At 45.2% G+C, this 144,179-nt stretch overlaps 1 long non-coding RNA gene across 2 annotated transcripts; it reads right to left on the reverse strand.

Moving 5' to 3' along the window:
* Positions 1-13,899: 13,899 nt before the first annotated feature.
* LOC311595091 lies at positions 13,900-75,676 on the reverse strand. 2 transcript variants are annotated; one of them, XR_014778311.1, is made up of 4 exons: positions 75,543-75,676; positions 74,339-74,459; positions 66,618-66,777; positions 61,514-61,625 (listed from the first exon to the last, which is right to left on the reverse strand). It is a non-coding gene; the product is annotated as an uncharacterized lncRNA (long non-coding RNA). The 2 variants fall into 2 exon arrangements; XR_014778310.1 differs by lacking the exons at positions 61,514-61,625; positions 66,618-66,777 and adding an exon at positions 13,900-14,139.
* Between the last annotated feature and the right edge of the window lie 68,503 nt (positions 75,677-144,179).

Genomic DNA, 144,179 nt, shown 5'->3' on the forward strand with positions numbered 1-144,179 from the left:
TTGTGTGAGCTACTGCTGAACGAGACAGCTGGTCTTAATTAAACAGCCAACCGCGACACGGAGGAGCACACAGAAGCCCAGCCAAAGGCTTTCTGACTCTCCTTCCCTCTGGTGCACACTCACATGCTTTTGTCTACAGTGTATCTTGGGCAGCATCTGCTTTGCTCATAAATCACCCTACAGTGACCAAGGAATAGAAATTGTTGACCATCTAACATTTTTGATAATTTGTAGAGAGATGCTGTAAAAGAGTTCAAAAGACATGTCCAAGTACTTTCTAAGGTGCTGGTCCGCTTAATGAGCGGAAGCAGGTATTCTGGAAGAATATTCTGGAGAGACTGAACCATGAGAAAGGGAGGAAAGTGACCTTCCTATTGGTGCAGAAGATTGAGAAGGACAGCCTGAGTTTGACAGGGGCTGAAAACGACGTCTGAACTTGGTCTTCAAGTTGAGCACGAATGACAAGACGAACCTTTTGCTCTGTGCTTCTTATGCTGTCTTCAATGAAGACCGGATTGTTCACAAATGCTGTTGTAATCTGTTCATCGTCTGGGGCCAGAAGGTGGTGAGGGAAGGGGGCAAGGATGAACTGATGTGCTGGCTAAGTTTCCCCAGAACTAAGCCAGGCATCACTGTGACTCCAATTCATGGGCTTGGGATTTTGTGAGTGTTGCAGCACTCTGAGAAGGTGAACCATTCTCTCTGAACCCCATGGCTTCCTGTGTAGCTCATGACGTAGATCTGTTATAGAGTACAAGTGGAAAACATAAACAAAGCAACCAGTAATAAAACACGGGCTATTCAGACTCCCAGTGGATGAGCAGCCAGCATTCAACACTGACTGCGGACCAGTCAGTTCACACCACTGGAAGTCATGTTCCCACGTCAGTAATAAAAGGTTTTCTCCAGACCAGCAATGAGCAGTCCATGGCCAGAAAAAACAAACACATAGGATCTTCCCCATGTGATCATCTATGATCATTCATAGCATCTTTGACCTAATTTAAACATCAACTCAAAAAACTGCTTCTTTGCTGCAGTTTCTACAATATGCACAGTAAACAATTTTTAAATCAACACTCATATTTATTGTCACAGGATAAATTATTAGATTATGTATTTTCCCCATGGGATTCAGTTGGGTTATTTTTTGTTTTCATTTTGACTGATGGAAAATTTGCATGCCTTTTTTTGGTCAGTGGCCTATAGTATAACATAGAAACTTATTGTCACTGAGGATATGGGGCACCAGAGTTCATGTGAAAGTCAGACCCCACTCTCCACTCAATGTGAAGAATGTCCTGTCCATTGGGTAGATCTGGGTAGGGGTTCGAAGTTTACTGCATGTATTGTCCTTGGCTGGTGCCATAGTTTGAGCAGGACCCCTGGGCCCAGATCCACCCGTCATAATAATCTACTTGTAGCTTTCTAGGACCCTCTGGGTCCTTCTATTTCCCCATTCTCCCTTGATTCTCTCACCTAGAGTCCCAATAGGATGTCCTCCCCTCTGTCCCACTTTCCTGGTAATTGAAGACTTTCTTGGGACATGTCCAGATATAAGTGAGTATATACCATTTGAATCTTTCTGCTTCTGGGTTAACTCACTCATTATGATCATTTCCAGTTCAATCCATTTGTCCACAAATTCGGGAATTAGTTGTTTTTAATAGCTGAGTAGTATTCCATAGTGTAAATGTACCAGTTTCTTTATCTGTTCTTCTACTGAGGGACACTTAGGCTGTTTCCAGGTTCTGGCTATTATGAATAAGGCTGCTATGAACATGGTTGAGCAAATCTTCCTGTTGTGTGCTGGCGCATCTTCTGAGTACATTCCAAGGAGTGTCTGGGTCTTGAGGAAGCCCTATTCCAAATTTTCTGATATAGCGCCAGACAAATTTCCAAAGTGGCTGTACTAATTTGCATTCCCACCAGCAATGAAAGAGTGTTTCTCTCTTTTTTTACCCATAGCCCAGCTCTGATGCTGTTCCTGCTTAGATACCTTCAAGACCTGGCCAACATCTGAGATAGTCCCCCTGTGCCATATCATGTTAATTATTTTACAGTCATATCTCATGCATAGTAATAAGCTAGAGTTGCCATAACGAAATGCCACAGAAGAGATGACTTATGAAACAGAAATGTATTTCCTGTTGGTTTTAGAGGCAGGAAGTCCAAGAATGCAGAATCTGCAGGTTTGGCCTCTGTCCTTAGCTTGCAGATAGCTGCCTTTTTACTGGGCCTTGTCCTAAACCTGAGGCTTTAGCATGGCCCCCAGTGACTCCTCCCTGACAGAATGATGTCATTGACTCTGCTGAGCCTTGATACACATCCCCCACTTGCACGACACGCCCCTTTCATGCCTGAATGATCCTTTCTGCCCCTCTGTGTTTCTAGAGATTCACTGAAGAGCTCTCCTTTCCCAGAGAGCCTCCCAGAGAGTTATAAGCATACACACTCGGGGTATTTTTTACTTCTCTGATGACATAGACTTGTTTAGTAGATTTAATTATTGATATCTCATTACCTGTTCACAGCTGTAAGCTTCCCAAAGCATAGAACCGAGTCTCATCCGTCTACTTTCAAGCCCACTGTTGCAAAGGGCTCTTTCTAGTAAAGGGACAGTTGAACCACTCCAGTGATGGATGTCCACTTGACACTAAGACAGGTGCTGCCACTCTTACTGACATATGTAAGCCTTTAATATAGAGTGACTGTGAGCCACAATGGCAATATTCCTCTGTGTATACACAAATGCATGCACACACATACACACATCTTCCTGAGGACACTGTGTAGTCAGGATGCCATATGGAATCCCATATTGCTTTAAGTGAGCTTATGATTTTGCACTGGGCTGCCTTCATAGCCATCCTCAGTGGCATGCCTTACCTCTCTGTTGCCTGTGTATATGGTGGTTAGTCTCTTTTTGTTGTTTTGCTCTTTGAGACAGGGTTTCTCTGTGTAGCCTTGGCTATCCTGGACTCACTTTGTAGGCCAGGCTGCTCTCCTTTCTTTGCAACTCTTCTATAAGGACACCAGTTACACTGGACTATAAGGCTACCCTAATCTAGTATGGCTTCATGTTAGGTTGGTCATGACTGCTTTTAAATAAGGTCATGTTCACTGGTGCTGGATGATGGTGTTCCAGCACAACTTCTGGGAGGGGAGGCTCACAGCAGCTCTGCGGCCCTCTTCCCCAGCTGATGGGTGCCTCAGCTGACACCTCCATGCTCTAGCAGAGAGACAGAAGAAACCTCAAAGCCCTTGAAAAGGAACTGACAGTTCCTTAAGAAAACTAACTCACCACTTTAAAAAAAGTACTATATGTAATTGTAGTGAAAACATATTTAACACCAACCTTAGCTTAACCACTTCCAGGTTCAGGTTCACTGGCATTAACCACACTCATATAAGTCCATAACTGCCACAAACCACCATCATTCCCTCCCCCCCCCACCCCTGTGTTTTTGTTGTTGTTGTTGTTTTGTTCTGTTTTTTTTTTTAATACAAAACAGAAGTCAAAACATTGGTTGGTCCTACTGATAGACTCTCCAGAATAGATTGCTGTCATAAGCTGCTGGTGCAATTAAGAAGACTTTTACCTTGCTTGTCCCTAAATATGACTCAATTCCCTCATTTGACTGATGAAAGTATTGCCTAAGAAAAAGTGACTTGACTGAGGTCCCTTGGGAATGTTTGTGGCAAACACTCATGGGGATCATTACTGGCCCCATTTGAAATTGCATTTAAATGAGTGTAGTGCTGCAAATATTTGTTCATAGCGCTTATCTATGCCAGACACTTCTCTATGTCCTGGCATACACCTTAGCGGGAGCTCTCAAATCTATCATAGATGTAGGTATTTAATACCAGGAAACATGTCCTGGAGCACATCTTTCTGCTGTTGTTTTAAGACTGGGTCTAAGATAGGCCAAGATGACTTAGAACTCATTATGTAGCTGAAGAGGAACCTTGAACTTATAATCTTACTGCTTCTGCTTCCAGGTGCTGAGCCTGCAACCATTTGCCATGACACCTAGTCTGTGTAGAGCTTGGGACTGGACCCAAGGCTTTGTGTGTTCTTGACAAAGTACTCTACTCACTGAGCTACATCCTCAGCACTCATTCCAATTTTTATTTTAAAAAGTACTTAACCTAATTGTGTGTGTGTGTGTGTGTGTGTGTGTGTGTGTGTGTGTGTGTGTGTGTGTGTGTACATATGTGCAGATGTGAGTGGGCATGTGCCTGGGTGTCCATGGAGGTCAGAGGACAACTTGCAGGAGTTGGCTCACTCCTTCTATGAAGTTAGGTCATCAGGTCAGACAGCAAGCACACCTGCCTACTGAGCCATCTCTCCAGCCTTCTTAGTTCACACTTTGAGTTCCTAACACCAACTTTATCTTTCACCCTTAAGAACATATATTCAATTGCTAACTGGACATTTCCACTGAGGTGCTGTGCTGGCATAGTCTTCAAGCATGCCTAGATGTTAACTATCTTCCACTTCCCAAATCTTCTCTTCATCCTATGCCCTCCCTTTTCTGTGCTTTTCTTACCCTTTCTCCTCTTCCCTTTTCTGGCTTTCTCCCTCTTCCATTCTCCATTAACATCTGTCCATTTTTTTTAAACCTCTGCATCAGTGAGACATGGCAGGGAGCAACACAAGTCAGCTACAGGAAGGATTTTCAGTGCTTTCTTGCGGGAAGGATTGTAAGCTTTGTCACAGGTGAAAGCAGTCTTGGTGGACTTTGCCCTTGGACACACCATGGATACACCCTTAGATTAACCTTGAGATAGACTGGGTGGACCATCCTGGGCCTGGAATTCAGGAAGGGACCAAGGGACTCCACCTGGACTATTGTGTTTCTAATTGACCCTCAATGGGAGAGGGAGACCACCCCTTGCATGTGAGAGACAGGTAGGCAGAGAGGACAGAGAGGAGCAGCAGGTTCAGACTGGGATTGAGCGCACGTGGATCGGGAAGAGGATCAGCGAACAGGCTGGACCAGCACGCAGGCCAGAGACACCTAGGGATACCGGAAGGTTCACTCTTGTTTCTCTTTAACCTTTCTTCCCTTTTGTGTAAGCTAGTTGGGTTGTATAATAAAGTTTAATTGTTAAGAAACAGAGCCAACACTTTCTGAGCTGGATCATATGACATTTGGAAACATATAAGAACACACTAAAGATTTACAACACTGTCTCTAACTACCATGGCCTTTGTGTTGTATGAGAAAATTTCATAGAAGAGTAGTGCCTAAGAATTTTGGACAGAGTCCCCAAAACATGATATTCATGCTAGGGAGACTATGGCGCTGGGTGAGTGAGCACACAGTTGGGGGAGTAGTTTACTGGGGGTAGGATTTTGGGGTACCTTGACAATAAAGAGCTAACCTAATAGGAAAATGAGGAAACCAAAGCTGCTGCCACAGCCACCTGAAGTTTGGTTCACACACAGGGTAAACTGGTACTAGAGATGCAAAACCATAGTGTACATTTTAGCATCCAGTGCTGCCTAACACAGGAATGCTACCTGCAGGTAAAAAGGTAAGTAACTTATGCCAAGGGCTTCTTTTCAGTGAAAGTACAATACTACAAAAATAGGGACCGTGTGTATCTTAGTTAGGGTCACTATTGCTGTGATTGAACACCATGGCCAAAAGCATCTTGGGAAGGAAAGGGTTTATTTGAAACTATGCTTCCACATCCCTGTTCATCATTGAGGAAAGTCAGGACCAGATCTCTTTTTTTTTATATATACATTTTTAAATTAATTTATTCATATTACATCTCAGTTGTTAACCCATCCCATGTATCCTCCCATTCCTCCCTTCCTCCCACTTCCCCCCTACTCCCCTCCCCTCCCCTAAGTCTGTGTCTGAGGGGGACCTCCTCCCCCTGAATATGCTCATACGGTATCAAGTCTCTCCTTGGTGACCTATTATCTTTCCTCTGAGTGCCACCAGGCATCTCCATCCAAGGGACATGTTCAAATATGGGGCACCAGAGTTTGTGTGAAAGTTAGATCTCCTTTTCCACTCAACAGTGGAGAATGTCCATCGGCTAGTCCGGGTAGGGGTTCAAGGTTTACTGCCTATTTTTTCCTTGGCTGTTGCCACAGTTTGCGGAGGACCCCAGGGCCCAGACTCGTCTGTAGTTTTCCAGGACCCGCTGGATCCTTCTATTTCCTCTTTCTCCCAGGCTTCTCACACCTAAAGTTTCAATAGGATGTCCTCCCCTCTTACCCACTATCCTGGTAGGTACAGTTTTTCATGGGGACGTACACCTTGGACTAGTGTCTCGATATAAGTGAGTATATACCATTTAGCTCTTTTTGCTTCTGTGTGAACTCACTCATTATGACAATTTCTAGTTCCATCCATTTGTCCACAAATTTTGGAAATTCCTTGTTTTTAATAGCTGAGTAGTATTCCATAGTGTAGATGTACCACAGTTTCTTTATCCATTCTTCTATTGAGGGACAGGTAGGTTGTTTCCAAGTTCTGGCTATTATGAATAAGGCAGCTATGAACATGGTTGAGCATATGTCAGGACCAGATCTCAAGCAGGAAACCTAGAGGCAGGAGCTGGTGCAGAGGCCATGGAGGAGGGCTGCTTACTGCCTAACTCCTATGGATTGCTCAGCTTCTTCTCCTTATTCAACATGATATTTGTATTTTATTTTATTATTTTACATCCCAACCACAGTTTTTTCTCCCCCCTTCCCTCCCAGTCCCCTCTTCCACCTCCCTCTTTCTGCCATACTGTCCACTCCTTCTCTATTTCTCTTCAGAAAAGGGCAGGCCTCCCATGGATATCAACCAGCCAAGACATAGCAAGTTGCAGTACGATTAGGCACTTCTTCTCCAATTAAGGCTAGAGAAGGCAATGCAGGAGAGGGAAAGTGTCCCAAAGGCAGGCAGAAGAGTCAGGGACAGCTCTTGCTCACAGTTCAACATAATATTTTTACTGGTACTTTGAGAAATTTACGTCATACACTCAGTTCCCAGTTCTTCCATGTCTGTGTCTCCCCCCTCCATGGCCCCCCAACAACAACAAAAAAGTCCACTTTGTGTTCTCTGTATACTCACTGGAGCATGGTCAAACACTCAGTGGCCTGCCCCATAAATAGAACTGAATCCTTCCCATCCCACCCCTGCAGGAAGCCATCAGTTGTAGGGAGCTACACTTGAGCATCCATATCACACTTAAGAGTTCGCTCCAGTGGCTTCCTGTTTAGGCTGCTACTCTTATTTCAGAGTGGGGGGGGTATGGGAGTGCAGGGGTTGTCTCAGAAGCCTTCCATTTCCCTCTTTGTCAACTGTGGGTCTGTAGTCCTCAATATCCCTGTCAAAGTAGGTTTCTTACTTATAGTCAGTTGGAACATGGAGCATGGGCTTCCATGTGGTTTCTGGTGACATCACAAACAAACATGGCCCTGATATAGTAGGACCACAGACCAAGACAAGGCCCTTGAGGAATCATGGCCCTCAGACATCAACATGGCTTCTGGTTGCAACATAGACCACGGGCATCCTCTTGGCATGGACCACAGACATCCTCTTGGCATGGACCATGGGCATCCTGTTGGCCTTCAGTGGTAACCTGGGCCACAGACATTAACACAGACCCTGGCTGCAGTAGAACCACAGACCCCGACATTGTCCTTGGCTGCAGCACAAGCTTGGATATCACCACGTTAGCCTGCTTTTTTATAGGACCTGGAAATACTAGCCCAGGGATAGCCACACTCACAATGAGCTGGGCCCTCCCACATCAATCACTAGTTAAGATGCCCCACAGGGTTGCCAATAGTCAGCCCTCAAATGGGCATTTTTCACTTGTGGTTTCCTTCTCTCAGATAACTCCAGCTTGTGTCAATCTCACACAAAATTAGCCAGCACAGTGTGTGTTTTGTTTCTTCCCCAATCCCTACTGTCTGGAGCAGGCAGACACCCGGGATTATTTGCTGCATATAAAAATGGGAAAAAGGTGGTGGCTCACACCTGAAATCTGAGCGCTCAGGGAGGCAGAGGCAGCCAAGACAACTCATAGAGATCCTGTCTCAAAACACACACACACACACACACACACACACACGGAAGGAAGAGGGAAGTAATGAAAGAAGAAGAAAAAAGAAGAAGGAAAAAAGAAAGAAAATGTTATATTTAGCCAGACTGGAAAAGGCTTCTGGGATTCATTAGCAATGTCTATCATAAATGTAGATCCACATAGGAGTGTCATAAACATAGTATTGCACTGTCAAGGGTCTAATAACTAGTTCTTAGGATTGGTGGCAGTGGAGGGGACTGGTAAGCTGATCCATGGCATTTATCATTCCCATGAGAGCTGGTTTCAAGCAAACAAAAAGTTTCAAACTGCCTCTCAAATATCTGGACATTTAATAGTCAGGGTCTATGACTTGATAGGAGCCAATCCCAGCACAGCATTCTGTCTGCTGATGGCATGGTCTCTCATTGCCCCTGAGAATGCCCTACGCATTCCTTTTCCGTAGAAGAGGATTGAAATTCAGAGATGGGGAAAATGGGAGCAAGATCATATGGCAATTATTGCAGCACTTGGGAGGCAGAAGAAGGAGGGACGAGAGCTTTAAGCTACTATGTGGACAATTTACCAAGACTACATCTCAAAACCAACAACGAATGGCAGGCTGATGGGTTCTCCAACAAGGTGGTGGCACAGGCCAGTTCATTGTTCGGAGGCCTTTTGTTGTGGTGGCAAAGCCCCTCAGATGTTGGCAATAAGAAACTACCAAGAGACACCCAACATATTCCTGCTGGACATGGTCATTAAAAACCACAAGCTTTGAGCAATGGAGGCCTCAGGTCACAGTTCAAGCAGGTTCAAGACTCATGCTTGCCTGGAGTTTGCTACAGAGACTTCCAACCCCTGTCTGTTGCTTGAGGCTACTCTCCTGTTCACAGACAGCTTTTCTCCCTTGAACTCCAGTTGCTTCTTCAGTTTACATGGACCCAAATGAGAAAGCAAAGAAACTGACTCACGATCTGCTTTGTATTTTCACCTCAAGAAATACAACTTGGGAACACTGTGACATTTAGTTCTTTGCAGAATTGAATTCAGAATTCAAAAGAAAACTTAGAGAGAAATGCGCACACACACACACACACACACACACACACACCACTCCATGTACTTATGCTCTTTCTGAGCCATGCCTCCTTATATCAAACATGTCATGTTCTCTTGCCAGGGATGTTCATACAGTAAACTTGTAGGATCTTTGGGGACAGGAAGTTGTACTTACTCATCTAATTATGTGAGTGAACAAATGACCCATTAAACAATCCTTTTTAATTGGTCATTTTGGATGATTCATATTGCACAAACCCACATGATCCAAAAGAGACTGGTGCTTGGGAAAAAAACTGGGAAGGAAAAGACAGCAATCAAAGTTAGCTTTGGAGCTCCATTCCATTTTCAGTGAGAGAGACCAAGAGCGATTTTATAGCTGCCAACAATTTTTCAATAGGGCCCACGTAATTGAATGTCCTCTGTTTCTTCTTTGATGCCATGGACCAAGGGCAATCCAAACACCTATGCTTTTGCATGACCTGGGTTTCAGAGAGCCTTTACATTTATTTTGTTTATTTCATTTTAAATTAAGTGTGTGTGTGTGTGTGTGAATGTGTGTGTGTGCATGGGTGAGTGCAGGGGGCCATGGAGACCAGAAGAGAGCATTGGATCCTCTGGAACCAGACTTAAAAGCAGTTGTGAGCCACTCAATCTGGGTCCTGGGAACCAAAGTCAGGTTGTCTGAAGGAGCAGGATGCGTTCTTGACTCAGAGCCATCTCTACAGCTCCTGCTTTTGCTTCTTTTTTCCCTTTAATTTGGGGGAACAGGCTGTTACTAAGTAAGTAGCCTTGACTGGCCTAAACTGTCCCCTATTATTGTGGCTACCCTGATGTACCTTTATTTGCAGGGCCTATCATGTTCTAAGTATGTCATGGGCATAAGTCATAGGAACAGCCACACCCTCGAGCCCCTCAGATGACACCTGCTTCTCCCATGGCCCCTGCTAAGGATCCCCCTTAAGGGATCGTGTTTCATGGTATGGTCCCCTCTTTCTCAGATACTTGATCCAACAGCAGTCAAGTAATGGTAACACTTTAGGTGTCCAGATTGCTTCTAAAATGGAGCTCAACTTTGCTGTGGGGGGGGGGTGTGTCTCAAAAATGAATGCCAGAAGGTAAAGACAGATTCATCCAACCCTAAGGCAAGGCTGAAAACTCTAAAAAGCAGAAGGGCCTTGAGCTTCAAATAAGCCAGAGATGTGAGAAAAATAAATGACCAGTGTTGACAATGCAGGATCAGGAAGACCCAGAGGCACGCAGCTGTCTCCACGAGAGCATGTTCCAGTCTCCAAGACCTTCCACACGGTTGTCACCATGGAGACAAACCTTGATTTTCTGAGCTTCCAGTCTTGCTAAGCCTTTCACATCATCAGAATTCCATTGTGGGAGGTGTGGGTCAGGTGGGGGTGGTGGTAGGGGAAGTTCAAGGTAAGTTATAAATGCTTTGCAATCCCAGGGACTTACAGAAGAGCTCAAAAATAGTTGGGGGCTGTAGCTCTGTGGTAGAGCACAAAGCCCTAGGTTCAAATCCTAGAAATGAAAAAAAACAAACAAACAAAACGAAACAAAACAAAAAACAAATTTCCCAGCTGAAGCTGTCTGAAAGGCTGAATGGTGACCCTCAGTTTTCTGCAATTCCTTACATCAGACTTTCTAGGGAATGTGGGTTTTTTTGCTTTGTTTTGTTGAATTCATAATTGGGAATAGAAATTTGGGACAGCAGGCCTAGAAAGCTTATGAGTTAGCTCTGAACCTCTAACCAGGAACCATCTGCAGTCTATCACAAGATCACCTCGGGCCTCACACACCAGGCCAGAGAGTGCAGATCTCATCCTGACAGCACAGGTGTCACCAGACACATAACTGGGATTTGCTAGAAAAAAATGGAGTTCTGATTCTAGCGACTTCTTTATTAACAATTACCGTGCGGAGGCCTCTTCTGTGGTTTGAATGCCAACCCTGGGACCCTGTTACTGTCATTTCCAGGGATAACAGGCAGGGCTGACATATAGCAAACATCAGCCTCCAAACACAGGTGTGCCTCTGCCGGATTCAGCTGTCCTTAAGGAGTTCATGGCTTTCGCAGCTAAGTATTATTTATTTCCCTGGCCACTCTCCTGCCCTCACTGAAGGCTGGTGGAGTAACAGTGCCAAGATTTCCTACTTTCATCAGCCTTAACACCTGTGCCAGCGATGTGTCAAGTGAGAGGTGAATCAGCTTTGTGAGGGCCAATGGGTCTCAGGGAAGTCTGGGGCTGTCACCCGAGAACCCTAAATATGGCTTGTAAGCCACTGGCTACTTCACACAGTCCTCTTAGAGCCCCCATAGAGATGGGTAATTGATTTTACTTCTTATTCTGCTTCTATGGAAGGCTATTTGTGACCCCCTCACTGAAATGCTGTATAAAGACTCATGATCAGGTTCAATAGAGAAGAGTGTTGTTTGCAACTAGTCATGTCAGAGAGGGGTACAAAAGGAAAAGCAGCAACACAAGGGACACAGGCTAGTGAGAGGTATAGTTTCCTCCAGAAAAATAACCAGTCATTACCCTGTGACCTTTCAACCTGAGGATCTACGAGTGAGACTCTTGAATCCTTCCAGAACAGTTTCCTTAAGTTTTCAAGCAGTGGAAGACTTGTAAGACCGAGGTGGGTGAGCCTCTAGTCAGTTAGCCTATAGTACTGCCTGATGATATGAGGCACAGCTTCTTCCCACTGACAGTGCCGAGGTCTGTCCTTTACTGGCCATGCCACCTTTGTACAACTTAATCTATATGTCTCACGTGTTTTTTTTTTCATTAGAAAAAGGAGGTTGTCTACCCAATAGCCATTTCCTTTTCCTTTTTTCCTTACCAATAAAGCCATCTCCTGTGGTAGAGACTAAATAGGGAAGCTGTGAAAGTTTTAAAGTTCTGCAGTTAAAGTAAAGCGAGGCGCTCTGTGCCCTATGAAATCTGAGAAGCTTGCAGGATTTATCATGAAAGATCACAAGGGAGGCGCGTGCAAGCATAAATCCAAGAGCACACACCTGGGGCTCTTCCTGTCATCAGGATGGACTTGGACTCGTCATCCCTTTAAATGTCAAAGCAAGCTGGACACCGTGTGTGTGTGTGTGTGTGTGTGTGTGTGTGTGTGTGTGTGTGTGTGTGTGTGTGTATGTGTGTTGGGGGGGATGACAACTTTGTTTCAAGAAAGTGATGTCTGCTTCCAAGCAGGTTCTATGTAGCCCTAAGTTTAGTTTACAAGAAAATTGTCTAGGAGGTGCAGGCCTGGAACACAGGAACTTCAGAATTGGAGGGTAGGAGATCACAGTTCAAGACCAGTTTCTAAGGCTTACTCCACCTGGACATGAGACACCCTTTCTCAAACAACCATTAGCAAAGTAACAACAGCTAAGTTTCTGTCTCTTTTCAGGCTTTTGCATGGTTCCCTGAGAACACGTGATACACAGAACTGTGTAGCCGCCTTGAGAAGAGGACCTAAAAGCAGATAAACGTTGAGTCTGACATCACTAAGCTGCTAGAACTGGCTGCCTGCAGATTGCTTGCTACATGAGAAAAACTAAAGGTGATCAGATCACTTCTGGTCAGATGTCTTATTGCTTGAAGCCAAAAAAAAAAATCCTAATTTATGTTTAATGACTTGTTTATTTCAAGTGAATTGGTGTTTTTTCTGCATGTATGTCTGTGTGTAGGGGTGGGGTTGGATCTCCTGGAGTTGGAGTTACAGCCTGTTGTGAGCTGCCATGTGGATTCTGGGAATTGAACCCAGGTCCTCTGGAAGAACAGCCAGGGCTCTTAGCCACTGAGCCACCTCTCCAGCTCCTAATGGATATTTATATAAAGAAGATGATATCTACACTAGAGGATGTTTCAGTATTATTCTTTCTAGGAAACCATCCAACTCTTGTAGTGTGAAAATATAGCTGTTGTTTTCAGTTCATGGACTCTGTGGTTTTGGAAAGAGCACAGTAACATTAAACTGTACTCCTATAATGTATACATCTTTGCCTAGATGACAAAAGTCAGGGTTGACTCCATTACCAAGAGCTGGAATACTTGAAAGTCTTGGTCTGGGAAGTCTGGGAAGTGTCAGCTCACACCTTGCCTAGGACACCTATATGGGACGTCTCCACGTGGCCCCTTGAACTTCCTCCTAGCACGGCAGCTGATTCCTAAGCATGTCTGTTGGAAGAAAGCCATAGGGAAGCCATATTGACTTCTGTAACCTACTCTTGAAAATCGGCAAGCTACTTCAGTTGTATTTGCAAGCCCACCCACACTCAAGAGGAAGAACTAGAGACCCCAGTATATGAAGTACCAGGTAGGCAACGTAGGAATGGGAGGCGTTTTTGCATCCAGCTTTGAAACCAGTATCTTTATAGACTCTCACCTTGAGGAAGAAATAAGAGCATTATGTAAAGCACCCCGTACATTCATACTCTGTAGTTCCTTTCTTACACTTACCAGTATAGAGTCATCCATGTATGTATCCTGGGCACATCCTCTACGTCACCTTTATTTTCTGGTGCACTTAAATCCCTGATATTCTCATTTTAAGCACAGAAGTAAAGCCTTTCAAAAATTGTCAAGAACTAGATCATTAACTGGCTTTTTACAAAATCTGAAGTAAATGGAAATTCTCAGATATGTTCCCATCATACCAGGACGAGCTTCTTTTAACCCAGGGAAGGGAATTTTTTTAAAGTTTTTTTTAAAAATCTGTATAATGAGACAGTTTTCCAAGATAATTTTTAATCCAAAAACGTCTTTTTAATTACTCATTTATTTTGTATATGGGTGTTTCATCTCCACAGCAGAAGACGTATATTAGATTCCATGGAACTGCAGCTTTAGATGGTTGTGAGTTGGCTGGGAATTAAACTCAGGACCCCTCCGGAAGAGCAGCCAGTGATCTTATCTACTGAGCCATGAATCTGAAATTTTCCCATCAGGTATTTTCTCTTTATCCAGGAGCTGAACCTTGGGTCTTGTTTTCTTGGCCACTATCTTAATGACTCTGGCCCTGAGAAAGGTTTTTAAAGAAAACACTTAGTACCAAGAACCACCTTGTACATGGTTTATAACTCAACTCTAGGCCTAGTACTCTTGCAAATGAGAAAAAAATCTCCCTGTATCTTCACCAAGGATAGATAAAATGTTGGAGAGGACCTGCTTGCCTGTTTTCCATTGCTGCAATGAAATGCCCAGAGAAATCAATCTATGAAGAGAGGTGATATGTTTTGGCTCACAGGTTTGGAGGGTCCAGTCCATGCCTAGCTGGTCCTGTTCCTTTGGGGTGTATGGTGAGGATGCCAGGTAGCAATGGCTAGAGGGCTGTGGTAGAGCCAAACAGTTTTCCATATGGCTGACCAACAAAAGAGAGAAATGGGGTGGGAGCCCAAACCCCATTTCAAAGGCACACCCCAATGATCTAAGCCACTGTTCTGAATTCTTCATCTTAATTGTCCCCTTAGCAGCACCTCTCTGGGGATCCACCAGCATGGTGGGCACTGAGAACACACTGACAATTCAAACTATGGGAGGATCATTCCCAAACTCACATGCCATACAGTTATCTGAATATTTAGTCATTACCAGAGAATTAGTAATCCACACACATTTGCTTGAATGGCAGTATTATTTCATTAAACAGAATGGCCCAACCACGCAGATTTTACTAACTCCTGCCAAGACAACACCCATGGGTTTCCTTTAGACACAAACAGTATCCCCTAGAGCCTGAAAATGCCTTCAATGTCATGTGTCCATTCAGCACACACAATAGGCCTTGCTATGTTGGGAACAGAGTCAGGGACTGAGGTGTGGGAGAACAAGCCCTCATCTTTGGGGAGGACTGGGTCTAGTGAAGAGAGAGGAATACAGGCCATGCATAGCACCTTTGTTCCCTGCCTGCCTCTCTCTTTGAAGGAGTGTAGAGAGGTTCTGAGGTGTGCTTCTCAAGCTGAATGCTGAAAAGGCTGGGAAGTTTTTAAAGCTCTGTGGGAACTCTTGGAATTAAGGGATAGGCAAAAAAGAGGGGAGACTTCCAGAATAATTTCCCTAGATGCCACTGGGGCAGTCTTTTATCCGTATTTTTAGTTCTATATTTTAAAACAGGGTATCACAACTTTAAAAAAACAGCTAAGTGGAGACATCTGCTTCTAAAATGATGACTGGTGACCCCAACTTCTTCCTAATAGTTTCAAGTAAAAAAAAAAACCACTCTAGAATTTACATATTAATAAATGTAAGAACATTCTGAAAGAGATGAAAACACTCCAGTCAAGAACCTGCAGACCAGGCCGGGCATGGTGGCACACGCCTTTAATCCCAGCACTTGGGAGGCAGAGGCAGGCGGATCGCTGTGAGTTCGAGGCCAGCCTGGTCTACAAACTGAGTCCAGGACAGTCAAGGCTACACAGAGAAACCCTGTCTCAGAAAACAAAACAAAACAAAACAAAACAAAAAAACAAACAACCTGCAGACTCTGAGGGATGACACGTGGCATATTCCCTGGGATTTCCTTTAGCTTCTTGTATGCCAGATTTGGAGCTGAAGAAACTGTCAATCCAGACACACACTGAAGAGCCAGCCAAAGCCAAAGAACCAGGAAAGGGGGAGCCTACAAGAACTCGTAGATGACAATCACTGTGCTCCAGACTACCCCACAGGGAAAGGCTATGCACCTCCAACCCCACACTTCATCTCCTACCTCACACTTACCACCTCCAACCTCACACATCACATCCAATCTCCCACTCACCACTTCCATCCTCACAGACCACCTCCAACACCACACACTGGCAAAAGCATAGACTTCCACTCCAAGAATTATAGTTTTTAAATTGAGGCCAAATAAATGTTCAAGTAACTTCATGGAAGTCAATAAAAAGAATATAGAAAAACAAAATCTTTTTTAAAATTAAAAATTTTTTTATTAAAGTTTCTCTGTGTAACCCTGCCCTGGACTCGCTTTGTAGACCAGGCTGGCCTTAACCTCACAGCTATCCTCCTGCCTCCGCCTCTTGAGTGCTGGGATTACAGGCTTGCGACACCATTCTTTCCCAGCTCCCAACTCCTCCCAGATTCTCCATACCTCAAGCTCTCTCACTGTCTTGTTATCAAAAAACCAAAATACAAAAACCAAAAACCAAAACAAACTTTAAAAAAAAAAAAAAGCCTAGTAAGACAAACAAAACAAAACAAAAACTACACAAAATCTCTAACGTCTATTTGGTATTGGCCAGTGGGTTGACTACTCTTGCTTGGTATTGCCATGGGTGTGGTTGGCATACCAGTGACACTCCACTGGAGAAAAGCCACATGCCCTTCCCCATCAGGTATCAGCTGCAAATCGCTTCTTGGTTACTGATAGGATTTTGTATCCACTTCCCCTTCTCAGTGAAGAGGTTTCGTCTGTCTGAAGCTGGGCGGGCCTCGTGCATACAATCACCATCGCTGTGAGCTCACGTGCATGAGAGTTCTATGACAAAGGAATGGAAGCCGGAAGATAAAGTCCACACACATCCTGTACATGTCAGCAGCTATGATGACTGTAAACAGTCTACGGTTAGCAGTTAAAATGCAGAAACGGTCAGGCTTGATTAAATAACACAACCCAGACTACCCCAAGGAAACTCATCTCGGTTATAACAGTTGAAAGTAAAAGGGGAGAAATATTAATCCAAAGAAAGCAGGAGTTGGTGTATTAGTATTAAAGTTGATTTTGGAACAAAGAAAACCAGCAGAGACAGAACAGGACTCTACTTAATGATAAAACAGTCAATTTGCCAAAAGACCACAGCCCTAAGTTCATGGATAGAAACAAACAAACAAACCAACAAAACTCAAATAATAAAGACTAGAGAGGAGAGGTGGGGAGAGGGAGCGGGAGAGAACACAGCCTTTAAAATATGTGAATTAACACAGGCAAGACTGAGAGGAGAACTAGACACATCAAGACACAATTATTTTTACAACTTCAAAGACTTTCTTTCAATAGCAATAGAATAATTACACAGAAACCACTAAGTTAAATAATAATAACCAAACCAAAAAAACTCCAAACCAACTTCACAGCACACACACACACCAACCATTAGCCAGCAGAATTTACTAAAAAACAGTATATACTAGTTTCAATGGCCCATGTAATGTATTTCAAAACAGACCACATTCTGGGCTACAAAATAACCTAGACAAATTGAGAATGATTGAAATGATGTGGACTGTGTTCCCTAACCCACAATGGAATCAAACGACAAATTATTAATTGAAAGACAATAGTAAAAACTCCAAACACATGAAACTAAAGAACACATTTCTAAGTTATTCACAGGTTGAGTATGTCTATGGAGAAAAATTAATCGAAGTAAGTAAAAACAAAAATAAAAATTACAATATTCCAAAATATACAGGATATGACAAGAGCTGCCCTCGGAGAGAGCTGTATAACACTACCAACTAGGAAGGAGGATTGATGCAAGGTGGCACAGCCATCTAAACTCCTCCCTTAAGAAAAAGAAAAACAAAATAAAGTCAGAGCAGGAGCTGGGAAGGTGGTATAGCTGTTAGGAGAGCATGCTACTCTTCCTGGACCTAAGTTTCCTTCCTAGTACCTATACGAGGCAGCTCACAGCTGCCTACAACTCCAGCTCCTGGAGATCCAGTGCCTCTAGTCTCCTTGGACACTAGGATTCGTGTGCATACCACCCCCAAACACATAATTAAAATAATAAAATAAATCCTTTTTCAAAAGCAGAAGGAAAGAAACTGAGAAAATAGGAACCACACAATTATAAATTTTAAAAAAGTAACAAATAAGCGATGTACCAAAATGCTCCCATGAAAAGAATGATAAAATTGACAAACTTCTGGTAATTAAAAAGGTGAGTTGTCAACACCAGGACTAAACATTATAATAACTGAAACAACAATGTGGAGGTGTCATGAATAGTTTTGCATACACAGTTAGACCATGTAAATGTTCCAATGTATGAAAGTCATGTACAAATAACCGAAACAACAACAAAAAAGAAAGTGCTCAGCAAACTCGGTATGAATGGGATTTCTTGAAATTGGTAAACAGCCTAACACAAACTGCTTAACATTAGACTGCATGTTGAAAGGTGAATAATTTCACCCCATGACTAGAAGCAAGCCATAGACTTTCCTTTTACTCAATACAGTGCAGTAGGATGGATGGAGCAAGTTAAGACATGGAAATAAAATTTAGAGCAGCTGGAAGAGTGAAACTGTCCACATTTGTAGATAACGTGATTGTTCGTGTAGAAAAACCTCAATAAACTTGTCTTCCTGAATCCTAGCACTAACACATGTCAAATCGTCAGCGTTTATTTATCTTGAAGACTTATTTTTAGTTACTTATCTATATTTTATGAGTGTTTTCTTGTGTGTTCTTAAGTGCACCATACATATGCCTAGTGCCTGGGGAGATCAGAAGATGGTGTGACGTCCCTTTGAACTGGACTTCCAGACAGTTGTGAGCCACCATGTGGTTGCTGGGAGCTGAATCCAGGTCCTCTGCAAGAGCAGTGAGTGCTCTTAACCACTGAGTCATTTCTCCAGAGCTCTTTTTAAAGTGTGTGTGTGTGTGTGTGTGTGTGTGTGTAGCCCTAGGTGGCCTGGGATTCAGCTGTGTAGACCAGGCTGGCTTTGAACTCAGCAACCCACCTGCTTCAGCCTCCTAAGAGCTCTACCTTGCTCATCTTAAAAAAGGGAGGAGGCATTCAGATAACTGCTTTATTTGCCTATCTTTTATTATGTCAATTTGTTTGCATGTGGAGACCAGACTTGCTTCTCCCTTCTACTAACTGGGCCTGGGACTGATCTCCAGCGACCAGGCTGGGGGCAATCACCTCTACCCATGAGTCATTCAGCCAGCCCTTTACCTGAATTTCTAGACATTAATTGTGAACCCATAAACATTAAACTTCACAATGCAATATCTTTAAAGTTACTAAAAATATTTAGGTAAATCCAACAGAACATATGCAGGACTTGTGACTAAAAATACACATTGGTGACAAATATTAAAAAGGATATAAATAAATGAGGAGACACGCTGAGTTCATGCCTTAGAAGGTTCAGCATAGTTAAGAATTCATGCACCAGATCAGTACACTGTCTTAACACAATCCTTATTAAAACCCCATTAAGATTGTTTATAGACATAGAAAACTCTCCAATGTATATATATATTTTTTTAAAAGCTTAAAAGACCTAGAAGAGTTAAAAGGTCTCTAAAATAAAAGGCACATGGAAGGAATCTATTAACATCTAATCAAAACTCATCAGACTATCATGGCAGTCAAGACTGTGGTGGTTAAGGGCAAGCATGGACGCCAAGACCAATAAGACAGAGCCTATACATAGTCATGCAAACATATGTATGTCCAACAGATTTTTGGTAAAAACGTAAGGCAAGATTTTTCCCCCTTAGACAGGGTCTCACTATGTATCTCTGACTCACCTATAACTTAATATGTAGGCTGGCTTCAAGTGTAGATGCACCTGCCTCCGTCTCTGTTAGGATTAAAAGTAAGCACCAACATGTCCAGCTAGGTTTTTCAATAAATGTTGCTAAAGTCATTGGATATCCAGAGACCCAAAATAAAATAAAATGTAAAATTCATACATTATATTGCAATTAAAACAAAATCGACACAAGTTTAAGTATAAAATGTAAAACCACAAAACCTTCAAGGGGGAAAAATGAGAGAAAATCTTGGGCATCTGGGGTTAAGTAGCACATTTGGGGGTGTGAAACTCAAAGGACACTTTATGGAGGAATGGAAAATGAGACGAACATTAGAGAGCTGAGAACTTTGACTCTGTGAAAAATTCCAAGGACAGAAATCTAAGACACAGCAAAAGAAAGAAAAAAGTTGCGTGAAATCACATACCTGACAAAGAACTGCCTAGAATATTCAAAACTCAACAGTAAAGACAAAAAACCCACATCTGATCCAATTATAAACTTGGCAAGAACCATGGAAAGGCATTTCAGCGCAGTGGGTTCACAGATGGAAAATATGCACATGACGGGTGCTCAACATCATTAGCTGTTAGAGAAATACAAATTAGAGCTGTAGCGAGGAGCCACCACACACCTATCGGGACAGCTACGGTGAAAAACAGACAAGACCAAATGCTAGCAAGGAGGCGAGAAGTACATATTGTTGGTTGAAATGTAAGCTGGCAAGCCACTGCAATGACTTTGGCACTTTAAAAAAAAAAAAAAAGGAAACATAAAATACCATATGACCCAGAAGCTGTACTCCTAGGCATTTAGCCCAGAGAAATGAAGACTGATACAGAGATCTCTCTGTCCATGTCTTGGTTAGGTTTTTTATCAACATGACACAAAGCTAGAGTCACTTAAGAGAAAAGTTCAATTGAGAAAATGTACCCACCAGATAGGCCTATGAGCAAACCTGTAGGGCATTTTCTTAACTAGTGGCTGAAGGAGGAAAGCTCAGCTCACTCTGGGTGGTCCCACCTCTGGGCTGGTACCTGGCTATATGAGAAAGCAAGCCATGAGGAGAGAGCAAGCCAGTAAGCAAAATTCTTCTATGGTCTGTCTCTGTTTCAGTTCCTGCCTTGAGTTTCTGCCCTGAGTTCCCTTCACCATGGATTATTACCGGGACCCAAGTTACTTTTGGCCATGGTGTTTTCTCACAGCAACAGAAGTGATGACAAAGCCAGTGGAGCCATAGCAACCAAAGAGCAGAAACAACATTCACACCCTTGCGTGGATGGATGGCTACAAAGTTGTGCTACGTTCATACCTTGGGGGATATAACTGAGCTGTGAAAGGGAGGGCCTACTGGCACTGGCTGCAGAGTGATCGACTCTACAAAGAATTCTCTTTCATGAAAAGAGCTAACTTGAAAAGTTACCCATTCTTTGATTGTATTTATATAAGTCTTGAAGTGACACAGTTCTAGAAATGGAGAACAGGTATGTGGGTTGTTGCTAGGGGTGAAGGGAGAAAGGAAAGTGTGTGTGTGTGTGTGTGTGTGTGTGTGTGTGTGTGTGTGTGTGTGTGTGTGTGTGTGTGCTGGGGCCATTTCAATTGTATTCTTGGGGTTTTGTTGTTGTTTGTTTGTTTGTTTGTTTGTTTGTTTGTTGGGCTTGGGTTTTTGTTTTGTTTTGTTTTTTGAGACAAGGTTTCTCTGGGTAGCTTTGGCTGTCCTGGACTGGCTTTGTAGACCAGGCTGGCCTTGAACTCACAGAAGTCCGCCTGCCTCTGCCTCCCAAGTGCTGGCATTAAAGGCGTGCACCACCACTGGCTTCAATTTTATTCTTGTAAAAAGAAAGCCAGCATGAACCAAGGAAATAAGAGACAAGAATGAAAGCAGTCAGAGGAAAGATGGCACCCCTGCTTACTTATTTAGGTGAGAAGAGCCAATGAGAACTGACTAAAGTAGAAAGCACTAAGGTTCAGATAATCTCTCTCTCTCTCTCTCTCTCTCTCTCTCTCTCTCTCTCTCTCTGTGTGTGTGTGTGTGTGTGTGTGTGTGTGTGTGTGTGTGTGCATGCATCTCAGTCAGTAAGCGCTCACCAGCTAGATTAGCCTAATTAGCTAGTGCTGGGTCCTAGTGAGAGGCCCCGTGTCACAAAAAAAACAAAAACAAAAAAAAACAAAAACAAAAAACAAAAAACAAAAAAACCAAACACAAAAAACAAAATAAAACACAAAAGACGGTACTTGAGGAGGAAGGGCAACTCTGATGTCCTCATCAGTGTTGACACATATACTTGCACACACATGAGGGAGGGAGGGAGAGGGAGGGAGGGAGGGAGGGAGGGAGGGAGGGAGAGAGAGATAGAGATAGAGATAGAGATAGAGATAGAGAGAGAGAGAGAGAGAGAGAGAGAGAGAGAGAGAGAGAGAGAGAGGCTCTCCTGGTATGTCAAAACTCATGAGAAATGGTGACCTTCCTGAAGATAGATCGGCAGTGTCCTAGGAAGTGCCTAAGAGTCTAAAAGCACGTAGGAAGCATCGTCTATTAGCAGTGGCCAGCATATCTGCTCTCATCCAAGAAACAGGTGGCAGCTCTAGAGACTAGAGAACAGTCGAAATCTAGAGGCTACTTGCCTTATGGGTGAGCATTATGGACTCTTTTAGTCTATCCTATATAAATAGCCCATAATGGGAGCATCATTTTGAAAATGGAGACATTTATGGATGGCGTAATTGGAACAGAAAGGGTGGTGCACCAGGCAGAGGAGCACTCTAGGAGTGGGGTGGGGCATGTCTGGTATTTTTTTTTTTCCCTTCTGAAGTGGGTCTCTGCTTCCCTGAATTGATGCCAAAAATATTTTCTTCTGAGGGCAAAATATCAATATCACTTTGTGTTTCATGGAAATGTGTCCAGCATGAGCCTGCTTAAGCTGCTCACAGAGCATGAGAGGACGCACAGGCAAAGCGCAAACACTTATCCTGAGAAAGAAAGCAGGGGATCTTTCCGCTGAGAGCCCAGTAGATAAGAGTTTCCCGAAGATTCTTGGGCCCCACCAAGGACAGCAGCTCTTCCACCTCCTCCAGGGACGATGGTCCTCAAGGCTTCTGAAAACAGGCATCTCTGTGGAATTTGATGTGAATATTTAGCATAGAGTTAGAATAAGACATCGGTGAAAGGGGGGCACTGAGAGGAGGAAGGCCAGGATACAGGCAGCAGGTAAGTACAATCCTGGGCTCTAAATTTGACTATAGCATTATAGGTTATTCAAACAGAGTTGGCAGGACTGGTTTTCTGAGGACGAACACGGGGGCCCAGCAGAAGAGGATCTGATGAAGTCCACAAAGACAGGGAATAAACCACTTTTACAAGGTCATAGCAAAGGCTGGCACGACCCCTTAAAAATCCAGAAAGAATGTGGGGCTTGTCACCAAAAGCTAGGCACCCAGGCCTCTGCCATGGAGTCCGCAGCACTCTGCCATTTGCTGACACCGCCTGGCCTCAGTTTCCCTCTTTGGATCAGGACTTCCAGAGACAACTGTAGCAGCAATCCAAAGAGAGAATGCGTTACATCCTGCGGAGTATTATTGTGTTGAGGGAGCTTCTGTGGGACAAACGGACTCAAGATAGGAACATCCCCTGCCCTTTCAGAACAGAAAGCTGAAAAACAAGCTTCTCTCCTTCAGCTAAGTTGTATGTAAGTGTTCGGCGGTTTGGTTTCTGAGTATTTGCCACCAGCACAACAACAGCAGGGTGGCCATGGTCCTTCATCGTCGGGTCCCCGTATACATTTGATAAACACATTAGGGGCAGAAGTACAACAGAAAGGAGCGTCTGCTGATGGGCTTCACATCCCTCTCCGAACGGCCCGGCAGCCAAGGCAGTAAGTGTGTTGAATTACTTATTTCACACTGCCTGGAAGAACATACCCATCTGGGAACAAATTCTAGAGCAAACAGATGTTGAGCCCTGCACCAGCTTCTGAAGTAATTCTGCAGCAAGTGCAGCAATGGTTTTATGGCCACTATTTCTTGGGGGTGGGGGGGGGGGTAGGGGGGGAGAGCTCAGCGGCAAAGGGCATTGTAGCATAGTTAAGACTTTTCCCACGCCTGTTCTCCACAAGGACCCAGCAGGAGACCTTCGAGCACAATTCAGAATCTTTTGCCAGTAGGAAGACAGACTGATGGCATCGCCACGCTTTTTAGCAATCCTTCAGAGAGCGCTGCTGCTGTGCTGCTTAACCATGACAGCACCTTACCACCGTTTCGCGGCACCGATCCTGACTGCCTACCAGGAACAGATAGATAGAAAGGGACATGTAAAATAGACCTAGAGCAGGTCCAGAAATTGCACATTCTCTCGAGTTGCTCCTGGTGCTGGGGTGTAGCCTGATGTTTGAGAGGCAGCCGAGCCTAGTAGGATGATGTGGACCTGTAATGTCACTGCTTAGAAGGCTGAGGTAGGAGGATTTCAAATCAAGGCGAGCCTGGGCTGCGTTACAAGATCCGATCTCAAAAGCAACAACAACAGGCTTGTGGGGAGACTGGCTGGTGTGATGGTCCAGCCTGTAATCCCAGCTTTTGGCAAGTGGAGGTAGAAGGACCAAAAATTTATCATATTTAGCTATGTAAGGAGTTTAAAGCCAGACATTATCAGGAGTTTAAAGCATCTACATGAGACATTATCTCAAAAAATAAAAACAAAGGAAAAACCAACCACAAACCCCCAAAGGCTGAGGATGCAACTCACTGGATTTGATCCCCAGAACGGAAAAACAAAATACTCCACCATCACCCTTGGCATACATGGTCATCTTAGCCAACGAGTTAGCACATGCCTAGAGAACATTTTCTCCTCCAAGGCCCCGCAAGCCACTTATTCTTGGTTGCTAACCTTTCAAAGAATACAAACAAAACCCTCGGGTCCTTAGAAAACGCCCACTTACATTTGATGGGTCCTGGCACCTTCTCTTTTCATGGTCTCCCAAGCATGAGATAAGATGTTTGGGCAGTTCTGCCTTTGGGAATTTTGGCACTGGAAAACACACATTCCTTCACGTCTCAAGCAATACAGTCATTTCACTCATCCCTCATCTCCTCTCAGTCGCCCCGCCATGGGCATCCTCATCCTCCATCTTGCCAGGTTCTCACTTATCTTGTGGCATCCCTTCATACAGGAAGCCTTCCTTTCCGCAAGATAAACCTCCAACAAGGGTCTCTAGCCATCGGCTCCCTCCTCACTCTCCCCAGAACTTCCTGTTCAGTAGTCTTCACTCATCTGAAAGTCCTGTGAGGGCAGGCACGACTTGGTCTCTTTTACTCTGTGTCACTGGTCCTCAGAATGGTGCCTGGCTCACTGTAAATGTCGAATCAATACTTATCAAATGGTTGGAAGATGCTCTGGCTTGCCGCGTGGCATGCCTGGGAAAACTGAGGGCAAGAAAACTTTCACCTAAGGTTCAAACGAGTGCTTCTCAGAGAGCCAGCACCAGGAGTGAAATAACAAGAATGCTCTGATCCTTCAAGAAGTTTCTGGCACCAAGCTAAGTGCTTTTCACCCATTATCTAGGTCAGTCCTCATCAGATGACTATGAGGTCATTTCCAAAGCTGAGTGCCATGCCCAAGTTCTTGCTTTCACACATCCTCTTCACAGTCTGCCAGCTTCACCCACAAAATACAACCCATCTCTGACCTCTTCTCTAAGCACCATAATTGGTTGCCCAGGTAACCACAGACAGCTACACAGCCATCTAAGGCCTTCGTGGTAGGAGAGTCACAATGGTGGTGACTCTTTGGTGACATGAGTGCCTCCCATCTGTGGCAGCAAGATTACATGTCAACTGGCTCATGTCTCAGCAGACCGGAAGTAGGGTCAAGCTATAAGCCTCAAGGTCTTCACCTCGGAAACTCACTTCTTCTACCTGGGCCTCACCTCACAAATTGAGGCTTTCAAAGAAACCACAAATTTCCCCAAACGGTGGCACTATCTGATGGCCAAAGAACATGAGGGACAATCCATATGCACAGTATATACACCAGCACCTCAAACATTTCCAAACCAACGTCCAATGTCCAAAGAGATTGTTTTTTTTAAAATTTGATCTTTATGTATTGTTTGTATGTGTGTATGATGTGTGTGTGTGTGTGTGTGTGTGTGTGTGTGTGTGTGTGTGTTATGCAGTTTCATACAGTGACATGCCTTTGGAGGTCAAAGAACATTCTTGGGTGTCTGTCTTCAGCCTCCTACCTCATTTAGCACCGTCTCTTTTTTGTATATTTCTGCTTAAACCAAACTTGCTACGGGAGGCTATCTGTCTCTGCCTTCCATTCTGGCATAGGAGCACTGGGATTGGACACATGCTATCACACCTGGCTTTAGTGTGGCTTATTGGGATTTGAACTAAGGTCCTCATGCTTGTAAAGCAGTGCCTTACCTACTGAGCCATTCCACACACACACACACACCCCGGCCCCAGAGAGAGTCACGCGTCATTTTGTAAATTTAAGGACAGCCTGGGACTACATGCTGAGTTTTTATTTCAGCCTGGCTTACAAGTATGAGACTTCATCTCAAAAACAAAAACAGGCAAGCAAAGAAACCTTCAAAAAAACAAAAAAAACAAAAAACAAAAGAAAACAAAGAAACAGAAAAGAGTGAAAACCGGGTCAGATTGTCATCTTTGTGTCTTCAGCCCTTCCAACCTTTCTACCACTCTGTAATGAACCATGACCTTGAGAGCCACCAGCTCTGGCCTGTGCCTTGTCCTCCACTTCCCCCCACCCCCTGCTTGTGCCATCTTTGCCATGCTGGGACACCTTCCTCTTTATTCCTTAAGATCATCTGACTTGTTCCTTGATGTTAAGGGTTTGCCCAAGCTGTCCCAAGGATGCTTGGGGGGCAGTTCTGTTCTCAAATGTTCTGGCATTAGGGAGGTTACATTCTTTCACACCAAAAGCTTTGTGGTCGTTGTCTGGAACGTTCTCTTCACTTGCTCACAGCTTAGCTCCAGATGGTAGCACAGCTGGCTCAGCCTTGTCATTCAATCTTGTTCAGGTGCCTCTTTTTCAGAGAAGTCACCCCAATGCACCCCTCAAGCCGCTCTCTTAGGCATACGCTGTGCCCTCTTTTTGTTATAGTTTTCATCACTTGTCTTATCTTCTCCTACACAGTCACAAACTGCCTGCTTCCCCCACTAGCATACTGACCCCACCTTGAATTGCTGTGATCCTCCAAGTCTTCTTCTGCCGCATTTACCCCTGTGTGCTCTCTATGCAGCACGCCCTGAGCATCACACACTGCTTGAGTTAATGATGAACATTCACTTTTCAGATATGATAACCGAAGCTTAGAATTCTCTAAGCCCACACATTTTAGAAATGGCAGAACCAGGATTCACCCATAGGCAGCTTGTCTCCAGAAATTTTGTTCATTCATTCATTCATTCTTTCTTTCTTTCTTTTTTATTCATTTATTTTGAGACAGGGTCTCTCTGTGTAGCCTTGGCTATCCTGGACTCACTTGGTAGACCAGGCTGGACTCGAACTCACAGCAATCCACCTGCCTCTGCCTCCCAAGTGCTGGGATTAAAGGTGTGCACCACCATGCCTGCCCATTTTATTTATTCTTAAAGTCCTCATTTCCCATCTCAGAGGCACTCAATGGTCAGACCTCCCTGCATTCATGATTCTGTGTGTTTTTTTTTTTTCAAGGCAGGGTTTCTCTGTGTAGCTCTGGCTGTACTGGAACTCACTCTGTAGACCAGGTGCTTCTGAACTCAAGAGATGTTCCTGTTGGGGCTGGAGAGATGGCTCAGGGGTTAAGAGCACTGACTGTTCTTCCAGAGGTCCTGAGTTAAATTCCCAGCAACCACATGATGGCTCACAACCATCTATAATGTGATCTGATGCCCTCTTCTGGCCTTCAGGGGTATAAGTAGGCAGAGCAATGTATACATAATAAATAAATAAATAATAAAATAAAATAAAAAGAGAGATGCTCCTGTCTCTGCCCCTAACGTGCTGGGATTAAGGCAGTGTGCCACCCCATCTGGCACTCATGATTCTTATAAGGGAGGCCTGGATAGCTTCCTTCTGTGATGGCTCAGATCCCTGACAAACTAGCCTTGAAGAGTTATGGCACCAAGGTCCTAATGGCCACACCTGCCACCCAACCCAAGTGAGAAGACACTCTCTCAGCTCCAACTACCATTAGGAGCAGTCATCACACAGCCCTGTTGCCTGGGCTCAGATGGGAAGAAAACTCTTCTTGCTTTAGAGGACCAGCTGGAGATGGTGAGGTGTGCAAATGCATCTTGACTGTAAACTGATGTGTAGACAGGGCTCTCTACAACATGAGTCTGAGAGCATGAGGTCATGCACAAAGCAAGCTGAGTGACAGGACCCCAGATGATGAACTGCCATACTGGGTCTATATGAGCCCATTTGAAAGAACAGAAATCCCACCCGACCCACCTCCCAAACCTCACCTTACTTATCTGCAAAATGTCCACAGTGAGTCCAACCACACAACTCCTGCATGCTCATTTGTCAGATGATAAAACTGAGAATGCAGGCGGCAGAAGAAGGGCCAATCCCAGCCTTCCTTCTAGGCCTGATAAAACAATTGCAGTGGCAGGGATGTGAAAAATATCAATATTCTATTTCCCTACCCTGAGCTGTTGCATACAATGTACTTGCTCATTCGTTATCCTTATGACATCTGATGGGTCTCAGATAGCCACAGCAGTATTACTGTAATTACTCCCATGGAGGTAGTTAGGCAGATGTTAGCCAAAAAACTATAATAGGGTACAAAGGCTAGGAGATACACTGCCATCTATTAATGGGTAAGAGTAATAAGAAAACAAAGGCAGCATTTCAACTTGCCTAATACTTCAATCCATGCTGAAATCTTCATCCATTACTTACTTTTCCTATAAGAATGGCAGAGGTCATTCCTGCTCTGCCTGCCTTCCCCACTCTGGCCTTACCGGCGACCTGCTTTAAGATGAAGGCCATCATGTGAGAGGGGAACATTGCACCTTGTCCTATTGGGGTATGTCAAAGCTTTGTGCCTACTTTCTAGAATCTAGGAGAAGATTCTAGCACCATCCAGGATATTGCACTCATCTTAGAGCAGGATGGTATAACTGAAGCCTTGAGAAACATGAATCTGAGGTACTGAAGACTCACAGTGACACAATAGAGGCCTAAGTTCCTCATGGAGTCATCTCTCAATGTAGGCCTTGCCTTCTCCGGAAGAGATCCCAGAAAGAAATCAGCTTACAGAAGACAGCGTTACTACAAAACTGAAGGAGCAGATGCCTAAGCTGTCAGGGACAAAGCCAGGCTGCCTGAGGGAACTGATTGCTCTTGCTCTCGGGCTGAAGGGCCACAATTATTCTGGTCCATCCATGCCCTGTCTGCCCCCGAGGCTGCCTGTGCCACAGACAAGCCCCTCAGCGAGTGCTCTGTTGGTGGCCTCAGGCCCAGCACATGACAGCCCCCAGACCTCCACACACCATGCCTTGTCTTGCTCAATTCTCCACTTATTGTGCCATTTAGCAGCAAGAGAAGAGCCGTGGCCTGCCCTGGGGAGTGTCTGTGGCAAGAGCAAGCTCTGAATTGATTTTCAAGATTAACTCTCATCCCCAGCTGGGAGGCAGCATGCCCCAGAACTGAGCAATCTGCCTGGGGTTTCTCCTGTTTCAGAAACCTTTTTCTCTCTCTGCTAGGTGTGTGGCAAGGCTGCATTGGTGAGTCTTGGAAAGCCTTTCCCTGACACTAGTAAAGAAATGTTTCCTCTTTGCTGGGTAATCCTGGGTAAACTGCTCGTCCTTTCTAAAGCGTGGGCTTCTCCTCTGGAAACAATCAACACACCCCTTGTGCATAGACTTGGGAAACCAGAGAAGCTTTGTATGAAATGGCCAGCCCAGTAAGGTTTCAATAAAACGACTGATGTCATTACACAATCCCCACTCCCCTCAAGTAACCTATCTTGCCCAGGGCTGGGGTTTTTTTTCCAACTGGGTTATTTCCATTTTCATGAGGATTCATATAATAGAGAACATTGGAGGTGTAGAAGCAAGAGGCCAGCCTGGCCTACTGAGTGAGTTCCATGTCAGTGAGGGCCACATAGTCAGATGCCATCTTGAAAAACTAAGAAGAAACAAATAAGCAGCAACAACAACAAACCCACAAAACGAGAAGCCAATGATCAAATACTTTCACACAGAAAGTTCTTTCGCCTCCACAGCTGGCGCGCTTGATGGTTCTGTACTTTCATGATTCACCACTGTCCTCCTCACCAGCTGCATCTGCTCATTTTTATTTATTTATCTATTTCTTTATTATAGGGTCCAGAATATCTTGACTTTCCTGTGTAGTCAAGGATGCCCTTCAACATCTTATTCTCTCGCCTCCAGCTCTCAGTGCTGAGATCACAGGAACGTACCACCACACCCGGTTTCGGCGGTGTTGAGGACTGAAGCCAGGATCTTGTGCGTGCGGGGGAAGGCTTTATTAACTCAATTTCATTTCCATCTCACTTTTAGACAGTCACCAGTTATTCGGGTCTCCAGAAGAGACCCAGAGGTTATGTATACCCATCTTGTAGATCGGTGGCAAAGCTCTTCCTCATTGCTCTTTAACGTGCTTCCTCTTGGAATCATCTGTGCCTTGCCAATGTGCCCTTTGGTGTAAGATCCCTTTCCCATCTTACTCACAGAATGACACTTAATTATAAGACATCTGTTGAGAGCCAATGAATGTTGCTGGGGCCAGGTCTAAATTTGTTTGTTTGTTTGTTTACCCCAGATAGGGCGCTGGTAACAGAAAGAAGAAATGATTTCACACATGCCTAGCTTGATGAATTAGTGATTTTGCTGGGGGGTTAGTTACTGCTGGAGCATTAATAAGAAGTCACAGGAGCCTAAGTGACCCACTGAAAAATCCAGGCCAACATGAGTGATGACAACTGAATCCCTGAGGCTTGCTGCACACTTTGCAGTCAACTCCACCAAAGAGTCTCCCCTCCCTGGCAACTGTCTGCTGTTTTGATAATCTTGGGGGGGGGGGAACCTTGTGATTCTTATAACTCTCCGAGCTTCTTGACCTCTGTGACTCTCATCAGCGTTTCATGTCTTGAGAACCTTCCTTCTACTAGAAGTCAGTTTCAATCCACAAGAAATGGCTACACAATGTGTCCTTGGTTGAAGCCATGTCTACCTTCTCCATCACAGCATGCTTACCCTGCAAGAGCCTGCTTTCCTAGGCACCCTGTATAACCCAGTTCTCAGTGACATGATCACACCGGATGCTTATGAAAGACGCAGTGTCCTAGGCAATATCCACGCCCAGTGTTCCAGTTAGCTTCTTTATTGCTGTGATAACAACATTGACCAAAAGCAACTTAGAGAAGAAAGGACTTAGTCCATCACAGCTTCATCACTGAGAGAAACTGGGACAAGAACTAAAGGCAGGAACTGAAGCAAGCAGAGACAATGGAGGAACGTTGCTTCCCGCCTTGCTTCCCTGCCTTGCTCAGCTTGCTTTCTTATGCAATCCAGCATCACCTGCCAGGAGGGGTACCATCCAGAGTGGGCTGGGTCCTCCCACGTCAATAGTTAATCAAGAAAATGCCCCGCAGACTTGTCTATGGGCCAATCTGATAGAAGCAATTCCTCAACTGAAGTTCCCTTTTCCCAGATGACTCTAGGTGGTATCAAGCTGACAAAATCTAGGCCGCACACCTAGCCAAGCAGAATCGCTTAGGATGAGGCTCAGGTCTACCTTATTTGTTGTTGTGACCAATAAGTTTGAGGACCATGGTGCATCAAGGACTTTTGTCTGTGGGGTGGAATGCATAAGAACCTGAGGAAAGCAATCTGCCATGCAGAAGCTCTCGCTATCTGTGAAATAACTCAGGACTTCAGGGAAAAGGCCTATTTCTTAGTCAGGCTGTGGATTCATCATTTTCCAGTGTACAGATCTATGCAGAAAAAAAAATTGTCCACCAAATGCTCAGGACGTGTCTATATTTCAGTTTGATAGGCAGATGCAGTAGAATTTGATTTTCACTTGAATGTTGCCAGAAGGAATTTTGTTGTATAATAATAGATTTCTTGATACGTACATGTTTGTCCTGTTACCTTTTCGAAGAAAATGCATGGAAGTGCCGACTCACCCCAGCTAGAGAGGGCAACGAACGACCAAAGAAACAAATGCATCCACGACCCGCTTGAGGAAGCGAGGAGCCTACTGAAGTTGCTTATAGGAGCATGGAGGAAGGATCATGGCCAGGAAGGGCAGCTGCATTATTAAAAGCCCATGAAAGCTGCAATACTGAAGTCCCTTCTACAAGCTGCAGGCAGCTGCGTCAGAGAGCCTACTCTCCTGCAGCAGGCTTTTGCTGCTTGTATAACCTCTCAAGGGCTCCCTGAGAGTGCTGTAAGTTCCGCACTTCCTGGGTCTCAGCTTTGCCAGCTTCTGTCCTCCCTCGAGAAGAGATTGTTTCAGTCAGGAGGGAATTGCCAGACAACATCATGGCAAAAATGTTTTTTGGAAAGCTGGCAAGATAGCTCAGGCAGTTAACAGCCTGCTGTGCAAGAATGTGGATCTGAGTTCAGATGCACAGAACCTAAGTAAAATGCAGAGCATGGTAGAGCATGCCTGTAGGCCGGTACTGGAGGTGGAGACATGCTGATCCCTAAAGCTCATTGGTTACTTTAGCTCCATCAATGTGCATTAAGTTCAGCGATAGACCTTACATCAAAAAGTAAAGGTGGGGACCAAAGAAAAGATACCTGACATGCTCAAAAAGTGCACATGTACCTCCATATACACAAGTGTGCACACTTAAAAACATATATACCACAACTCACACACACACACACATGCCCACATGGGTAAGGGCATTTGGAAAGAAAGAGATATGGTGAAAAGGAAGTAATGTTTAGGCTCACAATGTGCCTGGTAGTCTATATGACTTTATAGACCTGTATGTCTAATCCTCCCAACTACCTTAAGTAGCAATTATTAGTTCCATCTTCATAAAAATAAAGTTGCACAGTGTTGAGTAATTTTTCCTGTTTCCCTAAGCTATTGAATGGAGCCTATCTTCAAAATGAAGTCTTACTGATCTAAGCTCACCATCCTGGCTCTTTCTCCTTTGTTTCTTTCCTAACATATATTTGGGTGGCTCTTGTGGTTAAGAAGGCATGTCTATGCAAACCATACTCTGCCAGAACACATAAAAGAAAGATATATATATATATATATATATATATATATATATATATATATATATATATATATATATATATATATATATATATATCAGAAGGTTGGACTGGCATCAGCAGAGAGATGTGGCATTGCAGAGGCTCAAAGAAGGTGGCATTTGCCCTTCACCATGGGTCCTGGTGTTTGGGACTGGCCTGGAAAGATTGCTCCAGGGGAGACAGAGTAAGAGTAAACAGGCATCTGCCCTGGCAGCAGCAGCACAAATAATGTCATGAAGGAGGAAACAGTGTGTAATCCAGATTGACTGGAGCAGCTGCTGAGGCCCCAGGAAGGGAAGGAAATGGAGACTTATAATATGGCCACTGGGTATCATTTTATGCTTCTTCTATAATAACTTTGCACCCCTGGGAACTGGGGGAAGAGGGACAATAGTGGGGCTTGTTGAGGTAGAAATGGACAAATGTCAGCTGCTTAAGGATTAGCAGGAATGCTTTATGGTTGGGATGGCCAACCGTAAGTCCAGAAGGGAAGTTGGGATGGACCATGAGAAGAGGAAAGATGGATGATAAGCAATAAATGCCTATACTGAGGTGGATAAGAAGATGCCTCGGTTTGAAGGGACCAGGAAATTAGTTGCAATAATGATAAAGTCCTATTTGTCCGAATAAATGACAAGCAGTCCATAGGTAAGACACATTCATTGGATGCGTGCTGTGAGGGATGTGGTTCTTTTAGTTCCTGGGCCAGTGTCCAAATGACTAAAGAGGCTATTCCAGAAAGTGCATTATCCAGAGGAGCAATTGGACTACTTCCTCCTCCTGCTCCTGCTCCTCCTCCTCTTTCTCTTCTTCCTCTTTCTCCTCCGCCTCCTCCTTCTCTTCTTCTTCTTCTTGTGTTTTACTAAGAAGGAGAAAACATTTTTTCAAAACCACCAGATTTCCTCTCATATTTTATTAGCCAGAATCAGGTCACCTCACCACCAAGCAGAATGCAGAGGTTCTCATGACTGACATCTGCTGGGGAAGAAGAGATGGTGGGACTCAGCTAAGTGGTCCTGCCTGGGGGAAAGGACTCACACACTCAGACCGTGCTGTTAGATGTTCTGCAATCCCTAGCCATGTGCTGCCACTTTCTCTTTACAAATAAGAAAACAGAAGTGCTGAGAGACAGGCCTCTGCCCCGAGTCCCACAGCACTGCCTGCTCCGAAGTCCCTGATCTTTCTACTATTCCTCACTGCAAAATCTTAGAGCAGAGTGCAAAGACAGATGCTGTGCCCAAAGTGGGGACTGTGAGTGTTCAATGCCCTCCCTTTCTTTGAAGTGTTACATGCTTGGTTGGCTTCAATGAAGCCCTTTAGGACTGAAGACTTAAATGCTAAAGTTGAAAGCATTAGAAAAAAGAAAGGAAGAAAAAAAGAAAGAAAGAAAGAAAGAAAGAAAGAAAGAAAGAAAGAAGACCAAAACCCACCCCAAAAAACCTAGAATTCCCCCCAACAAGACCAGTAGGATTAAGGAGGGTGGGTAATCTACCAGACACCGAGGGCTCAGTGTAAAGGCACATGCTGGGGCTGGAAATGTAGCTCAGTAGACAGAGTGCTTTCCTACCATGCACACAAGACCCTCATTTCCACCCCCCAGGACCACATAAAGCTGAGCATGGTGACACACATCTGCAATCCCAGCACTTGGGAGGTAGAAACTGGAGGATCAGAAACTGAAGTTATCCTCATCTTCACAAGGGGTTCAAGGCCAGCCTAGGCTTCGTGAGACCCTGCCTTGAAAATGTCACATGGCTTGAGTAGTGAGGGAGGGAGGCTGGGTGCTTTTATTAGTATTTCCTTTCTGCCTTTATCTTACCAAATAAGGACACAGTTATCAGTCTACCAGCCGTCCCTAAAGAACCTCAGACCTACATATCATCCTCCATTAGGTGAGGACTTGATGGACTTGTTTCTTCACTCTCTTGACCATCCATAGGGTAGCTAGCAGCAACAAGAGTGATCATCTGATCGTTTTAAAGTGGGGAGAAAATCATAAACTACAGAGGCCAAGCTTTGTCAGAGTAGCAGAGACTTGAACCAAGACATTGGTCTTCCAGGTGTGATGATGACCTAAGCTCTTACTTCCAGCATTTGAGGAGCAGACACAGGAGGATTATTGTTTATTATTCAAGGCCAGCCTGTTCTATAGAGTGAATTCCAGTAAAACCTACATCATGAAACCCCCATCTCTAAATATATAAATAAATAAACAATTCAGAATGGAGCACAGACATGGTTTCTTAAGAGAGTCCCAATCCACTGTCGTTGATACTCCCAGGTAGCAAGCTTGCTCACAGTGTCCCTTTGAGTCAACAGTTGACTCAAAGTCAACAATGAAAGATTTTTCATTGCTCAGCATTGGCCTGACCACAGCAGGGTCTACATAGATGGTGTGTCACAGTTTACTCTGCGGCTACTCCCTGGGCTGGACCAGCAGTGTCCCCCTTCCCTCCAGCAACTTGACACCTTGCTGCAGTTCTGCTCTTAGTCACTTAATCCCTACTCCATATTAATAACCCAAGGCTAAACCATCAGGAATTATTGAGGTTGAAAACATGTAGGCAGAAGTGGCCTGGAGTGACAGCTGCTCTTTATTTAGGGCAAAGGTGATTATAATTCATAAAGAGCAATGAGCTAGTCCGGGGACTGACAGAGTCAAAACCAAAAAGATTTGGGAAGGTTTGAAAGGATCCCGGATCTGGGATTCTAACACTTAGAAAATGGAGGCAGCTCTGCTGTCCTCCCACCCCAAGTGTTAAGGTTCTTGTCTGACTCTGAAGCTCGTAAGTCTCAGTGATTAAAATGAAAATATTCAGCATGAGTGCTCAAAACCTGCCTGCGTGCTAGACTACTGGGCTCAAGGCTGGGGCAAGAGTAGAAAGCAAGTAGAGCTAGTAAAATCCCAAATACACGGTCATGACACCTTCAAGATGACATCAGAATGTCTGGTACTGAGTTCCAAGGAGAGGATGCTGGGAAGACATGGACATCATTATGCTCTCATCTTCTTCACCAGAATATCTCTGATAACTAATGATCCTGAAGTTGTGTTTTCACCAGAACTTGTATTTATTCTTTGATCCAAAGTGCCCTTCAAGTCCTGGACATGAAAGGCAACCCAGACATAGAGGGCACGAGAATGCCATCCTCTGAGAGTTCTTAAATTCTGCAGACACTCCAGCATCTCACCATATTCCCTCTATCATTACCTTCTGGATACATGAAACATGGGAGGTAGGTGGCAAATATTTGTTTGTTCTATTTTTTATGCTGTCTCTTTTTTATTTAAATAGTTATTCAGATTACACCTCAATTGTTATCCCCTCATTTGTATCTTCCCATTCCCTCCTCCTTCCTTCTTTCACCCTATTCCCCTCCCCTAGGCTTGTGACAGAAGGGGACCTCCTCCCCCACCATATGATCACAGCCTATCAGGTCTCATCCTGGTAACCTGCTTACCCTTCCTCTGAGTGCCACCAGGCCTCCCCACCAAGGGGAAGTGGTCAAATAGGGGGCACCATAGTTTGTCTCAGAGTCAGTCCTCACCCTCCACACAACTGTGGAGAATGTGTTGTTGTCCATTGGCTAGGTCTGTATAGGGGGTCTAGGTTTACTGCATGCATTGCCCTTGGTTGGTACATTGATGTCCCTCAGTTGAGGAATGGATAAAGAAACTGTGGTACATTTACACTATGGAATACTACTCAGCTATTATTATCATCCTGAGTGAGTTAACACAGACCCAAAAAGATATAGTGTATAGTCACTTATAATTGGACACTAGGCCAACATGGCTGTCCTCTGACAGTCTTCATTTAGCAGGGAACTGGGACAGATGCTGGGACTTCCTACTGGGACTCCAGGTGAGAGAGGTATGGGAGAACTGGAAATGGAAGGTCCCACAGGTGCCTGGCACCCTGCAAAAAGACCATCAAGGCTGGCAGATCTGGACTGAGGGGAATCTGCTCAAACTATTGCTGTGTCTATGTTTTAAAATCCTCAGATATCTCCTGTCACATGCAGAAAAATGTCAAAACTGCCAAAGGAGACCAACACTCTGGAGCTGGTGCCTGTCTCATTTCAGGCCCGGAAACATCTCTTCTTCCATATTTCAAACTCTAACTTAGCTCCCCACTGTCCTCTTCAATGGGATCATCAGTGGAAGATTTTTCTTTTCTTTCTTTCTTTCTTTCTTTCTTTCTTTCTTTCTTTCTTGTTTGTTTTTGTTTTTCAAGACACGGTTTCTCTGTGTAGGAACCTGCTTTGTAGACCAGGCTGGCCTCAAATTCAAAGAGATCTGCCTCCCTCTGCCTCCCCAAGTGCTGTATTACAGGTGTGCACCACCACGCTCAGCTTAGTGAAAGATTTTTAAGTAAGCAAAGCATTATTAATGAATGCATGGATAGAATGAGTCCACACGACAGAGGGAAAGAAAGCTAAGTAGGTAGCGAAGCTGTGGCTAAGATGGAAGATTCTACAGCCTAGAACCCTGTGTCAGGAGAGCAACTCCTTTGCGGGTTGAATGCATGGAGAATTGGTTTCCTCAGATCTCAGCTGAATGAACCTGATTCATTGGTTGCTGTGTAGAATTTAAAAAAACAAAACAGTTCCTGTGAATCTGCAGTGGAATGATTGTCACATCTACATACTCAATGAGCTATAGTTGATGGTCTTACCATTTAGGAACTGAGTCCTTTCTTAGAGAAGTATTTATAAATCTACTGACAGCAGCTGAATGTCAGGAGGTGACAGTGGCACAGGGCTTGCATGTAGATTCCTCCAGTTACCATGAGAAAGCCAAGTCCTCCCTTTACAAGGTGTCCGCCAAGGGTAGAGAGATACCTTTCCAGCCTATAGTGTCACTCAGGAAGAGGCCATCAAGGCAGAAAGGCACAGTGTCCAGGTCCCCATGTCACAAGAGCAAGACCCTGCACCAGAATTTGTTCCCTCATTACTTAGTGTCTGAGCCTTGAAGAAAACATGTAAATTATGCAGAAAGGCACCATATTGTCGGAGGCAAATGAGACTTTCATTATCCCTGTGTGAGCATGGCTTAGCCAACAGAGCAGAGAGAAACAGTAAACCCTTCAAGGTCTGGCGGCACAGATGGGTGCTCAGAAAGGTTCCAGGGACCCTCAGAGCAGGGCCAAATGCTGTCATTATTCAAGTGATTAACACATGGCCAGGCACATGGTGGATCCCTAATGATTCCCCTTCTCTCTAGCCTTCTCTAGGGGGAGGCAGCTCATCTGCCCTCTGTGCTCATCACCACACCCTTAACACACTCAGCCCAGAGCCCAGGGCTTAGCCATGTCCTCAGCCACCACCACCACTGTCAGTAGGGAGGCCCTTCCTCATGTGCTCCAAGCGCCCTCCTGCATGGGTCAATAGCAAGTTATACTTTTGTCTCCTCCTCTGCAACTCCCATATATCAATCCACTTCCATTCTTTGAGTTCCCTGGAGACCATAGGAACCACTGCCTCTCATAAAACACTCATTCACCTTTGATTGAATGGTGGCTTTTGTTTATGGTCTTACCCTACACCACTGCTGCTGCCATCCAGATCTGCTGAGGAAAGATTGTTCCAGCAACTCGTCCTCCAGCATATGGTTTCTGTTTTGAGGCAAACTCTACTCACTGTGTGGCCAGGACTGGCCATGAGCTCCAGCTTCATCGTTCAGAGTCTTACTCTACCTGCCTCACTGGCCTTCTCTCTCTCATCCCAGAAGCTTACTCAGAACCACAGTTTGTACCTGCCAACATCTACCTCTAATATCTTAACCTTACAGCATCGTAAATCTGACCATAATAATCTTTCATTCTCTCCTTCCCCTCAGGCTTGACTAAACTGACCATCAATTTCCCCAAATCCCAGATTTCATTATTTCTGCCACTACTCATGGGAAAGGTCCCCCACATATAAGTTCTCCCCAGACCTGGTGGAACGCCTGACAGGTCTGCTCACACACACCCCTACTCTTGCATACTGACATTGACTTTCTGAAAAGTGCACAATTAAGCAACTCTTCATTAAATCTCTCACCGCATCTCAGAAGTTAGCTCCTCTTTGTTAATGTACTTTTTTTTTTTTAGTTTATAGTGTCTTTTTCCTCATTCACTAATTTGCTCGAAGCACTTGACAAAGTTGTGTACTTTTTCTTAGAACTTTGTATTTTCAATTAGTCCTTGCCTTGAGTTCCTGTCTCCCCTCTACACTCGTCTTTACATGAACTTCCCCCTGCTCTCTTATCTGGGTTTCCTCTACATGCGTGATTTGTCATCCTAAGGGAATCTGCCCTTGATTCTCTGCTTTTCTCACACCGTGGCTTGGGGTATGACACTTATTCCCATGGCTTCTTTTCTATCTTTGCACAGAGCATAACTCTCAAAGACCTCCAAACCTCTCCCTTGAGTTTCATAGTCCTGTATTCAGCCACATGTGGAAATGTCCACCTGGGTGGAGGACTGCTCCCCCCCCCCCATTGCTAAAGACCCTGGGTCATCTGTGTCAATCATCTCCACTGTGCCAACTAGCTGTCTGTCCACTTGACACAATCTAGAGTCACCTTGGAGGAGAGAACCACATCTGAGAAATAAAGGCGGGCTGCAGGCAAGTCCCAAGAGCGTGTCTTTAATTATTCATTGACACAGATGGGCCCACCCCACCGTGGGCAGTGCAAACCCTGCCCTTGTGGTCCTGGGTGTGATATCAAAGCAAGTTGACCAAGTCACGAGGAACAAGCGAAGAAGAGTCAGCACTCCTCCATGGTCTCTATATTGACTCCAGCCTCCAGATTCCTGTCCTGTTTGAGTTCCTCCCTTGACTTCCTTCAATGTGACATGGAAGGGCAAAAATGAACCCTTTCCTCCCCAAGTTGCTTTTTGTCATGGTGCTTCACCACAATCGTAGAAACTCAACTAAGACATCCATTATGCTCTCATCTCATTTAGAGCCCATCATCTCATCTCAGAGACGCTCAGACATGTAAGCAATAGTCTGCCTGGTGTTTTCTTTTATGGCCCAGATACGTGAGCAATGAGATCCGCAACAACAGCAGAATGTTAAGTAACTGATCTGGCAAGGTGAAAGAGCTCTGCCCCCTCCCCTTCCAGAAGAGGAGTTCACTCAGAGAGAAGGAGGCTGTACTAAGGAACTCTCTTGGAGGTAGGAACCTCTCTCAGAGGTAGGAGCTTCTCTCAGAGGCTCTCTTGGGCATGAGAGGTAATCCCCCAGCGAAGCCTATTCTTCTAGGGAATTCTTTCTAATTTGGAAAATATACTTTGAGTGCCTGTCTGTTACCCTGTGGGATAAGGTAAGGAAAGCGTCCGTCCTGGACAGCTTCTCCACAGCTCCTGCTCCCACCCCAGTCATGCCCACTTACTTAATTTAATGTGACTGGTAGAAAGAAAGTAAAATTCATGTCTGTAAATGGAAATCCAACTAACTAGAAGAGCCAGGTGTGGTGTCACTGGCCACTAACCTTAGGACATACATAAAGAGCAGCCTGGGCTACATAGGACTTTTCAGGTCATCCAGGGATACATAATAAGATCCTACCTCAAAAAACTAAAAGACAAAAACAAAAACAAAACCATAAAAAGTAGACAGAGCTAATGGGTTCTGCAGAAGTCACTCATTAGCAAGATCAGTCTTTTAGTTTCCAAATCTGTGTCCATGGTGTGTGTGTGTGTGTGTGTGTGTGTGTGTGTGTGTGTGTGTGTTGCATGTACACATCTCTTCCTGTGTGGGTACATGTGAATGCTTGTGTAGGTGTCTGAAGAGACCACAGGTGAATGTAGGGTGTCTTAAAATTGCCTTCCATTTTATGTTTTGAGACAGGGTCTTTCTGTCTGCACCAAGAGCTCACTGCTTTGGCTACCCTGGCTGGCAGTGAGTTCTTGGGATCTGCCTGTGTCCACATCCCCAGCACTGGGGTTACAGGTGTATGCTACAGTACCTGGATGTTATGCGCATAGTGGGGGATCCAATCTCAGATACTCTGGCTTGTGCACTTCACTGACCAAACCACCTCCCCAGCTCCCTGACATTTCGGGGGACAAAGTCTTGCTGTATAGTCTCAGATAATGTCACACTCTTTCTGCCTTAGCCTCCTGAATGCTAGGATTATAAACATGTGCTACTACGCCTGGCTGATGAATTTGCTTGTGTTGATGAAGACCTTGGCACAATGAACACGGCAAGATTTTTTTTTTTTGAGTTCCATATTAGTCACTAGTGATTCACTTCTTCAGGTGGCTGATATCGCATGTACTTAGTGGCACACCCCAAATCCCAAGCCTTTGTGTGTGGCTAGTCAGTTCACCTGAGCTGTGACTGGTTGAAATTTTTCCATTGTCTGATTGACTCTAGTATCACACATGATACAGGTTTACAAGATGGCAGACCTCAGTGGTGATTCCTGACGTGACATCAGGCAGGAGAGTTGTCTACGGATCAAAGCACTTGGCTTTTGAGTAAATATCCAGTACAATAGATCCATGTGAATAAAATGTTCCCTGCATGGGAAATCAGTAAGTAATGATTAACCAGCTCAGTCTATAATGGCCAAACTCACCCACTGCCCAGTTGCTCATGGTCCCTTCACGCCCATTGCTTCTCTGCTTCAGGGACAAAGTACTGCTTACTAAATCTGGGCATCTGGTGGCCCTTCTCCTCTGACACCCACCAGCATCACAGTGTGATTGTGACAGATCTGTCATGGATGCTATTATGTCACCTGTCATGACAGTCATGAATCTGTGTTTTACGTCTTTTTCATATATATATATTTCATTTGAGCTCCCACAGGCCTTCTGTGAGAAAGACTTTCTTCCCCCCCACCCCCATGTCTTGTAAGAGCAAGACTCCATGAAGCCATCCAGCTAATGTGGGTGGAGTTGGCATGTTCAGCTGTGTCCAGATGACCCATTGTCTCTGGGCTCCTGTAGCTCCTCATACACTGGCTCCTTCTAATACCCAGTAAGGTTCACAGCAAGGCTGAGGGCCCAGGCAGCAGGTAGTTTTATTCTTTCATTCTGTGGCCTGGATGATGCATCTCCTTTAACAACTGTCAGTCTTCTGGCCAGCCTGCAACCTTGGCATACTCCCTTTTTACCCGAATTCAGGTAAGTGCTTTCCCTCATGACTGCCCATGAAGATGGCCGTGGGCTAGACCTCCATTCTCCACTGTAGACACTTTCCTCTACTGACTCTTCCTGCCTGTCCGGTTGGCCTTGGGATTTATACAGATCTCATGCCCACCAAACACTGAAGGCTTGAGCTTGGCATCGCCATCTCTGACTTATTGCCATACACGACTAAGCATGACCCACCACCAAGAACACAACAACCATCTGAGGCTGTGAGAATGAACAGAGAGGTGGGTAAATGATGACTTCAGGAGACTGTAAGAAATGAGTAACTGAAGCAATGGCTTGAAAAGAAAACCCACTACAGGGTAATACAAATCCAAAGCAACTGTTCTTGAGACCAATGAGGTAGGCATCGTTGTTTTTGTTTTTTTGTTTGTTGTTTGCTTTTTGTTTGGTTTTTTGTGCTGGGATTAAAGGCATGTGCCACCACCGCCCTGCCAGGCTTCATTGTTAAGCATGGAGGAGACAAGAAATGTGGAGATTTTTTTGCTTTTTTTGTTTGTTTTGTCTGTTTGTTTTTTGGTTTTCGTTTTGGTTTTTCCAGACAGGGTTTCTCTGTGTAGTCTTGGCTGTCCTGGATTCACTTTGTAGACCAGACTGGCTTCAAACTCACAGCAATCTGCCCACCTCTGCCTCCCAAGTGCTGGGGTTAAAGGCATGCTCCACATACAAATGCAACTCGAGCTCTGAGGACCATTTCCTCATAGCCCTGTGCTTCCACCACGCTCACTCTATGAAGAAGTGCTGGTGGCTGGAGCCTTTCACTTTTAGAAGGCCTGAGCCTTTACTCTTCTTCTTTCAACTCCACAACCATCTACTGAATGAGAAAGAAAACTCTGCATGCATTTCCGAGCTATACACTACTGTACAGTATATTAACACAGAGCCGCAGCGCAGTAGCGCTGTCCAGGGTGATAATCATGCGCACCTGCGGTGTGTCAGGTGTCTCCCAGCACCTAGCTTAATTCTCTCAAAGACGCAGGGATTTTACAGAAGAGGACACTTAAGGTTGGAGAACTTCATAATTGTGTAGGGCCACATGTCTCATACATGACAGAGCCAAAATTTAAACTCTTATCACCTCTCCCGACTGCCTTCTCACGAAGCTCTAGGCTCATCCCCATGGCTGGCTTGCAACAACTTCCCCTTTCATGCATGGAGCACTTGGCACACTGCTCTGTGCACTTACTCTAAGGACACTGAATTCATAGGAATGTGGCTGGCTGACGAACCATTTTGAGTCTCCTTTGATAAACAAGCATGTTAAGGTTTGTGAAGACATTAGAAACAGACAGAGTTATTACCCAAGTTGGCATATTCCAAAACCCACGTTCTTTGTACAATGTGCTATACACCTCAGAAAAGGCATGTATAATCTTCTTTCTCATAAAGTGGAAGTCTTTGGGGTTGTAGGAACCATATTATCTGTGGTATGATGATCTTAGAGCTACATTTTGGGAGCATCGTTTAAAATTCCCAAGCCTCCGCTTCCAAATATGTAAGACAGAGCCTGACCACGACACTTTTTAGGATTACTGTGAGCATTAGACAAAAAGGCAATGGCCATGAAAGCACCATGCAAGCTTTTACCTGCTTGTAGAGGGAGCTGATGGTTATAATTGTACTTGTCCTCAGAATGGATAAAAATGAACCTCACAGAGATGAAGTGACGGCAATAGACACAGAGAGCCGTTCATTAGACCAGGAATGAAGCCCAGATGTCCCTAGGCAGAGGTCCATGTGCCTTTTGCTCGGTGGCCAAGAATCATTATTTTGCAAGGGTAAGCGTCTGCCAGCACCACGTGCCTCCCCTGTTCCTACACACCTCATCTTCCCCTCCTCCTGCCCGCCCAACTCTTTCAAGGCCCCCTGACATTGAGGGTAAAAAAAAAAAATCCTTTTCCATCTTCGCTTGGCTTAACCATTGAATTAAGTGGTCTTATTCTGTTAAGAAGTTCTAGGCAAAATGAGCAATTTTGAGAGAAGGCAGCATGAGTCGGCTAGGGCCCGCTTGTCAAGAGCCCAAGCACCTCGGCTAATGAACATCATTTGGGAGCTGGCTGGGATTAAGCCATTATCTGTGTGATCTTCATGTGACCCGTTACAGACCCAAATTTATACATCCCAATTCCATGGCTAACTATGAAGGCCTTGCAAGTCCTTCCCCTGTGCTATCATTTCTCTTCAATCTCCAGAAGCCATTATGCAGCAATTTTGCTTTCTCCAATTTCATTTTCACTTTCAAAGTAAATGCCACTTGTCAAGCAAACCACATATTCTTTGGATCCCTATCTGCTAAATTATTCGTGAACTTGATTTTCTTTTTTTTGGGAGGAGCCAGGGGGGCCCACTCTTAGCTGACCTAACTTCTTCTCTGTCTTCTACCCTTTCTGCTTTCTCTCTAAAGGCAGCCATTTGTGGCTTCATTGCCCAAAGCAGCTGTTCTGGGATCACTTAGCTATTAGCCCCGCTGGAGAGTTAGCCTTCCTATCTGAAGCAGCGAGTGTGATCTTTTATCTGAACTCCGGACAGAGCGGATCCTTTGAATGAGGACTAGCAGTCAAAGTTTCACCCCCTCTCAGCAGCATCTCTTTCTGACGATCCTTCTGCAGCTAAGATCCAAGTCCTAGATGCATCTAAACGCAAGGATTGTTTCTATTTACAGCTTCTAAAAGACCTTGGATCTCTTGGAAGGGGTGATTTACGAACCCCAACTAGAATCTCCCTTGGGCCCAGTCCATCTTATATTAGATGGGTCATACGGACTCAGCCTTTCTGCCTGCTGTTTGCCAGCTGTGGAAAAAATGAGCGACAGAAGATGGCTCCGAACAAGCAAAGAGCAAGTGATACAGTCTCTTTCCAGAGGTAGCAGCTAAGTCACTTCTACAGTGACACCATGGCCCTTAACACATAGCCAAAATGACCTCATACGAAGGCCGACAGCCTTGCTGCATTCCACTCTGAACAGACAATGGGCAGAGTGCTGAGCTGGGTTTGAAGTACCCCAAGTCCAAGCAACATGATCACACATATAAACTCTGAAGGGAACAGCCGAGCTTGTGAATCCAAACGACGTGGCCACATATGTAAATTCTGAAGGGAATAGCCGAGCTTGTGACCAAAGTTTGTGAAGGCTGGTTAAAGGAACTGCAATATTTAGCCTGGAACTGAGAGTGTATATGGGATAAGCCAAGTGGAAAAGTTTGTCTCAGTCTCCTGTTTTACAAATTAGAAACCCGAGATTTAGCAGAGACCCAGGCAATAACCAGGGTGAGCTTTTTAAAGAATAAGTGAGATCATTTTGTTTTGCCATCTAAAACCCTCCAATGACTTTACCACTGCTCTTGGAATAAACGGTCAGGCCCAACCCTTGGATCCCACAAAGATCTCATAAGGAGGTGATAGCCTTCCTGGGTTAGGGGGAGGACCAGCTAAGCTGCACCCCAACCTTCCCAATACCAAAGCAGAAGTTCCCTCTGCTCTCTTAGTATCAGTGACCCTGTAAGCTGTTGCCCAAACCAGGCTGTGAGAAGACCCTAGCCATAGTCATTGGAAGCTGATATTCGGAACCGTATCTGTGCATGAAAAGGAGCTCACCCACTTCGTCTACACAATGATGAGAAAGGAGAGCAGCCTGGACCAGAAAGTACAGAGCAACAAGCAGTTCCAGGAAGGAACCATGTGCATCTCAAAGGGATGAATTATAGCACCAATGCACAGATGGTGTCTGCCACATGTAAGCCCATGGAGCCTGTTACATTTTCTTCTTAAAAAAAAAAAAAGAAAAGAAAAAGTTGAAATGATAACAGAAAAATCAGAGACAAGTACTTGAGGGTTAGCGAGAAGTCTCTACTATCTCAGTGGCAAAACTTCCCTGGCCACGGATGGCTCTTCAGAGCATGGTCACTCTGGACTTGACTTCAGTGCCAGTGCCACAGAAGCATTTCCTGCCCACCATGCTGAAGGCATATACCTGCCAGAGGGCTCTGCCTCGGCTCGGTGCTCTATGTGTTCGCTCGCAGCGCTTGTCACCAATTGCCCTCATTCACTTATTGGATGTCATCATTCTGTCTGTCTTTTCTCCCACTGCCTACGAAATGATGTCCTTCATAAGGGTAGGAATCCTAGCCAGAATAGCTAAGCTTATTAGTTTTCCAGTACTGCTTAATATAATAGCTTAATAAGCCCATGCCGTGGGCTGGGGATTCAGAAGCGGCTCTGGGGGGCGGGGAGCAGACCTGGATCCTTTCACACAGCAATAGGTGCAGTTACTAAAATCTTGGTTGGGCCTGCAGCTCTGCTGTGCTCGAAACAGCCCATATTGGGGCCTGCTGTAGGCCTATTCTACCGATGGTGTAATAAGATACTGCAGACGTCACCGTATATCATGTCATTATAGTGGATACTGGGAAAGGAGTGAGCACATCAGAATTCTAAATGTCGGCTTCCATTTTTAACCTTCAAGGTGAAAATGGAGCTGGAAGGCTCAATGTCATCAGGTATTTAAGGCATCTCCTGGAAAGCTTGCCTTCTGAAAGATGAGTTGTTACTCAAATGTCTCTGGGACCTCTTCAGCTAGGACCAAGGAAGTAGCATCATTCGTTACAGCAACTGTCTCAGAAACATCTTCTCCATGGTCTCGAAGTAGAATTTTAAAAACACTCCATCAACCCCAGCTTTGGTAAACTCAAAGCAAATACTTCCATGTCAATCAAACAAAAAAAATAAAATAAAATAAACCACGGTCCTTTTGACAGCAGCCAAAGCAGTGAGCCTCACTAATAACAGTGTCAGAATTATAAGTGAAAATAGCAATTATAGTTATAGAACAGTTTTTGAAAAAACTCTAACAGTGTACACCTTTCATGCCTAGTTCATAAAAGACAGAGTGGGTTCTGCCTTGCTCTCCCTCAGGCAGCTGGGGGAAGACTGCTCCAACAAGGCTAGGAGAGGACCATGTGGGAAAAATAGGCCCCACAAGGGCGTAAGTCTGAGGAAGCAAGGGTCAGTGTGAGCTGCCATACAAACCCAATTCTGCAGCTGCATATATGCATATATATATGTACATATATATTTAGCTTTTGGTATTCTTAGTACTCGTAATGAGTTTGTTTAACAGTGAAGGAAGGATGGAACTCACTGTTACTAAAATCAGTAGCTGAACCCAGGTCTTTAATAACTTATTGGTACTCTTTTCCTGTATAACAAAGCCATCTTTAAGACTTCCTTACCCTTGGGGCTGGAGAAATGGCTCAGTGGTTAAAAGCATTGGCTGCTCTTTCAGAGGACCCAGGTTCACTCCCCACATGGCAGCTCACCACTGTCTGTAACTCCAGTTCCAGGGGATCGGATATCCTCACATACACACACATATGCAGACAAAACACCAATGCCCATTAAATTAAAAATAATCATTTTAAAAAGGACTTCTCTACCATATGCTCCGTTTTCCAATATCATGGCACATGTCCCCATCTTTCCTAGATGTACCAGAGCAACAAACTCATGATTATTTTTTTTCAAGCAAAGAAATGAACAAAGATATCATTATGAAGAATACAGAAAAGTGGCACAGAGCCTCTGGATGGCCGAGAGGATGTGGGATGTCAGATGCCATTAGCAACACTTGATAGCCAAAGCCGTAACTATGACACTGCATCCTACAAATGAATCATCAGGGTATCAGTTTGGCCAGATGTCCAGGGTGGAGCTCAAGGTTCCAGTTAGTTGACTGACAGGAATTTGAATGGCTGGTGTTAAGAGAGAAACAATGCCACTTCTCCTGTTGGTATCACTGAGGACACCCTGGTGGGGGCTGTTCATGAGAGGAACCTCAGCCATAAGCCTACTGTGTGGTCAGAAAACAAACAGTGGGAGGCAGAAGGGAGAAGTGGATGGTGCGACAAAGTTAGCAAAATGACTTCCTCAATGGTAGCTTAGTATAGCGCGGAAGAGTTGTGAACATGCGCCTGTGTGTGCACGTGTGTGTGAGTTAGCTCCTGGTATCCGCCTGGGAATTTGAGTCATTTAACTTGTTTAGAGTCAGTTGCAATAAACCAGGTGGCTGTGTGTCACTCATGCAAATCACTTCTGCTCACACATGGCTGCAGCCCCAGCTGCCAAAACGTTGTCAAGTTCTTGTCTCCAGAGTCTTAATAAGAAGAAAAAAAAATACAGTCTGTAGTATAGATGTACTCAACAGTCCATTGATATCTCTGTGCCCAGTAACAGCTCACAATCAGCTCTTCCTGAGACATGAGAACGGAAGGGATGCTGAGGACTAAAAGGCCCAGCCTCTGAGGTTAGAGCATCTGCTGACCTACTTGGACTATCCTTCATGTGAACCACAGAATCTTGAGTAGAGACTCAAAATCTCCCCTTCCTGTCCTACAGGAGTATCACTGACTAATCTGGGAGCTCAGACTTAGTGCCAATAATGTGCTCATTTTTGTGAGAATCTAAGTGACCAGTCAAGACACACAACTGTTGATTTTATGGTTCAGAAGACAATATTCAAATAGCACATTTCCAGAAGGGACGTTGAGTGAAACCTATTCTATTAACCCTTCATGTGATTAAGTGTAAGTGTACAGAATTCTCTGTTAACTACAGGCACTGCGTTGTATGAATGCTCTCCAGAACTCACTCATCTTGTATAACTGAAAGCTTAGACCCACTGAACAGTAGCATCCCATTTCCCTTCTTCCCATCTTCCAGCAGTCAACATTCTCCTCTGTGCATTTGACCACATTGGGTCTCTCATACAAGCAGATTCCGACAGTGTCTGTTCTTTTCTGACTAGCCTGTTTCACCTAGCACAGTGTCCCTCTACTTTCTTGCATGCCATAGCATGCGTCAAGATTCTTTCCCTTTCTGGTGCCAAATAGCATGCTGTCTTTTCATAGTAATGACAGAGAAATTGGAACTTTGTGTTCTCTTATACACTTAATTTTTAATTTAAATATTGTACATAACAATTAAGTGTTAACCATGGCAAACTCAGAAGACATATACAAATAAAAAAGGATGAGTCCATCTGTGACTTTTCTCAAGATTTATTGTTATTACTATTTTTAAATTATGTGTATATGTGTGCACCTCTGTGCAGGTATGCTCATGAGTACAGATGTCCTTGAAGTCCAGAAAAGGGCATTAGAGTTCCAAGAGCTAGAATTTCAGGCAGCTGTGAGGCATCCAACATGAGTTCTGGGAACCAAACTCCTGTCCTCTGTAAGAGCAACACATACTTTTAACCTCTGAGTCATCTCTCCAGTTCACATCTGTAATATTTATAGCAGAAATGTGTGGGTACCTCTTACAAAAAAATTCCCAATATGAATTATGTTTTTCTCTTTTCCTGTTGTATTTTTTATATTTTTACTATGTTTATTAAACATATACATTTAATATTATTATACAGGAATAAAATAAACTACATACAACAGGAAGAATCAGGAGACAATCAGGAATTATATAAATGTTACATTCATAGTGATTTGGCTATTTGCATTTGGAAAACTTGAAGTAAACCTTTTTCCTATCTTGTTGGGTCTAAATTTCTGAATGAAAATCAATATCTATCATATCTCATCACTATTAACTTACAACATTTGTCTTGATCTAAAAACATCTTAACGTCTAACCAACTAAGCTTAATTGTAAGACTAAACTATCTGGTCTTCAACCCCATCAGAGACTTGAGAAGGAATAAAACTTAAATACCAGAATGAGCCAGAAGTGCAGGTTAGCAGCTTCCAAAATAGAAAAAAATGACAGTTTGCTGCTTAAACACTCACCCAACATTCTCTATAACGCTGGAGCATTGTCTTTGGCCTTCTAGCCCAATATATCTGACAGACATATTTGCAAGGCAGGAACTATTGAGAACTTGCTTACCCTGTCTTGGCAGAGTTCAGCCATTGACTCTGCCTAACTCTAAGCTCGGCCATTTTCAGGCAGAATTCTGTCTGTGGCAGAAACGAGAACCTTTTGCCCAGTGGCTGGTTTGCCACATTTGAAGCCAATTCCATAAGAAAGATTATTGAATCTACTCCTCAACTAAAGCCCTTAATTGTTACTCACAAATAAGGTTATTTTTAACTCATTGGTATCTAATTTTGTATACTGATGCAAATCATGGTTATGTCAAATACTAGTCTAATTTTATCACAAGAATATATATCCTAGGTCTAAAGATAGATATGATTCTATAGATATATAAGGTAAAATAGTTAAATAAAGTCTTCAAAAGCCTCAGAGACCCACAGAATATGATATTTAAAGATGTTTTTATTATTCTAAAGACTCTTTGACAACAAGACAAGTTAACTCCTGGCAACACCCAACCTACCTCAAAGAAGATGATGAGCATTATATTTTTTTTAATGTCATAATGCACATGGCTTTATTACCTGCAATGACCTTAGCAATGATTTGGATATATCATTCTCTGTTAACCTATAGAGGGTTATGGCACCACTATATAGTATTCCAGTGTGTGAATACAGCCTAGACTGCAAACAGCTTCCTTTCTAGGTGTTGCTCTTAGAGTCAGTACTGTGCTTCTTGGTGTTAACCATCGGGCAAAGATTTATTAGCTCTGTTGTCTAACTCCGGCCTCCGCTCATAACTCCCCTGTCTGTCCCTATTATAAATAATTAAAGTGTTTTACAGTTTATGCTTATCAAATTACATATTAATGGCTCCTAAGGCAAAAGATCATTACTATGATTAATTACAGCAGAGACAGTCAGCTCACACAAACCGAATCCTCACTTCATGGAGGAAGCAATGCCTTCCATCTACAGACTGAACTTCAGAGGCCAGAATGATCGTTCACAAGACCAGATGTCATGCAGGATCCTCTTTAGTAAGGACAGAATTACATTATTATTTAATAATATGGAGAGGAAAAATCGACTTGCAAGACAAGAGGATTGGGTTATAAGGACAGTTTGCAAGATTGTGAGCAATAGTCAAGGTAGAAAGACTGAGCTTGGACTGGATGCAGTGACAACGGGAGTTCAGCACTGGCCCTTATTCGCTGTAGGACGCTCAACAACTGACTTCCTTGAGTCTGGGCTTCTTTAGCTTTAAGATGCTGTATGTTATTCTTACTGCTGAATGCGAGGGGCTCTGTTTTGTTTGTTTGTTTTTTTCCTTGCTGGGATAAAACATTTGAATCAAAGAAACCTTTGGAAGGAAAGGATTGGTTCTAAATTTCTGAATGAAAATCATTATCTATCATATCTCATCTCTATTAACTTAAAACATCTGTCTCGGTCTAAAAACATCTTAACCCCTAACCAACTAAGCTTAATTGTAAGACTAAACTATCTGGTCTTCAACCTCCACTTCCAGACCACAGTTCATCTTTGAGGAAGTTAGCAGTAGTTGAAGCAAAATCTAACTGCTGACACTGCTGAGGAACCCTGCTTATAAATAGCTTGTATTTTCAGAGGCCCATGACTAGATTTCTTACACAGCTCTGGGCCACCTACATAGGGGTAGTGTTACCCGCAGTAGACTGGGCCATCCTATATTGATTAGCAATTGACCGGTGTCCCAGTGGCTAATCTGATCTGGACAATTCTTCACTTGTGGTTCCCTCTTCCCACATGACCTATATTGTATCAAAGTAACAATAAAAACTAAATATTTCAAGATTAAAATGATATTAGTAATATCAATGTGATTTTTTTGGTTATAGATTAATAAGAGGGGGGAAATCATCATTTCCCATGCAGGAAGCGACAAAGTAAAATGTCTCCTGTTTGAGTATCAGGACCTGGAAATCAAGGCTTTTCTGCAACTTAGAAGAGACTATCTTAGTTAGTTGTTCCTGAATATATGGGGGACTCCTGACTATCACCACATATCACTGGGGAAATTGGAGTCCCTTCTTGGTGTCTGTAGTCTCATTAATAAAAGAACTTAAGAATGGATTTAAAAAGACACTGAAGGACAATTTTATTAGAATTTAAAGAAGAAACCTTAGGGCAAGGAAGCTATAATCTTGGCAGCTGCCTGGAGGAGGGAGGTGGAGAAAAGAAGAGAGAAAGCCATGCTATTTGAATTAAACCATCATGGAGGATGGATAGTCATATGGCAGGAATTAACCACATTGCAGGGGGAGAAGATTTAGAAAAAGAGTGGAGCCCAAAGGGTCAGGGAAAACATGCTTAGAAAAGGAAAAGTTACACTTAGAAAGTGAGACTACAGTGTGGCTGTAGGTTTCTAAGAGACTGTACTAGAGGACAGGAATTCTGGGAAGAGAAAAGCACATTATTTCATTAAGGGGATAAGTATTCCTCCTATTTCTCTAACATGGCTTAAGCCCACCTTCCTAGGGGCGGTTCCTTAGCCAGATGATTGAGCAGCCCAACTGCAGTGTCAGGTCTCCACTGGCCAGGTACTCTATTCTCTTGACCTAAAGGAAACAGTTTTCCTATAATGGGATTTTATAGCTACTATAACAAGTTCTACCTAAGTACCTCAGACAACAGAGTGCTCCATTAAAAGGGCAGGCAATGTATTCACATCTACACTGAAACACTTTTTAGACTTAACTGGGACACTATAAACAGTTATCTCAGGCAACAGGTACAAATGTGATCTCTTCTGAGTAGACTAGCAATCTTGGTTTGTGGGGGGAGGAGGAGGATGGGGTATTGGGGACCAGGACCTTGTCTGGGATAAACAAATGCTCTATTGCTGAGTGTAGCCCCCCAGCCCCAGCCATCTTGGTATTAACCTATTTACGCCAATCTATATCAGGCAAGTGGGAAAACTAGGTCATTTCATTTCAGAGTGCTTGGTTGTTGCCCAGGTGATCAAGAAAAATAATCAGACAGCCGTGGAAGTGTGCAGTTTTATTTAGTTTGGCCAGAATTATCTTCTATGCTTTTGGAATTATCAATTCTCACTCTTCTTGTGATAATTCATTTCCATTTACTTGACATTTTCTACATGAGCAGTATATGCTATGCTCTAGGCTGAGCCTATTGGAGCCTCACAGATGGCAGAGGCATTGTCCTTGCTTTAAACACACATGCACACACACCTTACTTTACTATTAAGCTGGGGAAACAAACGCAGGAGTCACTACCAAAGATGCACAACCCTGGCTGGGGAGAGGGCTCAGTGGGGAGACTGCCTGGTACACAAGGCCAAGGACCTGAATGTGAATGCCTGGTACCCACATAAAAATCCATGTGACCATGTGTAGAGGAATGCAAATTCAGAACATGGCTGCTCTGGCAAGCGATCACATCCAAAGATATTCTAGCTCTCCGTCATCCGGCTGGAATACAGACATGCCTTTATTCAAGGAGACAGAAGCAAACAGATCTGAGATCAAGGCCAGCCTGGTTTAGAGCAAGTATCAGGTAAAAAGCTTAGGTCCAGGTGTGGTGCACATGCCTTTAATCCCAAACTAAGGTCAAATGGTTTGTAGAAGGAAACATGCATGCTTGAAAGTGATTTCTAATTGAGTGGCAGAAAAGGTGACAAATAAGAGAAGATGTGACAGAATAGGCTATGCTCAACTCTCATGAGATGAAAGAGGAAAGGTAAGCTACTTCAGAGGCAGTTTTTCAGAGAGAGGAGGCATTTTTTTTTAACCAGGACAGTAACAAAAAGATGGGTTGCAGAGAGAGAGAACTCAGGTGAAGATAGAACAAACGAGAAGATGAGAAGTCAGAAGATTAGGGAATACTGCTGAGTTAGTTTGAGGCCAAGCAGAGCAATTCCAGGTTGAGAGAGAGGCCAGGTAAAATAAGTCAGCTGGGAGAAGAGTTTGAGCCAGAAAAGCTGAGTTGAACCAGCCAGCCTAGAGCTCAGAAAGAACAGGTAAGGGTGAGTTTATTAAGCAATAAGTCTCAGAGGCTGAAAGCATTCTAGGCCTAGATTAGATTATAAGAGGGCTAGAAGCTTCGAGGATTAGGCTTAGGTTAGCAAACGGAGGCGGTTAGCTTCCCAGATAACAACTGAGCCAGGAGAATAAAAGTTACTTTTACAGTCATGTGTGCCAGTAACCCCAGCATCCAGGGCAAAGACAGGCAAATCCTGGGAACTTGCTGGCAGGTCAGTCTCCCTGAAACAGGCAGCTTTGTAACTGGCCTCTCTGTCAGGAGTGAACACCTTCTAAGGAGACACTGGACCCCCTCTCTTTGGCTACCAGACCATTGAAAGGTTGGGCAACAAGATCTTACAATTTTCCCAAGGGTTTCCAGCTGCAAAGAGAAACTGCTGAAGCCTGGATGCAACCAGAATTTTACAACTTACTGATGACTGTGCTTGAGAGAATGACTGTACACTGAAGAGTCATGGTGGCCAGGGCCCACGCCTTAGCCAGAGTGCTTAGTTGGCATAGCTTGTGCTTTTTATTCAAACCCTACCCTGTTATGACCCTCAAAGATCGACTTGGAAATATCCCTGGAGCTCTCTGTCCCTCTTCCCAATATGGACTCATTGAATAAATCTTCCTGTTCTGTTTTTCACCATTATTAGAGTCTTTTAACTGGCTTACTGAGGATAGGTGTCTACACTTGGCTTGTTGGTGGCAAAGCTCTGACCCTTAAGTCTCAAAGGAGTAAGATAGAGGGTCACAGTGCCTCCTCTGGACTCTTCAGTGCGCGCGCACACGCACACACACACACACACACACACACACACACACACAGTGTGTGAGAGGCGGGAAGGCACAGACACACACTGCACACACCCACAAATAAACAGTTTTTAAAGGTAAACAAATGAGTACATTGTAATGTGAGCAATTTCAACACGGTCTGTATGAAGCTGTGAGGGACGTAGAGAAGAGGCCACCAACCCTTCCAAAAAAGACATCACTAGAGTGGGTGATGACCCTTGAGATGTCTCAACACTTTCTACGTCTACAAAGAGGGAAGTGATTTTTTCTGGGCAGGTTTGTGGAAGTCTCAGAGTGTGTCGTGTGAGGAACTGGAGCTGTCTGCGAAACAGGGCAGTGAGCTGGCATCTGCGCGCTGCCCTGGTTGGCTGTAACCCTCTCCGGCAATGGAATCCTACCTGAGGACTCTTCCAGACCCAGCACTCGGAACCTTACTTTTTACTAGCCCAGAACCTCTCACAAAGCTCACACCCGTTTTTTAAAAAGCCTTTCCTAGCAATGTCTCTGCCGGTCTCAGTCTTAAAGCCTTTTCTTGAACATGTGCATGTGTCAATGAAGTCCTGCGTCCATTGAACTCCACTGGACTTCTGCCATGCTTTTGAGTGAATGAAAGCTTTCTGAATGCTTGCTGCACCCTGACCTTCAAAACGCTTTTGTGTGATTAATATTTGGCAGAGCTTCTCTTTATAAGATTCGAGATTGTTATATTTATGTGAGCAACAAACGTGAATGCAACATTCACCTTCTTTTAAAGGCTTTTCCACTATCATTCACTCAGGGAATAAAAAAAATTAATGCAATTCTAAATAATGTTGACCTCTGGAAAAGGCAACAAATGCTGTATTTGATTCAAGGTAATTTTGTTAAAGGCAACTGAGAAAAATGAACAGTTTAGCCATACGGAGCAGGCATAATCAAAGGCTGACCTATCTCAGAGGTCCCATTTTCACACCAACGGAGATAAATGGGTGTGTCGGTGGCCTCTGACCTGAAAGAACACGGAGGAGGGAAGGAAGGAAGGAAGGAGGGAAGGAAGGAAGTGTTTGTCCCCTTTACTTTGCTTCACTTCAAACTGGGCTCAAGGAAAACAATGGGATCTGGGTGTGGTAGTGCACTCTTTTAATCCCAGCACACATTGGGCAGAGACAGGCGGATCTCTGTGAGTTTACATCTATGTAGAGTTCCAGATTTGTTGGGGCTACATAGAGAGGCCTTGTCTCAAAAAAAAAAAAAAAAAAAAAAAAAAAGGAAGGAAGGAACAGAGGGAGGGAGAGGGGAGAGAAAGAGCAAGGGAGGGAGGGCAGGAGGGAATTGAAAAGTTGAGATCTTAGCTGAAAACTTCAGGAGTACAGCTGCTCAAACATGCTTAAACAGAAACACTCAAAATGCTATGCTGTGTGTCTTTTTATTTATTTATTTTTTTAGTGCTCCCTGTTTGTTTTCCAGCTTCCTTTTGAAGCTCACTCTCCTGTCTCAATGACAAAATGATCCCTCACTGGTCATGGTTCATCTCTTTACAGCCCAGCAACCTTACAGGAACAAGACAGTCTCTCTGCCTGACCGTGTGTGTGGGTCTGAGATTGTGTCTCACTGGGCTGGCAGGGGCTGCATCTCAGCCACTGGACTAGTGGCCATGCACAGAGTGTGTACTGAGGTCTGAAGGTCATCTGAAGAACTCAGCTAGGAATTTAACTGCTGCCGCTAGAGCATCTAAATAAAGAAAAGGGCAGAATTTGGGAGGGAGAGGCAGGAGGATCTGTAAATCAAAGCCAGCCTCAGCTACATAACAAGTTTAAGGCCAGCCTGGCACATAGAACGCCCTGCGGTAGTTTGTATGAGAGTGCCTGCCTCATACGTTTGAATACTTAGTCCCCAGCTGGTGGAACTGTTTGGGAAGGATTAGGAGGGGTGGATGTTGAGGTTCAAAAGACTTATGCGGTTCTTTCTCCCTCCCTCCCTCTCTCTCTCTCTCTCTCTCTCTCTCTCTCTCTCTCTCTCTCTCTCTTTCTCCTTCCCCCCTCCCTCCCTCCCTCCTCCCTCTCCCCCTCCATGGTTGTGGATCACAATGTGAACGCTCAGCTAATGTTCTGAAACCATAAGCCAAATTAAATGCTTCCTTGTATAAGATGCCTTGGCCATGGTGTTTTATCACAGCATTAGAGAGTAACTGAGATAAAGCCCCTCTCAAAACAAACAGAAGAAAACAGGGAGATCTTCCAAGGGTGATGAGGCCATGAGGGCTCTGGGGATGTAGTGATAGTGGGAATCATAGTTACCAAAAGGTCAAGTTTGTTTAGAATTGAGTTCTGCCCAGTTTTCCTCTCAGTGCCATGGATGATTATTTACTCTGCACTGTGTTGTGTTATAACCCAGCCCAGAGGCCCTTGCCAGTTGCCAGTATATACCAAGCAAATGATTTCAGACTTCCCAGCCTCCAGAACCACAGATTGGGTAGATCTCTACTGTTCTCAAGTTACCCTGTCTATAGTATTCCATAATAACAGCTAAAAAGAAATTAAGACAATGAGCTGAGCTGAGGAGCCCAAATCCCAGGTAAGAGGGATGGGGGATGGAAGGCAGGCACCATGCAATCCTAGTAAGCTGAGATACAAGATGCATGGTCACCAGTGATGATGGTGACCCCCACCCTCCACCCCGCAAGTCTGTTTTCCCCTTAGGCAGACATTGTAGTTGTGCCTGCCAGTCTCCTGACAGCTGGATGTGACCGTGAGACTGAGTCACAGCCAATGAAAAGTGAGGGAAAGTAATACAGATTTCCTCTAGGCTCATGAAACTTCTCAGGGACTTTAGAAGCCACAAAGGAAACGCAAAGAAGAAAGGACCTGGGTTCTTAAACCTTTCTGATTTGTAAGAATGATGACCAACGTGCATTGTGAGCATTCTATCATGTTTGAAAATGTGTTTCAAAGGGTGTGTTTGTTATAGCAGCTAACATTAACTGGTTGAGCGAGGCACATGTATATACAGGAAAGAAAAGGAGTGATTTTTAAACTGGAGTGGATGTGAACTAAGCAGCTCATGTCCACTGACTGTAAACATATGTGTGGTGCTTGAGAATCCAGCCATCCTGACAGGGTTCATCAGCCAGTTACCATGTATAACAGACTACTGTAGTCAAGGAGCCAGAAAACATGGCTTCAAGGCCTGACAGCTACCAGTCAGAGTCCAGCCATAGGTTTCTCGTTTTTCTCTGATGCTCTTTCCTTCATCTGAAATGGAAAATCTGCCTGACTATGAGAATCAAGTATAGTAATGGGAGCTCCAGGGTGAGGGAGACGATCCAGCACTGGCCTCTGAACAACTTGGCACTGACTCAATGACTCCATTTCTTTCTTTTTCTCTTTCGTCTTTTCTTTTTTAATTTGTTCACTTTACATCCCGATTGTAGGCCCCTCCCTTGCCACCTCCGGATCCCACCCTCCCTCCCTCCCTCATAGCCTCTTCCTCCCCCTCCTAGTCCTCAGAAAAGGGGGAGCCCTCCTCCCCTAACATCTGACCTCAGCCTATCAAGTCTCATCTGGACTGCCTGTGTCCTCTTCCTCTGTGGCCTGGAAAGGCTGCCCCACATGGGGGAAGTGATCAACATGTGGGGGTGGGGCAGAGTGCATGTCAGAAGTAGTCCCTACTCCCCATATTATGGGACTCACAAGGAGACTGTGCTGCCTATCTACTGCATCTGAGCAGAGGGTCCAGGTCCACACCATGCATGGTCCTTGGTTGGTGCATCAGTCTCTGCAACACCCCCTCCTCCACCTGGATTTATTGGCTCCATTGGTCTCACTGTGAAGCCCCTGACCCTACCAGGTCCTTCTATCCCCAACTCTTCCCTAAGATTCCCTGTGCTCCAGCCCAAAGGTTGGCTGTGAATCTCCCTATCTGCTTAGATCCCCTGCTGGGTGGAGTGCTTCAGGGGATCTCTACGGTAAGCTCCCTTCCTGTTCCTTCTGGTGTCTATTCGTCCTTCTGAATGAGCATTAAGCATCCTCTCTAGGGTCCTCCTTGTTATTTAGCTTCTTTAGGTCTGTGTACTGTAGTGTGGCTATCCTGTATTATGTGGCTAATATCCATGAGTCCATTTCTTAATAAGTCCAAATAAAACTTCATTTTATTATTATTCACAGAACCTTAAAAATTAGCACGTATTAGAGCTGGAGGGATGGGTCAGTGGTTAGAGAACTGGCTTCTCTTGCAGAGGATCCAGGTTCAAGTCCAGCTCCCAACTCCCACATGGCAGCTTACATGGGCCCTAGACAGGCAGCTGATCCCATAAACATCAATATACATACAAGAAAGTAAAACTTAAAAACATATTGGCACGAGAAAGCTTGAGGCCTCCCTCCCTCCCCACTCCCTCGTCTTCCTTCCCACTGGTACCATCTGGTACCCACTGATGCCATCAAATGCTTATTCAGTTGTCGCTATTGCTAGCCACTCCATGAGTAAGTACTGTCTCTCCCCTCCTAGACTATAAGATCCAGCCCAGTCTTTTAGCCGCAGGCTGCCGAGAGAGACTTCTAAAACCCAATCGTGTCCTGTCTGGGAGACTAGAAGCCTCTGCTCTTTGTCCTTAATCTAAGATGCGTGAGGCTCACCCCAGCATTTGGGAATGTTTGCGATGTCCCTCAGGCTACCTTGAGCTCATGTCAAACACTAGCCAGATGACGCTAGCTGCATTTGGAATGCTTGGGACCTGGAGTCCAGACAATGGAAGAGCAGAGAACACGGGAGGGATAGTTGGAGCTGCAAACTGGAAGAGCCTGGACAATTTGTAGGGCACGGAGAAGAGAGGGAAAGAGGAGCCTAAGAGAAGAGCGTGGGGGTTGGGGGGGTGTGCTGAAGAAGACTAATGGTAGGAACGAGAGCCCCCAACCTCTGAAGGAGAAAACTCAAGGATGGCTGTGTAGAAGAAACTGAAGAAGGGAGCCACTCAGAACAGAGTGACAAGAAGGCAGAGCGCCCTGGCCCCAATGCGGCGGGACGGTGGGGGTAGGCAAGAGGAAAAGAGGGAGGTCACTGGATCTAGGCAGCAGAGCCCTAACAGTGTTTTCACTGGAACAAAGTGTGCGGGACCGAAGCCTGCTGATGTGAGAGAAGAGAAAAGCAGAGAGAAAATGAGAGGAAAGAGAAGGGAGGGGAGGGGGGTGAGAGGAGGGGACAGGAGAGATGTGCAGGGGGGTGGAGGGGGGAGAGGGTGCAGTGGGAGAAACTGGTCCCTCCACAGGAGAATGGCAAGAGGTAACCTGAGTCCACCCCCTCAGAGGCAGCCCATTGTTCCTGGTTTGTGGTGGAGGGCAGCAGCTCCTTGCCTCAGCTCCACGGAGATTTCAGTAGCCACCACCTGTTTCCTCCAGACCCAGCCAGGCAGCTGGAGCTTGAGCTGTTACCACAATTGGTTCAAAGGGATTGAGCAGCAGGTGCTGAAATCCCATTCACCTCACAAGCACCTTTCTCCTTTACCCACCTGGCTCACAAATGTCTTCCCTCCAGAGCTCCCGGTGGCTGCCCCTCCCTCCCCCCTCATGATGCTTACTCCTTCCCATCAGGATGGGTCCTGAACACAAGTCCTCAGAACCCAAGCACAGCTCCTCTCTGCTGCTGCTGCTGCTACTGCTGCTCTGTGGTGTTTGTTCAGCAGGTCAGGGCTCCTCAGACCCTCAGTACTGACCTGAAAGAACAGACCTCAGGGCCAAATCCAAAAGCATGGCAAATCCTTTCCCAGGAGTTTCTTTGTCAAGAATGTTTGATGTGATGGTGCTCATCTGTCTGAAGGTCCAGGCATGCCATTCTCAGGGCATCTCCTTCTCTCACAACCTATATCCGACACTATGACCACTTTTGCCTTTTCTGTGCACCGACCACATGCCACCTCCTCCATGGCTACCACTATAGTCAGCTACTGTGGGGACATCACTGCCATCAGGGACATTGCAGTTTCTTGACAACTAGTTTTAGGACTTACAATCGTGCATCTGGGACTGAAGAGAAAGATTAGCAACTTGGAACGCTTTTTACTCTTGCAGAGGATTCACAGAGGACTTCAATTCCCAACACTCACCTTATATCATACCTGTAACCCCTGGGGAGGGTGAAGCAGAAGTGGCACAAGTGCCAGGCTAGCCTGGGCTACAGAGTGAGACCTTATATCATACCTATATCCCCTGGGGAGGATGGAGCAGAAGTGGCACGAGTTCCAGGCTAGCCTGGGCTACAGGGTGAGACATTGAATGAACTAAATAAATAAGGCGAATAAAAATCAAGAGGCTGGAGAGACGAGTGAGAGGTTAAGAGTACCGAATGTTCTTCCCGATGACCCTAGTTAGATTCCCAGTGCCTACATGGCAGCTACAAAAGCCTGTAACTCCAGGTCCAGCAGATCAAGGGCTCCCTTCTAGCTTCTGCAGACACCAGGCACACACATGGCACACAGGCATACGTGTAGGCCAAACACTCGTACACATTAAGTAAATAAATAAAGTTTAAAGTTAGAACAATCAAAATGTATTGAGAAGTGGATATATTCATTATAAAACACTATATACAAAACAGTTGATAAAAATTCTTTCTCTTTATCACACTTCCCCACGCCCTGTATAACACTGTTGACTCTGAAGATGCTCCCTGTGCAGACACAGGTCAATATGCATGCAACTGTCTCTTCTAGAGGGTGGTGACCCACGGTGTGTTGTGCTGGTTCATTTACTTAAGCAACATAACCTTAGACATCCTCCCGCCTCCTCCTTTCAGTCTACACTGTTGCTAGCACCCACCTGCTCATCTTGAACACAGATACAACCAAGCCCTAGTATAAGTCATGTGGACCAGGTAGGTGAGCTCCCACGTGGGGCTATTACTGATCCTGCTGCAGCAAGCTTTCCTGAACAACGCGTAGAGACATTTCTGTCGGAGCGATCCTGAAAAGACCAAACAATATCAGAGGATGCAACGGTGCTTATGAACAGTTGAAAATATAACTAATAAATTTAAGGGATAATACTCCAACAAAAGACTCGCAACCTACCCGATATGGTGACACACACTAGTAATTCTAGCACCTGAGAGGTAGAGGCAGGAGAATCAGGAATTTGTGGACATCTGTGGCGGTTCAAGAACAGCCTGGACTACATGAGACCTGGCCTCAAAATAAAGCCAACCAAACAATGGCAAAAACAGAGAAAACAACTACAGCTCAGCTTACCAAAGATTTGGTAACAAGTCTGACGACAGAGTACAGGGAATGGCCTTTGATAGGGACCCTTCTGTGGATATACAGCATGAAGCCTTATAGTTATTTTGCAAGGTGGACATTACTGCTGCTGTTTGAAATTCAAAGAAAAGGAGGCCTGGATATTGACGTGCCATGTCTAAAGTGCCACTCTATTAGGTGGCAGGGCTGTGGCCCAAACCTAGGCCTGTTAACAAAAACACACTTTGGAGTTTCTGTTTGCCTTGCCTCTCTGACAGAAGAAAACGCTGGTTTGGCGCCTTGCTCAGCTGCCTGCATCCACTCTGGATCGCCTGCCGTTGCACCTAAACGCCATCTTCACCTAAATGCCATCTGCACATGCTCAAAGCTTATCGGGAAACCCTGAGGACCATCCAAGGTTAGAAAATTCCCTGCACAGCTTTCCTCAGGAGAGAGTTGAGAAAACTCTTTAAAGCCACCTCCTGGTTAGGAAAAGCCAGTCTCAGCTGCCCTGGGGTTGTTGCATGAGTCCGTGTCCTGTCCAATCCTGCCGCTCAGACTGAAGAGGAAACTGTGGGCCCACAGAAGCTTTGCCATTAGCCACAGCCAGGAACTACTACTCCCTTGATGACCAAGAGGCTCAGAGCAATTTTAGCAGTTTTATTCCCAAGTGGCTATCTGGCAAAGAGAAAAGGCGAAGGGTCCCAACAGTAATCCATACATAAATCCACAGCCAGGGTGGCGGGGTTTGGGGGTTTGGGGGTAGGGAGGGAGGCTGGGGAACAAAAGCCATTAAAAAGAAAGGGCTGGAGGTGTAGCCCAGTGTGCGGAGTGCCTAGCATGCCGACAGTACTCCATTTAATCCTTAGGACTATGTAAGTGGGGCATAGGGGTGCATTCCTATCATCCCAGCCCGGGGGAAGTGGAGGAGGCAGGGAGAACAGGAGCTCAGGGTCATTCTTGGCTATATATTGAGTTTGAGACCAATACACGGGACCCTATCTAAAACAAGGAGGAGGAGGGAAGGGTCAATTATGTGGAAATATGGCCTAGGCGAAGTGGGAGATGTCTGTCCATGTAATCTCAGATCCAAGCCTCTGCTCACCCATCGCTTACACGGAACACATCGCTGCTCCTGCGCCACCCAGGTGTGCCTAGCACCTCTGACCGTTAACTCTTCCTGGGGGACTCTGAAGCCCTGTCACCATTTGACTACCACCACTGGCCACGGGTCTGCTCCTCTGGGAACCTCCCAGAACAAGTTCATTCCTGCCACCCAGATACAGTCCCTGGCAGCCTGGAGATGCACTCCACCTCCCCAGCCTCTAAGAACCTTCACAGCTGGCTTGAAGGGTCCCCGGGAAGCTTTCTTAACAAACAGGTCTAGCCTTTCTGGTTAGCAGCCTGCCGTCTGGACAAAGAAAACCAGTCTGGCTTGCCTTTTGAGTCTGCAGCCAGATGGGGAGGGAACAGTTGCCTGGGGAGAAGTGGGGGGAGGCCCTGCCTCTTCACATCTTAATGAAGGTGTGAACTTTGAAGCTGTATTATGAGCACTTGAAAGCCCACCCTTGCTTAAGCTCCTTTCAGCAGCTCCCTGGTCGCCCCGGATAATGAGGCTGCAGCTGTGTGGGAAGCGCCAGGGCAGAGAAGGGGAGGACAGGGTTATCGAGACAGGAGCCCGGAGGACCCTGGCAGAAAAGCCACCCTTGGCTTCCGCCCTGCCCTGTGACCAGGCCTCCATGGCTCGTGGGGACAAGGAACTCTCTGTTCTAGCTAAAGGAGAGCAGCCACCTTGTTACAGACAAAAGGACGGCTGCGAGAGTCCTGTTGAAAACTTCCTCTGAGATAAAAAAATAAATAAATAAGAATGACTCACCCCTAGAGGCCACCTGATGTCCTCACGCCATTCGGATGCACACAGGGGTCTCTGTGGGGCAGAAGGGATAGTGGCCCTACATATGGCCACTTGGCCAGTCAGTGGAAGGTCAGCTAGCTCCAATTCAGGTGTTTTCCTACTCTACAGCCAAGTCCTCCCTTTGAAGCCTTTGGTTCAATTCTCAGTGTCCACTGAAATATCGAAATACAGCTAAGGGCCAGAAAGAGGACACCACAGGCAAAGGAACTTGTAGTGTGAACCCGGAGGAGACCTGAGTTCAGTCCCTACCCAGACCACACATAAAAATGGGTGAAAACACTGTGGCACAGGCTCCCTGCCTGACATTATGCATGTTTTTTTCCTGTGTTCATTTGACCATCTGCATCAGATGTGCTTGACCACATGTGGGCTGAGGGTACGTGGGCAGAAAACACGTCAGAATGTCCACTTGCCTCTGATTGAACCTGATGGGAAATGATGTGGCTTTATGGGTTTGCCTTTAAAAACCTCTGCAAAAATGGTACTTATCACCATTTTCTGGGAACCTGGGAATGGCCCTGACCAGTGTGTATCATCCTGGACAGTTTAAAGCTTGCTTTAAATTTTGCTCAAAAACTTGTCTTTCTCTCAAGACTTTCAAGTTTAATGCATTTGGTAATAGAACATTTATTTTATTTTTTCTCTGTTTTGGGGGCTTTCCAGTTTTTACAGTATGCATATACCACTAATGTTATAATGGGGCAAGTGATCCAAATGGCTTGAAAAGATTGAATTCAAACTATGCCCTGGCCATCTGCTGGCTGTGGAAGCTTGAGCAATCTTCCCTCTGTGCCTCAGGTTCCTGAACCACAACAATAACAACACCTGTAGGTAGATCCAGACCTACTGTGTGCCAGTAATAGGCACACAGACAGCCCTCTGTCAAGGTAAGCATTTATTTATAATATTAATCATTATCATTGTCATTGTCATCATCGTGTGTGTGTGTGTGTGTGTGTGTGAGAGAGAGAGAGAGAGAGAGAGAGAGAGAGAGACAGACAGACAGACAGACAGACAGACAGACAGACAGACCCCTATGCCCAAGTATGGAGGTTAAAGGACAACTTGCAGGAGTTGGTTCTCACTTTCCACCATGTGTTTAATCCAGGTCTAAGCACAAGTTGTCAGATATGGTGTCAAGAACCCATACGCACTGAGCCACTGAGCCATCACATGGCCCTTTCTCTCCCTGTCTGTCCCTCCCTCCCTCCCTCTCTCTCTCTCTCTCTCTCTCTCTCTCTCTCTCTCTCTCTCTCTCTCTCTCTCTCATTTTTATAGTCTTTGTTGCCATGAGGGTGAATGTTCACTTCCCTGCTTTTGTCCTTCACTGCTCTCTAGCTATTGTTGCATTGTTTGCTTGTATCTGCCATGATCTGAAGGAAATGATCTCCTCAAAGTTGTGTATTGCCCTCATCCCCCAAATCCTTCCACAGAGAGACCTTGCAGATGTGGTTGAAAGAATGAACCTTGGCATAAGATGATGATTCTGGATGAGTCCTTAAAACTGGAGTTTAAGAGGGCACCATGGCTGTGGAAGAGGGCTGGACAGATGCAACCTCACCAGTGGCAAACACGGAGGAAGGAGCCAAGAGCCAAGGAAAGGTGGAGATCTTTGGAAGCTGGAAATCGTTGTGCTTTGTAACCTGCAACACATCCCTGTTATCCCCTTCATTTTGGCTCAGGGAAAATCCTCTTGCACTTTTAACTGACAGACTCATAGGATTACAAATCTTCTGGTTTGAAATAATCAAGTTCATGAAAAGGTGGTACCACAGCGATGGCAGATGAGAAGTCAACTCTTTTCCCTCTAGTTTCCTCTAAAGTTTTTCCTGTCTGAGGGGCCCAGGCATGGGACATTTCCCAGTAAGCCAGGAGGTGGGACAGAATGTCAGAATCACATCCAAGTCTTCCTTGACTTGAGAGTTAGCAGAGAAGGTTGTGCATGGGGCACCGAGGCAGAAATCAGCACAGGCTGGGGTGGAGTAGACCTGTCTCCAACTAAATGGAGTCTTCTACACCTTTGAAATGTGAGGGCTATACGTGAGGCTCTACACAGCCAGCTCTGACTTTGACTTCCTCCACCTGTCTTCTTCTGGCCACTGTACAGTTAACCAAGACTAAGAAAACAGCAAAGGCCAGGGCATCCCGGGTGCCTGTACCAGCAGCCTCTGCTCTCCCTATGAGATGGATTTGCATGGGAGTTGGAGAGCAGAAAGAAAGGGGCAAAAGCCATCACAGGTTGGCAGGAATCCAATTTAGGGTTTGAATGCTAACTCTTGCGTGGCTTAAGCTTTCCATTGCAGTATTTAAACCTGTAAAATTCAAACAATGACATCCACATGCAGCACTGTTGTGAATATTAGTCTGGAGGATGTACAACCTGTAGAGTGCCCAGCACACAGTAGATACACAACCAGCTTCACGGAGTAGGAGTGGACCCCAAAGGACCAGTCTATTGATTTCATGTTGGTCATGAACTGTGGCCACTAAGCGGTGGTCAAGAGCTTCTTGCACACTGTTCCCAAGGAGAAGGAGTTCTTCCTTAGGCTAAGAACACAGTAGGAGTCTCAAGGTGATGAAGTTCTAAGCGGGTCAAGTGTCAGGATCTGCTTTTCAGATTACCCCCACCTCCACCTTCCACCCCTCCCCCCCATCTGTCCATTGCATTCTCTCTTCTCTTCTCTAGGGTGGTATAGACAGATAGGTGAAAAAGGAAAAGGGTGAGTTCAGACTGCTAATTTTTCAGAAAATTTGCCAGCAAGTTATTCAGTGCTCACTATTAAATATTTAGTTCTTTAGACTTACAAGTAAACATATCACAGGTCCTGAGTCATCACTCTCTGATCATTTTACTGTGTTTAGTACAAGCTTGGTCTTGAACTATGTCTCTTCTGTCTTTGTGTCGAAATGATAACATGATGGTATTTTACTGTACATCTTCTGAACCAAGCTGCTGAAATTATTCCTATAAAACAATGTTTGTTTCCTTTAGCTTATTTCTTAACCCAGCTATCACACAAATAATCGAGACTCTTTTATTATACAAGGCTTCACAATACAATCTTGAGCAGTTTAAGTCTGTTCTTAACCCCCTATGCTATTTTGCTTTACTACCAGCAAGCATCACAGCAATACTTGCACTTTGTAGTGTTCCTCGGCTCCAGCTCCTTCCCCTGGTTGCATCCTCTACTTCTCCTAACTCCTTCTCCCCCTGGATAGCAGGAAGTCCAGCCCTAATCTCTCCCCTGCCATCAATTGGCTGTAAGCTGCTTTGTTGACAAATCAGAGGGACAACTGGGGAGCAGAGCTTACACAACTTTTAGACAGGAAATCAGAATTTAACTACATGATAACCTTATACCTACACCAGGCACTAAATGACAACATGACAGTAGCTTGAAATTACCATGGTGGAAGTGTTTACACAATGGGAGTGAGCAAACACTACATCCCAGGGCCTGGTTGTAGTTGATCGGTTTTGTTGATTGTCTATATTAGGAGCCAGCAAATACATTGCATGCACCAAATCTCTTCCAATGGCTGCTGTGCACAGTCAATTGTATGCTCACAGACTAGGACCATAAGCTTCAGAGATGAAGCTGGGAAGTCTCCATTGTCCTGTTTCTCCCTCTGCCTTAACATCCACCTTTCTCAACAGTGACCATATATTAACTCTGCCCAGGATCCATGCTGTTGTTGCCCTAGGGCGTCAGTCCCAAAGCTGATGACTTGACCTGGTGCTGCCCCTCTGATCAGCTGCCCAGGCAAGACGAGGAGCCTCTGGGAGAAGAGAAAGGTGAGCTGGGATCTAGATGTCAGAAAGACACAGAGTGAAACCAACCTGGGAAAACTCATAGTCAGCTGCCCTTCTGACTAGCACACTCTTGTTGACCATCATAGCTCCTGTCTTGGGGGATGGAGAAATGCTGGGCTGACAGTCCTGAGTAACTCCATCCAAAAGCAAAGAAACACATATAACCCAGTTGATCTACCAATTGGATTGAAACACGATTTATGAGAATATTAACAAGAAGCTAAAACATAGACTGGGGTGAGGAGCAGACCAGAAAGAACACTGGAGAGCTGACTTAGGAAGGGGACAGGAGCTGGACATGGTGGCATGCACCCATATTCCAAACACCCCATGAAGCAGAGGCAGAAGGTTTGCCACAAGTATGAAGCCAGCCTGGTGTACATAGGAAGTTTAAGGCAGCCAGGACTACATACATCAGTCTCTGTCTCAAAACAGAAAAGAAGGAAGGAAGAGGAGAGGAGACCAAAAGAGGGAAGTGGCTAGGGGTTTGCCCATTAGCCAGTTAGCCAGGGAGATAAAGGAAAGAGGGTTTAGAGTAAAAGAGAGCAATTTGAGCCAAGAAATTCAAGGTTTTCTGAATATGTGCTAAAGAACAGGTGTGTGGGAGGTATGGAAACAGAGGGTTGTCTGATCACACACATCTCATGTCTCATTCTGAGGAGCTTGGACCTTAAATGATGCTACCAGGAGTTTTTCAAAGATTTTCAGTTTTAGATACATGCCTTCAGGGAGAAATTTAAAGGGTGCTTGGAGAACACGGGAAGAGACGAGCGCTCAAGAGACCATCCAAGAAGCTGCTGAGTGGTTCAGGCGAGAGATAAGGCCAGTATAACAGCATGACTAGTACGGAGTTGTGTATAGGCCAGGCTGACATGGCTCAAACGAGACAGAAGTGTTTCTTTTACCATTTCAGGCCAGGGCTGGATGTGGCTGGCTAAAGGTAAACAGGTTGTTCTGCTTCGCCAAGCCATAACACGATCTAGCTGCCCGGAAGCTTCTGGCAGCCCGCCATGTTGAGGAAGGCATATACGGTTAAAGAGATCCCTTCCACTTGTAATTCGGAGAACAGTGAGGGAATGTAGTCCTCTTTTGGGTGGACATGTGTTTACCTGAAAAATCAGGAAGTTCTTTTACCCAAAGGGCAGACACAAAGGTAATGGATGCTTGAGTCAGGTAGTGATCTTCACAACTCAAGTAGAGAAACTCTAGAGGGCACTGCAAAAGTAATATATTTCAAACTTTAGAAGAAAGAATTTAGAAGGGTTCTACTGCAAAGGAGATAGATGTTTGTGAATACAAGCTTTCGAACCTAGTTGTGTGTGCGTGTATCTGTGTGTCAAAACATCTCATATTTTGACATGGTGGCGTGATTTTTGAGAAAAGGCTTCACCGCATAGTCCATGCTGGTCTGGAGTTCATGACCCTCCTGTCTCAGCCTCCCATGTGCTGGGATTATAGACATACACTTGAGGGTTTTTTTGTGATATGGCAGTTTCTCAGATATGCCCGGGATATCAAAACAAAATATCAAAGTAGCAGTAATAAAACCACCAGGAGATATGACCACAAATATCATGTGACATTCTAGATGGACTCTCGGGACAGAAAAAGATGTATGGTAGAAACTCAGAAAAGGAATGCATTTAGTTTAAGATTAAGGATGTGGTTGTTAAGCAGATTATACCACTACAAAGGGGCAAGTTCAGTCAGTCGTTGGAGTAGATGATAAGACGCTATTGCTGAAAACACCACACACTTTGGACACAAGGAATGTAGATAAATAAAAATGGAACTGGCTAGATGCTTCCTCCTCGCTGGTCATCGTACTGGAGGATGTTATAACCTTCTGAGGGAGTCTTACCCAGCTGTGGACCCTGAGTACAAGAATACCAGCCTCTGAGACAAGGTGTGAGATGCCCATTCATGCAATAGTGTCATGACTGTCTGGGAACAACCATCCTCAGGTTGGAATTGAGTCCCGCTTCACAGGAAGTGGTACTGGAGACCAGGTCAAAAGCATTTGAATGGGGAGGCCACAAGCCCTATGGGTACTTTACTACTGATGATTCAATGAACGGAAATATGGCTAGACTTGAATTTAAATATTTATGTCCATCTTCTTAGACGGATGCTGCTCTCAGCCTTTGCCAGAGATGTCCTTTGGTTTGTTTGTTTGTTTGTTTGTTTGAGCAGATGAAAATTGATACAGATACTCATAGCTAGTTAAAGTGTTAAGAGTAAGTGACCACTAAGTGATCAGTTCTCAATGGCGTATATTTCCACCCCTCCAGGATTCAAGGAACATCATGGAAGAGGCAGAGGAAAGATTATAAAAGCTAGGAAATGAGGACGAGTGCTATGAAACTGTCTTCTAGATAGGACAAGGCCATTGTGGTCATGAACACACAGCAACAGTGGCTAGCTGCACAACCACGAAAGTAGGAGAGGACTAGGGAGGAATAAGGATGTCACTATACATTAAATATGTGCATGAAATGGTCAAATATTAAAAATAAGGAAGGAGGAGAAGCCAGCTACATAGACAAGTGCTGTTCATGGAGACAACAGGAAAGATGCCTCAAGAACATCTCTGGAATTGACCAGATCCTATCTATTATGTAGTCAAGCATCTAAAAGTAAATCCTTTGAAATTAATGACCTTGAGTAGAGATCCCAAGAGTCTCCTGCTCACCCAATCCACCTATGAACTTGTTTCTTCAAAATTTACTTCACTGTGTTCAGCCACCCAGGTATTCAGCCTATTAGAGCTATGGTCCAAGGATACCAAGACTCTGGCTAGTTCTGGATGCGGGGATGCTCTTCATTGCACTGGCTTTGTAAGCACTCAGGATGCAAGAGTTACGGGTTTACGGAGGCATCCACCCAAATTCCAAAGGGAAGCCTAGAAATCAAAGTGATTGATGGTAAACTCGGAATCGCTATAGCCAGGCCCTGAGAGGGTGATGTGTGAATCTGTGAGAATGATGGAATTGTAGTGGCTGCCCAGGAAACTAGAGAGGCCAGAAATATAGAACACATGCTGAGGAAACGCAGGGTTAGAGGTATTATCAGCCCAACAGAGCAGCCATGGGTGCTGCAACCAGCAAGGCCATATATATGGTAGGACTGCCCACATGCTTCTGACCTCAAGTCATGCCACTGTGTGCCCTGGATACAGAGCTGTGTTTTCACATTTCCCCTGATGTGTTTTGCTTTGACCTGATTTTTTTGCATTTCCTAGTACTATCCATCCATTTAGAATGGGTTTGTCGTAAGATATTGGGTCTACGTACCTTTTGTTTCCATGTCACATGGAACTTGCAACTAATGCTACCTTGACTGTAAAAGGGACACACTGGACTTGGGCTTTTGAGAAACACTGGCAACCCTGAGAGTTGGGGACTCTTGGAGGTAGACTAACCTCACTTCTTTATTTGGAATGGATATGAGCTTCTGAGGACCAAGGACAGAATACAAAATGTCCCCTAAGGTTCAGGTTTGGTTCCCAGCTGGTGGTGCTACTGAGAAGTAATTGGGTCACAAGAGGGCCAACTCCATATATGAGCTCAGAGCCAAATGGACTGTTAAGAGGTAGGACCTATTTGGAGGAAGTGGGTCACTAAAACATGTTTTTGACAGGTATATTTTATCATCATGATCTTCCTTTTCCCTCCCTCTTTTTGTCTCACTCCTTCCTCTACCATCCCCTCTTCTCTCTCCTTCTCTAGCCCTCAGAAATCAGCAGCTTCTTTCTACCACATTCTACACCATGGTACTGTACCAAACCACAGACGAAAATCAATGGAGCCAGCTGACCACGACTGAAGCCTCTTTGTAAGAGTTACTTCTCTTCTTATTACGTCCAAATACCTGACAAGAAGCTGCCTATGGAAGGAGAGGTTTGTTCTCATTCACAGTTTGAGAACTGTGAACAGGAAAGTCATGGTAGAGCATGCAGCCCACTACAGCGGGGAAGGCATGGTAGACCACGCAGCCCACCACAGCGGGGAAGGCATGGTAGAGCACGCAGCCCACCATAGAGGGGAAGGCATGGTAGAGCACGCAGCCCACCACAGAGGGGAAGGCATGGTAGAGCACGCAGCCCACCACAGTGGGGAAGGCATGGTAGAGCACGCAGCCCACCATAGCGGGGAAGGCATGGTAGAGCACGCAGCCCACCACAGTGGGGAAGGCATGGTAGAGCACGCAGCCCACCATAGCGGGGAAGGCATGGTAGAGCACGCAGCCCACCACAGTGGGGAAGGCATGGTAGAGCACGCAGCCCACCATAGCGGGGAAGGCATGGTAGACCACGCAGCCCACCACAGCGGGGAAGGCATGGTAGACCACGCAGCCCACCACAGCGGGGAAGGCATGGTAGACCACGCAGCCCACCACAGCGGGGAAGGCATGGTAGACCACGCAGCCCACCACAGCGGGGAAGGCATGGTAGACCACGCAGCCCACCACAGCGGGGAAGGCATGGTAGACCACGCAGCCCACCACAGCGGGGAAGGCATGGTAGACCACGCAGCCCACCACAGCGGGGAAGGCATGGTAGACCACGCAGCCCACCACAGCGGGGAAGGCACGGTAGACCACGCAGCCCACCACAGCGGGGAAGGCACGGTAGAGCACGCAGCCCACCACAGCGGGGAAGGCACGGTAGAGCACGCAGCCCACCACAGCGGGGAAGGCACGGTAGAGCACGCAGCCCACCACAGCGGGGAAGGCACGGTAGAGCACGCAGCCCACCACAGCGGGGAAGGCACGGTAGAGCACGCAGCCCACCACAGTGGGGAAGGCATGGCATTGGTGGCTTCATGGAGGCAGGAACATGCTATAGGAGGAGGGAGGAGGAGGTGGTTAAGATGGTTGGCAGAGAAAGAGGAGTGATGAACCAATGAACTATGAATCAGAGAAAGGGGACAGATGATCCTTGATCCTCAGCTTTTTTTTTTTTCCTCTCCTTTATTATTTTTTAATCCAATTAGGGACCCCAGCCCATAGGCTGGAGCCACCCACATTCAGGGCTGTTTGTACCTCCTTAGTTGATTCCCTCTGGAAAAGCCCACATAGACCTACTCAGAGAGTGTTTCTCAATAATGGCCTTGGTGGGTTTTCCCCCCACAATCCTATCAAGTTGATAATTAAAAACTAGCTATTTCGATCTGAAAAACGTGAACTATCTTTATTCTCTTAAATTTTTTATCCCGGGTATCTTGTCACCGTCATAGAAAGCTGTATAGCACAAGCCTTCATAGAATGGGAAAGGTTTCCAATGTACAACACATGGAAAGACAACCAGAAGTTTTGCAAGGCTAAAGAAAGGGGTGGATCATAACTCCACAGGAGGATGTTCTGGAGGCTGGCTGGATCCAAAGGTACAGCGTGTAGAGCTAGCCAAAGACTCAAATGGCAAATACACTGTCCCACAACTTAACTGAGCCAGGACAATGGTTTTAAAAGGAGCATCATCTCAGAGGGAATGTTCTGGTTTTAGAGTGAGAGGTTGGCCAGATTCCAAAATATTACCAATCAGCTCTTGTGACAATGAAATGGAAAGTTGTTGGTGAATTCTGAGACACACAACGTGCTTGCTAAATAATATCCTGGGCACTGGGACTTTTTCGTCTGACTCACGTGAGCTGACTGGTAATATTCTGGCATCTGGCCAACCACTGAATAAAGCCCGAGTAGCCTGAAATTGGCTGTGGCCTTAACATCTATACTATAGAAATTGGCAAACACAATACATAAGGGAGTTCTTTCTGCTGGAAGCTGGCTTACAGACCACTGTCCTTTTCTAAGATTATTATGTTTTTCCCTCCCTTATAACCCAGAGCAGCCTTATGAAGAAATGTCACTCGTCTTGGTTCTCAGTTTTCTCTTTCCTTTCTAAGATGGTGTCTGGCTAAATTGGTCAGGCTAGCCTAGAACTCGTGCTACTCTTGCCTCAGCATCCACAGAGCTGGATGGCGATTCTTGTAATGCAGAACAAAGCACATGAGATTTAGATCTAACAATTCATCTGAAGTTAACAGCAAGCCACAAATACGCCTTCCTCCCCAGTCCCGAGGCGATCTTCCCCTCCACTGCACCAGCAGGAATCTACCAACATAGTGGAGAGCCCCCGAGCACACACAGCCTCTGTCTTGGTTTCTGGCACTCATGTTCCTTTTCCAGCCACTTCAGTGGAGATGTGCTCTTCTGGGGCCTTCCTCTTCCCTCACAATATGGCTTTATTTTCACATCAGCAAGCCAGAGCTCTCTGCCTACCACAGAAAGGTCGGAGGGGGTCCCATTCCCTCTTCAAGGCTTCGTGTGTTAATTTCCCCGTGTGTACACCTCACTGTCTGTGTAGCATCCTTATGTTAAGTGATTTCAAGGATCCAAGAAATGTCTCATCTCTCCACATTGCGGTGGAGAGAGCTGGAGGTCAGAGCCTTTATTTTACAACCGAGAGAAGTTGACTTGGCCAAGGCCACCTAAGGAATTGGAGGTAGCGGCAGCTGGCTCTCCTTTCACTCTGGTCTCAGCTATCCCAACCACTGGGGAAGGGTGGAGCAGCAGCTGCAGTCTTTTTCCTGAAGGAGGAGAAAATGTCAAGAGCTACCCAGCTATCTAGCTGCAAGGCACAAGCTTATTACCAGCCAGGGTTAAGGGCAGAAGAAAAAAAAAAAGTTCCCTGCTTCAGACAGACACTACCTACCAATTATGAACTTCACCGGGAACACTGAAGCATCGACACGGTTCACAATCAAGACTCTAAACCTCTTCTGGACGAGGCCGTAGTTTGCATTCTCTGGCTATGAGACAACACTGAAGGAGATCTGGAAATAAATAAATAAATAAATAACACAGAGAGGTTTGGGCTGCCAGATTATTCGAGCTGACATTATTACTATCACGCCCAGTGATTAAGAAGAAAATAAAGGCTGAGTCCCACTTGTCTAATTTGATTATCAGAGAAGCCCTGTGTTGATTACTAACGTCTGCTTGCAATTGGGGGCAGAAAAGAGGGAGCCAAGCAGCTGAAAGCCAGGCAATCACACACAGGGGCCTGAGGTCTGCCTAAATGAAATTTAATAATAAATGGGATGTGCTCCCAGATAAAGAGGTAAATAACAGACAGAGAGACGGGGAGGTTCGGCTTGTATAGGCGGGAAGGGAATTCTAGCCAAGCTGGCACGTTTGGAGGAATGGCCTCTGTTGAAAGAGGAAGACAGGCTCGGGGCACGAGGAAGGGGAGGAAGGCAGAGGAGAAAGAAAGCAGACGATGAATTAGAGATGAGGCTCTCGTGAGTGTGGTCTCAGGAGAGGATTTTAAGTGCGTTCAGGGTCGTGAACAAGAAGTGTTGGTGCTTAGAAGGGAACTGTGGCCAAATCGTGAAGGTCCAAGACAGAGCTAAGAGAAGAAAGCCTGCAAGATGGAAGGCCACCAGCTACACAGACACTGCCTTCATGTGGCAAAGGAAAGAAAGGAGTCATCTCAAAGGCTTCTCTGCTTCAACACTAGGGAAACAAACAAACAAACAAACAAAGAGCCAGGCAGTTGTGAGGTCAGCACTTGAAGGCACCAGGGGTGGCCATGCCATAGCGTTAGGATACTGACAGCAAGCACAGCCTGCAAGCACATGTCCCAGAGGTACAGCTTCCTCCGGAGAGATGCTGTTAGGGGAGAGAGGAAAGGATGCCAGACTAACGCGGGACCTGGAATTGTTCTTTCTTGTCTGTCAAATGAGTGCAGCAACACAGTTCATAATTGGAAGCAAGAGGGGGATGTTGCAAAAAACTTATCAGTATGGGCCCAGGGCAAAAATAACCGACACAGTGAGATTATCATTTATTTTTAAAGCTGCAACAACCACTATGCTGGGCAGAATCTAAACTACGCTAATCCTATGGCGTCAAACCAATAACTTGCCAATCTGATGACTTCTGAGGTAGCTTCTTTCCCAAACTGTTAAGTCACCAGCTCTTCCAACCTCATCTCAGAAGCTCCGCCTTCCACTTCCTGTCCTTCTGCCCAGCTGATTGGCCAAACAGCACTTTATTGACAACTGCTGCATCCACTCAAGGCATTCCTCCACAGGGAGAAGAAGACAGCTTAAAATGAGGGCACTGAGGTCACTCTCTGGGAAAGGTTAAAACTGGCAGATGAAAGCAAGTATAGGCAAAAGTCCCCCTAAACCATTGGCCGCAACCTGTTGGAGTCAAAGGACCCTTTCACAGGGGTCACCTAAGATCATCAGAAAACACAAATGTTTACACTGCAACTCATAACAGTGGCAAAATTACCGTTACAAAGCAATGAAAATAATTTTACGCTTGGGGGGTCACTACAACCTGAGGAACTGTATTAAAGGGTCATAGTATTAGGTGAGGGTGAGAATCACTGTTCTAAACAGTCAAAAAGTACCAGGTATGGAGGTTCATGTCTTTACTCCTAGTCTTCAGGAAGTTTAAGCAGGAGGACAAGAGAGGTCAAAACCAACCTGAGCTCCAAAGTGAGACCCGATCTCAACAAAACAAAACAAAATGCTGGGCGTGGTGGTGCACTGAATGTACTTGGGAGGGAGGGAGAGGCAGGCAGATCACTGTGTTTGAGGTCAACGTGGTCTACATAGTGAGCCAGAGCTACATGGTGAAACCCAGTCTAGACACATACATACATACATACATACATACATACATACATACATACATACATACATACAAAAACCTAATGATACTGAGCAGAATCTTGGACTGGGTAGGAGATAGGTGTATAGGAAAAAGGAAGAGGAAAGGCTAGACCTCTCCAGTAAACTCAGTTCTAGACCTACAGTCTTCAGGCCTCGTGAGCAAGAGCATCCCTGTGAAGCGCATCGCAGAGCATAGCCACTGCGTATTCTAACTCCACATCTTGGCTGTGGTCTCAACAATCATAACTCAAGTGTTCCCACCAGGGAAATACTCTCTTAATTCAAATTCTCCCCAGCGCTAGCCCCCATAGCCTTCCTTGGAGAGCAAGACCTCTGTGTTCCCAAGGGAGGAGAGGTGCCATGCCACCTGAGTCCTTGACATCCTGGTTTTGTGCCCTGCCAGGTTCCCAGGTAGAGAGCTACAGCCAGCCTTGCGCTTTGCCTTTGAGGAGAGCCAGTCAGTTCCTAGGGAAGGCTGCCAAAACAATAATCGCATGCCGGAAGTGCCTCAAAAGGCCTGCAGTTGAGCTACTGAGCGGCTGTGAGTCTCTGTAAAAGCACGGCAATAACAGCAGCGACCTTGTGGTTGCCACGCTCTAAGCCAGCACATGCACCCAGTGATCTGTGAATTCACAGTAACCATGACCAGTCCAGGGCACATGGCAGCATGTGTCCTTGCTCATCATGCCCCTTGTCCGCTTGACTTTGGAAACTTTTATTTCTTAGTGCCATTTTTTTTTAAACAGCTGCACCATGTTTTCTCATTACAGATACTACATGATGATGAGGACAGATGCCCTGCTGCATGCAGAAAGTGAACCCAGCTTTGTTGAAAAATGAGATAATCATTTATAAAGTGAGGAACAGAAAGACCTCCTAACACGTTCGCAGGTTATTTTAATGTGTTCCAAATAAATGCTAAGAAAAGGCAGTGTTTATAAATAGTCTTCAAAACAGCCCCCTCTGCTTTGTTGATAAATGTGCTCCAGCTTGTCAATGTCTCCATTGTGCAGGGCCCCCGCGCTGAACATAACTAAATCCTATTACCCAGGAACACTTGCGGCATAGTTGGCCTGAGGAATCTGATCATTTATTAACTCAGTCTTTAAGAGTAATGAGATGAACTCTGGGCCTGGGAGTTGGGGATGGATGGGAAGTTTCTGTGCCATTCCTGTACTCAGAGAGCTTGTAATCCAACAGCCCCAGCCAGCATCCAGAAGCAGCAACATCCAAGCTCTTAGGCGTTTGCCTGCTGCCCTTCTTTTGTAGTGAGCGACAGCCAGCAAAGTGCCTGCAGCTCTGACCTTGAGTCACACTGGCAGGGTGTGGATCCAGTGGGCTGTGACTCCTGCTCTTGCTCACTGGAAGCTCTTGTTTCAGGGGGTGGTTGACATCTATCGACCACAGTGTCCGGGGCTGACAGAGCAAACTACTTCGTAGACTGGGTGAAGGAGGCGACAATGGCTACAAAACACAAATGGCAAAAGTGAGGAGACAGCTCAGTTGGCAAAGCGCCTGTCTCACTAGTATGAGGCCCTCAGTTTGGCCCCCAGAACGCATGTGCAATGGCTATCCCGGGTTAACAGCTTGACTACAGCTGGAACGAAAACCCAAAAATGGAGGGCACACCTGTGAGGGACTTGTCTTGGTTTTGTTTAATTTGAAGTAGGAAGATCCACTTCAAATCTAGATCTTTGGGTTAGGAAAATACACTGTTAATCCAAATCTTTCAACCTGGAATCCAGACCTTGAGGCTGGAAGACACTCCTTTAATCTGAGCCACACCTTCTGCTGGAAGCCTGACTAATGACCTGGAAGACTGAAGCTTTTGATCTTGGCCTGCTTGCCCTTGCCCTGTTAGCAAACCCACTCCTTCTCGAGCATTAGAGCCTACTTCTTTGGGATTCCATCATATGCTGAAGACCAGCTAAGACATCCATCTCTGTGGACGGTGCAACTACTGAATTTTTGGACTTTGCACTGACAACCAACTATTGTTGGATTAGTGGGCCTATAGCTTGTAAATCATTCTAATAAATCCCCTTTATTTAATATTTATAACTTTATATATAATATATACTTAATATAAAGAATTTAATTTAATATATAATATGTGGCATAATATATAAGAAATGTATTGCATATAATTTAATATATAATATATTTATAATTTGTAATATAATATATAAGAGAGATTTATTTTATAAGTTCTGTTACTCTAAGGAACTCCCACTAATATACTATATAAAAAGGCAGGGTGAGGCAACAAATGTCTGTCATTCCAGGGCTAGGGTTAGGGCATGGAGATAGGAAGATTCCTGAAGCTCCTGGCCAGCCAGCCTTGCCAAATCCATGAGCTCCAGGCTTAGCAAGAGACTTTGCCTCAAAAACTGATGTGGAGAACGATGGAGAAAGGCTCCCAAAGTGAATGTACAAGGCCCATGAACATGTACACAACACACACACACACACACACAAATACATGCATATGACAAATTAGTGTTCATCATCTTCAGCTCACTTCCTGTCCACATCTATCATAAAGATGATTTACAGTAGGCCCCACTAGTAAATGAATAATGAGGCATAGATGAATAAAACAAAGAAATAATGGATAAATTATTTAATGAGGCTGTCAAGAGAATAAAAGTGAGAAGAATTCCTCTTGTTTTGTTGTCGTTATTATTTGTTTGTTTTTTGGTTCTGAGAACCAAACCCAGGTCTTGCACTTCCTAGGTAAGACTCTGCCACTGAGCCATACTCTTGGCCTCAGCGTCATTATTCACTATCAGAAAGAGAAAGAAATTTCTCAGAGGGTGCTGTACTTGTATGGCCCTTGTAGAGTAGGGCAGATAAGCATGGAATGAGAAAGAATGCAAGGACGGTAGAGTAGAATACTTTTGTTTTGATACTAGGCTTTTAAACAAGCTGTTTAGGCCACACACAAAGAATGGTAGAGCTCCTCCCCATGGCTAGAGGCCACCCCCATAGTTCAGGTGGGAGAGAGAGAGGGGGGAGTGTGAACTAGAGCAAATAAAGTGAGTGTGAAAAGGGGGAGTGAGGTGGGGTGTGGGTGGGAGTCAGAGACAGAGAGCAACATGGTGGGGGAGAGGGGGAGTAAGTAAAGTCTTCAGGGTTTGTTGCGGCGGGGGGGGGGGGGTTCCTGCCTGGCCTTCATTACCGAAACCGTTATTAAACCACAGGGAGAAATGGATGCACAAACCAGACAATTGTTGGGCTATTTCTCCTGAATCCCATAATCCTAGATTATCGTAGTAGATGAGACCAGCCCCCCCCTCAAACATTTACCATCTGCTGCTTTGAATCTGCTCATCTGCGTCCTAATTCCAAGCAGCCTCAGGACCTCTTTAGTTCTTGGAAAGACCAGCCTTACCCTCTGTTCACATGCCCCAGCCCATGGTTCCCAACACTTGCTTCCAGCTTGGGGTTCTGGGAGCTGGGATCATTTGTGATCCTCTTCTCCACACGACTGTTGTATCAGACGTGCTCTCTTAAGTGGATACCCAGGACTGTCACTATTATTTTTCTAAATTGTTCATAAAAACAGCATGAACTGCCTTGTTGAGTATTTTTGCTGAAATCTGCACACATGGTGTCTGTATGTATCTCATTCTTTTATTCAGTCTGACTTTAAATAAACAAACAAACAAAGGTAGATAAGGTGTGTGTGTATGTGTGTGTGTGTGTGTCTGTCTGTCTGTCTGTCCCTGTCTCTCTCCCTTTTCCTCTTCCTCCTTCCCTCTTTCCCCCCATCCCCATTTTCAAAAGTGTGTGCAGGTGAACACACATGCACATGCATGTAGAATCCAACCATCAACCTTGGCTGTAGGTCCTCAGGAGCCATCTGCTTTGTTTACTTTTTGTGCAGCAGTCTCACTGTGACCTGGGGCTCATTGATTACACTAGGCTGACACTGTGGAACCTTCTCGGCTCTCTAGTGGTAGAATCCTGGGTGCATACAAGTATGCCTGACTTTTCACATGGGTTCTGGAGATCGAACTCAGTTCCTCATTCTTGCACCCCCAGTGCTCTTTGTATTTTTAATCACATGATATCAGTAGACCCTCGCATCCGCTGATCCTCACACAGCTGCCTTCTCATCACTGGAGTTCATCCCAAAGATCCCTACCCTAGGGAAGACTCTCCAGCAATCTTCTCCATATCTCTGACTGTTTGCACAATACCTTTAAAAGAGCTGAAATAATTGTACTTGTTTGTTTACTATAAATAGAAGCTTCCCAAGAACAAGGCTGCTGCATTTTTCTGGTTGGGGTACTAGCACTAGGCATGTGGCTCCTGGCTCCTGAGTGTGGCTAAATCCATGCCATTAGGTCCCAGCCTTGGAATTTGAATGGCCCAGCCTCCTGTGCTTTTGGCTTTCACAAAGCCCAGGGTGACACTGCTGCTCTCTCTGGAGGTCCCTGCCATATCCACTTTACCAAGCAATTCTTCCTAGTTGGTCAGAATTAAGTCCAGGACAGAAGTTCCTGAAATCTCTTCTGCCTCTGGCAGATGAAATCGTCACCTAAGTAGAACAAGGCAAAATCGATCTGACTCCCTGAGTGAGGCTGGATGAAGTGCCCAGCAGTTACTAGGCAATAGTGCCCATCAGATGAAGAGGCTACATCCCTCAGAAGTCTCCTAACACCTTACATGCTCCCCAACTTCAAGAAAAGGCTGGATCTGCTCTACCATTATCAAATTCAAGTTCTCAGTGATGCTAATGCTGGTGTGTGGTTTTGGCCTTTGGTGAGTGACATGAGGCCAGACTGATAGCTACTTGACCCACGGAGTTGTAGTTCAAGAAAGCTTTGGTTGTATGGGTGAGAAGCAGCTCAGACTATATAAAACAGGAAGTGAGTAACTGAAACCCAACAAGGACACTCATAAAGCACAAAGACATTAGACAGTCAATTCTTACTGTTGACTTCCCCCTCTCCACCCGTCTGCCTTGCATCTGTCCCGATTTCCACAGGTGGGTCAAAGTCCATCGCTTATTGGTGGGTTTCTATTCTATTCTCTCTTACCCAAAATGCGTATGCTCTCCTGAAACCCTGACTTATATGTGTTATGGTTTTTCCCTTTGTCATGTTGCAAACTCCATTTCAACTCTCTACAGCCTTTCATGAGCGCAAGCACCCACCGATGATGACTGCAGACTGCTGGATCAATTACTCAGTAGAGACAATTGTCCAAGAGTTTACCAGCTAGTTAGTGTGGGGGACTTGTTTCGGGAGCTTGTTCTTGTTTTAAACATCTGCAATGGGCAGTGTTAACTGTCAGCTGGAAAGAATCTGGAATCACCTGGGAGGTGGGCCTCTAGATACATCTCTGATGGATATCTTGCATTGAGGCAGGAAGACCCAACCCCTTATGGGTGACATCATCTCCTGGCCTCGATCCTGGATTGAGTCACTGGAGAAGAGGACTTGATTTCTTAATCAGACATACACTCATCACTCTCTGCTTCCTGGTTATGGATGCAATATGCACATCTGTTTCAGGCTTCTGTTGCCTTGCCTTCCCCACAGCAGATGGGCTATACCCATGAATTTTGAGACGGAGTAAGCTCTTTCTCCCTAAAGTTGCATTTGTCAGAATATTTTATAACAGCAACAAGAAAAGAAACCAAGAAATACACATAGAGAGGGTACCATGTGGCATATAAGATGTTCCTCGCTCTTGCCCTCTCCCTCCCTCCCTCCCTCCCTCTCTCTCTCTCTCTCTCTCTCTCTCTCTCTCTCTCTCTCTCTCTCTCTTTCTCTCCCCCCCTCTCTCCCTCTCCCTCTCCCTCTCTCTCTCCCTCCCTCTCCCCCTCTCTCTTTTTGCCTCTGTCTGGGGTACCCCTTCCCCTTTCCTTCTCTCCCCATGCTCTTTTAATAAGCTCCATATAACATTTTTAAAAGATGTTCTTCAAAGTTAGTGTATTTGTTAGACTTTCTGAGATGGACTAGAATAGTAGGCGAGATCTCAAAGCTTTGCACCATCCTCCACCTGGACAATGACTCCCAGGGAAGAAGTAGTCTTCATCTCTGTGATCTGCGCTCAACTGTGCTTTACTGTTGTATTTCTGCTGCATATAGCATCACCAAGCATACTGTCACATATGGATGCTGACATCTTCTATCCTAAGCGCCAAGGCCTCATATATGAATGGCGCCACCACCACCACCATAAGAGATGTCTAAAAATGTATGGGGTTGCTTCAGTGACTGAAGACAGCTACTGACCCTCACTGGGCAAGGGCTAGGGCTCCTTAGCTTCCTACAGTGTGTAGTAAGTCCCTCTCAACAAAGACCTGCCTTTTTCTCAAGTATCAGCAGGAACCATACTGAAAAGCACAAGAAATTAGAAAATCACCTAGACATCTGTGCTTAGTGTCAGTGTCTTTATCATCTTAATTTTAATGTAACTTATCATGAATATTATTTATATGTATATTACAAAATACTCAGCCATAGTTGAAGTAGCTGCTTCTATATGACAAGTTAGGTAGGACAGATTTTGACTATTTTGGTATCAGGCCTCTTGATAGTATTTAAATATTTAGCTATGTGCACATACTGTCCTTCAGTACAATTTCAAAATTAATACAGAATGATGAAGCCTACCTTGGGAGAATGTGCAAGATGCTATGTGTTTACTCTTAATGTTTTAATGACTCTAATTAGCAAAGCTGTGAAAAGGTTTTACTTGGCTATGTGGAAAGGCTTATCAAACATACCAGCCATCCCAACATAGGAATAAGCTGTGTTTGAAAGCCCATTTCTGTTTCTGAGCACCTTTGTTGAAAATGTTCCCATCAGCAGGGTGTGGTGGCACACTCCTTTAATCCCAGCACTCGGGAGGCAGAGGCAGGTGGATTGCTGTGTGTTCGAGGCCAGCCTGGTCTACAAAGGGAGTCCAGGACAGCCAACACTACACAGAAAAACAAACAGAAAGAAAGAAAGAAAGAAAGAAAGAAAGAAAGAAAAAGAAAAACGAAAATGCTCCCATCAACTCAGCTGAGGGCAGAAAGCTGAACCTCCATGAATCCCAGCCCTGGCTGCCACTCACTGTTGAGGACACACAATATGTACCAGACAGACAGAAATTGGGAGTTTGGAAGAAATCTAAGAAAGAAGTGAGAAAAGAGAAAAGAAGGAAAAAAGTAACCCATAAGTCTACACACAAGGAAAGGCATGCCAGAGAGGCCCCTGGTAACTTTGGTGTTTGTCCACTTTCTTATTTTTACTGCCTCCTCTTCCTCCAACTGGAGAAACTTGCCACACCTCAATGCACAAGTCGGTCCCAGCTGACTCTCTGGAGTCTAACAGGGGCCCTGCCCATGCTCCCTATACAGCAGAGAGTTGCTGTGTGTTCATTCCTGACTGACTGTGTCCCATGCACCTTCCAAGTAGGAGCACAGTTGTTCCAGCAGATGCTTTATGATGTAGGCATTGTTGTCTGCACTGGACAGGGAATGAGATAATCCTAGCTCATCATCCAACATGGCTGCTGTCTTGTAACATTTTATTTAATTTGTAATTGCCCATGCTAATATCTATCACACAGCACTAAAGAACACACAGAGGGCCTGGCTGTGCTCAGATAATAATCCTAAAAGGGTTGTTTGTCTTTGAACACAAATTCTGTGAATTCAGGAGACCAGTCTATGTGACAACCTGGGCAAAGGGGGTATGGATGATTCAATCATCTTTGAATTGTTGTGACGGTTCAATGAAAACACAGAAAGTGATGAGAGAAATGGATGAATGAATGAATGAAAACATAAAGGCCTAGTGGTGGGGGCAATTTCCCACCTTACTATGTCTCCTGGAGTTTTGAGAAGCCACCATACAGTTTAGAAATAGAGGTGTCTCAGCATTCTAAAATCCACTTGTGAGAATCCCCAAAGCAGGAGTGGAATCCTCAGAGACCCTGCTCCAATCCACTGCTTCACCCATCACATGCCCTAAAATCAATTCCTGTATCCTAGGATGGATGACCACAGGGAATTACAGTGCTTGCAAACCCCAGGCTGGGTGTAACGATGTACTCCTGCAATTACATCACCCAGGAGGCTGAGACAAGAGATCCAAAAGTTCAAGGCCAGCTTAGGCTATAACTTAAGTAGTCTGGACTTCATAGTGAGATCCAGGCTCAAATATAAAAATGAAGAAATAAAACAATCAAAAATATGGAATAGGGGCTGGAGAGATGGCTCAGTGGTTAAGAGCGCTGCTTGCTCTTCCAGAGGTCCCAGCATTCCCAGCAACCACATGGTGTTGTGTAATGTGATCTGTAATGTGATCTGATGCCCTCTTCTGGCCTACAGGTGTACATGCAGGCAGAACACTGTATACATAATAATAAATAAATAAATCTTCAAAAATATATATTGGATAGAAACCACTCCACCCGGCTTTATCTTTAAGTCCACCCTAGTAAGACTTCCCAAAACCAGACTGTCCAATACTTAGAAAATGTTTGCTCAAAGACAAACCAAGTTTGAATCTCATGTTGCTTTTTAAGTTTGTTTTGCTAAAACAAGCATAAAAAGTCATGTCATAAGCTTGTGTTTCAACCCCAACTCTCTGCCACCTACTGGCTGTGTGACCTCAGAAAGCCACCCCACCTCTCTGAAGCTTACAGTACTTGTCAGAGTTTAATAAACTAACTTGTGCAATTGAGCAAGAGTGATGAACCGGGATGGCACGGTCCTGTCAGTAACTAGTCGAGCAGCAGTTTTGAAGTGGAGCCTACACTAGTGTGTCTTGTGTCCTGGCTTTCTAGAAGCCAGAGTCTGCTCGTTTGATGTGTTACATCTCACCCCCTTGAAGAAGCCGTTTTAAAAAAAAAAAAGCCCAAAAGTGTCTGAGATGGTCCCACGGACCATCTTTTGCTCAGGTGAGAGAGAGCCCACCCCAGCATTCTGTTGTAAGAGAGGCCAAGCTTGCTGCCTTAAGGCTGGCTGATCTCAGTGTTGATGCTGCTTGCCTCCAATGACCTACCGCTGAGGATCCTGTCTCACTTTGCCTGTAACTCAGGGAGTCTCTGTGTGCCAATGGACTGGTTGCCTCAATACTTAGGATGCTAAATAGTTAGTATTACACAGCTCAGCAAGGACAATCTCTGAACCAATGGAGCTTTGAGTTTTGCGATGTAGTGGTTTGAATGAGAAATGTCCACATGTGTTTGAACACTTGGCCCACTGTTGGTGGCGTTGTTTGAGGACGTTGTGGGACCTTCAAGGGATATGGCCTTACTGAAAGAAGCACATGACCAGGAACTGACTTTGAGAGTTTATGGCCTTGCCATATTTCCAGTTCTTTCTTTCCTGTGGGAGCAGTTGAGATGTGATCTCTCAGCTTCCTGCTCCTGCTGCCCTGCCCTCTCTGCTATTACAGACATCCAGCCCTCTGCAATTATAAACCAAAATAAACTCTTCCTGAAACGACATTTGATCACAGCAACAAAGACAACACATGCAGCTTGGACCAGGCGTCAATGACAGCTGCCCCTCCCAACCCAGAGAAATGCATCCATGCCATGCATCCTCAGAGTTTCAACTGCAGACTCTTTCTTCACCTGTAGCGCTGATTAGGACTTTGCAATGCTATATTCTGGCATTGGATGGCATCCCACGAATGGCACTATTTTAAACTTTACATGTCAATATTTTAATGGTGTTCCATAAATAGTTCAATTCAAGACGTACTGTAACTTCAACTATGCTCACAGGACACTCTAGCTGTGAAACGAAGGCCTTGTTATTTTGTTTGTTTGTTTGTTTTTTCTCACAGAGGACAGCCTTTTCCTGTCCAACTCCTTCACCATGCAGTGAAGCCCATACCTTCCCACTTGCTTGAAGAATACGTGCCTCTACACAAAAGGCTCCATTTTCAGGTCTTCATCTCTCTCTCTCTCTCTCTCTCTCTCTCTCTCTCTCTCTCTCTCTCTCTCTCTCCTCTCCTCTCCTCTCCCCTCCCCCCCCCCCGTGTGTGTGTGTGTGTGTGTGTGTGTGTGTGTGTGTGTGTGTGTGTGTGTGATGTATAATGTGTAGGTAAGTGTGACTGAGGCCACACAAGTGCCATAGCAGGTTTTGTGAAGGTCAGAGGAAAACCTAAGGAGTGCCTTTCCTTTCCACCTTGCTTTGAGACAGGGTCTTATTTATTGTTTGCTTCTGCATACAGCAGCCTGGCTGGCCTACAAGCCTACAAGGATTCCTGTCACACTGTAGGAGCACTGCAAATACAGACACAGTGCCTGGCTTTTTTTATGGCTTCTAGAGGTTTGAACTCATATCCTCACATTTGTAGGGCAAGCATTCTTCCCACAAAGCCGTCTCTTGAGCCCCTCAGCTCTTCATAGAAAAATGCTTCAATGGCTATGGATGCTCCCCAGCATCACTTCCTCCCCTTCCTCTCTCAGATCGTTGTCTTCAGGTTTTGGGCCCATCATTCCTGTAGAAGGGCTCTCACCAGGGCCCCCGTGACTTCCATGTTATAAAATCCAGTATCTTGCTCTGTTTTCTTCCCACTCACGGTCTCAGCTCCCTCTTTCTCCAGGCACATTCTTCACTTGTTTTCAGGACATTGCTTCCTCGTGAGGCTCTGGCTCTCATCTATTTCTCAGTGCCCTTTGCATACTATCCCTGGTGTTTTGGACCTCGGTTCTTAGGCTGCTTGTCTTTTGTGGCTATTTTCACTCCCAGGAAGATGACAACAATTTCATCCTGTACCATAACTGACAGTGAGTAGACCCAAGACTGACATGCCAGGGGCCTTTTAGACTTAACAAATCCCAAACCCAACTTCTAGCTCCCTGTCCCAAAATTCCAGCCCACATTTGGCTGCTCTGAGGCTAGAGACTGTGTCCTTCCGGGTTCCCACACCTTTAGTTTTCCAGCTTGCAAACCTCTTGGTATCTGACTGCCTCTTGCCTCACCCAGATGGAACCGCTGTCCCCTCTGGCTAGATTCCAGCAGCAGGCTCCTGGCTGGGCTGGGCTGGAGCCATCTCACCGTGAGTATAGTGAGGAGGCAGCTCAGTGGGTAGAGCACTTCTTTAGCTTGTATAAAACCCCAGGTTTGATCTAGCACCTCACAAGCCAGGTGTAGTGGTGCACGCCAGCAATCAGAGCATCCTGTAATCACCACGTTTGGGAAACAGAAGCAGGAGGATCAGAAGTACAAGGTCATCCTTTGGCTACATCAAAGCCAGCCTGGGTTGTATGAGACCCTATCTAAAGGAGGAAGAGCATAAAAGAGAAAAGTGACCTAAGAAAGAAGAATCCAAATCTTTCTCCTATAACGAGATCCTACGATTGGGTGTCCTTTTCCATGACCAGTTGAAATGAAGGCCTATGATCGTCACTATAGAGCACCCTTCACATCCATGATTCATCAGTCTTCCATGAGCAAAAGAAAAGTCACCCAGAGACCTTAATAGATCGTGTGTGGCCAAACCGGACTTGGAAGCTTCATGTTCCCGGAGGTGATTTGTTTGAACAGAGTTGCTGTGAGTGCACTTAGAGAAAGGCCTCACACTGGCTGCCACACAGGCCTGCCAAGGGCCCTACAGAGGCATGGTTAATGTCAGCAGCTGCCACTAGAGGGCTATTCACAGCTAGAGCTGAAAGGAGACTTTGGGCACAGTGTGCCCTCAGACTGCTCTCAGGGCACAATGAACTCTTAGCAGTGAACTAGTCCCACTTCTGTGGCTTTGCTGTCCCTGGAAACTCCATGTAGTGCCTCTTCCTCCAGGTAGCATGGAAGGACACTCCTTATCGCTTAGAAGTGTCACCTTCCATGGACCTTGGTTTGAAGACAGAGAGGCAGGAAGATGGTTTCTGTTACCTGGAAAGCATGCCTCTCTCTCCACGAGCAGCACTTGCAAGGACTCCAAACAAAATTTCTGCGTTTTATGCTATAAATATTAAAGCATTTATATGCTGGCTACCTAGGAACCACATCTTTATGCAAGAGTTGAGAGCTCACTGTCTGAGAGACTCTTTCAAGAATCTTAGGAGTAATGAATTGATAACTTGGAATAATACATCTGTTTGGCAGATTCATGCCTGAGGGCCTTTGTTAAGTGGTTCTCCAACTCCTGTGGGGACAGGTTAAAGTACCAGCCCAGCATGTTTCAGACGTGAGCTACACACCTGATGCATTCCCATTGTGCGCTTTTTATTAGGGTTCACAATTTTAACTGTCTTAAACTACACAGTGTAGTGGTCTCTGGTACATTGATAATTCTCAGCCCTGGTAATTACATAATTTCAGCATAGGAAAGAAAAAAAAATGTTTCTTTCCACCACCCCACCCCCACTCCCAAGAAAACCAGTCTCATCGAAGGCTCACTTTTCATTTGATACCGAGTCTTCTGAGCCCCCTGACAATGGCCAATGCGCTTTCTGTCTCTATAATCAGTCTTTTGTGCACGTTTGGAACAAATGACAGTGTACAGTATGTGGCTTCTCACGACTGGCTTCCTCCACTTACTATGTTCTCAAGGTTCTGCCATTGCGATACATATCAGAACTTTGTTCCTTTTATGTTGGAGTGATACCCTGGCTGCACAAATACAAACCTTTCCAACATCTGTTAGCCCTCTTGCTGGCTGACAGTTGAACTCTGTTCACTTCTAGGCTATCTTAATGATGCCGTCATAACCATTTAGTACAAGCCTGTGCTTGAACGCCTCCTCCTGATACCCTTCAATGCGTGCTGGAAGTAGAGTCATAGTCAACACCGGATAGGCATTCTTGGCACCAGAGCACAAACAGAAAAGCAACTTGGTTCTTTCCTCTCCAGAGCAAACTCCCTCCTTGCTTGCTGGCTGCTGTTCATTTGTACAGTACCTGCCGGGAACTGAGTGAACAAAACCAGAGAGAGCCTGAGCTCCTGGGGATCGTTACTTTCCTTATGGCTGTAACAGAGAAACAAGACAAAAGCCAGTGAGGCAGGAGGAGCCTGTTGAAGCTCACAGTTTGGGGGTACAGACTATTACTTGGGGAAGGCAGGGTGGTGTGGGGAAAGCTAAGGGGGGCAGGAGTGTGAAGTAGCTCATCACTTTGTGTCTGCAGTCAGGAAGCAGAGAGCAAGGGACGCTGATACTCAGCTCATGAGGTCCATTTTTTACTCAGTCTAGGCCCCCGGCCAGCAGAATAGTGCTCCCACAGTTAGAGTGAGATTTCCCGCCTGGATTACCACAGTCTAAAGAACTGGTTCTCAACCTGTGGGTCTCCTCTGGGGGCAAAATAACCCTTTCCTTTCACAGGAGTCACCTAAGACCATCAAAACCCACAGATACTTATGATTCATAACGGTAGCAAAATTACAGTTACAAAGTAGCAAAGGGATAATTTTCCTTCGTTCTTTCTCTTTTTTTTTAACTTTGTTAGTCCTTCTTTATTCTTTCTTTCTTTCTTTCTTTTTTGAACCAGGTGTCACCACAACATGAGGAACTGTATTAAAGAGTGGTGGCTTTAGGAAGGTTGGGGACCACTGCGCTAGAGGCTCCCTCATAATCATGCGTAGAGGTTTGTCTCTTAGATGATTCGAGATCCTATCAGGCTCACAGCCAGTGTGGCTCCCAGTGGAGAGAAAAGGTGAAAGGTGGGATGAAGAGATGAACAGATGTGACCATCTCAGATGACAATGAAGGAGTCCCTTAGCTCCAATGGTCAGGACAGCCTCACGGAAGTGTTGACCTTTGAGCTGGCACCTGACAGGATGAAACCAGTCATAGGAAGAGTCACAGAGAGAGCTATGTGAGGACACAGACAGAGGAAACAGCAGCTGCAAAGGCTCTGGGGAGGGGACAAATCTGACATGGCTAAAGATCCAGCTCCCAGCCTCAGCCCCTCACTGAAGGCTGCCCTCCGTACCTGTCCTTACTTGAGGCCCTTCCTCATCAACCACGCTTCCAGCTCTTCTTTCCTCGTTCTTCTTCTACGGTCTTCTCTCAACTGCTAGACAGAAATAAACCTTTGACTCTTGGAAATATTGTTGAGCTTTCTCGTAGACAATAAGACAATGATGCCCCATTGGGTCCTTTCCAGCCACCAAGCCACCTCCTCTCTCATTCTGTTTGCACTGAAGCCCATTGGGGACAGCTACAGTGGGATGGCCATTACTCTGTTGTTATTCTTCAGCCTCCAGCAGGGCAAATTGCCTCTGTCCTCCAGTAAGACCATGGACACTTCCCCCCCCCCCCCGAGCTCTCATTCCTTAGTTAACCTCTTGGCTATGGCGAAGACCCCCGAGTACTTTCACAACAATATTTTAATGAGAATAGATTTCCTCAGACAATATAATGTGGCCCTCCCCATCCAGCTCCTGAGTGCTTCTTGCCTGTGCATGCTATGTGCCATAGGTGTGAGCACTCCCTTCCCCACCTGTGCATGCTATGTGCCATAGGTGTGAGCACTCCCTTCCCCACCTGTGCATGCTATGTGCCATAGGTGTGAGCACTCCCTTCCCCACCTGTGCATGCTATGTGCCATAGGTGTGAGCACTCCCTTCCCCACCTGTGCATGCTATGTGCCATAGGTGTGAGCACTCCCTTCCCCACCTGTGCATGCTATGTGCCATAGGTGTGAGCACTCCCTTCCCCACCTGTGCATGCTATGTGCCATAGGTGTGAGCACTCCCTTCCCCACCTGTGCATGCTATGTGCCATAGGTGTGAGCACTCCCTTCCCCACCTGTGCATGCTATGTGCCATAGGTGTGAGCACTCCCTTCCCCACCTGTGCATGCTATGTGCCATAGGTGTGAGCACTCCTTTCCCCACCCTCCATACCACATCTTTCCTGTTACCCACTTTTTAAAATGTTGGTGACACTCGTGGCATGTTTTAACCCCGTTTCCATCTCATAATCCTTTCATAGGGTGGTGTCAAGCAAGCAAATAGTCACAAGGTTGAATGGATTATCCAGATCACTTGAGAACGTTCCCTCTCAATCAATTGTATTTGTCCCGTACCCACCATCAGTACTCACGGGAGATTTTACTGTCACGTTGGACACAGCAAGAGGAAGCTTAGAGCATCTACTGTAAATATTCCCAATGAGACTGAACAGAGCAACACTTTGTCTTCTTGTTTTAGTTCTTACTAATTAGCATATCACAAACTGGACTGTCGTCTTCAACCCTTTTCTCTCTAATTCACTGTTCATCTTCCTAGTTCCCTTGGCTCCACTAATGGCTAAAGCAAAAGCGTGTTTTTATTTTCATGATCAATGTAGCGCTATTTCAGTTTCACATTTGTGTTCACTTTCTTGTCCTAAGCACAGGAAGTCTGTGTAATGCCTTATGGAGAAAACATATTTTAGAAAAGTTTTATTAGCTAGGCATGGTAGCACACTTTTAATCCCAGCACTCGGGAGGCAGAGGCAGGAAGATTGCTGTGAGTTCAAGGCCAGCCTGATCTACAAAGTAGGTCTAGGACAGCCAAGGGCTACACAGAGAAACCCTGTCTCAAAAAACCAAAAATAAAATAAAATAAAATAAAAGTTTTGTTATGGAATGAGTGGTAGTGCTGCTGGCCATGATTTCATTAGTCACAAGTCAACAATATTAAAAAAAAAAAAAGATGCCCTTACCAGGCAGTGGTAGCACACACCTTCACTCCCAGCACTTGGGAGGCAGAGGCAGGCATCTAGGCCAGCCTGGTCTACATAGTGAGTCTAGGACAGCCAAGGCTACACAGAGAAAGCCTGTCTTGAAAAACCAAAAAAAAAAAAAGCCCTTAAATGGAAATATACATAAACAACATTATATATTAAACAGGAATGAACTGTTATGAAACTCACAAGACCCCCCACACTCTCTTTCTGCTAGGAGCAATGCCCTGTTATTCCCTTATTTAGTGTTCATGATGGCTTTGGAGAACACTAATAAAGAGAATCAATTACACCATCCAAACAAAAATGCCCCGAGAAGATCTTTTCCCAGTCTGTAGGCTGTCGCTTTGTTCTCTTGACAGTGTCTCCTGCCTTACAGAAGCTTCTCAGCCTCATGAGGTCCCATTTATTAATTGTTGACATTAATGCCTGGGCTGTTGGTGTTCTGTTCAGGAAGTTGTCTCCTGTGCCAATATGTTCCAGGCTCTTCCCCACTTTTTCTTCTAAGTGACTTAGTGTCTCTGGTTTTATGTTGAGGTCTTTAATCCACTTGGATTTGAGTTTTGTACAAGGTGACAAATATAGGTCCAGTTGCATTTTTTTACACATAGACATCCAGTTAGACCAGCACCATTTCTCACATACTCTGGTGCCTCACCTTTGACCATGTCCCCTAGAGGGGGAGACCTGGTGGCACTCAGATGAAGGACAGCAGGTTACCAAGAAGAGACTTGATACTCTATGAGCATATACAAGGGGAGGTAATCCCCCTCAGGAACAGTCATAGGGGAGGGGAATAAGGGGAAAATGGGAGGGAGGGAAGAATGGGAGGATACAAGGGATGGGATAACCATTGAAATATAACAAGAATAAATTAATAAAGAAAAAAATGCCCCGAGAGAATTTTATCTGCCACTCAGGTGTCGCATCTTTTGCAAATTCACATATTCGCTTGTTAGAGTGTCTAATCTTGATTGTCAACTTGACATCCTTAGAAAGAAGAAACCTCACCTGATAAACTGCCTTCATCAGACTGGCTCATATCATGTCCGTGGGGGCATTTTCCTGATTGCAGGCTTATGCAACAGAGCCCAGCCCACCGTGGGTGGTACTATCCTTAGGTAGGTGGGTCTGAGCTATAGAGGAAGAGTAGCTGAGTGTGATGCTCCAGCAAGCCAGTAAGCAGCGTTCTTTCATGGTTTCTGCTTCAGTTCCTGCCTCTACACTCCTGCCTACAGTTTCTGTCATGGCTTGCTTCCCTCAATGATGGACTGTTACCTGTAAACTATAGCAACCCTGTTTCTTCCCAAAGCTGTTTTTTGGTTATGGTGTTCATCACAGGAACAGAGAAGCAGACCACAACAGTTGTCTACTGGACAATTCTCCTCAGTGACCCTAATAATAATAATTGGCATATCCAAAACTGGACTCTCATTTTTCTCCAATTTGTTCCTACCTCTCTGTTCATCTTTCTAGTATCCTTGTCTCTACCAATGATTTGACCATCAAGCAATGGTCCAGGCCACCATCCTAGTGTCCTCAACTGTCCCTTCTCTCGAGTTCTCATATCCAGGCCTAGTTTCTGGATTGTCTTTACTGCATCTTGACCTAGTTTTCTTTGCCCTATTGCTTATGCCTCACCTGGTTCTGACTATGATTGCCACTGGCTTTCTGAAGTGTCTCTCTCTTAACCCTTTTGATAAGGTTCTATCTGCTGCCAGCACCTTCCTCCTGACAGGCAAATCCGATTGAGTTGGGAAAATCTTCCCATTTAAAATCTTCACTGGCTCCCCGCTGCAAGCAACATTCTATCCAAAATGCAGTCTGCCATAAAGGGCCTCCAGCAGCTGAGTGCTGCCCCCCCCATGTTTATCCCACCCATTCATACACCACCCTTTCCCCCAGAAGAAACACATTCATTTGTGCTTCACTGGCCATTCCAGAGTTGTATGCTGTTCTGTATGCCTGGAATATTCTTCTCTCTCAACTTGGCCTTCCATTTTCACACACTCTATCCTCTCCTAGCTTAAGGTGATAAGCAACTGCTTTTAACATTCTACAAATCTGATACCCTTATAAGTGTTTGGCTCCTTCTTTATCTCCAGGACTGAGTGCTTCCTAGAAGATGGACCTCTGGCCAAAGAGTTAGCTTCTCAGTTTCAAATTCCCTTCTGTGAATGAGAATTGATCCTGTTTACCTCAGATGGCTTTACTAAGAACTAAACAAATAAAACCATAGAAAATTAACCAAAGCCTCACCTAGAATGTGAATGAAGTGACACTCAAATGCTGTCCATACTTGTGCCCAATGCACTGCAGCACAATATGCCCTCTACCCTCCAAGTGCTGTCACAAATATTCCCCTCCTGCCTTTTCATCTCCCTCAGACACAGTGCCATATAAATCATCTGTGATCTAGATTGTTCTCCTCCCATCCCTGATTCTAACCATATTTATTTGTTGCTTGTGAGGATCTGTTGAGTTTTCTTTTCAAGTTTTTAGAACCAACATCTCTTTGTCCATTTTCAAAGCTATTTGGCCCTGACTTTAAAGACTAATTATCTGATATTTGGAGTGTTTGTCATGAATTTTTATTGGTCTTCCTACTCTCACTGCCCCCACCTTCTCCATGTATGCTGGTAGGGCAACCTGGTAAAGCACACGGCACATTGTACCCTCTTAGTTGGTGATGCTAGTGTATTGTGATGACTTCCAGAAGCTGGAGAGATCTTTACTGTCACTGTGATCTACTCAGCATTTGGTTAAGGTTATGAGTGAATCACAGAGTGGAAATACTAACCAAATGACAAAAAAAAAAAAAAATCAAGGAACTAACACAAATGATGGGATTTCTTTTCCCCTCCCACATTCTAGACTGGTAAGTGAAAATTAATAAGGTATAAGGCTTAATGAACTCTCAGGGCAACTTCCAATAATTAAGTGACACTCTAGGGCACTTTTAACAATAGCTCTCATGAAAATAGGAGGTAGTACAACTGCTAGAAAAGAGGGAGGCAAGTAGAAAAGGTATCACAAAGCCCAGAAGTAATTGATCCTTTTAGCTCCACACAGATAATATGTGGAATGTGGGACCACACATGAAGAGGAACACAGACCAGCTGCACAGTACTTTTGAATGAGCAATCAAAACAGAGAGGTGAAGGTATCAACAACAGAAGCCATCAACCTCTATTTATTCCAACATGGTAGACAGAAACTCAGATGGATCTGCATTATATCATTATACTCAAGGCCAATTTTATGCAAAGCAGTAAAAAGAAATCACCTAAAAGACAGATAATACGAAGGATCACTCTGGCTGCTTTAAAAATGGCACCTTAGTTTTGCTTGTCACCCATGGTGATTGCTTCTACATTTGGCCAAACTTAAATATTCATTCAGTTATGTAATATTTTTTTTTTTGCTGCATTGAACTAAATAAGTGAAAATCAAGCCTGTTGTCAGTCAGATTGTGATAAATAATGTTTACCACTAAACAGAACCGAGGCCATGCTAGAGTTGAAATGTTTTCTTTGGAAGATTGTTGCTTTCCTGTCAGTGGTACCCCTACCCAGCCTCAATTTGCTCTTCCTGCACCAGCACTTCTGAGATGCCAAATTACTCATGTCTCATTGGCACCCAATACAAACCTGACAGATGTTTCTCTAGCCTTCCTTTCTCAAGCCCCTCAAAGGCTCCCGCACACATGGAATGGTGCGTTCTCCTTTCCACAAGCAGACTTAGCACACCTGCGTCTGCCTGACTGCAGGTGTGTCCCTGCAGATGATCAGTGAGATTCCCTACAACACGTGTGTGCTGAGCGTGTGCCAGAGGGTAAGAACTGTACTCTTCCCAGAAAGCCAAGAGTTGACTGGAGATGAGCTGGGAGGGGCTGCATCAGTTCAGGGGCTACTGATAACAGATAGGAAACAGAAATTAGGAAAGAGGCCCAGGTAGCAGAAGCTAAGCCAGCTGTGTATAGAGCACCAGGCTATCCATTCTCAGTTATTGAAGGTCTCTATGGAGTCACCACTGTCAGACTCTGTTCCGAATGGTACAGAATAGGAGTAGACGTGATCCCCAAGTGAAGCCTGACTTGACCTCCAGACTACAGACTAGGAGATCGATTGTGTGGGCCTTGCTCAACCTAAGGAAGTAGGCTGATTATGTTCCCTTTGTAAGATGTTGAACTAAGGTTCATGTGGACCAGTCTTAGCTAGCAACGAAGCCAGAAGGATTGTCAAGCACCCTAGGGGGAACTGGAGACCCCCTTAGACCATCTGTAACAGACAAGAAGAAACTGATCAGTATGAGGAGTGAGATGAGAAGTTACATGCAAAGGGCAGAAGTGATGTCCCATGTGTTCAAGAGGTACAGCAGGCTTTTTGCGCAAGCACAGCCCTTCTCCCATCTCCATGGGTCCTGGGTGAACTTAGACTGATATCTCCAGTCTCCTGAGTCTCTCTATTGATTGAGCTAATTCTTATTACTACACCAAAACCCTGCTCTGGACCACAGAGGAACAGGCAATCTTTAAATAACCTCTCAGGACTAGTCACCAAGAGAGGGAAACAGAATACAAAGGAAATAAAGTGAATTCAGGGTTGGACAAGCTGGGAGTAGATGGCAAAGGCATGGTGCGACCAGGAAGATGCCGCCATGTGGTGCATTCTCAGTGATGTTCCTGTGCTGCTTTTCAAAGCATGATGACTCCCTGGTGTCATGTCTCCCAAGGAAAAAGCTAACTCCCTGGGGAGGCCCCCACCTTCCCCTTCCAGTCTGAACTGAGAGCCTTCTTGCCACCTTGTGATAATGCTTTGCTTACTCTCTAGAGCACTTGCCACTCACCATTCCCACTGCTGAAGTCAGAGCCGCTGGTGTTGGCGTGTCTAGTGGTTCTCACGTGGGCGCATTTGATACCCTGCAATGCACAGTACATCCTGCTCTTGATACCAGGGAACCCTCTACAATCATGGAATCAAGCCTTCCAACGCTGAGGCTGAGAACCTTGCTCTAGATATCAGCAGGAATCCTCTGCAGTCTGAGCTGCCTGACGCAGTCGGCTAACCACACGTAGCCGTCATGTGTTGGAAGCGCAGCTGGTGCGACCGAGAAGCTGCATTTTTTAAATTTATATTTAATTTCAGCAAGTTAAATTTAGATAAACACAAATGGCTCGTGGCTACAGCACAAACCAAGCTCTTCCGCCTCGCTCCTCTTGCTATAGTCAAATTTCACAATGTCGGTTTGACTGTTAGCCCCCCTCAGCAAACTAGAAGCTTCCTGTGGGTGAGGAATGAACTCATCCCTTCCCAGATGAATCCAGGCGTGCTCATCCAAAAATCCTCCTGGGGCATGTTTTTTTCTAATAAAAACTCAATGTTTTTACAAATAGAAGGGGCTCCTGTCCCTTCCCTTCAGAGAGAGCTACCCTCTTGACAACCTCTGAAGAGCACGTTCTTTGTGCTCGGGACCAAAAGACCGCAGCACGCTCCTGCCACCTGGTGGTCATGTGTAATAAGTCAGGCAAAGGCTCTCGCCCTGAGGTGCTGTAGTGTTGACCAAAAGGCAGGACAGAAAGCAAAATGCTTTGGGACTTGGGACAGATTTATCAGATAATAGAACCATAAATCAGACAGAGAAAACTGTTTCCGGATGAGGAAACTAAAGGTGACAACTATTCGGTGACCCATTTGCATGTAAAATCAGCCAGCAGCACAGCCACCTGCAACCACGTGTTTCTTCCCCTCCAACTAATGAAAATGTCTCTATTAGGGGTGACCAGAGATATTACTGATTAGCTGAATTGTGCAGAATTAAATATAATCATGATGCAAACAGAGGAACTGATTTCGGTCTTAGGAACTTGTGCACCACGGGCACCGGTCAGGAGTGCTAAAATCTTGCTAGAGCTGGTTGATAGTGGACTTGTCCTTTCCATTCAGTTGGTGTCAGGTAGCTATGGACCAGCAGAAATCAAATGAGCAGTCCCTCCCCTCTGCGGAAAGGAACTACAACTTCACTTCTGATTCGCGCATCAAACGTGTATTAAGTGTTCCTACTTTATGTTCTGTGTGATGCTAGGTGCCAGAGATACAGCGAGGAGAATGTCTCATGAGGTTTCTGCTCTCTGAGAGTTCATTGTGCCAGGCTCCAGGGCAAGCTCTGTGCAAGGCAACAACAAGGCCAGCGCGCATGTAGTCAGGGATGGGACGGGAGCTAGGACGGAAGAAGTGGCCATCCACAGAAGCAGGGTCAGCTAACAGTTACTAGCCCTGCAGAGGGAGCAGTGTCTCACAGAGCTAAATCCCAAACATGGGTGGTGCCCAAGTAGCCAGGTAGGGAGTGTGAAGTGATACTGGCCAAACTGAAGAGTCAAGTGGGAGTGGGCAGCAAGCTGATGATCCACGCAGACTGTGTGGCTGTGGGGAGCGCACCACAGTCGGAGCCAACTTGTGAGTGTGGGAGGTTTGTGAAAGTGACAGGTCTGTCTAAGGTAAGTAGTAACAGAGGCTAGTCTGAGCCGTGGGTCTGGGAAACCCAGGAGGTAGGGGAGGGGAGTTACAGCACACTTTGCCTTGTCAGGATTGGTCTCAGGTCTGAGATTAGGCAGCCAGCACCAGTGACATCTAAGGTAAGAGTACCAGCAGGAGAGCTGGAGAGATGGCTCAGAGGTTAAGAGCACTGGACGCTCTTCCAGAGGTCCTGAGTGCAATTCCCAGCAACCACATGGTGGCTCACAATCATCTAAATTGAGGTCTGGTGTCATCTTCTGGCGTGCATGCAGAACACTGTGTACATGATAAATAAACAAATCAGAAGACGAAGAAGAAGAAGAAGAAGAAGAAGAAGAAGAAGAAGAAGAAGAAGAAGAAGAAGAAGAAGGGTATCGCCAAAGTGATGGGAACACAAGAGGCCCATGTGAGTCTTTTATGTGTTCACTTAGCTCCGTGTTTCTCAATTTTTTTAATGCTGCGATCTTTTAATACATACAGTTCCTCATGTTGTGGTGACCCCCAGTCAAAAAAGAAATAAGATTATCCCTTTGTTACTTATAACTGTAATTTTGCTACCGTTATGAATCATAATGTAAATATCTGGCATGTAGAATATATGCTATTTGACCCCAGAGGGGTTGTGACCCACAGGTTGAAAACCACTGATTTAGCTTAAAGCTGTTGGCTGTGTGGAAGCCAAAGCCCACACCTTTAATTTGATTTATTTTTTCAAGTCCTTGATCAGCTGTGTTTATAAGCAATGACAGCCAAGGTCATGTCTCCAGGGGAGGTCACTGTAATGTTTTAGAGAACAGTTGGGGAAATATCTCGGCCTGGGAAATCCATCTCTCCAGTTCAGTGTAAGATCTTAGGTCAAGCTGTGATGCCGGGTGTTTTTCACGTGTCTATTCCAGCGTCTTCTTGGGAAGAACAGTGATTCTTCTAGATAAAAGTTGGTCTGGAAGAACCAGTCTCTGGCCGAGCATGGTGGCTCACGCCTTTAATCCCAGCACTCAGGAGGCAGAGGTAGGTGGATCGCTGTGAGTTCGAGGCCAGCCTGGTCTACAAAGTGAGTCCAGGACAGCCAAGGCTACACAGAGAAACCCTGTCTCGAAAAACCAAAAAGAAAAAAAAAAAGTTGGTCTAGAGGGAGACAGGTGGTCAGAGACTGGCTGGTCCATGGTGTGGTAACACTGCCCATTTGTTGTGCTGGTCTTCCCTACCATAACTTTCCACACTCCAACCCTGGCTTGGGACCTTGACCTTGAAGCTCTGGAGTGAACTTTAGCTTCACTGGCAAGGGCTCTGTGTCTATGAGGACAGGGACATGGGGACAGATTGTGGCCCTGTGACAGGCAGTTCTATCTCATCAACTCAGCAAGGCCTTGAGATAATGTTTAAAACTGAAAAGAAAAATTATTGCTGGGGCCAAAAATGAAAAAGTTATGCTAGATATTAAATGTTGTGTAAGAGACAGTAAATTTAACGGCTCTGCAGTGGCTTCAGACCTCTGAGAAGATTTTACTTCCTCAGCCTTGGCGGGGACACCAAGTACCCGCTCTTCTATTTCTGCTCTGCCTTCAAACTGTCAAAAATAGTTAACTATTTGAGTCCTTTTACCAAAAAAAAAAAAAAACCAACCCTCCCAGGTGCATCCAAAAATAGCCTCCAGGGACTCAGTGCATATTTCCTCCATATGGGTGGCTGTGATTTATTGTCACTGTCACCTGTGGCCCTGCAGAGACAAAGGCAGCCAGGCCGGAAGACAGACAGAGGTAGCGGTGTACAAAGGTCTCATGAGAGACAGAGCTGAGCATCGGTTCCAGGTGAGAGTGGAGGACTGAGAAAAGTCACCTCGCCTTTCCTTGGTTTCTCTGCTAGCAAAGGGAGAGGGGAGGGCTTGTCATCCTCACCTCCACAGTGCAGCGAGTGTGAAGCTTCATCAGAGTCTCCCATAAAGCGGAACCTGCCAAAGGCCAAAGACTGTTATGACAGGGCAAGTCTACACTCATTACTTGCCTCTGCAGCGCATGTCACCTCTGCCATTTCCTATCTCCAGGCCAAGAGTGAGCACTCTCCTGCCAGTTTTCCAGCCCAGTGGCATGACCCGAGGCTGACTGTCCATCATAAGCTTGATGCAGGAGGAGGAGGGACAGCCAGGCCCAACTCAGCCACCTGCCTGCTCTTGCCAGGCACGCCTCTCCTTCCTTGTGTTTATCCACAGCATAGGCATCTCCGCTCAGACAGAGTTCATCTGCAAAGAAGAAGCCTCTGCCCGCAGACCACCAGCCCAGGGACCTCCTATTGACCCAGGACGATGGACAGGCAGGAACCTCCCCCTCAGTCTCAGAGCTCTCTGTTTCCCCTCTAAACACTAACAATGCACCATGATTAGTTGCGGCTCGAGCCCCCTGACACCCCTTAACCTGGAAAATCAGCAGACTTTCGTAACAGCAATCAGCTCCCAGACACATCGAAGCGTAATGTGATTACTCCATTTACCAAAATGCAAAGAGAGATACTTGAGGCGTTTCTGATTAGGGCTGACATTATCCCTCTAATGGGCCATGGCATTAATCAAAGCTGTTGCTATGACTATGATGACGGTGGGGAAATAACCCCAGCTTGATTCTGGGCCTACCCAATGATTCCACTGAAGAAGAGGTCAGCTTTTGTTAGGGACATGGCACAAGAATCTTTTTTTTTTTTCCTGCCCTGAGAAGGGCCTTCTATTGAAATCGAGACACCGGCCAGAAAGAGGCCTCTGTGTTCTTTCATGACATCGGGTGCTCTGGTTGCATGGCTCAAGATGACTTGGTGGCATTGTTCTAGGAAGAACTCTGTGTGTGTGTGTGTGTGTGTGTGTGTGTGTGTGTGTGTGTGTATGAATGCTGGGGGTGGTGGGACCAGGCTGATCCTTAGGGCTGTCAGAGCCTTCTGCTCTCCAGAGTTGGGTCTTAATTGTTGACTAGCCCCCTGAGAATTGTGTGGGGCATGAGAACCTACGGAGAAAGGAGAAAGATCCTTGGAAAGGCCAACTTTCCCATGGCATCAACACTCTGGCTCCGGCTGCTCTCTCCATTCCAGACCTCAGAAGCATTTGGCAGAGACAAGCCTGTAACTATACACCCTACATGAGCAGATGGAAAAACAGAGGCAGAATGAAGTGGCTCTGACAGGCCCAAAGGAAAAGATGCCCTGGCTTCTGCTCTAGGTGGCAGGGAACTCATGGCCTGGAACAGGCTCAGAGGGATCAGATGATGGCGCTGGTGATGGACAGCAGAACCTGGCTCCAGTCTAGTGGCAAATTCTCCATAGACCCACGTCCACCTTTTCTTAGGTGCAACTATGATCAGAAGAGGAAACTCCAAGGACATCAATGTAGAGTGTGAGCGTGTGTGTGTGTGTGTGTGTGTGTGTGTGTGTGTGTGTGTGTGTGTATGTATGTGTGTTTTTGTCCAAGTCCCTTCCAGAATTTTCTCTGAGCCTTGATTTTCCTTCCCTACCTTTAGGATAGAAACAGTAAAATCAACTCTGCTCTCCTCACAAGGGAGTAAAATAAAAACCATTGCCTTTGAGGGAATGTGACTTAATAAAGTCTAGAGCACAGAAGGGGTTAAACCTATGACAACAAACCTCCCCTCGAGGGGGGGGGTCAGCATTAGACACTCACAGGTCTGGGAGGTGCCTTGGGCAGAGAAAGGAGGGAGTTTTAAAGCTCCCAGGAAGAACACTAACTCAAGGACACTAGCAAGCAACCTGGTCTGAGCCTTATTTCCAAAATGTATTTACATTTTTAAATGTGGATGTGAGTTTTTTTAATTATATATTTTATTTTTTAAATTAATATACTTTTTATTAATTTATTCATATTACATCTCAATGGTTATCCTCTCCTTGTATCCTCCCATTCCTCCCTCCCTTCCATTTCCCCCTTACTCCCCTCCCCTATGACTGTGACTGAGGGGGACCTCCTCCCCCTGTATATGCTCATAGGGTATCAAATCTCTTCTTGGTAGCCTGCTATCCTTCCTCTGAGTGCCACCAGGTCTCCCCATTCAGGGGACTTGATCAAATATGAGGCACCAGAGTACGTGTGGATGAGAGTTTTTAAAACAAAAGGCTTTCATGAGGATCAACATGGAAAATGTACGTGAAAGTGCATACAGCCCTACACTCTGGATTCCTAATTAATGTTCAAGTCCCTCATTAGAGGCACTGTCTCTGCTTGTGGGAGAGGTCTTGTCCTCAGAGGTGAGACCTCCAGACAGCACCTTACCTCTTAGCTGTGTGACTGAGCGCAGACACACAGGCATGACACCAGACGACAGCAAACACTTGTAACCCTCTGTACGCTTCATCTCACTTAATTATAGCAACAGCCTGGTGAGGCAGGCAGGGATCATTGTCACCACTCTGTGAAGTGACATCATAGGTGATTCAAGCAGGCAGCGGTGGAGCAAGGATTTTAGCCCAAATTTGTGTCGTTTCAAAAATGAAGTTCTTTCAGTGACCTTCTTGGCTAGAACTGACCTGAGTCAATTTTGTTATTCACTATGTAGATGGAGAGGTCATCAGGTCATAAGTTTCTGTGTCCTATATTGAAAGCAGGTGCCACAGAAAATTCTGCCATGAAGGCTCTTATTTATTAGCTAAGCAGGTGTAAAAATAGGCATGTATCTTGCCCTGAGAGCTCAGGCACATCCTGAATCATTGGCCTTTTAGTACCCTACCATAGCTTTGTATGAAAGCTTTGCAAGGGGCATAGGTGACTTTTTTCTTTCTTTCTTTCTTTCTTCTTCTTCTTCTTCTTCTTCTTCTTCTTCTTCTTCTTCTTCTTCTTCTTCTTCTTTTTTTCCTTAGCACCAGGATCCAGCTAACTTTGTCATAGGGTCATGAGGGGAGAAATTTTTCTGGTAACCAGCCAGATAAACACAGAATCCACTGAAGTCATGAGCTCTTGGTACTATTCCATTTGACAAACACGGGAAAGACCAGTCAGAAAACTACTGGAGCATTTCAGCCCTGAGCTGACAAGCTTTGCTCAGTGGCTCTGGGGGAGGGCTAAGAGAGCTCACTTAATCTGAGAAGCCTACATACCTCCCCCAATGGGCTCTTTAGAGTTCTGGAAGCCTGGAGTCTGAAGCCAAGTTGTCCCCTCTGAAGTTTCTGGGACAGGTCCTTACATCCAGCCCTCTCTCCTGGGTCCTGGCAGATGTCAGCAATCTTTGATACTGCCTGGCTTCTTGAGGCCGCTCTCCAGGATCTACCATTACTATCACATGGGGTTTTGATATACATATATGTGTGTCTGTGTCCTTTCCTTATCTATAAGGTCCCCATTATACTGCATATAGGGACCATGCTAATCCAAGATGACCTTAACTTAGTCAATGACATCTGCAAAATGCTACTTTCTAATACTCACAGTCTAGGGATCTGAGTGAACATAAAAATTAGGACACTATTCACCCCAGTGTGTAGTGGGAAAAGAAGACAAAGTAAAGAAAGGATCACAGTGGGTTAGCACATCGTTAATCTCAGTGCTCCAAAAACAGATGGAAGTGGATCCCTGTGCGTTTGAGGCTTGATCTAGTGAGTTCCCGGCAAGCCAAGGCTACATAGTGAGACCTTGTCTCAACAAAACAAAACAAAACAAAACAAAAACTTCACAAAGAAAGTTGCCCTGCAGTTGGGATGTTCAGCAGCATCAAGGAAAACAGGCAGCTGGCCACTGTCCTGCAATTGTAAACACAAGTTGCTGGTACAGGACAGCTGAGAGAGACTAACTCACGGGGTCATAGATGTGACTTTTGGTTGGCAACTTGGATCAAGGTTTTGGCTGCAGAGGCAGAGGGAGTATTCTCTGAGGCAGGAGGGTCTGAGGTAGACATCTGGCGATAGATAAAGTGAAACTGGTAGCAAGGGTAGAGTATGAAGTGTCTTCTGTACCTGTCTGAGAAAACTGGACTCCATGTGAAGAAACACAAGAACATCCTTTAAGCAAGGAAGGAACATAGCACCGTTTGCACTTAGAAGCAACGAGAGGGAGAGATTGGAAAGACTTATGGAGATGGAAAAGTTAAGGGCCAAGAATGATCAAGTCCTAGGAATGAGAAGGGAACTGACTTAAGATTTTTCAGATGGGCCAAAGAGAGGGCTCAGCGGTTAAGAGCACTGACTGGTCTAGAGGACACGGGTTCAATTCCCAGCACCACATGGCAGCTCACAACTGTCTGTAACTCCTGTTCCAGGGCATCTGATGTCCTCACACAGACATACATGCAGTCAAAACACCAATGTACACAACATTTAAAAAATGAATAATTTTTTAAAGATTTATTTAGATGAAGGAACCAACCGAATTTTTGAGAGATGAAAAATCGGTGTGAAAAGGGAGATAGTGAATACACACAAGGTTTTCTGTTTGGAGTATCAGAGAACTCAGAAAAATCAGTTGTGTGGGCAGTGGGGGGAGGATATTTACATTTGGGGGCTGTAAGCAAAGAGCTCCTGGACACCTGCTCTGATTAGAACTAACCCTCTAGTAAAGGAGAGAGCCAGAGAAGAGTGCGGCCTGGGGAGATGATCCCTGAGAGGCTCAAAGATTAGGAAGGAAGCTGAGAGAGTCCAAGACCATAAGACTCTACAATGGGAAATCGTGGCATCCCAAAGATCAGTGCACTCAGGACAATTGCTGCAGTTGTTTTATTTGTTCACTTAGCTGTGATGACCAACCACTTAGATTTGCCCAGGACTGGTCCACTTTTTAAATCTGAGATCCTAGCATTCGCCACCCCACAGCCCCCCAAAAAAATCCTGAAAAGGCCAGGACAGTCAGTCACTCTGGTTCACAAATACTTCCTACACATCTGCTGTGCACCCAGAGTCCTATCAAGTGGGGTACAGATCAAGAATACACAGAGCAGGCTCTTGTTCAGCCCACAGCCTGGAAGGGGGAAATGTGGATGACAAGTGCTTAAAACCTGGTGAATGGAACTGGGGATTTGTCTCAGCAGCAGGATCCTGGACTACCACATGTGAAGCTCAGGGCTCAAACTTAAGTGTTGCAAAAATAAATAAAGCCTGTGGGGTGGTGCGTTAGGCTTGCTCACTGTCACTGTCAAGGGCAAGTTAAAGGAAGATGGTTTGGCTGGAACTTAGGTTCAGGTTCAGAACTGCATAAGACTGTGGTGTGCTCATAAGAGTATGTGGATAGGAGAAATATTAAGAGCCGAGCATTATCGTCTGTGTGTGTGTGTGTGTGTGTGTGTGTGTGTGTGTGTGTGTGTGTGAGATTGCAGTAGTTTCTTCAGGAAAAAACTTAAGTTTCTTAAGTTAACAGGAGAAATTATTTCTCTTATAAGCCTGTAGATGGGCAGGGCCTGAGAACGCATAGAGGTAAGCAGAGAGATGCTCACTCAGGATAGACTCTGCTTAATTGCAGACACTGTAATAGGGACCTAGTTACAGCTGAGAAGTGAAAGCCTCTGTCAGTCCACACCCTTGCCTCTGTGTGAAGCTCCAGAGCTGTAAAGCAGGGCCACACCTGAATGGCCTAACACTCGAGGAATTCATCCTCTCACAGCTGTGGAGGGCAGAAGTCCAGCAGGGAGGTGTCCTCAAGGCTCCAGGGGAGAGGCTGTTCCTGGCCTCTTACAACATCCGAGAGGTCAGCATAGATTGATAGATTGATGCTCTTTAACTGTGTAATCCCACCTCCTGCCTCTGTCTGCTCATAGCCTTCTTGGCCAAGTTGCTTTATATGTGTGCTTCTTTCTCTCTCCCTTTCTCTCTCTCTGCTTTAATAAAGACATCTGTTACTGGGTGTGGTGGTGCACATCTGTAATCTCAGCACTCAGGAGGCCAAGGCAAGAGACCATGAGTCTGCGGCCAGTCTGGGCTATGTGGTGAGATCCAATCTCAAAAATAAAAAAGACATTTGTCATTGGGCCCACCCAGATAATCCAAAATGATCTCAGCCTCAAAATCCTTCCAATAAGCACATTTTGCAAAGACCACATAAGGCCACACTCACATGTCCTGAGGCCTAGGACTCAGACATAGATCTGCGAGCCTCAATTTGACCCACTCCGTAACATTAGTATAATGTGAGTCTGTTTTCTCTTCCTGTGTGTTACAAAGGACAAGGAGAACCACTGAATCTTATGGGCAGAAAAGCTAATAATAAGAACTCCAAATACAGCTGTCTAGTCTGTGCATTGTGGAAGGGCTAATGACAAACATTTTTCATGATCCTGCAAAAATCTATCACACCTCAGGAGAGAGGGAGCGGAACTGGTTGTTTCTATGAGAAAGTAATAGCATGAATAATAGTTAAAGGGGGATCATAGCTAGATGGGTTCCCTGGGCAACCTCATGTGAGTACACCACTCACTGTGCTAGAAACAGCAAAGAAAGATGTGTCCTTTTTTTTTTGGCCAGGATAAAACCATGAAGGTGAGTTGAGGCCTATTCCCAAAACTACTACCCCCATCCCTATACTCCATAAGGATTCCTTGTTGTTATTGTTGTCTGAGATGTTGTTGTTGTGTTATTGTTGTTGTTCTTGTTGTGTTGTTGTTGTTGTTGTTGTTCTGGATAGTAGCTCTCATATCCAAGGCTGCTTGTTCTTGAGGCTGACTTTGAACTCCTGAGCCTCCTGCCTCCACCTTCCCAGTGCTGGCATCACAGCTGTGCACCACCATGCCTGGTTTACAAAGTGCTGAGATGTGGATAAGGGGGTACCCCCTCTGGTGATACCAAAGTCCCTTAGCTATGTCCAATCGCCAGGCCCTTCCCTTTCTGCCATATATTGGGTCCCATGATATCCCATGATAAGCCCATTTTACGGAACAGGAAGTTGAGTTCCAGGGAAACTCAGGCTTTACTTAGAAGGAAGCTGGTTGGTTTGGGGTTGTAGGTCACAGCAACGACCTTCAAATTCCAGTCACTTCTGTGTTTCAAAGGCCTCTTAGTCCAAATTGCAGGTGTATCATTTAACCCACCAGTGACATTTTTCTCTGTAAATAAAAAGGAATAACAATTATCTTCCCTGTGATGTCACCATGGAATAGCCAATAAAAATGATTAAAAACCAATCAGCATCAATTGAAGTCAAATGCATAATAAGAGAGTAAATAGCTGTTTTCTGTTGTCCATGGGAACTCAGATATAATTAAAAAAAAAAAAAAAGCCCAATCCCTGGTTGTCTGCATGAGTTTGTGGGAGCCATTAGTGAGATGGAAAGAAAAGTATATTTTCTTGATGGTTTTATTAATAAGGAAAAGTGTAGATGTGTGTGTGTGTGTCAAAAATGAGATTTTTCTAGTAGCATATGGCAAATTAATCATTAAGGCTCTCTCATGGCTCAGACACACTTAATATGTTCTCCGCGGTGTGTGTACAGAAAACCTGCACAATTCCATTACAGTGACTATTAAATGATTCACCAGGGCCGCTTCCCCAACAGACTAGGAAACTGCTGCTTATTCATGCTTCCCTCTTGGTAAGCTTTATTATCTCAACTGTGTTTGCCAGTGACTAATTAGAGGTGATGGTACCAGCTAATTGCTAGAAAATTTCAGAACAGTGCAGAGTATTTATTTTGAGGTTGGGGGAGGGAAGGTGGGCTGTTACAGTTTCGTCTCTGGCAGCCGAAAGGAAGAAAGCAGGATCATAACAATGTGTGGCTGTGGGTCCTGGGGAGGCTGGGAGCAGTTAAACTCACAATGTAATGGGCTGGGAGCCTGGATCTGGAGCTGAGATGCTAAGACTGCTTTCGATACCCATGGGGATGAGGGCCACAGTTGGCTTCAAGCTTTGCAGCTTTGAATTCTGAGGCTTGCCTTTGGCCTTGGGCAGCAGAGATGGTTCAATTGGTAAAGAGCTTGCTGTGTAATCCTGAGGACCTACATAAAACAAACAAACAGCCTGGCCATGGTGGCATGCACTTGTAATGCCAGCTCTGGGAAAATGGAGACATCTCTAAGACTTGCTGGCCAGCAAGACTTGGCAGCTAACTGGTTGTGTTCCAGGCCAGTGAGAGACCCTGTCTCACAAGACCGAGGTGGTTTGAGTCGTGTGGAATGATATCAGAGTTTGACTGCTTGCCTACACATACATACACATGCACCCCCGAGTGACACGCACACTTGCACACACAAGCACAAAAGAGAACCTTTTCGCTTATAACCTTTAACCTGAGAAAGGCGTGGAGGTGACAAATAAAACCAGGCTCACTGGGGATGTCAGAGGCAGGAGTGATAGGAGTAGGTAAGTTTCAAGTGATTAAAAAAAAAAAAAGTGCAAAGTTATAGACAAGAGCAAGTTTCAAAGACGCAGCAAAAGCTCTCCTGTAGGAAACAGGAAGATGCAGAGAAGCAGTGCTTAGGAATCTGTGCTGCGGCCTCTAGACATCTGGGATGTAGGATTCTAGATCAGGAGGCTGTAGGGAGCAGGTATATCGCTATATGAGTGAGCATTCACGACCTGAGCATAGCCTTGGTAAGGACCCCAGTCCCTCAGACCTGCGAGAACGGCAAAGTCTTCCTCACATCAGCTCAGGGGAATGGCAGGGTCTTCCCCAAACAGGAAGGAGAAAGCGGCTCTAACAGGTAGCTCGCTGCTCACCATGCAAATTCTCCTAACAATTAAAGGCACTCAAACCAAATCTACTGTATAAAGTCAAGCACACACCCTTTTCCTGTTCCTACCAGTGCTCCGCTTAAAAGTAGTGGGGGATATAGGCCGGCAGCACCCCTCACTTTTGCACTGCAAAGACTAGGGCTGATTGACAGCCCTGCTACTGTGTTCTAAACTGCCCCCCATATTCTCCCTCATTTCGCATTGCTGCTCTCAGCCTGTGATAGAGCTTGAAAGAGACTTGGGGTCCTCAGATGGGGACACAGGATGAATAGTTCACATACACGTATTCACATTCGCTCCCTCCCTCCTTGCCCCCCACTCCTGATTCTCTGGTGTCAGTGGAGAGAAGTTGATAGAGACTTGTCTCCATTGGAGCCATCATTTCTCCGGCTCCAGAGTTGGTGTCTTTATAGAAGGTAGCAAGCAGATCCATCCTCGCTCTGCCATTTAAGGTTACAGCAAGCGGGTGGGTGTCTGCAATCTAGAAAGAGAACTAGGAACTTGCAGTACGTGGACCTGGGGTTTCCAGCCTCCATGACCACAGGAAAACGCGTGTGTTGTTTAACACGCTCATCCTGTGATTCCTTGCTATGGCAGCCCTAGCGGAAAAGGGCATGCGTGGGCTTTTCAGCACTGTAATGCTCTTGCTGGTGACTATAGCAAGAGGTATTCAATGAATTCTGTAAGGTTGCTTCTGGAACTTCCTTACAGACTTACACTTTCACAAGCAATTCCTCTTTAACTTTCCCTGCCTCCTTAAGATAGCTTTCTGGAGGCAGAGTCACTGACAGAGTAACCAAGTGTCTAAGCCCTAGATAGTCTTCCTGGCTTGGAATTAAAAACTCCATGTCTTAGGACACCCTTCAGGCCTGGTAAGCTGTGACAGTTGCCGCTCTACATGCTTTCTAGGGCTTTCTGAAATATACTGCAGAACCCTCCGCTAGACCTAGACCAATTGCCACATTCAGTGTATATGAGATTTAGTGTCTTCTCTGTCATTTACGTGAACACATTTTAGCAGAGGTAGTGGGATGTGCAGTAGCCTATAACCTAGAAAGAATCAGCTCATCTCTGAAGCACATTAATCAGGAATCCACATTCCAGAGGTGGCTGGTTAGCATTTGAAAGCTCCTAATCAGGAGCCTGCACTCCAACTGCACGGCTTGTTACAAGCACTAGCACAAGTGCTTGCTTTAAATACCACCAGCTGAAGCTGCACGTGGGGCTTATTAATTAGTGGAAGAGATATTAGAAATAATGTTTGACTGACGAAATGCAAACTATCCAAAAAAAAAAAAAATCTCTGCCTTGTATTAGCAGAACAAGTCAGGTACCAAAACCACAGAAGTTCAACATCTTTGAAAAGGCATCTTGGTGTTAAAAACTCCATCTTATCCATGACCTCTATGCTTGCCGTGGTACATGTGATGTGGAGATGGGTCTTGCAGTGTTACCACAATGACTAGGGGCTGGGTAGCAGAGTTCATTTCCTAGGTTCAGGCTAATTGCCCTACAGTGCTCAGGGCAGGCCAGCATCCAGAATTCCAGGGATGCTTAGCACACGTCTAAGTTATTGTCAAAACTCTCTGATATTTTTGCCTCAAAGTAAACCTTCCAGACTGGATGACCTGAGAACAGATGGCCTACATCCCAACACATTTAGAAAATAAACCAGCTGGCTTTGTGTCTTTTTTGTTGTTATTGTGTTGGAGTCTTTTGTCTGTTTATTATCTCTGTCGTTTCATGTGCCTAGAAACCCAAAGTCCTAGGAACCAGGATGTACAAGGGCAGTAGAAGACGATGTCTTCACTCAAGAAGACGATGAGACGTAACCCTGCTTTGGCCTTTTTTTTCTTCTACTTCTGCTCACAGACTGAATGATGCCCACCTATGCAGATGAAGGTGAACTTCCCATTGGATATATTGAATCAACTGCTAGTTTCTCTGGGAACCACCCTCGCAATCACCTTTCACTACCTAGCTTGCCATCCAAACTCCCAGTCAAGTTGACACGAGGAGTTAACCATCATGTCTGCCTACGAAACGACCCACTGGGAACCTGGGTAGACTGCAGTGAAGATGAAGAGCAATAGAGAGAGACTCATGGTATTAAAGATATTAAGGACTCACAGTATGAGAGGAGAGGGTGAAAACTGAGATTAGAAAGTTTAGGGAGAGAAAGAGGGTTGGTACTGGGGACAACTGGTGATCAGTGTGTGGGAAGCTCCAAGGGGGCAGAACTAGCCCTGCTAGAAGGTGCTGTGGCAATGGTCCCTCCCATCATTCAAGGAAAGAGCCATGGGAGCTTTTCTCCTCTTAGCCCCATAATTCCCAGCTGCCTAACTGGGGCCATGCATCTCTATGACAGTGGTCCTTCATTCCCGTTGCACATTAGAATCACCTAGATATGTGTAAGATCGCAGGACTCATAAAGAGATTCTGATTTAATTTTCTGGGTATGATCTAAGCATATTTGCTTGTTTGTTTTGTGGTGTTTGTCTGTTTGAGATGGGGGCCTCACTATGTAGACCAGGCTGGCCTTGAATTCACAGAGATCTATCTACCTCTGCCTCCTGAGTTCTGAGTTTGTTTGTTTGTTTGTTTGTTTGTTTGTTTTAAATGTTACTTCAGGTAATCCTAAGGGAGACCAATATCTATGATACTCATAATTTATTTCACAAACCTCAGTGCAGAGTATGTAAATACTAACGAAGTTTTGGGTTAAGCCATCATTCCTGATGTAGGCTGTAGACTAAAGTCACCTAGGAAGCTATTATGAGTTCAGTGTAAAGTGTCCCATATGTTTGGACACTCAGTCCCCCACTGGTGATGATGTGCAGGAGGTTGTGGCGCCTTTAGGAAATGGAATTTAGCTGGAGGAAGTTGGTTCCTTGAGATGCGGGAGGAGCTGAGCTTGAGTTGTGGGTCAGCTCCACTTCTAGCACAAGGCTTCTGCTTCCTAACTGCAGACATGACATAACCCGCCACCACATGCCCCCGCTGCCCCAGCCCTGAGCTGTTTCCCACTGCCATGGCTTCTCTCCGCATGGACCATATCCCCTTAAGCTGTGAACCAGGACAAGTCCCTCTTCCCTTGAGTTGCTTCTTTCAGGTGTTTTTCACAGCAACTAGAAAAGTCACAAATACATGAACTTTCAAACAGTACTGGTGCCTGGATTCCACCTCTAGAGATTGCGGCCTCCTCCATCTGTAGGCACAGCAGCTGCATTAGTGACTTTCAAAGTTCCTCCAGTTGGTCCTAATGCACGGCCAAGAAGAAACTCGCTGGGTCAAGTGCTAGGCCAGAAACAAACTGTTAGTGTACCTAAATATGAAAAGGTCAGAGGTGATTAGATGACATTTTAATATTGACATGAGTCAGGCATGGTGTCGCAGGCCTTTCATCCCCACACTTAGCAGGCAGAGGCAGGCAGAGCTCTATGACACTGATGTCAGTCTGGTCTACAGAGAGAGTTCTAGGAAAGAGAGGACCACATAGAAAGACCCTGGCCCAACCCTCACCCAAATAGATGTACTAGTCAAGAGGGAGCTACTGCCTGCATCTTATTGTCCTACTTCAGTCATCCAAAACTGTAGCAAATGGGTTCTCTACTTCAGGGCAAATTGGTTCTAAGATCAATGTGTATTAGAGATGCTTCCTACCTTGTACAAACCTGGGGTGGAGAAGACATTATGATAGAAATATTATGGGGCTAGAGAGATAGTTCAATAGCTATGAGTGTTTTCTGCTCCTTTAAGGAAGCCAAGTTTATTTTCCAATATTCACATTGAGCATTTCACAATTGCCTATAACTCCAGCTTCCTGTAATCTAGCACCCTCTTCTGGCCTCCTGAGACACCCACATACATGACATACATATCTACAAATATACACAAATACACATAAGTAAAAAAAAGAATATATTTGTAAAAGAAATATTACACTAGCTATTTTATTAGGGATACGTTGTCCCAATGTTCTTAAATTTTGATTATTACTTGCCAAAGGGTTTGGTTGCCCAATGAAGGCTTGAGAGGTGTCCAGATCTTTCGGCCTTTACCTTGAATGAACCTACAATGTGTAGTACAGGTTGAACACTTCATAGCCGACCTTCTCAAGCCTTTGCACCAGGTCATGTGAACTATTTTGTCCCAACTTGCTATTAAGCATTTTTGGCAAATATTTGTAGATGTGGCAGAATTCCTTCATGGAGTTGCTTGAAACCTGCTAGGGTACAGCAATATTTCACTGTCACCCACCTCATACTGTAGTAGCCCCTGATGGCTGTCAGCTACGGGCTGACAGTTCTCAGAGCAAGGCCATGCTACCCTCCTGTTGACTTTGCACAAATCCCCTCTGGCAGTTATGAATCGAGATGAAAGTCAAGACTAGTCTGGACTCATGTCTGAGCACAAATGCAAGAACAGTATCCAAACCTGTCCATGTACTAGCTAACCTGGTACCTGGAACTTCTCCATGCTTTTTCCTTTTAGCTGCATCTGCTCTTCCCATCTCTTAGATAAAATGGTATAGGACATTCTCTGTCACAGAATGACCCCAACTCTGACAGTGTCTAAACCCTCATCACCAATCTCCCTGTAGAATCCCCTAATATAGTTAAAATTCTGTAACTTCTTTACTAAGACACCTCATTTAGTTTTATCTCCCTAGTTGCAATGAACCAATTGTATTCATTTTTAAAAATAATTATTTGTTCCTATATTTAAAAAACCCTCAGAGATAGATGCTTAAAAGCACCAAAAGACAGAGCAGGAATGGTGCACACCTATAATCCCAGTACTCAGGAATCTGAGGCAAAATAATCACAAGTTTGAGGCCAGCCTGCCCTACATACTGCCCACAAACTTACTGTTTCAGATTCTCCACAGCTTAGGAGTCTAAGCAGGAGCAGTTGGATCTTCTACACAGATCTTCACAAGCTGGAATCAAGGTATCCATCAAGCTTTGCCTTTATTCACAGTTGGCATCTTTTCCCCGAAGTAACTCTGGATAATGGGTGGAGTTCAGTTCTGGGTACATGTTTAATTATGGTTCTGCCTTCTTTCTCCAGGCTCTTTCTGTTTTTCTTTACTTTTTGTGTGTGTGTGAGATAGGGTCTCAAGTAGCCCAGACTAGTTTCAGGTATGATGTATAATGGAGGATAACCTTGAACTTATGGCTTTTGAGTCTCTACTTCCAAGTGCTAACATTACAGGCTCAACTGAGCTGAGGATCTCCATCATGCCAGGAGAGCAACTGAGCTTCATCCCCAGCCTTCTGCTTTCTCAGTGGCTCTTGGCCAGGGGTTGCTTTCTGCACCTATAGGCCAGAGGCCACCCCTGGTTTTCCATGTGACCCTCTCCCTACCTGCAGTAATTCAGGACCTGTTCTTTGCCTTTTCTGAAGCTGGCGGAGCAATCTCTCTGACACATTACCTTCCTCTAAGGGCTCACTTGAATGAGTCAAGACCACAACAAAAAAGAATAATCTACCTTTGTACTAATTGTAACCTAGTCATGGGAGTAACATCCCCATGTATCCATTCATATTATTTGAACCTAAGTTAGTCTCAGGGGTAGGAGCCTACAAAGGATATGGCCACCAGGGTGGCAGGAATCCTGAGGCCCATTGGTCTCTCACACTATGACCTTTCACTTTGTTCTAGCAGTCTATTATTGACAGAGACCAACATTTTTTCAGCTGTGAGTTCAAACCAAAGAGCTTAAGACTATGCATAATCAAGCTAGGTCAAGACAGTTCACAACATTGGAATGAGTAACCAACAGACCGTCTTACAGAAGTCCCACCTGGGGCCATCAGTCCTTCCTAATAACACAAGTATTTAGCACCTTTGACCATCAGAAAGGCAGATGAGTGTGAGTCATTTGCTCAATAGTCTAGTCACTAAGTTTGAACTACTTCTTAAATGATTTGTTGTCAAATCATAACTTTATCCATTTGCTAAAATTTACCTTAAAGAAGTTCTGGGGCTATTATTCAGTGTTGCTAAGCACATGCTTAGCAAACACAAAGCCCTGAGTCATTCTCCAGGCCCATGTTTGGGAGGGTGAGATGACTCAGCAGGTAAAAAGCACTTCCCTGGAAAGCCCGATGACCTGAGTTTTATCTCCAGGACCCACGGTAGAAAGAGAGAACCAAGTCCTGAAAGTCGTCCTCTGACTTCCACGTATGCACCGCATCCTTCTCATGCACACACATAATACCAACAACAATAACTGTAAGAAGAATATTCTTCTTGAACATATTTTAGTAACATTGAACATATTCTACTGAAGCAGGCCATGGCCAGCACTGCCTCCTATGAGAAGCAGATGATTTATGTACTAGGTGAGCAAATAAAGAATATTGGTACGATCTATAATTCTGGATGCGTCCAACCCCGGGAGTCCACGTTAAATTATCCCTTTGGAAGAGAATATGAGAATGGTTAGGGGCCTGGAATTCCTACCCACTTGAAAGGTCTCTGTGAACTCTACCACATGTTGGTTTGTCCCCGGAGGAGCCAATTAGCCTTTAATTTATGTGAACCCATCCAATTACCTTCTTTTTGAGTTCTACTTGAATGATCAAGACCATTCATTCCTTCATTCACTCACTCATCGAATCAATATATTTTGAGCATCAACTATACACCAAGTGCCCACTATGAAGAGAACACTGAACTGTGGGCATTTCCTCACTCATAGAAGCTTCAGGAATGTAACAAAAACAAATGGGCAACAAATGACCTGGAAGCAAATATATAATTATACATCCTAGTAATTACTAGGTAGGAAAAAAATGTATAAGGAAGATTTTTTTTTTAAACTGAAGTTGTGAGGTTTTGATTAACTAGGGCGTGAAAATTGTGCACATGTGTGCTTTCACTCTTCTCTCATTTCTCTGCAAATATTGATTAGGAAGATATCTTCCTGGGAAGCATAAAGGACAATTAGAAGGTGCCTCCTACCCAGGAGAGGGGACATCCACTCATTCTTTCAAGGACTGAAAAACAGGTCTGCTCCATCACCAAGACCTTTGGCTGCCACACCCCTCCCTCACTCAAAAATCTCAGTCTCTGGATGGTCCACAGTGAAAATCAATTTTGTTGCAAAGTCAACTAAGCTAAAAAAAAAAAAGTATCCCTCACTGAATAAAAAGGCAAAGGAATCAACACTGGATATAGAAAATGACCATTAAGATGGGTATGTGTGAAAATCAGGCATACTTCCATTTGAATATTTTGCAAAAACAGAAACCCTTAGGTCTTAAATAGCACAGTGCAATTTGTTTCACTGTGCCCATTTGGAAACAAGGATCCTCCACTATAATTACCCAGGCAGTCAGTTACTCTCTAAAACCTTCCCTGATTTCCCTAGGCACAGCTATTAATGGCCATGTCCTCTGTGCTCCCATGGGCCTTCCATTACAGCTCACTTTTGCATTGTGCCATAAATATCGTAAGGTCTTTTAAATTATTTTTCTGCCTATTTTACTCTGTTGAGGACCTTGGAGAGAGCAACTTGGTCATATTCATTTGTGTGCCCTTAGTAGCTTGTAGAGGGACAAGTGTATAGGAGTAAAAGTCAATAAAAGTTTAAGTGCATGGAAAAAATTGAATAAATGGACTCTCATTATAACACGTAGAGAAAGGTAACATGGACATTTTACTTGGACCCTGAATGAAGAGATTCTCGTGCAAAATTGATGTAGAAATACCATATAAGAGAGAATAGATGCTGGAGTTATGAGGGGGAAGAAGGAACATAAGGGAAGGAGGCTACTGTGGACAGTGGAAGAGAGTAAGGAACATGAGACCAGAGCAGAGAGGGGAAGACAAACAGTGTGGCACCATCCAGATCAAGTGAGAGGGTTAGGAAGTGTTCTATGAGTGTGTTCTAACAGGAGAATTGCATGATGTGCTATATATTCTTAAAAGATCACTCTGGCTATTATTTGAACAATAGATGATTGAGGTGCATGTTTGGAAGCAAGAAAACACTGGGAAACCATAAAACAGCTCCAGGCAAGAAACGGTGATGGATGGATCTAACACAGAAACAATAGGAATAAAAACCAGATAAAGTAACTTGATACCTGCTAGGAGAGTCTTCTCGGTTGTCAAACTACTGAAACATTTCTGTCCTGGTTGTACAGTGGTCACTGACCTGACAAGGCTCTCTAAGTGGTACCTCACCCCAGTGCCCAAATCCTAAAGGTATCATGTAAAATTAAAACCATCACATAAGGCTTGGCCTGGTAGAGACCCTCTTCCTCATGACTTCATGACCTCATGACTCTCTTGTGACTGAGTCCTAGGCTTTACTGTTTAGTAAGAGCCATGACTGGATTCAGAAGATGTGCGGAGAAAGACACTAACTCTGTTAAAGTTGATGCTTACTAGACACGGATGGAAAGGCGAGCCAAGTGGAAGCTCTCAGTCATGACCTACATCATTAACAAAACCATGGGACAAACTTGAAAATAGCCTCAGGGTCCTCTAATTGGGAACAAGTCCATCGTGTTCTGAATTTCCCAGAGGTTGTGAAGTGCCAAAGGCATCTTCTCTGCATTTCTTTATTTGTACTTTACTTTATGTATGTATGCTGGAGGGAGGCGCATGTGCCATGACAGAGTACAACTTAAAGGAGTCAGTTCTTTCCTTTTACCATGTGAGTTCCAGGGATGAAACCCAGGTCATCAGGGCTTGCTGACCAACACAATCCCTTTGCTCAGTAGTCGAAGACATGGGTTAAGAAAATAGGAACCAGGCGGTGGTGGCGCACACCTTTAATACCAGCACTTGGGAGGCAGAGGCAGGCAGATCTCTGTGAGTTCAAGGCCAGTCTGGTCTATATAGTGAGCTCCAAGCCTGTGTAGAGAGGCCCTGTTTCATAAAAACAGACAAAACCAAACCAAAGGAAACAAGCCGGGGCTAATTGGGATAAGAAAGGGAGGCAGTTGGAGGGAAGTGAATGGGAACAAAGTGTGATGATACACATGTGTGAGGTTACCATGAAGAAAGCCATTCCTCATATGTCAACCTCAAAAAGTAACTGTAAAGCCAGTATGGTAGCACACACCTTTAATCCCAGCACTTGGGAGGCAGAAGCAGGTGGATCACTGTGAGTTCAAGGCCAGTCTGGTCTACAAAATGAGTCCAGGACAGTCAAGGCTACACAGAGAAACCTTGTCTCGAAAAACCAAAAAAGAAAAACAAAACAAAAACAAAACTGTAAAAAAGAGTTAAAAATAGGTGCAGAACTTTTCAGAATTGGTCATTACCATTATTTTATTTTGTGATTATTTATTACTTATATGCATGTGTTCATGCTTTTGCATGTATGCTACATGTGTGAAGGAACCCATGAAAGCTAGAGTTATAGGCAGTTGTGAGCTACCCAATATGGGAGCTGGGATCTGAACAAGTGCTCTTAACTGCTGAGCCATCTCTCCAACCCTTGTAGGCATCTTTGAAATAAGGAATAAAATATTATCTTACTCAAAGGGGCAGATGAGAGAGGGAGATGCAAGACAGACACAGAGACAGAGGAACAGTGACTCTTTCTTTTTGTTTGTTTGTTTGTTTGGTTGTTTTTGTTTTCTTTTTAATATATTTTATTAATTTATTCTTATTACATCTCAATGGTTATCCCATCCCTTGCATCCTCTCATTTTCCCCTTACTCCCCTCCCCTATGACTGTGACTGAGGGGGATGTTCATAGGGTACCAAGTCTCTTCTTGGTAGCCTGCTATCCTTCCTGTGAGTGCCACCAGGTCTCCCCATCCAGGGGATGTGGTCAAATATGGGGCACCAGAGTTCGTATGAAAGTCAGACCCCACTCTCCACTCAACTGTGGAGAATGTCCTGTCTATTGGCTAGATCTGGGTAGGGGTTTGAAGTTTACTACACATATTGTCCTTGGCTGGTGCCATCGTTTGAGCACAATCCCTGGGCCCAAATCTGCCTATCATAATGTTCTTCTTGTAGGTTTTTAGGACCCTCTGGATTCTTCTATTTTGCCAATCTCCCATGCTTCTCTCATCTAGAGTCCCAACAATGACTCTTTCAACTGAAGTTTAGTTAAGCTCCTCTGAACTTACCTCTATTTTGTCCCCTCCTATCTTTCATTTACCTTACCTAGTTTTAACAAGACCTCTAACAAATTGATATAATGAGAGTTACACACCCTTTATATCTCATCCACTTTGATATCCTGTGCTCCTTATGCCCTCCCTTTGGGATGCACTCCATATCTTTGCTTGTCTTCAGGGTCAGTGGGATGTTATAAAATATATATTCCATATTTTTATTTATTTATTGTATAATTTTATTTTTTATTAAATATTTTACATATACATTTATATTATTATACATATATAAAATAAACTACCTACAGCAAAAAAGAATCATGAAACAATCAGGAATTATATATATGTTACATTCATAGTGTTTTGGTTATTTGTATTTGGCAGCCTTGAAGAAAACATCTTTCCCGTCTTGGTAAGTCTAAAATTCTGAACGTAAATCACTATCATATCTCGTCATTTTCAACTTCAAATATCCATCTGACTTTAAACACTTTAACCCCTAAGCAACTAATTTAATTGTAAAACTAAACTATCTGGTCTTCAACCCCATTAGAAACTTGAGAAGGAGTGAAATTAATTACCTGAGTATATGGGGGGGGCGGTGGGTGCAGGTTAGCAGCTTCCCAAATGAGAAGATGACAGAGACAGTTAGCTGCCTGAACAGTCACCCAAAGTTTTCTGTAACAATATTCCGTATTTGTTACCATTTTTTTTTGTCATAAAACTCCTAAAATCTCTAGACTCTTGTGTATAATATTTTTCGCATGCTAACAAATTTGATTCATGGTGGGCCCCAGATAACCTCAACAAGGACACTGGCTAGGATCAGAAATTTGAGCCCCCTCCTCAAACTTTACAGAAGGGAATGGGGCTGAAGGCTATGCTGGCTATCAAAGGCTAGAGATTTAATTAAGCGTGTGTGTAGAATGACATCTCCACAAGATCTCAAACGGGGTTTAAAGAAATTCAGATAGCCAAACACATAGTTGGTGATTCCTGACAGGTCATGAAAGCTCCACTTCCTGTGCCCACATCCCTGCTACACCTTTTCACCTGTATCCTTTGTGTCGAACCAATCCTTAAAAATGTCTCCCTGAATTCTATGAGTTGCTCAAGCAAATAATCAAACCCACGGAAAGGGTTATGGAAACCCTAATAGTGGCACAGGTGAAAAATCCTAGGGCTCACAACGGTCAGCGACAGAGCTGAGGGGCAGTCTTGGGGACTGAACCCTTAACCCATGGTATCTGACACTGTCTCCACGTAGACAGTGTTGTCCTAGGGAGTACTGATGGTTTGTTGGTTGGTTGGGGAAATCTCTGCACATTTCGGGACTTCTGTGTTGATTGTTGCAGTGAGAAAACAAAGAAAAGACTCTCTCCACCACCACCAACCCCTCCCCATGCAGCCCCTCCCCGCCCCACTGCAAGACTGTGTGTGTGCGCATGTGTGCGTGAGGGGTGGGGGGGTGGTATGTGTTTTCTTTCTTTCTTTCTTTCTTTCTTTCTTTCTTTCTTTCTTTCTTTCTTCAAGACAGGGTTTCTCTGTGTAGCTTTGGCTATCCTGGACTCGCTTTGTAGATTAGGCTGGCCTCGAACTCACAGCGATCCACCTGCATCTGCCTCCTAAGTGCTAGAATTACATGCATGTGGCACCATGCCAAGCACTTTAGCTAAACTCTTGTTAGCCTTAATAGCTCTCATTAAAATGGTGAGCATCTTCCCTGAAGTGCTCCTTATCACCAATGCCTTCACCACACTCCTTGCTAATTGACTCTCACTCATTCTGATTTGGGGTTGGGCTTGTTCTCAGAGCAGGTACCAGGGACCAAAATCAGGGCTTTCTTTGGGCTGCCAGCTCCCGAATTATGACACACAGACTTTTCTCTTAGTTATATAAGCTTGCCCTTGGCTTAGGCTTGTTGCCAACTGGCTCTTAAATTATCTTGTTTATACCAATCTACGTTCTGCCACGTGGCTTGTTACCTTTTCTCAGCTGCAGCACTTGTCCTGGCACACTTCCTCCTTAGCTGCTGAATTCCCTGTGCCTGACTCTTTCTCAGAGTTCCTATCTCTGCCTTTGCTATAGGCCATTCAGCTCTTTATTAAACCAATCAGAAGGTGTTGGAGAGTATTTACAAAATATGATGCAGCCATAGGAATAACAATAAAAAGTCCAGCCTGCAGCACTCAGCTCTCTCTTTTGGTACAGAAATCAGCATTTGAACAATACAGAGTCAGTCGTTACACAGTACAGAAAAGGATCACTCCAACAGGGACCTGGCACCATTCTGGATATTTCACTTGTGTTGTTACAGTCACTCTATCTCTCTATAGGCTGAGAGAGATTCACAGAACAGTATAAAGGAGCATCTATCTCCTATGTGATACTGTACTTTCTTAATGAGAACCGTGGGCTGTGAGTGGCAATGACGTGTCCCAGTTGTGACCAATGTCTCTTTATGGTAGGTTATGTTGACAATGGGGACACAATGAGTATATAGTGAACCTGTGCCTTTATCTTGATTTTTCTGTGAACAAAAAGAGATTTCTAAATAAATTAAGCCTTTTGAGCCTATGATATGGCTCAGCAGATAGAGACACTTGCCTCATAAGCCTTACAACTTGAGTTTGACCCCTGAGCCCCATGGTAGAAGGAAAGCACAAACTCCAGAAAGTTGTACTCTGACCTCTATACATGCACTGTATCACATACTTACCCACATACACACATCTCAAGCACACATACAAAAACAATACATGAAATAATAGTTTAAGTTAAATCAAAGAAGAAGAGGAGAAATGGGCAACTTACTTAAAGACCACATAACTCTCGAATGTTGGAGGCAGGCTGTGTAGCCAGACATCAGACATTGAAAACTGTGTCTCTTTTCCTTACTACACATTATATACAAGAAGCATTGGCTCAGCCATTAGCCTGGTACATTTCTTCCCCCACCCCTAGAATTCTCAATTTATTGTTAAACTCAATATTCTCTTTTTTAAAGACGGTGTTCTCCTTTCATTTATTTTTTTAAATGTTATTTTATTAATTTATTCATATTACATCTCAATGGTTATCCCCTCCTTTATATCCTCCCATTCCTCCCTCCTTCCTATTTTCCCCTAACTCCCCTCCCCTATGACTGTGACTGAGGGGGACTTCCTCACCCTGTATATGCTCATAGGGTACCAAGTCTCTTCTTGGTAGGCTGCTATCCTTCCTCTGAGTGCCACCAGGTCTCCCCATTCAAGGGACGTGGTCAAATATGAGGCACCAGAGTACATATGAAAGTCAGAATATTGAAGGTGAAAATGGATTCAATGATCAATATTCTTGTTCAATAAATAGCTACATACTCTTTAATGTTGTTTTGAAATTTCAAAAGAAATTAAATCCAACGACTGAAAAAAGCAAAGAGCTTGCTTTCGCATGCCTGTAATCCGATTAATCTGGGAGCAGAGGCAGGAGGATTTCTATGAGTTGAAGGTCAGCCTGGTCTACAAAGTAAGTCCAGGAAAGCGATGGCTACACAGAAAAACCCTGTCTCAAAAAAGAAAGAAAGAAAGAAAGAAAGAAAAGAAAAGAAATGAAAAATCAAACAAACTTGTTGTGTGTCCCATGACCCTACATTACCAAACAGAAGGACAGAAGATAAATGCATCTGCCCCCTGTACATTTCTATATGCGTAATTTCTGTTGTCTGTGATAAGAATACTTGAGGTATGCTCTTTCAGCACACTTTTAATTGTATACTGTATGCTGTTGACTTGTAGGTGCGGTTGCCTAATACACCCCTAAAAGGTGTTCACCTTGCCTAACTGAAATCCCACACACACCACACTTCACCCTCCCACAAAACCCTGAAAAGCACCACTCCATTCTCTGCTTATGTGGCCAGCCCTGTTCAATTGTTTGCACAGTCGCCTGCAAGCTAGGGGAAATCCATCCAGAAAGCTGATTCTGGGCTCTGAAGGGTTAAGACAGAACAGTTTGCAGAACTGGAGGAAAGGTTTGTTCCAAGAGAAGAAATGAAGTGTCAGAGAGAGAGGAAAACTGTGTTTGTCCACCGACAGGCTGTTGGGGAAATTGGTTGACACAGAGTAGCACAAACAAGACAGATCAAAAAGTAGAGAGAGCCCTGAAGGCCCTGATTACAGAGCTGGCCCTTAGTCAACAAGTCACGAGGGCATCTGCCATGGGGCCCCAAGCTGAGCGTCAGCAAACGTGTAGGACAGAGCTTGGAAGGATAAAGGAGAAGCCCTGGATCAAAGGGGCCAGGTAGGAGGCTATTTTCTGCTGAAGTGAAAGCTGGGCAGGAGGGAGGCATGAAGTGAGATGAAAATAGAGGAGGGTTATCAAAAGGTGGTGGGGCACGAACGGAAAGGAAAACCATGGCTCAAAATAACTCATTCTGTGTTGGCAGCCACAGCCCTTACGCTGCTTTTATTTACTCCTGGATTTGCTGCGCGGCAAGGGCGGCAGCTAACCAGTAGTAAATTGCTCCTTATCTCTAGATCCCAGCCATTTCACTCTTCTGCCCAGAGTCTGAATAATAAGTGTCCTCCTATTCTTCCAAAGAAAACAGTGTCATTGAATGAGGGGGAAGCATCAGCAATAGGATGGTTTGATTTTTATAGGCAAAGTTTCACACGATGGCTCTGAACACATTTCTTTCTTTCCCGGTGACCCTCCCAACCTTGGAAAGTCATTTTCTTCCTCTTTTCAGTACAATTTTAAAAATCGAAGTGTTTTTGAAAACTGGAGAGACAGGCTCAGGAATGAGACTCACGGCAAAGAAAGGGCGATCAATTTGTTCAACGGCTCCCCTGATAAGACTGAGTGGGGGCAGCCAGAAGCTCCTGAGTGTGGGCCATGGATTATGTGGCCACGGGGAAGGGAACGAGTCTACCAGCACCTGATACTCTTAGTACCAAGTCTCATGCTGTGGACTTAGCAGTGTACATGACAATATTTGCCTCTGAGGCATTTACAGGCCCAGGCAAAAATTACTTGAATCTACATGGAGCTAGCCTGAGCTACAGAGCAAGTCCCTGTCTCAAAAAGAAATTCCCACCAAGATATTTGAACAGCTAGTTTTGGATGAAGACTTTGAAAGTGGAATTTTAAAAAAAAAGTCAGGAGATGTCACAAGTTTCTGATCACTTTTTGATAAAATGTCTGGCCACTTAAGGTAGCAAACATAGTGTATACATTGAGGAATTGAAAACATCAGTTTTGTGTAATGTCATTTGACTATGACAATCATTTGAAAAAGAGACTTCCTCCTCCTTTCCAGTGATAATCTGACATGGCAACAGGAGCTGGACAAAGGGTGACTTCTTCTGCCCGTGTGCCAGGGACCAAAAGGCCTGAGGCCGACTCCCACCCATTCAGTATTTGCAGCAAACATCCTGCTGGGCCACTCATTAGGTATGCAAGGCATCCGGCTTAGTCCTGAGAAGACAGCGATCTGATCCTAAGATATTCACAGAGACATCCTGCTTTGTCTCACCTGGAAGACCCCTCCCCTTGCAAATGTTCCCGGGGCTCAACCCAGAAGATTTTGTACTTTTCCACTACTCCCTTGCGTACCCCGCCCGCCCTAAAGCAGGTTTTAAAAAGCCTGCCCTTACCTTTAATAAACGAGCTCTTGACAAGCAATTGTTCGCTTGAGCTACTGTCTCTCTCCCGCCCATGTCTTTATGTACAGGTTGCGACCCCCCTCGATCCCCCAATAACTGACCAGCTGGACTGGTTGGTGGACTAATTATCGTTACATGGATTAATTTCATCTGGCGACCACGAAGGGACTCGAGGTGCGGGTTTCTCCCCGAACGGATTAAGGGACCGGTCCACAGGAGTTTTCATGACCAGCCGAGCTCGCCCGGCCGGCTTCGTCATTAGGTGAGTCATCCGTTCGCATATCTCAAGAATGGGCCATTCGCTGTCCAAGGAAGCAAAGTTCATAAAAGGTTTAAAGGACGTACTCAGAGAGAGAGGTATTAGGGTAAAAAAGAAACATTTGATTGAGTTTTTTGTTTTTATTGACCAGACCTGTCCCTGGTTCATGATTGATGGACCTACTATTCATTCTGAAAAGTGGCAGAAGGTGGGGCGTGAGCTTAATGCACTTATTAAAAAAGATGGTAATACAGCGGTGTCGAACAGTATTTTTTCTTATTGGGGCCTTATACGGGACATAATTGAGTCCAGCGAAAACGAAAGCGGACAGAGGCAGCTCCTCTCCGTGGCTGAACTCTGCCTGCGCGAATCTCTCCCTCCTTCTCGTGTTCCTTCCTGTTCCTCTCTACAGGGTTCCTCTCTTACGTTCATTGACATGCCCCCCGATTCTGTTCCTCCTACATCCTCGGAGCCCTTAAAAAATCTTTCCCCTGCGCCTGCGTCCAAGCCTTCCCCTTCCCCCCGCCGTCTTTATCCGTCGCTTCCTCCCACCTATGAGGACCCTATTTCCGCTATGGAACGCGGGTGTTCACCACTTTGTGCCTCTGTTTTTCCCCCAAAAAGGACACCCTCTGTCCGGTCCGGTCCGCCAGCCTCTCCTGTTCCCCCTTCACGCGCCTCCCGCCATTCCGCCATTTTCCTTTCTCAGGCCCCAGATGAGCCCTTGGATCCGGATGCTGCTGCCACCCTTGAGGAGGAGGCTGCTCGATATCATTCCGATGATGGCCTCCTCCGCGCGGCGCCAACCTTTCCCTCCTCTACCTTGCTCATTCTTCCCCCTCCCCTTACTAAGCCCTACCCTGCCTCCCGGCTCCCGCCACCTTGTTCCCTCCCAAACTGCTTTTGCCAGATGGAGGCCCATCTCCAACACCAGATCTCCCATGCGACGAAGATTCTTCAACTTCAACAACGGCTTTCACTTTTAACAACGCGCATTTCCTCCACAGCCCCGTTTATTTTCCCTGTCACCCGTTCCCAGAGCCAGCCCGCCCTGAGCGGGGCGAAAACTGGGACCACCAGGGATTCAGGCGCTCCTTCGGGAGAGCCACCTGCCTCTGCCTCTCGAGTGCTGGGATTAAAGGTGTGGACCACTATGCCTCTCATCATTTACAGATTTTGAAGCCCAACATTCACAATCTTCATTTTTCACCGAGTATCAGCTCAGTAGTCTCGCGGTTGGCACTGAAGGCCTTGCTTTGGCTAGCTCCCGCCGTTCAGTTTTCTGCTGGCCTCAACTCCAGCACTTTTTACAAAATGCCCGAGTCTGGCGTCCCGGCCAGACACGGGGCCCTAGGTAGAGGGTCCCAGGCGGCGGTCCCTGGGGCATCCTGAGATTCCTTACTGTAGGAAGGGGAAGAAGGTGGGATGCAGCGTGGGCCGGTCCAATGGCTCAAGTCCCCAAGGGCCTAGACCAGCTCTTCGGATACCATCCCAGGGCAGGTTGTGGCCGATACAGGTCCCCACGGGGGCTCCATTTCCAGAGACCCCGCGCCCCAGCCTGGCCGCTTTCGAACTTACAGACCTGGGGGCAAGACCTCCATTTGGATCTGGCAACGCCAGGAGATCCGGCTTCTGATAGTGAGCATGATTCCTCAGGTTCGGAGGGAGAACAGAAAGGTGGTGGAACGGCTCCTGACCCTACCCAGCCTTTCGCACTCATAATTTTTCCTTCCCTCTTTGCCCCCACAGGACTGCTCTGGCAACGGGCCCCTCTTTTTTGGCTTCATCTCCCCTCCTCCTCCACTAAGGTCCTTCCTACTTATCCTACTCTGGTTGCGTCTCTCATTCGACAGGGGCGGGAAGCGGCCACCAGGCTCTTCGGAAGGGACCCTCACTCTATTATCAAGCCTTACTCGGCCACACAAATAAGGTGGCTTTTTCAAAATTCAGATGATTGGGCGGTCTCCTGTATTTCTTTTTGCGGCCTATTAGATAATCATTATCCCCCAGATAAACTAATTCAATTCCTGCAGCGACAACCTGTCATCTTCCCGAGAGTCACCCGCTCCAGACCCCTCCCCCAAGCTTCCCTGGTTTTTACTGATGGCTCCTCTACCGGGGTTGCTGCCCTCTCTGTGGACGGAGCTATCCTGCAAAAACAAACCCCCCATACCTCTGCTCAGCTTGTTGAGCTGGAAGCTGTCGCACACGCCTTTACATTGCTTCCCCATACTCCCTTTAATCTATATACTGATAGTGCCTATGTCGCGTCCTCTGTTCCACTCCTCGAGACGGTTCCTCGTATTAAGCCTGCTACTAATGCCTCCCCTCTCTTCTCCCGTATCCAACAGCTTATTCTTTTGCGCTCTCAGCCTTTTTTCGTTGGTCATATTCGCGCTCACTCTACCCTGCCAGGGCCTCTGACTACACTTAATGCCCAGGTGGACTCAGCCACGCGCCCCCTGCTTTCAGGGCTGGCCGTTCCATCCGCCAGCGACACCGTTGCTATGGCCAGGGAGGCTCACGCCCTCCACCACCTTAATTCCCAAAGCCTTCACCACATGTTCTCCATCACTCGGGAACAAGCCCGGACTATTGTTAAAGAATGCCAGGCATGTGTCACCTTTCTTCCCGAGCCACATACGGGAGTCAACCCTCGTGGCCTCATGCCTGGACAGGTCTGACAAATAGATGTTACTCATTTTTCCTCTTTTAAGAAACTTAAGTATATTCATGTGTCTATAGATACTTTTAGTGGATTTATTTGCGCCTCTCCACACGCTGGAGAGTCTACTAGAGATGTTATTGATCATGTTTTGTATTGCCTTATTGTACGATAGAAAGTACTAGAGATGTTATTGATCATGTTTTGTATTGCCTTATTGTACGATGGAGAGTCTACTAGAGATGTTATTGATCATGTTTTGTATTGCCTTACTGTTGCCCCCAAACCCTTTACCTTAAAGACTGATAACGGCCCTGGGTATACAAGCTCTGCCTTCAAGTCCTTTTGTGCCCAACTGCAGATTAAACATGTTACGGGGATACCTTACAATCCCCAAGGACAAGGAATTGTCGAGAGGGCCCACCAGACACTTAAAACAATGCTTAATAAATTACAGTTTTCCAAAGGAATCCTATATCCCTCTACAGCAGGGCCTCACCTGCTTCTCAATCATGCATTGTTCGTCCTAAATTTTCTACAAAAGGATGATCTTGGCCATTCGGCGGCCGATCGCCTTTGGCACTCTTCCACCTCCTCCACCTATGCCAAGGCTCTGTGGAAGGATCCACTGACCCACCAATGGCATGGACCCGACCCAGTCCTTATTTGGGGCAAAGGTCATGCCTGCATTTATGATCAAAAAGAACAAAATGCACGCTGGTTACCTGAGCGCCTAATCAAACCTTTTAACCCCCCTCTCCCAGGGAACTCCCCTGAGGAAAAGATGTAATTGTGCTCTTTTTTAGGATAAAAAAGATACCGCCGATTCATCATGTTGCTACTCACCGCGTCGCTCCTTTGCCTCTGCCTTCCTGAAGTGATTCTCGCCGCATTCCTGCGCCAACCTCAGCCTTATACAATCTATAATTTTACCTGGGTCATTATTAACCAAGCGGGAGATATTGTTAATTCCTCCTCCTCTCAGGGCATTAACCCCCAGTGGCCCGATTTACAGGTTGACCTCTGTGCCCTGGCCCTGGGAGGCCCCTCTTCTTGGGGCGTGGAAGACATTTTTTGGCCTAAGGCTCCCGAGGAGATGCCCCCTTTCTCTCGCTCGGTTGGTGGTCCCAGCCCCGGCTGCCGTAATGACCTGGAGCGCATCATGCTCCACAAAACCTTACACCAGGATGGGATTGCTTGGGCCGGAGGACTCTATGTTTGCCCGGGACCCTCTCATCGGCCCCGTCCTGATAACCACCGCTGTGGTGGGGCCCAAGATTTTTACTGTGCCTCTTGGGGGTGTGAGACCACTGGCGACACGTACTGGAAGCCATCCTCTTCTTGGGACTACATCATTGTTGATTCCTGGGTTCATCCTCAGCCCTATGGTGAGGCCGTTAAAGACCTTTGCAATGCAGCTCGTTCAGTCACCAATGGCTGGTGCAACCCCCTGACCATTCGCTTCACTGAGCCCGGTAAACGAGCCAGTTGGACGGGTCGTGGATTTAAATGGGGCCTCCGTGTTTATAAATCAGAGTACGATTTTGGACTTACGTTCAGGTTACACCTCCTGAAAAAGGTACCCAATAAGGGCACTGCAGTGGTTGGGCCTAATCATATTTTCCATCATCCTGTTCCCGTTCCTGCTCCTGGCCCCCCCCCCCCCCCGCCTAAACCCGCCACCCCGTGGGTACCCCACACTTCTCTTCCCTCTCCTCAAGCTAGAGTAAGGCAAAGTCAGGCAGGTAAGTGTAAGCAGTGGGGAAGGTCTTACCCGACTGGGTCTACCATCTTCATATGCTAAGGATGGGAAGATGCTCAAGTTGCAATGGGCGGGCTTCCACAGGCTGGAACCTTGACCTGGACAAAAGGCTGTCGTCTAGTGTCACTCGCTCCTCCGATCCTTGTGCTCTAGAAATGCAAAACTAGCTTATCTTCTGTGAAGGCTGCTCCTCCCGCAGGACCAATCTATTCAACCAGATGCAAGATGGTCATACCTACGCCTGCGAGACAGAGTGCTCTCTTTGTCCAGACCAAAATATGGGAGTGAGGATCAGTGCCCAAGAAAGAAATTTCTCATCTTCTGCTATCCTAGAGGGTTGGGTAGCAGGGATAGGAGTCAGACAAGAAGCCTATGTGTTTCGCTGATTGCTCTCCACATGGTCCCACTGATGAAGTCAAGGGAGCGGAGGGTAAGCCCTGTTTCAACCATCATCTCAGGGCAGGAAGAACTCGCCACATAACCACACTCTCCAAAGAAATCTGCACAGGCTTTGTATTAATGTATCCTTGACATGGCTGGAGATTTGGCAAGATGTGGCTTTCAACTTTTCTCCTGCGCTGGCCTCTGACATACACTAAATCTACTTCCTACTTCATGTTGTTGCTTTTCCTGGACCTGCCATTAACTTCCTCTTCAGTTTGCAGTCGACTAAGCACATTCTTGATGCCCCAACGCTAAGCCCGAGTAAAGGAATAAAGAGTGCAGACAAGAGCCTCTTGCTTCCCAGCTTTCCTGCTTTTTCCATCCCCCAAACTCAAAAGTGAAGTGTAATCATTGCAGTGTAAAGACTGACCCATTTGAAGCTGTACCCCACAAATACCAGAGGAAGTTCAGCATGAGGGGCCACTTAAGAAACCCTGTTTGATCCCAAATCAAGTGTTGGGAATTCTAGGTTTATCACTGTAGAATGAAGACAGCAGGCAAAGTCACTGTGAAGAAAAGATGCTTGATCAGAGATGACGGAGTCTCACCTCATCACAGTCAGGAAGGGCTCTGGCTTCCAACCCACAGCCTAACCACACACACTATCACAGGCTATGAATAAGCCTACCACAACATGGTAAATTTACTTAAAACAGTGTTAGATTGGGGAGGAGATGATTCTTCTTTAACGCAACTCTCAGTGCAAACTTCGTAGATGGCTGCGCTGTGTCACACTGTTAAAAAAAAAAACAAATAAACAAACAAACTGGCGTGCCCACAAACATCCTCAGAACAGGAAGTAACAGAGGATGTGGGTTCAGAACCATATTGCATAGATGCAATAAGCTCTAGGCGAGAGTGACCTTATTGAAACTTCCTAGTCATCAATCATGTCCCATGAGTAGAGTACAAGTGTGCCACCAGGCAATAGCCCTTAGAGCTCTATGGATGCCTGATATCCTGGAGCTGTCACCTCCTGGGATCATCAGCAGCTTTATTCGGGGCCCTTCAGAGAGCAGAGTGAAGCTGTGCAAAGTCACAGAACCTGCAAGTACAACCCTAACAAGTCCTGCTGAGCTCACAGCTCAGCCTCCACCTACTGAGCAGGGTCGAGGAGCAGCTCCTCAGTACAGAGGTGGCACTGCTCCCCAAACTTCTGCAGCTCAGGTCCCTGGTTCTCAAAGAGCCCAGTGCACAGCTCCGTGGGACACCTGCCTGTGTTTAAGGGGCTGGTAAGAAGATTGATATATAACCAGATATATTGGGGTCATCCATATATCTGGAAATTCTGCCCACTTATCATTGACGTGCCCTTTCACTGGCACCCCATCTGCCTTGAGAGTCACTGACCCAGTAGCCTTTGACAACCCTGCAAATTAAAGCCACACATTGTTTTGAAGTATGAGGTGTAAAAAAAAAGCTCACCAGATTTTGAAAAACATTTGCCTTATGACAAGAGTGCAATGACAAGTTGTCAAAAGGATTAGTGGTCAGAATATGATTTATAATTCTATTGCATATGTAACGTAATTTATCAATATGAATCTAACTCCAACTATTGTGGACTTCAAAATGTTTGCAAACATGAATGCCTTGGCTAGGAAAGAGCGCTCACAGTTACCTTCGGTACCTCCTGTCCCAGGAGGACACAGAACCTAAATCCTGTGTTCCCCCAGATATCTTAACCAGGTCACCGTCTTATTCTTTGGGCAATTGGCAACTTTTTAAAAAAAAACTGTGATAATTTAATAGAATTAGGCTAATTCACTATTTCTGCTATTTTCTCTTTAAAAATACATTCCCTACTGGCTCTCCTAACTTCCTTACTCGAACTGCCATAGCATTCCCCCAAGGACTCCTGTCTAGTGAGCAAGGCAGAAGTTACTGTAAGACCTACTTATAATCTCTCAGCACTCAGGAGCCTCGGCAGGAGAATCTGTGAGTTCTTGCCCAGCCTTGGCTACACCGCAAGACCCTGTATCGACAACACAAGACCCGCTTCCTTTTCAGCTGCTACTGCCAGCGCTCCTCAAATATTAATGTGTTTACAAGACTCTTTAAAACCTTGGCTGTGCCTTAACAGGTCTGGGTTGGAACCCAAGCTTCTGCGTTTCAAACGGGCTTCGCCATGAGGCCAATCCTTCTGAGCAGGTCGCACCAGATTTCACAGCCTGACAAGGTCTCACCCCGGCCCCTCTGGATACACTGGCACGGAGGTGGCCCAGAGCACGCCGTCAAGGCTATCCTTCACAGCTGATTTCCCCCTCTTTTCTCTGTGTGGCTTTTGATCAGGGTTCCAATGGATGGCTAGCGAGAGCTAATTACAATCCCAGCTAATTCACTGTGTCAGTTGTTATTCATTAACAAATTATGTTCCTGACAAAGTGCTCTAGTGTAGTACCCTAAGTACTGTAATTAAAATCTTAGGAAGTTGCATGTGGGCCTAATTGATTTCCTTAATGTATTACTCAGACTAAACATTCCATTATTTGGTGTCTTGGTGTTTATGAAGGGGGCAGGAACTGCCACTGCCACCCAGGCAGCAGGGAGATCTCTCTCTGGGCAAACAGGGAGCTTTCCTGCTTGTGGGTGCCATTCATTTCCACAGCAGCAAAGGGCATCGTTCTTGCCACGGGCAACAGTCACGGAGGAAGAATCAGAGCGATCCCGCTGCGTTTACCATCTGTATCTCCTTCTTGGGTTTCCAAGCTTTGGGAAATCATGCTGACACCATGCAGAAGTGAAAAGCCACTTACTATGGTGTCATGGGCTCTTTTGGGCTCTCTGCCTGGCACTCACCACCACGGGGAAGAGTAAAGGAAGGTGTTTGGGCAGGTAGCTAAGTGGCTAGCTTCATCTACCTCTCCTCTGCTGATTGCTGTACAGACAAGTCCAAGTATACAACCAGTACCTGTGCAGCAGTCTCTTGAATTAAATTGCATTTATTTATCCATTCATGTATTTAACAGTTCTGGGGGGAAGCAGGGCCTGGAGGGGTGTGTGTGTGTGTGTGTGTGTGTGTGTGTGTGTGTGTGTGTGTGGTGTACTCATGTGTGCATGTGCCAACTTGTAGGACATCAGCCTTCTCCTTCCACCAGACGTCATCCAGAAATCAAGCTCAGACCATCAGCCTTAGCAGCAAGCACCTTTACCCTCTGAGTCATCTCACCCAGCCCCCACCTTGCTTTTTGAAGACAGTTTCTTAATGGCCTGGAACTTGCCAAGTAGGCTAGGCTGAATGGTCAGAATTCCCCCGCGGTTCCTCCTGTCTCCACACACCCAGCAATAGGATTACAAGTCTGTGCCACCTCAGTCAAACTCAGTCCCTCCTGTTTTCTCAGCAAGCACAGCAAGCACAGCAAGCACAGCAAGCACAGCAAGCACTTCACTGGCTCAGCCAGCTCCTCACTCCTCAACAGCCTCTTCAGAAGCACCTAGTCTAAGGAAGGCCCAACATCATATTTTTTAATTATATATGCAAATTTTAAAAATATGCTAATGACATGTTGTATCCTGGGCACTCTTCTGATAATTTTAAGTCTATTAGCTTTTTTGCACTCTTGCTCAGGTCCTGTGAGACAAGGACTCTTATCACCTCTGTTTTACACATGAGAAAACAGAAGGAATTTGCCTGGGTCATGTTGCTAAGACACAGCCTGGTCTGACTCTGAGGCCCCATCTTGACTTGTATGCTGTCCCTCTGCAGCAGAATAACGACAGTGTGTCCTTACTAACAATTTCAGACTAAAAACAAATCCTATTCCTAGTTCCCAATTAAGAAAACGGAGACCAGAGAGGTTGCTCCGCTGTGTAAGGGCTCAAGGCTTATAAACGGCAGGGTCAGAATTCAAGCCTTGGCCCAGCTCCTATACTCTTAATCTCTATGTACCTTCTATAAAGTGAACAGAGATCTGAGGAAACATACAGAGATGTGGGGCCAACTCAGCCTAACCAATCTAAATATGCTCCAGGGATCTCTGCCCCAGATTTTCAGCAGATGAAAGTATGGGCCCGATAGAGCTAAATGTGAGCCCTCAATAGTTGAGGCTGCACTTGGCCTCTGCACGGCCTTCCCTTTTGGACAGCAAGGGTCTCTGATGATACTTCTTGCACTGTCTGTCCTTCTCACCCTCCTGCAGAATTCATCACAGGGATGGGTCACAGGTGTCCGAGGACAAATCTAGCAGGTTCACTCTACATCGCAACCTGTCACACAAGCTAAAAGGTGCAGTTTGGAAATCTCACGTTCACTTTTTTTTTTTTCTGAGAACATACAGCAAAAAAGTAAATGCAAATTCTGAAAGGTAGAGAATTGTCTTGATTTTGATTAGAATAATAATAATAATAATAATAATAATAAGAAGAAGAAGAAGAAGAAGAAGAAGAAGAAGAAGAAGAAGAAGAAGAAGAAGGCGGCTTCTGTGAGGTCCTTTGTAACAGCTGGATTGTTCTGACAGGCCAGATCTTATGCCACACAGATGTTCAGTGAGAACTCCTGATACCTGTTGGCTGACCCAAGCATGATGGCCTCAGGAGTGCATCCAGGCCCTTCCCTTGATAGAGTACCAAAGCTTTTTCAGCTCATCCCAATTTCTTCTGAGTCACTACCCATGCCCCTGGTTCACAGGCTCCCTTCTCACAAAGTTCTGCTTCTCTCCAACAAGTGCCTTTGTGTAGCACCAAGTCCAGCCCTCCAGGTCTTCAGAGCCCCGGACTTCCAGCCCAGGCATTGCACATTTGTTTCCTCCGGTGTCTTGGGTGACCTCTTACGTGCACATCATTAGGAAGTGCCTTCTGAAGAATACATTCGTAGTTCGGCGTCTTTTCCTCCAAGCTCAACTGCGCATCCTTGCTTAGCAATGCCCCACTGATAAGCTAGCTGATCACTGTTATCAAGACACGGTATTCAACTGTGTTTTGAAATGCATATATATATAGAGAGAGAGAGGTTATACATATTATGTATCTTTATCATTATTAGGTAACAGCACAAATTATAGATATTAATACATATATATAGTTAGTATGTATTTCAATTAATTTAAAATTAATATTAGTAGTCAATACCACAAACTAAAAACAGATTTTAAGTTTAAAGAATCATAGAGAGATATATTCATCTTTGCACAGGCCACTGAGTTTTCACACAGGCTCTTGGAATGAAAAGTATTGAAAGTTAAAGCTCACTCCTAGGGTGGGACTATTTTTCAACCAAAGAGTCCTTTAAAAACCACTTGACAAGGGGCTGGAAAGTGGCCCTGTGTTATGAGCCCTGCTGCTCTTACAAAGTACTAGAATTCACCTCTCAGCACTCAAATCGGGCAGCTCACTCATAACCACTTGTAACCCCAGTTTCAGGAGACCCAATGCCATCTTCTGGCCTCTGTACGCACCTGCATCACCACCACCACCACATACACACAAATAAAAATAAATATATCTTAAAACAAACAAACAAACAGCAGGGCGGTAGTGGCACACACCTTTAATCCCAGCCCTTGGGAGGCAGTGGCAAGTGGATCTTTTAGTTTGAGGCCAGCCTGGTCTACAGAGCAAGTTCCAGGACAGCCAGGGCTGCATAAGGAGACCCTGTCTCAAAAAACAAAAACAAAACAAAAACAAAAAACACGTGACTAAACTAGGGATCTCAACTGCATCTCATAACTTTTCCTTTGATATGAGCTGCCATTTGTGAGGAAAGCAGAAAGCCATGCAGCCATAAAAGCATCTCCTCCAATTCGCTAATTTGTCTGACATAAAGAAAATGTCTAGTTTAGGGTGTCTGCTGAACATTCAGACCACTCTAGAAACATGACTGATACCTGCTCAGAAACAGCACGATGACACCTGCAGGGACAGGGTTTCTTCCTTCTTAGCTGACATGGGGGAAGTTGACAGCAGTTTTCAAGTCTGGGAGAGTAAGAGAACTTGCAGGATCTTTGGGACAAATTTGCTCTTGTTTTTGGAAGAACACCAGGATTGGTTGTGTAATTGCGCAAATATAATGCAAGTGCCCACTCACTGTCTAAGGCGACAGCAGCCAAAACACTAAAAATCTGAGTGCTGACACTGCAGGTTAAGCATGGGTTCCACCTGCTGACAGGAGCCTGTGTCTTCAGCCAGAACCACACCCTTGAAGAGGGGGGGGGTTAGTGTTTGGCCTGGATGTGAACCTAGAGCAGGATCACTGTTATCGAAGGCTCTAGAAAGATGTAACAGCACCTAACCCTCAAGGTGGGTCTCTTCCAGAATCTTCGACCTTTGTCACACACAATTTTAAAAGAATGTTTTAGAACAAATTATCTGAATAGACATTTCCCCAAAGAAGATGTACATACGCCCAATAGATTTTTTTGTTGTTACTATTATCGTTGTTGTTGCTGTTGTTGTTGTTGTTGTTGCTGTTGTTGTTATTTTTGGACTTGAGCGATGTCTCAGTTGTTAAGAGCTCTGGGTCTTCCAAAAGACTTGGGTTCAATTCCCAGCACCTACAAGACAGCGCACAACCATCTGTAGCTCCAGTTCTAATGGATCTGGTGCCCTCTTCTGGCCTCCATGGGCACTGCATGCATGTGGTTGCCAGACATACACATAAGCATAACAATATAAAATATTGTTTCACATAAATGTGAAATAATAAAATAGTAACAAACTTTTAGAAATTTGTTAATATTGCTAATTATCAGGGAACTGCAGAATGGCAATTACAGACACATTTAATAAGCGCCGGGGCTGGGGAGAGGCTCGGCGGGTAATGCTTGCAACAGAAGTCTGAGGGGCTGAATTCAAATCCAAGCATCAACATAAAAATCCCAGTGCTGGCAGGGAGGAGATGGGAGGATCCCTATGGCTTGCTAGTCAGCCAGTCTAGCCAATCAGTGAGCCCCAAGCTCAGTGAGAGACCTTTTATAAAGCAGTAAAATAATGTTGTCAAGGATGACCCAGGCCGCTGGGACCCACCCAGTAGAAGTAGAGAACCAACTTCCACAAACTGACTTCCACGTGTTCTTTAGGCCACATGTACATGCAAATACAAAATAAGTAATTGAGATGTGAAGTCATACTTTTAAAAGTAAAATAAAAGGCAGGGTTGAGGAAGACACCTGACATGGACCTTTGGCCTCCACACACACGCACATAAGCACATGAGCCTTATGGTTCAGTGAGCATCATTGCCTTTGCTGCTATAACCATCTCTGATATTTCTATATATTTTGCCTTGGTGTTTTTAAATGTTGGTCATGTCCCACTAAATTGATGCTCTGAACTATTAATCTAGTGGCTGTCAACCTGCGGGGCCACAACCCCTTTGGAGGTCAAATGACTCTTTCACAGGGGTCACCTAAGACCATCAGAAAGCACAGATATTTACATTACAGTTCGTAACAGTAGCAAAATTACAGTAGAGATGAGACAAGTTTATGGGTGGGGTCATCACCGCAACATGAGGAACCGTATTAAAGGGTTGTAACATTAGGAAAGTTGAAACCCACTGTATGAATCGATTCTAATTTGTAGTTTGAAAAAACACTACCCAATTGTGACTGCTTTCTCTGGATTCAGTGGTCAACTACATCTTGTTTTGGGGTAGGGGAGTGAGCAAGCCTTCAATTGAGCAGGAGTGACATCTGTGGGGGCCTTGCCATGTGCAGGCCTCTGGTTATTTACATTAAACACTCTACAGTGACAATGAGATGCCACACGTGTTCACAGGCTTCAGCTTTAACTGTGGAGTAGTTAGGAAGGCTAACGGACACACATGCCTGGAGCTTGCCCGCCCACCAGAGTTTTTCTTGTCAGCATCTCTATCAATAGTCAAAGTTTTGCTAATCTGTACATTAAATGCCAAATTTTTAAAAACAATAGACAATAGTGTCCTGCTGATCCAAATAACACATATCAAAAATGAGCTCTTATTGGTAAAATGTAAAGTATTTGGGGCCTGTGGCTATAAATCTACTAGTGTGCCTCTATGTGTGTACATGCCTCTGTGTGTGTGCGTGCCTCTGTGTGTGTATGCCTCTGTGTATGTGAAATCCCAGGTGGTTATCCCTCAGATGCTGTCCCATTTTGTTTTATTTTATTTTATTGTATTGTATTTTATTTTTGGAGACAGTCTCTGGCTGGCCAGCAATGGCACTCCTGTCTCTACATCCTCAGTGATGGAATTACAAACATTTATCACATGGCTTGCCTTTTTTTCTTTTTTCTTTTTTCCCAACATGTCTTTTGGGGCTCGAACTGAGGAATTCATGCTTACAAAGGAAGCATTTACTGACTGAGCTATCTCTCTATCCCCAAAGAACCAGTATGAGATCTGGCTAAAATATATCCTTGCTCAACACTATGAGAGTTTTAGGATCCAAAGAAACTGCTAGCCTTCTCCTGGGGAAGCTAGATTGATGAAAACCTTTGTGTGCAGTCACCAGTGTGGAGCCATCGACCAGGCGCACCCTTGTTATCTGATGTCAACTGTAAGGGTGACAGATTTCTGTCTCCGTAGTCTTGGCTTTTGCCTCCAGTGAACAGAAACTCACGCAAGGTGCTCATCAGAGCATCCAAAGGCCAGACAGAGGCTGTGACTTCATCATGATCTCCAAATAGGCAGCGTGCGTGGCTTTGTGCTTTCTTGCTTGCAAGCAAGCGATTGTGTCTTTAGCAAATGCTCAGGTGGCAGAATCGGGCCTGAGACTTGCTTTCATTATAGGTTGTGGCAAGGTTACACTGGTGTGATTAGAGAGTGACTTACTTCAAACTCCTTAGGGTAACTAGTGTTAGCAGAAGGGGGTGGGGTGGGGGGAGGAAAGGAGAGAGAGAGAGAAAGAGAGAGAGAGAGAGAGAGAGAGAGAGAGAGAGAGAGAGAGAGAGAGAGAGCTGTGACTAGAAAGTTAATGGCGTTCTGGGCACAGTGGCGCATGCCTTTAATCCCAGGTAGAGGCAAGCAGATCACTGTGACTTCGAGGCCAGCCTGGTCTACAAAGTGAGTCCAGGACAGCCAAGGCTACACAGGCAAACCCTGTCTCAAAAACACCAAGAGCCAGTACTTGGCACTTGCCCTCATAGGTCCACACATGAGTTGCTTACTTACTACACACTTTTGTCTTTGATCCTCGGGGGAGGTGGGGGGGCCTCGGCATGGCGGGGGAGGGGAGGACGAGGAGGGGGAGAGGAGGGGTATGATTAACCAGCCAAAGCGTTAGCCACTGCCCAGGACTTGGTATCTCCACTTCAGCAATGGCACTCTCCACACAAAGTAACCCTGCTGATATTGTTCATAGCTCAGTCCATGTCCCTTGTGTGCCACGCTGTCCTTTAAAGTCACTAACTTTCATGGACATTCCTTAACACTGATTGCATCTGACCTTATGACTGTGAAAGTATGGCATGCCTAGACCATGAGGGCAGCATCTGTTGTGTAATTGTCTAAACGTCCAAGGGTCAGGGCAGTATACTTCAAATAGAGGCTACTTCCCTGTTGCATAAAGCATACCCTCACACTAGAACCCTCTTGATGGTTACTGCAACTGTCCAATTGTACAGCTTGCTAGAAAAGTCTACACATCGTCTTTAGCCAACATATTCACTAATATCCTGAAATCTCTTGTTTTATATCCAGTCCCGCCTTTCTACAAAGTTCTCTTGTGTACTGTATTCTACTCTTAAATGACATTATTCCTCAGTTTTACTCTACAAATCCACACATCTCACCCACCATTGTGACTCATTTCATAATAACAAGAGAGACTCTTTTATCAAGAAATGTCCTGGTTTGACCTCCAACAAATTCCTGGAAAAAGTCATTGATGTAGACCTGTTTGTAAAGTTTATTTCTCATCCCCTGAAGTGCATATGTCTTATTAGAATATCCAAAGTAACCGGGCAGTGGTGACACACACCTTGTGGCATACACCTTTAATTCCAGCACTTGGGAGGCAGAGACAGGCGGATTGCTGTGAGTTCGAGGCCATCCTAGTCTACAAAGTGAGTCCAGGATAGTCAAGGGTACACAGAGAAACCGTGTCTCAAAAAAACAAACATAAAAGAATATCCAAAGTAGGGCTGGAGAGGTGGCTCAGAGGTAAGAGGACAGGTTGCTTTTCCAAGGTCCTGAGTTCAATTCCCAGCAACCACAGAGTGGCTTATCACCATCTATAATGAGATCTGGCGCCCTCTTCTGACATGTGGGCATGCATGCAGGCAGAATGCTGTATACATAAATAAGTCTTTAAAAAAAAAAAAAAACTTTCCATGCCCAGTGTGTCTGATATTACTAATGTAGAAAGAAGATCAGCATGAGGTGCCACAAAATACTACAACGAATAATTTCTTGCAGATGATTATTACAGCAGCAACTAAAAAGATAGTGGTTCTCTGTTCCGGGTAACAGGTTCCCATAGTTTCCCTTCCTATACTAATGTGGACACACTTTGCACCTCCTAAGCAGGAAAAATACATTTGCCGAGCTAACAGCCACATACTTTGCACCAAAGACTATGTTGACCGGTTCAGGAAAAGCCTCACACTTCACCATAGCAGCTGCAATTAGGGGCCGTAGTCTGGTCTGATCCTATAGCTACCATAGAATCCGTAAAAGGAAGTCACAGGCAAATATAAAGAGGATTCTCAGCTGTGTGTGGTGGTGCATGCCCATAATCCCAGCACTCGGGGAGGCAGAGGCCAGTGGATCTCTGTGAGTTTGAGGCCAGGTTGGTCTACAAAAGGGAGTCCAGGACAGGCAAGGTTACACAGAGAAACCCTGTCCTGAAAAAACAAAGAGGAGGAGGAGGAGGAAGAGGGGGAGAAGGAAAGGGAGGGGGGAAGGGGGAGGAAGAAGTGTTGGCTCAGGGAATGGGAGAAGGGAGTGTTTTTTGCATATCTGTCTGTTCTAACCCTTTCTATGGTGAGGATTCCCTGGCACAGCCTGTTTTTGCAGTTTCTTTTGGCACTCATCTCAGTTAGCAAATTTTTTAAAAAAATCCATGCTCCTGCAGTACAAGGTCAAAGGTTAGTTGCCATGAAGCATTAACTGTGGAACTTAATTGCTTGTTCTTAGAACACACACGACTACAGTACATTAAAAAAACAAACAAACAAACAAACGCCAACTGTGTCAGAAACTGATAATGTCACTTCTTTCATCATCCACCCACGTGTTATTGAAAGTTTGTTAGGGAAGGGAGGGGCGCATCATCCTTCAAGAGGGTGCTAAAATGGACCATTGAGGAGTATGGAGATTTTAGTGCCACACAAAGGCAATAGCAGGACCTCCAAAAAGTCCAAAGGATCTTCTCAGCACCAGAGACAAAGAGCATGACATTCTGTCAGACCAATTAGATCGTTCAACAGCACAAGTAACAATTAAGGAGTGAGTGAAAGGTGTATGCCGTACCCTCCTCTCGTTCACTCAGTTCAAATAATGATACATTCTTTCCCTCGACTCAAGAATGGTCATATTACAGGAGCTGAATAATCAATGTGTCCCTCCCCTTTTGTCCGTGAACATGGGTCAAAGGCAGCCTCGCATAAAGATAACCCAGCCCATTAGAATATTCTCCAGGGACTCTCTGCAAGAATAATCAAAGCAGAACACCTCTAGTCCAACAGAGCCACTGACTGGGCACCTTTGGGAAGCCAAAGCTGCTGCAGGATTTCCAAAGCATATGAGCCAATGAATTTCCTAAACTGTTTGAGCTACTTTGCCTTGCTTCTACATCAGTGACTTGAAATTTATACAGAAAAAAAAAATTGGTCAGATGAGACCTCTAGAGATTGGCTCAGGCAAGTAGTGGGAAGTGTAAAAGAAAGAAAAGGGAATGCAGGGAGGGTGTGAGCCTCACTTCAGATGTCAGGGGATACCCTCACTCTCTCACTGTCCTTAAGTATGACGTCAGAACTTAGAGGTGAGAGCTCCATGATAGATAAAGCTGCAATTCTTATATCCCAGGATGCCTCCAATGGAGTATATAGGCAAGGCCAGAGTGCCAGCATTCCAGCCTATGAGGAGCTGGGAATCAAGCCCAGAGCTTCACGTGTGATAAGCAAGCCCTATACCGACAGCACTATATCTCTAGTCCCAATAAAGCTATGCAATTGGCCAACACCGTCTTTTCTAGAACTCATCCATTCAGTTGACCTAATTGATCTATCAAGATATAAGTTGCAAGCATGGCTGCGGCGAAACAAAGCTAACTCCGAGTCACTTAAAGCTCTCCAGCGTGTTAATCCTTAGGGCTTCAAGGAAGCAATGGAAGAAGCTGAATGGAGGAGCTCTGACCTCAGGTGTCTAGATCCTGAGCACAAAGCAGCCATGCTGCAAAGTCCCCACTCAGCAAGCATGATGGCATCTCTCTAGCTGCAGAGAGGAAGCTCCTTCCACTGGCCTTTCCTACCCTATGCATTCTAGCCCCCTCTCTAGACAGAGGCCACATGTAATTGGAGCAGAGTTGCATACTGTGTTGGCCAATCACATAGCATCTGACACTTGGTCCAGACTCCGGCTTATGTGAATGATTAAAACAGGAACCACTGTTTGATTTCTAATACATCAACAAAAGATAATTACAGTTTCTGTTTCTGGTGGGAGGGTTACTCTTTCTTTCTTTCTTTCTTTCTTTCTTTCTTTTTCTTCCTTCCTTCCTTTCTTTCACTCTTTTCTTTTTTATTTTAAAAGAGCAACTATTAAATGCCTTGAAATGTTTCATAAAAATCGTAATTCAGAAGGCTGGAGAGATGCCTCAGCTGTTAAGCATTGGATGCCCTTCCAGAGATTCTGAGTTTGTTTTTTCAGAAGCCACATAGCTATGTGTAACTCCCTCATTGGAGGATCTGATGCCTTCTCCTGGTCTCTGAAGGCACCCCCAACATGTAGCATATATACAGAGAGGAGCACAAAGACACTGTTTTTTAGTCTAAGAAAACAAAGCAAGCAAGCAAGAAAAAAATAGCACATCAATTTATGTATGTCTCAGCAAATACAGTTTTGGCTTGGTTTTTAACTTTTCCTTTATTTTCATTTGTATGTATATGGGTGTTGTGCCTACATGTATGTCTGCACACCACGTGTGCAGTGCCCACAGAGGTCAGAAAAGGGCATTGCCTCCTCTGTGACTGGTTACAAATAGTTTTGAGGGCTTGGGGATTTAGCTCAGTGACAGAGCACTTGTCTAGCAAGCATAAGTCTCTGGCCTCAGTTCTCGGCTCTGAAAAACAAAACAACAGTTTTAAGTTTGAAGGTGTGGTGGCACATGCCTTTAATCCCAGCACTCAGAAAGGCAGAGGCAGGAGGATCTCTGTGAATTCAGAGCCAGCCTAGTCTACAAAGCAAGACAGCTGAGGCAAAACAAAGCAAAACAAAACAAACAAACAAAAAACAAAACAAAGCAAAACAAAAACCAATACCTCATGGGTTTGAGTCACCATGTGAGTTCTAGGAATGAAATTTAGATTAAAGACATGGTGGTCTTTAATCCCAGCACTCAGGAGGCAGAGGCGGGCAGAGCTCTGTGAGTTCCAGGCCAGCCTGGTATACAAAGCAAGTCTAGGACAGCCAGGGCTACACAAAGAAACCCTCTTCCGGTGGGGGTGAGGAGTGGGGGGATAGGGAGTAGGGGGATGGGGTAGGGAGTGTAGGGGGTATAGGGGGTATAAGGGGTATAGGGGGTATAGGGGGTATAGGGGGTATAGGGGGTGGGAGAGTGGAACCTAGATCCTTGAACCTGTCATCTGGCAGAGCAGCCAGTGTTCTTACCTCTGAGCCATCTCTCCAACTGCACACAGCTTTATAAATATGTATACTTATTTATATGTAACATATATGAATATACCTGTGTAAATATATATGTAAAAATACACATGTACATATTGGTTTTTAGGGAATTTTGAATGTGTTTTTATTGTATTCACCGACCCTTCTCCATCTCCTCCTCCCATATCCATCCCTCACTCTCCATCTACCCAACTTGATGTCTTTTTCTTTTTTAAAAATCTATCAGGTCCTGTTTGTGCTGCCCACATATTCTTGGATTTATGGACTTTCCCTGGAGGGCAGTCAACTCACCAGAGGCTAGGCTCTTAAGGAAACCTGGCTCTCCCTCTCTGAGCAGTCATCACTTGCCACGAGCTCATTGGCTAGGGGTGGGGACTTTATGCCTGTTCTCCTCTTCATGCTGGGAGTAGAGCTGGTTTGAGCTTGCAGATCTTGCGCATGCAGTCAAAAATGT

Source organism: Acomys minous, assembly GCF_964271855.1.
Source record: "Acomys minous genome assembly, chromosome: 1".
NCBI lineage: Eukaryota > Metazoa > Chordata > Mammalia > Rodentia > Muridae > Acomys > Acomys minous.